The following is a 144179-nucleotide window of genomic DNA, read 5'->3' as shown; positions in this document are numbered from 1 at the left end:
CCGGAGAAAGGATATGAGGAAAAGAGGGAAATGTCAGCTGATGACCGAATGTTCATGCAGATTGAATCAAGTTCTGTTGCATTCAAAGACGGTCACTATTACTTACCTTTACCTCTTCGTGACCGAAACGTCAGAATGCCAAACAACCGCCAAACGGCTGAGCAGCGAACAGTTCACCTGAAAAGGAAATTCCAACGAGATCAAGTTTATGCTACTGAGTATAAGGGCTTCATGAGTGACATCATCAATAAAGGATATGCTGAAAAGGTTCCTCCAGAGGATCTCCAACTGGAAAATGGAAAGATATGGTATATACCACATCATGGTGTATACCATAAACGTAAAAAATCTATTCGTGTGGTTTTCGACTGTGCATCATCCTATAAAGGCACCTCATTGAACAATGTACTACTTCAGGGCCCAGACTTGACAAACTCACTCATTGGAGTTCTGCTCAGATTCCGGCAAGAGCCCATTGCCATTATGGCAGATATTGAGAGCATGTTTCACCAAGCTCGTGTTCAAGAAGAGGACACCAATCTGCTCAGATTTCTGTGGTGGACAGATGGAGACATTAGCAGGAATCTGGAGGAATACCGAATGAAGGTCCATCTTTTTGGTGCTGTATCCTCTCCAACCTGTGCAAACTTGGCACTGCGAAAAACTGCAGAGGACAACAGTCATGCATTTGATGGAGCCGTAGCTAGCACAGTTAAGTCCAACTTCTACGTTGATGACTGTCTGAAGTCGGTACCAACAGAGGAACAAGCAATAGATCTTGTCAAAAGTCTAAGAGAAATCTGTTCTCTTGGTGGATTCAAGTTGACAAAATGGATTAGCAACAGTCGAGCTGTACTGGCATCCATCCCTGAGGAAGACAAGGCTAAACAAGTAAAGAACTTGGATCTGGACAGGGAGAAGCTGCCTAATGAGAGAGCACTAGGGATGTATTGGGACATTGAGAGCGATATCTTCGGCTTTCGTGTGACTGTAAAAAGAGCATCCCATACCAGAAGGAATATACTCTCTATCGTCAGCTCTGTTTATGATCCTCTTGGTCTTCTCTCCCCATTCATACTCAAAGCTAAGCAAATCCTTCAACAGCTATGCAAAGCTAAACATGGATGGGATGAAGTAATTCCTGTGGAAATCTCGAAGCAATGGCAGGCCTGGCTTAAAGATCTAGAGCAGCTGGATCGATTTCACATTGACAGATGCCTAAAGCCCAAGAACTTTGGTCAAGTGAAAACTGCACAATTGCATACCTTTTGTGATGCTAGTGAACAAGGCTACGGCACTGCGACTTACCTTAGGATCACAAATGAAACAGATGAAGTTCATATTGCATTTGTAATGGGGAAATCTCGAGTCACGCCACTCAAAGTAATGACTATCCCCAGATTGGAACTTAGTGCTGCTACACTGGCTGCACGAATGGACAGAATGATTCAAACAGAGCTGCAAATGGACCTCCAAGGGTCTACCTTTTGGACTGACAGCCAGAACGTTCTGAAATATATTCGAAACAGGAACAGAAGGTTTCACACTTTTGTGGCCAACAGAATCGCAGTCATACAAAACCTGTCAAAAGTAAACCAGTGGAGGTTTGTAAACTCCAAACAAAACCCTGCTGATGACGCATCACGAGGACTGAGCATTGAACCATTCCTGACTTCAAAAAGTTGGCTTCATGGACCAGAGTTCCTGAAAGAGACTGAAGCAAAATGGCCTGAAATGCCAAAAGAACTGGGCTCCATCCTCCCCGATGACCCGGAAGTACGGAGGGAAGTGACTGTCACCAGCATTGTTGCAAGTCAGACAGAGAAAACTCCAACATGTATGCTCATTGAGTACTATTCATCCTGGAACAGCTTAAAAAGAGCAGTAGGTTGGATGATGAAGTTAAAGAAACTCCTCTTTCAGATGGCAGAGAAAAAAGGGATTTGCCCGCAAGCTGATCATGACAATGGAAAGTCATTGAAAGACAAGATGCTTCTGCTCAAAATGCCTTCAAATCAGGCACTTACTCTCACCGTAGAGGACATGGACAGTGCAGAAAAGGCCATCATTGGGCATGAGCAGAGACTACATTTCATGGAAGAAATTGCCACACTGGAGAAAGGAAAACAGTGCAATAAAGGAAGCTCTCTGTGCAAACTGGATCCAATCATTGACACTGGTATTCTTAGAGTTGGAGGAAGAACCAGTAAAATGGCTATGCCCCTTGAGGTTAAACACCCAATAATCCTTCCTAAACATTCTCATGTTTCAAAGTTAATACTTACCAGTATCCACCTACATGTTGGTCATTCAGGAAGAGGACACATGCTATCCAAACTCCATCAGCGGTATTGGCTGTCAGGTGCAAACTCTTTGGCAAGAAGAATCATTAAAAACTGTGTGTTTTGTAGACGACTGCAGGCCAAAGCCGGAGACCAGAAAATGGCTGATCTCCCACTTGATCGAATAACACCAGATCTTCCACCCTTCACCCACGTAGGTGTGGATTATTTTGGACCTATTGAGGTTAAACGTGGCCGTGCTAATGTCAAAAGATGGGGAGTAATCTTTACTTGCCTGGTAAGCCGTGCTATCCATCTGGAAGTGGCCAGTTTCCTAAACACAGATGCATGCATCAATGCTATCCGCCGGTTCATCTGTCGCAGAGGACCAATAAAAAGTATCAGGTCAGATCAAGGCACTAACTTCATTGGCGCACAAAAGGAGTTGGAGGAATCTGTGAAGCTATTGGACAATGGCAAAATCCAAAGAGCATTACTCAAAGAAGGAATTGACTGGACATTTAACCCTCCTTCAGGACCTCACCACGGCGGAGTGTGGGAGAGACTCATAAGATTGGTCAAAAAGATTCTGTACTCCATCTTAAAGGAACAAACATTGGACGATGAGGCTCTACAGACAGCCTTGTGTGAGGTCGAAGCAATCATGAATGATAGACCAATCACAACGGTGACAAATGACCCGAATGACCTAGAACCCCTCACTCCGAATCATTTACTCCAATTGAAAACATGTCCAATAATGCCCCCAGGACTGTTCCAGAGAGAGGATCTATACTCACGCAGGAGGTGGAGACAGGTACAATACCTGGCAGACCTGTTCTGGAAACGATGGACCAGGGAATACGTTCCACTAATGCAGGAAAGGCACAAATGGAATCAAATCCGAAGGAATTTCACCGCTGGAGATATTGTCGTCATAATTGATGACAATGCACCGAGGAACTCTTGGCTACTCGGACGTGTGGTCAAGGCCCTTCCAGGAGCAAAGGGACTTGTACGCAGTGTATTGGTTCAAACGAAGACCAACATCATCCAAAGACCAATCACAAAGCTCTGTCTGCTGCTGGAGTCAGCTGACTGAGTCTACCAAAGCCCCTTTCTTTCTTTCAAGTGCACCACCTCTGACTGCTGGATGAGGGGCTATATGACTTTATGTTCCGGACCCCAGGATCTTGCTGGATTTACAAATAATGAACTTAAGTATACAACACATGGACTAAGTATACAATTTGCATGGGACAGACGTCCTATATTTTGTTATAATGGCTCCATTATGTATAATTTTGGTAATTGCTATGTAATAAGCAATTAGGGGCTGGTATGTTAGAGCCATTTTTGGTTTAATATTATATTTGATTTATGGTTAATATGCTAGATTAATTCAGTATGATTATTTGAATTATTTGTTTGTTTATATTTAGAAATAACAATTTGCCTTTGTCATGCTGGGGCTGCCGTAGTTGGCCTGATGAGCGCACGGTGCGCACCTGTGTGTATTTAGGAGAGAAGCCAGAGTTAATTAGATGAACGGGAAGCGGCACAGTTTTTTGACCGCTCAGTGACAGCTCTTTTGTTTAATTTAGTGGAAAAAGCTTCTTGATCGCTCATGTTTTCTTTTTGCTTTTGTAAAATAAATATTGTAAAGCTGACAGACGATCTCGGGCTTTTATTTTTGGAACCGAAGGGGCGAGCGTGTTATGAAAAGGCCACAATCCCGAACCAGCGTGATTATTTGCGAAATTAGTCACGACAATATAAATATATAACACATTCAGTTATGAAAGAGAGAGACGCTGCAGCAGTGTGTGTGTGTGTGTGTGTGTGTGTGTGTGTGTGTGTGTGTGTGTGTGTGTGTGTGTGTGTGTGTGTGTGTGTGTGTGTGTGTGTGTGTGTGTGTGTGTGTGTGTGTGTGTGTGTGTGTGTGTGTGTGTGTGTGTGTGTGTGAGTGTGAGTGTGAGTGTGAGTGTGAGTGTGTGTGTGAAGCTGAAGTCTGAAATGTATCATGAGATTATACTGCGGAAAATTGTGGTGAGTCAGCAAACTGGACGTTTCCAGGAAAGCTCTGTTTGCACTGTTTCCAACTGGTTTGGCTGCTCGTCTTACCAGGGTCTTACTGGAACGTTTGTAACACAAGCCCCAAATCTTATCTCTGGTGTGGGCTACTTTGTCATCAATTCACATCCACTATCTTACTGTGCTTTAACGATATCACTCTGAACTCCACTTTAGACTATTTACAATTGTTTAAGAGGATACATAATAACAAAGAAGGAGACACTGCAGGCAAAAACAATGTTATTTCAAGCACTGGTTAATTTAGAGATATTTGGCTGCTTTGATACTAGTAATAAAATGTCCAAAATGTACATTCAGGTGTTTATTTGACTAAACCTCTGTTTATCAATCCTATATAACCATCTTTAACAATCATTATCTCAACAAAATCTCAACTTCTAAAGCACTTACATCAACAAAACGTTCTGTAATCATTCTCAGCACTATTCTCTGAATGTTATTACAGAAGGATTTGGTCATATGCTGTTAATTGTCTGATTTATGATACATTTCGTCCTTAAAAACATGCAGGGAATTCATTTTTAGGATCTGTACATAGTATTTTTTTTTTTTTTTTTACATTTTTAATATGAAAAAAGGTTGATTGATTCCAGCGTTTTGTTTTTGGAAAGTAGTCTGTTCATTATAAATGGTGCACAGTTGACTTTATGTTAATGAGGTGTTGTGGTTGCAGTGTTGGAGATATTTAAATGTGTTTTCACTTTCATGTAGCCATTTGCTGACCTCCATTAAATTCATGAACGTCAGCACGGAATGAAAATGAACTTGGTGCAAGTGTCAAGTCACATTATTTTCAAAGTATACTATGATGTGACTAAATCAATGGCTGCTCCAGTTGTTCTCTTTAGAAACAATCTTCAAACATCTAAAAAAACGACAACTTCAGCAGCCACTCACATATTTAATGCAAATTGAAATCGAACCATATAGTGACATAGGTTTTTTTTTCACTACGGCAAGCTTAGAGCCCCTTTGTAGGGATTACAATGTTGGTTGGTCCACCATTTTCCTTTAGATTGAAATATCCTAACAACTATCTTTTTGAACAACATCTGGGGCAAACATTTATCTTCTCCTTAAGATGAATTGTTATAACTTTGCTCTGTCTTTGAATTTTCATCTAGCACAATCATCAGGTCAAATATTTCATTTGTACTAATACTTGCTAATCTAATGTGTTTCTATCAGCCCTCTGCTGTACAGTACTTTGTGTAGTGCTAATTAGCATATGCTAGCATGCTAACACACTACTCATATAGTGAACATGGTGCACATTAACTGCTAAACATCAACATGTTAGGATTGTCATTGTGCTGACGTCAGCATATAGCTGTTACTTCTTTTAAATCCATTGTTCTGGTATGTGTGATTGTGAATAGCAAGTGTTTGTCCAAAGCTGATGAGAGCTGGAAGGACTCAGCCATATTAGAAACAAGTCATCCGATGACGAGAGTTGGCTAACATTAGTTTAGTGTGCTAAGTGTTTAACTTAGTTACTTAAAACTAAGAAACAAAGAATGACATTTGTAATAATTGTTCAATGACGTCTTGATAAAGCCAACACGTAATAAAAAGATAAATCAAATAGAAATAAAAATCCCAGTATACAGACAATGAGATTATAAGACACTGCACTTCAAAATGGCAGTGCATAACAATAGTATAAAACAATACTACCATTTACAATAGATACAAACTATGGGTCATTGAACAAATAATAAAATGACAGTGCATATACATGATACAATTAAATACAAATGTGGGGGATTAAGAGGACTATTTAAAATAAGAGCAATCCTTATGTTATGCAACTTCATCACCCTCAACTTCTCATTTGGAGCATAACAGTTAAAAGAAATCTTTCCTGAGTTGCTATCGGTGCGTGGAATAACAAGTCTAATGTGTGACTGAGAGAGTGTTATGTTGTGATGTGTTGTATGGTTGGAATTTGGCAGTGATCATAAGTACATATGGAGCTTTCCACATAAGGCCTTGAATATAAAAAATAAAAGACAGTGTTGACCTCTTCGAATGGTGAGAGAGGGCCAGCCCACTTTCTCATATAAAACACAGTGATGGGTAAGAAACCCATCAAGAGTTATAAAACATGTCAAGTGTCATGTAGTGGTCTTAATGAAGATAAAACATGCATGTCGCCATAATCAAAAAACAGACATTGTTAACGATTGCACAAACGTTTTCCTGATCGTGATTGAAAAACAACACCTATCTTTCTCCTCAAGAGTTTGTTCGATCTTTCACATGGGCTTGAAATGAGAATTTACATTCAAGCCAAATGCTGAGATATTTATAAGAATTGACCATTTAACTAGCTTAGCCACCTTGGAGAGCATGAATGTTTTTAACTGGGCCAAAGCTAGGACATTAAGAGAACAACATCAACTTAGTTTTGTCGGGGTTCAAGTTGAGCTTATGACTTACAAGAGACCGCTGTAATTCATTAACTCTGTCTGAAGCAGGAGCGGGGCCAAAACTGCACAAAAATTGTGTTGTCTGCATAAAAAAAGACATCACGCGGGGCTCCGGTCTGGTGGTGTAGTGGATAGAGCGCGTACCATATTGGCTCAGGCCTCGTTGCAGTGGTCACAGGTTTGAATCCGTGGACCTTTACTGCAGGTCATCCCCCCTCTCTCTCTGTCTCCCCATTTCAACTCTGTACTATCAAATAAAGCTTGAAAAAATGCCCAAAAAATTATCTTAAAAAAAAATGGACATCACAATGTTGGGAGGGGTGAAACATATTATAATATTAAGTGTGAATAAAAGTGGAGCCAAAATAGACCCTTGAGGAACACCTTTACCCAGGACAAGCTAGCTGGATCTGACATCATCTGTTACAAACGCCTGTTTTCTCCCAGATACTGTAGATAGTTAGAGATCCGTCTGACTGATAGATTATCTAGGCCAATGGAGGACAGTTTGTTTAATAGAATGTTGTGGTCCACAGTATCAAAAGCCTTGGAGAGGTCGATGAAAAGATCAGCAAAGTGCTGACGATTGTCAAGGTTGTTCAGGATATTGTTCATCACTAGTGGTTGTTACAGTATTGTCTCCTGGTCTGAAACCTGATTGTTGGGGGTTGGAGGTTGATACTGGTTGCAACCGAGAAGGCCTGTTACTAGAATTATTTCATCAAACTACCCAAGTGTTTGAATAATTGAAACTGAGTCAGGCCTTCTTGGAAGCAGGTGAATTTACTTGCAAACAGCATACAAGGGTCAAACAACAATGTACCTGGCTTGATACATGGTTGAATACATCGAATGAACAGTGTACAGAGATTATATGCAAGAGAAGTTGGTGTGTGCGCAAACACATACTAGGTTTGGTGTGTCCAGCCCTTATTTTTGCTGGCGAAAGCAGAAATGTTTTAATTAGGCATACATTCCCAGAAATTCATCTCAGCTGGTGTTATCCTTCATACAATGTCTGATAACAGAATATGGGGAGTGAAGCTACTGTGCACATGAATGCGTCATACCTCTGTATGGGCCAAAATCTTATTAGGCTTCAAGGCTAAACAACAAACTTGTAGCAAAACTGGGACAAAGTTCAACAGCCAGAAAGCATGTATTGTGCATTAAAATATTATACAATCATAAAGCAAACTAAATTCTGTTAACATTCCACCCTTTTTATAATATTTAATGCAACTTTTTGCAACACTTCAAAGCAAAAGGGCAAAGCATATGAGTAAATATATTTCAGTCAAGCAGAATAATATCAAGTACATCAACATCACAGTTGTGAAAATGCAAGTTTGTGTACTGGTGCTATATCGTCTATGTACAGTTTCAGAGAGGACAGTTTTTGTAGAAGCCAGGGAACAGGAACCAAGATCGTCTTGATGGTCAACAAGTCCTTTTGTGGCATTTTGACGCAAAGTGTCCTTCATATCACAGTCACTGGGGGAATGGTTATGTAGGATATTACCATAACCGATTCAGATTGTTCCTCAGTGTCCAATTGTCCTTATTGAAGCATGGTCAGCTTGGTCTTCTCCTTGCATCTGAAACAGAATGAATTTGAGCAGTAACATGTTCTCAAAAGAAATGCTCATCATTCTGCCAGGGTTGTTTCTAAAATATCATCCTATCCATTTTGCTTGCTTTAGATGTCACAATTAACGCACAACAACATTTTAGGATAGGTTTGATTTCATTCTTCCACATGGTTGTCTGTGTTTGGGCAGCATTCAAGCACACACAGGCAGTCAGTGAGACAGGCCCTCCCTTTTCTGCATGGGACTGAATCACACACACACCACATTCCTTCTAGATATGAGAAGCTCTCTACTTCTCCAAATCTGACATGGTGTTATAGTTTGTTCTTCAAATAACAAAAGTTAACATGTAGGTTAAGTATAGGTGTCTTTACAGTTAACCAGTTTTTGAATCAATTTATATCAACAATACACATTATGATCATATTTTCAGCATAAAAATCCCCTTTAACTTGTAATTCAAATCAAAAGCATTGAACAAGTCTTTTCAGTGAACATTTTCATAAAAAGAACACAAAAGGTCGCTTTTTTGTAAGTTTATGCTGGAACTTCAAATGATTGACTACACCTTTAATCTTTAAGGTTCACTATGGGGCTTGGATTGGTAAAGTCAGATATTTGATCATATGTAAGAGGGGCAGTTGCTTACAAGTAATTTAATTTTTTTTTTTAAATGTAAAATCTAATCAATTTAACAGGACGAACACCCCTATTCCCTCCAATTGATTAACAAAATTCACCAATTTAAAACTAGAACACCCTATGTGATGTATTCTAAACAAAACAAATAAGTCTACTCTGCAGTTGTAGACTATTGACAAACATAACAAAACAAAACAAATAAACAACCTGTCATAGACTAACTCCCTGGAGCAGTACTATATCCCCAGGCTAAGTAACAACAAGCAGCCAGATATCAATTTGTTTCCATAAAACCTTCCCGAATTACAAAGAACTCTCAGTTTAATGGAACAAACTATATCTGTCAGAATAAAGGGACCACCCTCGACCCCACTAATGATCATCTAATTACGTACGTGAGACTTTTGTTTTTGACAGTGTAAATTCTCAAACACCAAAGGCTGAGATAGGTTTGTCTCTAGTGCATCTCCCCAAACACTACAGGTTGAGACCCCAACGTGGGGCCCGAACAGGGACTTGAACCCTGTTCAAACCACTCTATGTAAGCCAGTAGTTACCTTACTCGTCTCTATGTAAGCCAGTAGTTACCTTACTCGTCTCTATGTAAGAACAAATATAAAACAAAATCAGCTGTTTATGTTCACCTGATTTCAAGAAAGCCTCGACTCGCTCAGGCTCTGGATTCCGTCACCCCTCTCCGTCCAAGTCGAGTCTGCAGACAGCCTCTTTTGTAGCTCTGTTTACTGGAGGTCTTTTGTCGAGAGATCTTGGACTCCCCCGTTCACGGTGCAGGCTCTTCTTGTCCAGAGAAGAAGATGTTGGATCCGGCAACTCGAAGGACCATTTGTTACTAGAATTATTTCATCAAACTACCCAAGTGTTTGAATAATTGAAACTGAGTCAGGCCTTCTTGGAAGCAGGTGAATTTACTTGCAAACAGCATACAAGGGTCAAACAACAATGTACCTGGCTTGATACATGGTTGAATACATCGAATGAACAGTGTACAGAGATTATATGCAAGAGAAGTTGGTGTGTGCGCAAACACATACTAGGTTTGGTGTGTCCAGCCCTTATTTTTGCTGGCGAAAGCAGAAATGTTTTAATTAGGCATACATTCCCAGAAATTCATCTCAGCTGGTGTTATCCTTCATACAATGTCTGATAACAGAATATGGGGAGTGAAGCTACTGTGCACATGAATGCGTCATACCTCTGTATGGGCCAAAATCTTATTAGGCTTTCAAGGCTAAACAACAAACTTGTAGCAAAACTGGGACAAAGTTCAACAGCCAGAAAGCATGTATTGTGCATTAAAATATTATACAATCATAAAGCAAACTAAATTCTGTTAACAAGGCCCTTACCTGAGAATTAAAAAATTAACTAACAAAAATGAAGATTGTAGAAACAATACATTTTTTGAATAATAGTCTAAAAAATATTTAATTAAATTCAATCTAAGGTTTTCAAAGGTTGCAAAAATAAACATTAATTCAGTAAGTGAGATGTCATTGGTGGAAAGCATTTTAACCGTTTGTATTAAAAGCTTGGATGTTGGGCCTCTTACAGTAATATGAGGCATTTTCTATCTAACTTTTTTTTGTTATCCACTTCTGGTGGTGACTAGCAGGTACTGCAACGACATAACTGTTGCTTTGGCTCAGCCTCCAAGCTGCAACTGACACAAAAAACAAGCCGATTATCTGAACTTTGGCTACTGCAAATTCAAACGTCGGAAATCAAGAGGAAATAATTTATTTGTTGCTTATGGCAGAAAAATACATCCTCAAGTCAACCGGAGGAGGAAGTGAGGTTAAATGGAATACATTATGTCCTGTGTGTGTGTGTGTGTGTGTGTGTGTGTGTGTGTGTGTGTGTGTGTGTGTGTGTGTGTGTGTGTGTGTGTGTGTGTGTGTGTGTGTGTGTGTGTGTGTGTGTGTGTGTGTGCGTGTGCGTGTGCGTGTTTGTGCGCACGCGCTAGCATGTGATTCTGCGTCTAGGCAATTGATGGGATGCACCGGCTCTCAATGTCATGTTTCTACCATTTGTCTCCCTTGGAAACAGAGAGAGAGAGAAAGAGAGAGAGAGACTTAAAAACACATTAGACGACATCTGGACCCGTCTCTCCCTTTCTCTCCTCCTCCTCTTTCCTTTTCTTCTTTCCTTCTCTCCTGTCTCCCTCCTTTATTCTCATCTCCTCCTCCTCCTCCTCCTCCTCCTCCTCCATGGCTTCTTCCATCCATCTCTACTCTCTCTCCCTCTCTGTCTCCATCTCTCTCTCTGTCCCTCTATCTCTATCCCTCTCTCTCTCTCTCTCTGTCCCCCCTCTCTCCATCTCTCTCTCTGTCCCTCTAGCTCTATCCCTCTCTCTCTATATATCTCTGCCCCCTCTCTCTCTCTGTCCCTCTAGCTATATCCCTCTCTCTATCCCTCTCTCTCTCTGTCCCTACTGTATATCTATATCCCTCTCTCTCTCTCTCTCTCTGTCCCCCCTCTCTCTCTCCCACCCCCTCTCTCTCTCTCTCTCTCTGTCCCCCCTCTCTCTCCCCCCTCTCTCTCTCCCACCCCCTCTCTCTCTCTCTCTGCCCACCCCCCTCTCTCTCTCTGTCCCCCCTCTCTCTCCCCCCCACTCTCTCTCCCACCCCCTCTCTCTCTCCCACCCCCTCTCTCTCTCTCTCTGCCCCCCTCTCTCTCTCTCTCTCTCTCTCTGGGGGCCATCCATCATGGTTGGCGTGAGGCGGCCGGGCTGTAGGTGGTCATGCCGATGGCAGATGGCTCTTTATGGCAGGAGCCCGGCCTCTCCATGACAACCGCACAGAGCAGGAAGTGACACATCCAGCCGAGTGGAGAGAGATTCATCTGGACAGGAGACACGCGCACTAACACACACACACACACACACACACACACACACACACACACACACACACACACACACACACACACACAGACACGCGCACTAACACACACACACAGACACGCGCACTAACACACACACAGACACGCGCACTAACACACACACACACACACACACACACACACACACACACACACACACACACACACACACACAGACACGCGCACTAACACACACACACAGACACGCGCACTAACACACACACAGACACGCGCACTAACACACACACACAGACACGCGCACTAACACACACACACACAGACACGCGCACTAACACACACACACACAGACACGCGCACTAACACACACACACACAAACACACAAACATGCACAGACACACGCGCACACAAACATTCACAGAAACACATGCACACACACAGACACATGCATACGCAAACACATGCACACCCACCTGCATGCATCCACGCACGCACGCGCACGCACACACACACACACACACACACACACAAACAAACAGACACACCCATGCACACAGTCATACACGTGACCACACACGTAAACACACACACCCACACACTTGCAGACACAAACATACACTCACACACACACATCCAGAGAAAGGGTTGACAGAGATGAGAGGGCGGGGAAAGAGTGAGAGTGTCACAGCCTCCACTGTCAGGCAGTTGAAGCATGTCTAATTGGTCATATTTACTTAAGGTTAATTCTGGTGGTACAGTGTGTTCACTGTGACTTCTCAATGGGCCAAAGCGTTCATCATGTCTTTATCTCTTGCAAATTGCTCTAATTAAATGATTGCTCTGTTTCTCATTCTACACAACACAATGAATAATGTTTTGCCTAACGATCTGTACATGTAGCACCAATTAAACACAACTAACGCAGCAACTCTTAATAATCACAAAATAGATGGAAACACGCAGCATTTTTAAAATATAAAAAATAAATACAATTTGAACAGATATCTCAATCTGAATTTGAATAGAAGACATACTGTAGCTTGTGTGGCTCACGGATGTTTTCATTTGGACAGAGATGTTAGCTCTATGGCAGAGGGATAGGATTGCAATGACACAATGCTACATCCTTTACAGACATGGAGATGAGAGCTACTCCTTCATAGTCATGGCCATGGATGAAGCTCCTACATTTCCACTAATGCAACTTGATAGCCTGATCTTTCATTGACCCATCCCCGACTCCATTCACATGTCTTTCAAACCTAACACCTCCAGTTTGTAACACAGTCTTTAAAAAAAAAAGAATTGACGCACGCCCAGTCGAATAAACAACACTGGAAGATATAATGCAACTGGTTTCACAAGCTGGGTAACACCCCTTAATGCAATATGGATTATTTCTGATATGGTATCTGGACGTTAAGATCTGGATTATCATCAACATGATGTACAGTATGTTGGACAATAAGGCTGGATGGATATTCACTAATCTTGGCAAAGTCATTACAAGTTATCTGGCAGTGCACAGCCTGGCAAGACAGTGCCATGGATACAGACCTGATGCCAGCAGGGCTGACAGAAGAGCTGTCTGAAGCAACACACACTTTGTCCCAACATCGCAACATGGAGTGATGCTCAGTTTCTCTGCATACAGAGTTACAGACCGTAGCCTGTTTGAAATCAACACATTTATTTCATCACAGATTTAATTATCTTATATTAAATTATATTCATAAAGCTTTTGGGTGCCCTAAGCTTAAATTGTCAGTGTCTCCCCCCCCCCCAAAAAAAAAAAAAAAGAACACCAAAAAAACACAAGATGATCGCGGCGCTCAGATCCTACTAACTGCCTTTGCAAAGGAATTGAGTGATAGGATCCAGTCAGGTACACTGAATTTTCTACACAGATACATACAATTAATACATACTGTATGGATATCAATATCGCGTCTTTTAATGCTCGGGGACTGCGTGTTGGACACAGTGACGCTGACAAATCGCGCCGCCTTATAGTGGATAAACTCTTAGAGGCCTGTGATATACTATGTGTCCAAGAAACCTTTTTACCAAAGCAGGATTTAGAGGGTCTAAATTCCCTGCATGAAGATTTTTATGGGGCAGGTGAATCTACCACCGACCTGAGTACCGGGATAGTTCGTGGTAGAATACCTGGTGGTGTTGCCGTGCTATGGCACAAAAAATATGACCAGCTGGTTAAGGTGGTTAGACTGGGTGTTGATTGGGCAATAGGAATTGAGTTTAATAGTGGTGATACAAACTTCATTATTTTAAACATTTATACACCTTACGAGTGTCCTCAAAATGAAGATGAATATCTTAATAGATTGGCTTGTGTTATGTCTTTCATTCAAGATAATGCTTCCACGTGCATCTTCATTGTGGGTGATATGAATGCAGATGTTTCCGATGGTAGCTCCTTATTTGCCACATATTCAATGCAGTTTTGCTCTGATAATGGTCTGATCCTTTCTAGCAAAGTGCTTTTGCCTAATAATAGCTACACTTACATCAGCGAGGCATGGCACACAACCTCGTGGCTAGATCACTGTATTTGCACAGCTGATGCACATGACTCCTTGGAGTCCATGAGAATTAATTATGAATTTGCCACTACTGATCATGTGCCTATTTCTCTATCTGTAAATCTAGGCAATATACCTACTCTTGTGTCTGTAGATAACAATGTATGTGAGGGTAAAATAGATTGGTCTAACCTGTCTGAGGATGATCTTAAGGAGTACTATTTTCGGACTGACATCTTGCTGAGCAACATTGAATTACCAAAATATTCCATTGCATGCCATGATATTAATTGTAAGAACCCTCAACATGGTATTGAGCTGTGCTCCATGTATGATGATATTGTGAAGGCTCTCCTTGCGTCAAGCAGGCCCCTGTATAAGACCCACAGACTGTACAAAGTCAAGCCAGGCTGGAATGACTATGTGGAAGAGATTCATGCTGAGGCAAGAAAGGCCTTCAAAGCATGGGTTGAGTCAGGCAGACATAAACATGGTCCCTTATTTGAATATAAGAAGCATGCAAATGCAAAATTTAAATATGCACTACGTTTCATTAAGAGGAATGAAAATACAATGAGGTCTGACTCTCTTGCAAAGAAACTGCAATACAATAGTCCTGTTGATTTCTGGAAAGAAATCAAAAGAATTAATAATTGTAAAACATCGTTACCAACAAATATTGATGGTGTCAGCGGCTCAGAGAAAATTACTCAGTTGTGGCAGAAACATTTTTATGATCTCCTCAACTGTGTTAAAAGTAACTCTTTCACAGCGAGTAACATTGATAGCAATGAAGACGTGATGGTTTACCCTCAAGAGATATATGATGCTATTATGATGCTAAAAGATAATAAGGCTTGTGGTATGGATAAGATATCTGCGGAGCACTTAAAACATGCAAGTAGAAAACTATGCCCCCTAATTGCTATTTGTTTCACTGGGTTCTTAACCCATGGTATTCTACCTGATTCTATTTTATGTGTCACATTAGTGCCCATCATTAAAGACAAAGCTGGAAAAATTAACAGCTCGGATAACTACCGGCCTATAGCTCTGGCCAGTGTTTTATCCAAGGTCTTGGAGAGGATTATACTGAATAGGTTGGAGCATTTTCTATTGACCTCTGACAACCAGTTCGGCTTTAAACCTAAACATGGCACAGATATGTGTATTTTTGCCTTAAATGAGGTACTTGATGTGTATAACAGGCAAAATTCCACAATTTTTATGTGTTTTATTGATGCTTCAAAAGCCTTTGATCGTGTGAATCATGAGAAGCTATTCCTCAAACTGTACAACCGAGGGGTTCCCAAATATTTAGTTAGAATCTTGGCTTTTTGGTATGCTCATCAGTCTATGTATGTGAAATGGGGTAACTCTATGTCTGCCCCATTCAATGTAAGTAACGGAGTTAGGCAGGGAAGCATTTTATCTCCCTTTCTTTTTAATATTTATTTGGATGATCTTTCAAAGCTGCTAAATAACTGTGGAACAGGCTGTATGATCGGGAACACCATTATCAACCACCTGATGTACGCAGATGATCTGGTGATTCTTTGTCCATACAGTGCTGGCCTCCAACAGCTGCTAAGGGTCTGCTCCCAATATGGTGCAGACTTTGATATTAAGTACAACTCCAAAAAGAGCAATATCATGATCGCTAGAAGCAGGGAGGACAATAAACTGTTGGTTCCTGATTTTCTTCTGTCCGGTGCTGTCCTTAAAGTATGTGAGGAGGTCAAATACTTAGGGCACTTTATAACTGCTGACCTGTCTGACGACAGGGACATCCGCAGACAGTACTGTATGATGTATGCACAAGCTAATATGTTGAAGCGCAAGTTTAGTATGTGTTCATTGTCTGTGAAGACCACTCTTTTTAAAGCTTTTTGCACCCCAATGTATACTGCCCACTTGTGGCGACGCTATAAGAAAAGCAGTATGCAGAAACTCAATGTAGCATATAATGATGGCATGAGGCTGCTGCTTCATATGCCACGTTGGAGCAGTGCAAGCCAAATGTTTGTCAGTGTTAATGTGCCCACCTGTCCTGCTGTGCTCAGGAATCTTATGTACAGATGTATGTGTAGACTATCGGAGTCATGTAACGGCATAATCACAACTCTAGTGAACCCTACAATGAGTGCGGTTAGGTTCACTTCCACATTATGGAACCATTGGCGCTTTAGCCTATATGCTAATATCTGAACACTCTTTGTGTAGTGTGGAACTGACAGCTGGAGTCTTTTTTAGTCTTTTTTATTGTTGTTTGTCTTTTTACTGTTTTTGTATTGTATTATGGACCGTTTTTCTCTGTCTGGAATAAAATTAAAAAAAAAAAAAAAAAAAAAAATGGCAAAAACATATTGAGGAAGTCAGTGTTTCCCACAGGATTTTGGGATATTGTTGGTGGGACCCTGTACCTTGTTGGGGGGCCCGGGGGTATGTCCCCCCCCGGATTTTTTTTTTTCCTTTTTAAAGTAAAATGCATCAATCTGGTGCACTTTGTGAGGAAAATTTAGAGGCTATATCAAATCCTGAGATGCAGAAGCAATATTATTTTTCAAATTTTTCTTAAACAGGCAGCACTCTTTACTCTGCAACTGTAAAAACAGTACAGTAGATTGGTCTGCAGACCCATGTTCCATGATGGAGGGACTTATTTCAACAGATAAAGGGTGGATAGCTACTTTTTATGAACAATTTAGAATTCACACATAGAAAGCTTATTTGTGTATGTGTGCATGGAGCCCCTTAGACAGAGCTACTAATGCTGTTGTTTTTAACTTGCTTTTGTATTTTTCCCCTACTAGTTGAGGGGCCCATGACTATTTCTATCTTGTTAAATTGAGATACTTATATTTAGGCTATTCCTTTTTGGACACTGTAATACACATCAGTGACTGAGCTCTCTGACTATGCAACATGAAAAGTTATTATCAGTATCTCTGGCTAAGGGCCCTCCTGAGCCCTTGGGCTCCTGGGCCTGTGCCCGGTGTGCCCGTGCAGTAATCCACCCCTGGATAGGTTACACAATTAAGAAAAAAAAAACGATGGGCCGGTTCATAACTAATTTATATATTTTTGTAATGTAATGATTATCATGATTTTTGTTACTAGAATTATTTCATCAAACTACCCAAGTGTTTGAATAATTGAAACTGAGTCAGGCCTTCTTGGAAGCAGGTGAATTTACTTGCAAACAGCATACAAGGGAATCAACAATGTACCTGGCTTGATACATGGTTGAATACATCGAATGAACAGTGTACAGAGATTATATGCAAGAGAAGTGTGTAGGCGTATACACTCGGTTTGTGTGTCCAGCCCGTTTTGCTGGCGAAAGCAGAAACATTTTAATTAGGCAGATATTCCCAGAAATTCATCTCAGCTGGTGTTATCCTTCATACAATGTCTGATAACAGAATATGGGGAGTGAAACTACTGTGCACATGAATGCGTCATACCCCTGTATGTGCCAAAATCTTATTAGGCAGTTTCTTCTTCAAGGCTAAACAACAACTTGTAGCAAAACACTTTGGAGTTCTTTGGGACAAAGTTCAACAGCCAGAAAGCATGTATTGTGCATTAAAATATTATACAATAAAGCAAATTAAATTCTGTTAACATTCCACCCTTTTTATAATATTTAATGCAACTTTTTGCAACACTTCAAAGCAAAAGGGCAAAGCATATGAGTAAATATATTTCAGTCAAGCAGAATAATATCAAGTACATCAACATTACAGTTGTGAAATTGCAAGTGTGTGTACTGGTGCAACGTCGTCTATGTACAGTTTTTTGCAGAAGCCAGGGAACAGGAACCTAGGTCGTCTTGATGGTCAACAAGTCCCTTTGTGGCATTTTGACGCAAAGTGTCCTTCATATCACAGTCACTGGGGGAATGGTTAGGCATTACCATAACCTATTCAGATTGTTCCTCAGTGTCCAATTGTCCTTATTGAAGCATGGTCAGCTTCGTCTTCTCCTTGCATCTGAAACAGAATGAATTTGAGCAGTAACATGTTCTCAAAAGAAATGCTCATCATTCTGCCAGGGTTGTTTCTAAAATATCATCCTATCCATTTTGCTTGCTCTAGATGTCACAATTAACGCACAACAACATTTTAGGATAGGTTTGATTTCATTCTTCAGTTCACATTTTTTGTCTGTGTTTGGGCAGCATTCAAGCACACACAGGCAGTCAGGCCCTCCCTTTTCTGAATGGGACTGAATCACACACACACATTTTCCTTCAGATACTCCCATTTTTCACCTCACAGAGACTGCGTCTCCCACACACATTTTTTACATGTGCTCTCTCCTTCTCTCTTTTCAAATATGCATTTCATCTATCACATAACACATTATGATCACATTGTTCAGCACACAAATCCCTTTTAACTTGTAGTTCAAATCAAAAGCATTGAATAATTCTTTTTAGTGAACATTTTCATAAAAAGAACACAAAAGGACGCTTTTTGTAAGTTTATGCTGGGACTTCAAATGATTGACTGCACCTTTAATCTTTAAGGTTCACTATGGGGCTTGGATTGGCGAGATATTCAGCTCTAAACTTTAAAGCGTTTAGCAATTTAGTCAGAACTCTGGTCATCTTTAGGAGACAAGCATTTTATAACCCATCATAACAGCATAACAATTGTATGCACACTTACAAAACCTTCTATCTCCCTTCCCCTACATACTTTTTCTTTCTTTATAACAATAACATCCATAAACAATCAGTTCCAAACAATCTTTTTCCTCTTACACTTTCAACAACATTCTCTTATTCATCTCTTTGGCCACTACCTTTCTCTTTACTGTTCACTCTTTTACAAGTAATTTAATTTTTAAAATGTAAAATCTAACATTAAATTACCCAGTAATCAATTTAACAGGGTGAACACCCCTATTCCCTCCAATTGATTAACAAAATTCACCAATTTAAAACTAGAACACCCTATGTGATGTATTCTAAACAAAACTAATAAGTCTACTCTGCAGTTGTAGACTTTTGACAAACATAACAAAACAAAACAAATAGGTGAGACTTATTCTTGGTAAGTGTTAAGACCTCAAAACACTAGTAAAAATTGTGACAAACAAAACAAAGAGGTGAGACTTATTTCTTTGGCTAGTGTCAAGACCTCAAAAACACTAGTAAAAATTGTGACAAGTTTTGTATACTTAGTGACCCACCGTAACACTAATCACAGCTTTTTGTCCTTCCTAAACAGTGAAACTTCATAAACACTAATATGATGTCTAACAGTAGTTTTTTCAACCGCAACCAATTGTTTTCATAAATTAAACTCTCAGTTTTATTCTAACTTCCTAGTGTCATGAAACAAAAGATAACTGCTAGACTTGGTTTTTTCAGACATCAACATCTGAATAAAAGGGAATGCGCCGAATCCCACACTAATGGCCATTTAATTACGTACGTGAGACTTTTGTTTTTGACAGTGTAAATTCTCAAACACCAAAAGCAGTCAGGCTCCCACGGATGGACCCAACCAGTCAGAGACAAACCCCCGGGAGCAGAACCCTGCCGGAGTATATCCCAAAGTGTTTGAATAACCAAGCTGGGCAACACTACTACTAGGAATTTTCCCCGAGATGGACTATACCAAAATGGAAAACACCACCATCGATAAACTAGTTTATCTATCTAATACATAAAACAAAGGAATTCCTAATTCCTGGACAAAACAAAATCAGCTGTTTATATTCACCTGATTTGAAGAAAGCCTCGACTCGCTCAGTTTTGGCTCTGGATTCCGTCACCCCTCCTCCGTCCAAGTAGAGTCTGCAGACAGCCTCTTTTGTAGCTCTGTTTACTGGAGGTCTTTTGTCGAGAGATCTTGGACTCCCCCGTTCACGGTGCAGGCTCTTCTTGTCCAGAGAAGAGGATGTTGGATCCGGCAACTCGAAGGACCATTTGTTACTAGAATTATTTCATCAAACTACCCAAGTGTTTGAATAATTGAAACTGAGTCAGGCCTTCTTGGAAGCAGGTGAATTTACTTGCAAACAGCATACAAGGGAATCAACAATGTACCTGGCTTGATACATGGTTGAATACATCGAATGAACAGTGTACAGAGATTATATGCAAGAGAAGTGTGTAGGCGTATACACTCGGTTTGTGTGTCCAGCCCGTTTTGCTGGCGAAAGCAGAAACATTTTAATTAGGCAGATATTCCCAGAAATTCATCTCAGCTGGTGTTATCCTTCATACAATGTCTGATAACAGAATATGGGGAGTGAAACTACTGTGCACATGAATGCGTCATACCCCTGTATGTGCCAAAATCTTATTAGGCAGTTTCTTCTTCAAGGCTAAACAACAACTTGTAGCAAAACACTTTGGAGTTCTTTGGGACAAAGTTCAACAGCCAGAAAGCATGTATTGTGCATTAAAATATTATACAATAAAGCAAATTAAATTCTGTTAACAATTTTTTTTTTTAAAACTCAATTTTGGGGTGCCCCAGATCATCTCTTTTTCCTTTTAAATAAAAAAAATTAAAAAAAATTATAAGAATTTTTTTTTGGGGGGGGGGGGGGGGGGGGGCAGGAACTTGGTGCCCTACGCGCTCTGCGTACCCTGCGTATAGGGAGCGGCGGCCCTGTACTTACCCTTAGACACACATCTTGTCATATCTACGTTTCTACAGTACGCAGCCAGTAATCTGGTAAATGAGACTGAATTCCTCAAAGGAAAAATTAGGTCAAAAGACAAGACTTCATGCAGGGTTGCTTGTGGTTCAGTTTGTGTGTGTGTGTGTGTGTGTGTGTGTGTGTGTGTGTGTGTGTGTGTGTGTGTGTGTGTGTGTGTGTGTGTGTGTGTGCGTGTGTGTGTGCGCATGTATGCATGCTTGTATGTGTGAGTGTGTGTGCAGTGCAGCCTGGACGGCTGGTGGATTTCACGTCCCACTTCCTCCAGCGAGGCGATTAGGCCAGACGTCTGTCTCACACACACACACACTCCACCTCTCCCTACTGTCTGCCAGAGTAAACACACACCCCTCGCTCACACACACACCCATGCTTGTGTTACTATTCACGTGAGGACATTCCAATTGACTTCCATTCTGGCTTTTTTATTGACGCTCTTCTTTCCAAGTATAAGTGTGATCCTTATCATTAGAGCAGAAACACTGAGACGTGTGATGACAGAAGAAGTGAATGCAGTCTGCTAGATATTCTTTTGATCATTTGTCTTTCTTAGGCAGAGACTATCCTGATCACATGAGCTTCATATTCATTTCTCTCCAACAGATGAGTCTGGACTTTCTTCAATCTCCATGGGGAGGAGCCTGGTCGACAAATGACTGGACCAATCAGGACCCACGTTCTGACCTATCATTTGTCCCAAATAGTGGAAGGCAGCTTCTGATTGGTTTGTGTAGCCGTCAATCTAGCCTTGTGAGTCCAGCAATATCCCTCCAGCTTATTCAGCCGATTCATGTTCAAGTCAATGACTACAAGAACAAATCAGGGGCTCCCCTCCACTAACGAACGGAAAGTACGGAGGGCCTGGTCTGAAGAAAAAGGGAATGGCAGAATAGAGTTGATGGGCACCCAAAAACAACAATGAACCTGATAACTCATTAGCATAAGAAACACAACCTGAAAACTAGCCATCGAGCTAGCTACAGCGCCAATGTGAATGCTTGAGTTGCAAGCTAAATAACAAAACTGAAAACAATGAAAGTTATAACTGCAATTTTGATCCTGTCAAAGATGAAATGTACTTAATGTATGTCCATTAACTATCATAATGTGCAGATAAAACTAATGTTGGTCCTATAATGCATATAAAAGACGGACATTCAGATACAAAACCTGAAACCCAATTATTTCTGTGAAAATGGAGACTGCCCATAATTCTGACAGCTCAATGGTCCAGACCAGGCTAACAATTAAAATAAAGCCCCAGTGCCCCACGTCTCTCTTTTAACACGTAAATACAAATACAACAATGGGTTTTCTTTTCAGGATAACGTACCATCGGAACAATGGCCTTTCATTCCACTGGGAAAGATGTCGCACTACCGAGCGGACGGAAGGATTGCATGGCACTGTGATGCTTTGAATCTCAGCTGTACATTGCTGCTGTGTTGTGCAAATAAGCAAATGTTAGCATGCTATTATGATACAGTAAGAAGATGCTGCTGTTAGCATTTAACTCAAAGCACCCCTAGCAAACAGCCATGCAGAACAGGCCTGTTTTAGGTGGGAACACATTGACCCCCCTGACCTGAACCAACCAATGACAAAACAGAGGAGGCAGACTTCTGATTGGCTATCTTTTGTTCCCCAGTGCCAAAGCCAGAACATTCTGTCTATGTCACCTGTCACATATCAAGATGGATGATGGGCAGAGTAAGGGTTGACTCTGCGTGCTATAGGGCCTCTATTTTTAGCTTGTGCATTCACTATGTAAATCCACCAGCCTTCATACAGTGGATCTGCAACTTGTTTTGCTGCAAGTAGAGACACAATTCCAATAAAAAAAATATTTGCACCTCATGTCTTTCGAATGCAGTTCCGTGGTACAAGAAAAGAACAGCAAAAATCTCACACATCCATTGTCCATTCTTGTCTCTATCTCTCTCACACACACAGACAGACAGACACACTCACACACACACAGTTTGGTCTGGCTGTCAGTTTGTGTTTTTGTCAGCAGCTCCAGTGGGAGAGGCCATTTCTGACAATGACGCTCTTTCACTCACACACACACACACACACACACACACACACACACACACACACACACACACACACACACACACACACACACACACACACACACACACACACACACACACACACACACACACACACACACACACACACACAGGGAGAAAGACACCAACAATTGCCTGTTTTATTATTTCACCACCACCCTATCTGAAATGTTAGCTCAACTCTCATTGATTTCCTCTTTAATGCTGACACACATACTGTTTTATGAGCACGTGCACATTGGAACAAGCACATACTGTGGTCTGTCCACTTCTATGTTATAACCACTGAAGCCTTTAGGGGCTGCTGAAAGACATCCAACACTCCTGTTACTAACAGTGTACACTCAATATATAAAAATGTCTCTCTCTTTCCTGTTATTCCTACTATTGGTGGGACAATGAATGTGTGACATATGCAACATTTGAACATAATCCTTCTACATCTGACCCTATACATTCTGATACCTATATTTAAAATATGAGTATGACTAGAACTAAATAACAGTCAATAACAAAACTTCCTAAGCTGATTGAGACTGTGGAAAAACTGATTTTTAAGTCGAATTGATTAGTTGATGAACTAATGAGTCAATTGTAAGAACATTAATCAGCTACTATTTTGATAAATCTATCAGTGCTCAACAATGACCCACAAATTCAGATGAACCTAAACTGTTAGAAAAACAAGTATTTGTAAGCTAGCGGCCCACAGGTTCTGTGACATTTCAATGGGCCTTTTTCACTGTAGTTTTTATAGACAGTGGTTTATTGAGACTCAACCATTAGATGAATTGATCATATGAATTTAAAAAGCTTCTTAGCTGCAGCAGTTTTTTCCAAGAAGGACCAAAATGTGCAATCACTGCAGAGCATTGGTTTTGATTGCGAGTAAGCTTTGCCCTATTCGCTAACCTTTTTAGCTTATTGGCACTTCTAAGCTAGGGTTGTAAATGGCTGGTTCCATCATTATACAATATTAGACTGATTCAATGGACAAAGATACTCTATTTGCCGATCACAAAGGCTGCCACGATAAGACTTGGATTCAGTGTCCTGCGATCGATATGAGACCATAACGTTTGCCCATTACTGACTTAAATGATTTGACCATTTCTGAGCTCCTGATATTGAAGAGAAAAACACATTTTCCTTTAGTGGAAACAGTGTCCCACACAGATGCACAGAGGGATTGTCAAATTAAAGCATATAGCCCTACTATGAGCTATCTGCCGTTGTTAAGTGTCACATGTACAGACAACAACCTGATCATTTCATACTGAAGACAAGTGAAATAAAAAACCTTATGGTTCTCTGGTTTGGAGAATTCTGCAAATGTGCATATACAATATGTCTCAAATTCCGAAAACTGTCTTCATAAATATTCAAAGGAAATGCACTCAACGTCAGTCCTTAGTGATTTACCCAATGTTTTTTAATAGCAAATTTGCATTGGGAGAGTTCAGATCATTCTGCTGGATTATTAACTGTATTTAAGATCTGGTTTGAAGTCCAATACACTTTGAATATCTAGTAAAGCTGCATGTTCAGCAGGACCCATATTGTATGAACAGGGTAAAACACCAGTGTGTGTGTGTGTGTGTGTGTGTGTGTGTGTGTGAAGCAGCAAGTATGTTCAGATCAAAAGATGTAGGCTGCTCTCATAAAGGAAAACCTGTTAAGACAATCTGCAATGAGAAAACAAGTAGAGCAAATGGAAAGAAATGAGACATAGGCAGAGGTTTGGTTTCCTAGGCGAATATCATGATTCACTTTTATTAAAAGCATCATAGCTACAATTCATCATACATGATGTCTCCAAAAAAACAAAAAACAAAACAACAAACAAAAAAAAAAGAGGAAAAAAAAAAAACATTTACATGGTATGTCTGTAAACTTCAAGGCTAGATAAGAATTTGAGGTAATGCTCTTCAGCTTGCTGGCTAAAAGTAACAAAAAGTCCATTTTTTTCAAGAAAAAGTAGCTAAGTAATAAAGGTACCTGATTATTTTTAACTCTTTAACACCAGTGCATCAACAGGAACAGAGTGAGACAAAATTGATTGCAGTACGTATTTGTCATCATTTACAGTTTTTTTTAGTTTGTTTTACTATTCATACGACACTTGTGGTTAATCATATTGTGTGTGTGTACGTGTGTGTGTGTACGTGTGTGAGTGCGTGTGTGTGTGTGTGTTGGGAGAGCGAGGATGGAACATTCAAAAGCTGCCTTGGTTATTGCCGTCTCAGCACCAGAGGAGAATGAGGCTCTTTGATGGGGAGGGGTGATCTCTCCCCCTCCGTCCCACTGTTCTCTGTGTGTGTGGTGTGTGTGTGTGTGTGTGTGTTGGGCTGGCTGTGATAGCAAATGTTAAGTAGACCTGGCCAGTGTGTCTTTCTATGGACTTTCAAAATATTTCAGCCACGTGCGGCGGCGCTTGATTTATAACTGGCCCTGGAAATGGAAAACAAATCAAGGCCGCCCTCACTTTGCACTTTCAGTATTAAAAAAAAACAAAAAAAAAAAAAACTTACCCAGCGATTCAGAGTTGAAACTTCATATAAGAAAACTTGTGAATTTTCCAACTCTTGTGGAAAAATGTCTCAGTCCTGTTTTTGGCCAGGCCTGGTGTCAGTGTGTGTGACTAGAGAACAAACAGTTAAAGAGAAGGTCACTAGGGAGCAGCACTTGGTCTGTAACTACCGGGTGTGAGAAAATAAAATAAAAAAAGTTATGTGGCAGCGACCAGGAAATAATCAACCATCTCATGTGCCCCCATTTTTAAAGAATAAACCTGAAACATCACATCGCTGTGTGGACCACCGCTCTAAATCCATTCACAGAAACACTCTCAATGGTATGGTGGATGAGCAGTCAGAAGGCCCAGCCAGGTGGCAGACCCAGCCCGCCTGCCACCGCTCAGCCAACAGCAAGCCGCCACCAAGAGAGACACAGGATTCAGAGGTGGCAGTGGAAAGATTCAAGACTGGTATTCAAACAGTGTGGTGACTGGATTCAGTATTGGTTCAGCGTGCACACGCAAAAGGACACACACATACACTCAAAAAGAAACACAGCTGCAGGGACAATGCTCCCAGAGACAGTCACATAACACAGAGGGTTCACGGGGAGGAAGTTAGTGTGTGTGTGAGTGTGTGTGTGTGGTAGTGGTGGAGTTCTGAATGAGTGAGTGTGCGTGTGTGTGTACTGCAAATGATCAAGTATGTGTTGGGATATGAGCGAGTGCGTGTGTGTGTGTGTGTGTGGAAGTCAGTGTATTAGGCCAGTCTGGTTTGAGTCTACCTGGTCTGATATGTGAGAACTAAAAAAAATCTGCTCTTAAGCAGAACAGCTCTATCAACTCCATTACCCACAATTCTTTTTGCAGCAGCTTTGTCAGACAGACAGCCAGGTTAGCTGTAATGCTGTTTACCGAGAACTGATGTTAGAAAAGGTGCCACTAGTGGGCGTGTCTCTTCTTTTGGATGAGATGCCAACAGCCAACAACAACCAAACAGTCCAGACGAAGAAGAACAAAGCAAAAATAAAATAAAAAATGATTTGAGAGCTGAAAGCAGCAATAATAATAATAACAACAATAATAATAATAGTACTATTGGAACCTGGTGAAGTCCTATTGAAGGGATTGTTGGAGAGCTAAGTGTGACCAAACCAGAGAGAAAGAAACAGTCTTTGAAGAGGCTCTGAGGATTTTCCCTGACTACACTATCGATCAGAGAGATTTAACTTAAAGGTGGAGTAGGCCCTTCTGGAGAACGCTTCTTTTTAATTGAGTCAAAATCGGTGAATATCTCACATCCACCGTGTAGGCTGAACAACTATTTTTTTTACTACAAGCATTCTCCAGAATCACAGACTCCATCTTTAACTTAACACACACACACACACACACTTAGTCCTCTCTGACGCATTGTAAATATACCTGGCCAAAAAACAAACAAAGAGTGAGAGAATTCATCCACAACAATGTAAAGAAAAAAAGAAAGAGTTCATAATAGTTTGGATATTTGTGGTGGAGGCGTGTAAACATGGTTGGTGGGGGAAATGTCCAAGGCCAGTCAGTTTTGTGTTTTTCAGTCACTCTTGTCCTTCTGTGGAGACTGTGCGTCTGCCTCCTGGTCCTCCATAGCTGACTCCTCTCCTCTCAGCTCCTCCTCCAAGTCACTCTCTCCTGCTGCTCCCTCCTCCTCCTCCTCCTCTTCCAGCCCTCCCTTCTCTTCCTCCTCTTCCTCCTCCAGCCCTCCCTTCTCCTCCTCTTCCTCCTCCTCCTCTCTCTGTTGGTTTGCAGTTGCCATGGCGGCAGCGTTAGCGTGAGCGTTGCCTAGCGCTCCGGCCATGGCGCTCTGCAGCTCTGCCAGAGTGTTAGCGGTGGCGAAGCCCGGCAGGCTGAAGCCGGCCAGGCCCTGAGGCAGGAACATGGAGGGGTAGAGCAGGCCCGGGGCCATGCTGGACAGCAGGAAGGGGTTGAAGGCCAGAGAGTTGGCCGACATGCCGGCAGCCGCCAGCAGGGCGGCAGTGTCTCCGTTGAGGGAGGACTCGGCGGACGATTCAGCAGCTTGCGTGACATCGTTGGATTTCTCCGTTTCATTCTCTTTATCCGTCTTCTTCTTCCCTCCGTCCTGGTTTCCCTGAGCCTCCTCCGCCTGAAGAAGACAACACATTGTTCAGACTCATTCAGGGTCGGACAGCTTTTTAAAGAAATAATAATAAAAAAAGCTTGTTGCTTCACTCTCAGGTTCAAGACAAGGCAACAGAAACCATTCCTTTAACTTTGCCTTCATTTTTGATGAAGCGGAAAAAAGCCGTTCATCGCTAGTTAGCTCAGCTCAAATACTGATAGTCAATGGGAGTGTTAGCCTTGCTCCGCTGTTTACAACGTCACTAAACGCTCCTGTGTCCTTGTCGGGACTTTTTTATTTACCACGTTATGATGTGCTCTATATTTGAATGTGTCATTTTAAAATCAAATGCATACAGTTGACCTACTGACAACAACATCCATGGTTGTCTGCACCTTTATATTATTCATTTTATTGAGCCCGGTCCTTGAGTGCACCTGATTATTGTTTTTATGTTTTGTGCAATGACAAAGAATCTCATCCATCGTATCTCTTACCTCGTCTTCTCCATCTTCTTTCCGCTCTCCCTTTCTCTTCCTCTTCTCACCCTCTCTGGTTCCGTTGGTGTTCCTTGTTGCCGTGGCTGCGCTGGCGTTAGCTGAAGCAGCGGCAGCAGCGCTAGCCAGGTTGCCTCCAAACAGGCCCCCTAAGCTGAACATGTTGGGCAGGCCTCCCATGTTGGACAGGCCTCCCATGTTGGAAAGGCCTCCCATGTTGGAAAGGCCTCCCATGCCCGGCAGCATGAGCGGTAGCATGGAGGCGGCGGCGGCGTTAGCAGCAGCCTGCTTGGGGTCGCTGTGTGTGGGGAAGGCCATCAGGCTAGCTAGCTGCAGAGACTGGAGGCTCTGCAGAGACGACAGGTCCATGCCTCCAAACAGACTGTTCAACAGCAGAGGGTTGATGCCTCCTGCACAAACGAACAAAGACAAACACAGGGTTAATATGAAGCTCCACACTAACTCACACACACACACACACACACACACACACACACACACACACACACACACACACACACACACACACACACACACACACACACACACACACACACACGGCGCTTTTCCACTACATGGTTTACTCCACTACATAACTTTACTCAGGAACCGGGTCTTTTCTGGAGGTGGTTTTCCATACAAGAAAGTACCCAGTATAGCACCGCTATTAGAGTACCGCTGCTACCATTTATGTATGTGTGTAATGTGGCTTCTGAACAGATAGTGTTATTTCACTAAATTGATGAGCACAACACAAAGTTCCATGATATCAGACATTTCCTCATATGTGTGTGTGTGAAGAGCTGGTTGCATTGTGTACCTGCAGAGACAGCAGAAGCCAGTGATGCCTGTGCAGCCTGAGCTGCTGCTGAGGCCTGGGCGGCGGCTGCTGCCTTGGCGATCTCAGATTTGGGTCGTCGCCCCCGACGGCGGACGCCCTCCTCCCTGACTACAGGGCCGGTCAGCAGGCGGTCAAACATGGCTTCAGGGAGGAAACCCTGAGAGGACAAGGGGACAAATGACTTCAATGCACAAACTCCAAGCTACTCATCTTGGAAAGTTGCGTCCAGAATATGATCCAAAATATAAGCATTTTATTCAGGAGTTGTTACAAAGGTGCAACTGTTCAGATTGTCTTGGCTACTAACCGACTGTCTGACGATGTCTGTCCAATCAGGGGCAACAGAATACTCAGGGTTCTCCAGTAACCATCGGGGAAGCTCTTTCATTGGTGGAGCCATGGCCCCACCCATCTGAGGAAGAAGAAGAGGACATGAGTTTCTATTGGACAATCCAGTCATGTAGAGTAACATTGACAAGCCACATAATAATATGAACTATAGCAGGTTTGAATGGAGAGTCAGCTCACCTTGCGTCCATTGCGTCTGTTGACCACAGGCACTCTCTCCTCTCCAGTCAGGGTGTTGATGTCGATCTTGTTGGGGTTTCGACAGCGATGGCGCTTCTGCTTGGGCTTAGAAAACTGAGACAGTACATCCTCGCTCTTCTGTGGTAGGGAAAAACAAAACGCAAAGGAGTGAATAACTAGTGGCTCAGAGAAAAAAATCAAGGACCAAAGGTGTAGAGGAGAGAAAAATACTCAAAGAAATATGAAGAAAAAAGAGGCTGACGTACTGGTGTGAATCCAGTCATGTCCATGGTGTATGTGGGGTGCTGTCTGAGCCACTCTCCCAGCTCTTTGTTAGAAACTGCTGCCTCTTCCTCCTCCACACTAGCTGAGGCCAGAGCCCTGGCACTGGGGCTCTGCTTGGCGATGGCTAGGGGTCTGTGGGCACGGCCAGCACCCTGAAGCCCCTCCACACCTGAAGCCTTGGTCTCCTCACCATCCTCCTGACACAGAAGGAAACATGTGTTTAATGTACAGACTGGTGCAAGTCTTTAGAGAGAGAATGCATTAAAACCCAATGGCTGCATACCCCTCCTCCTCCTGCTCTCTTGTTGCCCATAAACAGCATCTCCAGGCCCTCTACATTTTTCCTGCGTCCCCTCCTCCTCTTCATGATTGGCAGGTCGGCCTCCAGTGAGCCGTTGGCTCTGTGTGCTGAGGGGGGAGCCTGCTGCAGCAGCTCCATCTGGGCTTTGAGTGACGGACTGCTCACCAGGGCGCTGGGGAAGCCCGCCAGGGAGGCAGAGGCCTTGTGGTGATGGTGCATCCCCTGAACAAAACATCACAGCAGTTTAGTTAGTCAAAGTTAAACTAGTCAGTAGAGTGTTGGACCTTGTGTAGTGTGGCAGTAGAGTGTTACCTTGGTGAGGTCTATGGCCTGGCTCTGGCTCTCTGCAGCAGCATGGCTCTCTCTCAGCTGAGCCACCATGTCCATCAGGTTGCGTCTCTTTGCTGCTCTCTCCGCCTCGATCTCAATCTTCCTCCTTCTCCTCCTCCTCTGTCGAGGAGCGTCCTCCTGAAACACCAGAGCTACAGTTACAGTTACAGTACAGATACTGCTACTTTAGTAGGGAGCAGTAAGCACTAATGGCATCAGCACTGACTTTGGTTTTTAAAAACAGAATGCTACAAAGATAGGTTAAGCTAGAATGCTACAAAGCCAAGGTAGGGTTTAATAAACATTACTATGGGTCTCTGGTGTGACTAGACTCCCCAAGTATGAGAAGAAAGCCTTCTCTTTTTTGCATCTCCACCTTTCTAACAACCTGTGTTCAAAAACCCCAGTCAGATTTCTCTCCCCTTTTGATGTCATAAGCAGAGAAGCCACGCCCCCTTATTACCCACCAAACTTAACCTCCACCTGTGATAAACCACACCCCAGCTCCCCCTGAATCTAACTGGCAGCTAGATTCAAACCAGCAGTTAGTTTCAGGGCCAATCAGAGCAGACTGGGCTTTTTTGGAAGGTGGGGCTTAAATCGACAGGCTCTAAAATAGAGCGTTTCTGACAGAGGCTGAAAAGAGGAGATTAAGCAATGGCACTGTGAGGAATATAAAGGGTTTTTGGACACTACACCATGAAAACCGTTTCTATTAGTAAACCTGAATAACAATTTTGAACCTGAAAATGTAGCATTTCATGTGACCTTTAAACCATGTGGGCGACTTACATGAACCTGTGGTGACAGTGTTTTGTCTTCACTGCCGCTGTAGGGCGTATGGAGGCCGGCCATGGTCAGCTCTGCCAGGCTCCGCCTCTGCAGCGGGCTCTCCGTCACCGTGGCTACTGCTGCCGTGGTGACCGCCGTGCCATGCCCTGGCAACAGGCTGCTGGGGAAGTCAAAGATGTGTCGTCTGTTGACAGGCCACTTGCCCTTCAGCACGGCGTCACAGATGTTATCCATCCTGTTGATCATCACTCGATCCTGAGAGGGACAGAGGACGGAGAGAGCCTTAGTCTTTTAGTACACTGGAAACAGTTTACCAAGAATCAGCCCTCGTGATAAATGAGCTAGATCATTTCCACAGCACACAACAGACTAATGTTGTGCTCACTGTTTTAAGTTTGTCTTTTTAACACAAACCAGTTTCATTCGTCAAAAAATTCCACTCTGTTCTATTTTGCCATTTTTTTCAATGAGTGTTTCTGCTGTCCATTAAACTCAACACTTCCTGCAGAGAGTTTGGGTCAAAAGGAATAATCCTCCTCCCGCCTGTGGGACACTCTGACTAACTCTTTTCTTATGGATCAATCTGGAGATTAGATTTTATCTATAAAATATTAGAAAATGGTGAAAAGTGCTCATCAGTTCCTCAGAGGTTAAGTATGTCTTTAAATGCTGTTTAAAAGCTAGAATCCCTAACTACCATCAAATACTTGAAAAAAAACAGTGAAAAATGCACATTTCAAAACAAGGGAGAAGCTTGAACAAGTACATTGTTTCCTATAAACAATTTGACTGATTGACTGTTGGTAAATTTGGATTGAGAAATGAATTAAAAATCAACTAATCCTTACAGCTCAGGCCTAAAGAAAACATTTTGCTAAAGCGCAGGAGAAGTGAGTGGACTTAGTGGCTGCTAAGTGGGTGATTAGTAGCTAGCTGGGCCAGTGTGTTGACTCACCTTGGGCCAGAAGGAGAAGCCGTACGGGCGCTCGCTGAAGGACTGCAGTGCAGAGGTCTCCAGCAGGTCGTCGGGGCAGAAGCCGTCTCTGGTTTCATTCTGAGCCGACGTGCTCAGAGACGCAATGCTCTCCTCGTCAAAGTTCTTCTGCTCTGACGCGGCACTCGCTGTGCACACAACACACACACGCACGCACGCACACACACACACACACACACACACACACACACACACACACACACACACACACACACACACACACACACACACACACACACACACACACACACACACACACACACACACACACACACACACACACACACACACACACACACACACACACACACACACACACACACACACACACACACACGTTGAGCTGTTATCAAGGGATTTGAACTCATTTCACTCCCTCACCCATGGAACTAAGGCTCATTAAAACACTGCCCTGTCATGAGGGGAAACACCAGAAATAGGCGTGAGAGTGAGTGTAGGTCAGCAGTCAGTACGTTAGGTTGAGCTACGTTCACAGCTTGACTAGGCCATTTACATTGGACTACCGTGCTTGTCCCAGAATACAAGCACGGGAGGGGAATTTATTTATTGACCAAAGCATGTCTAATGCTGCTACGATAGTATGCCATCTTTCAGCCGCTTTCAGATTGAGAAATTCCACTTAGTATGAAATGGAATGGATGGATCATCTCTAATGTCATGTAAACACACTGAGTGAAGGGGAGACAACCAAGTCAAACAACTGCTTTACATCAGGGAGTAAAACAAATCACAGTAGGATTGAAGTAATGCATTTGAAACATGGATGTTGAAGTTGTAGAACCTGATGGTCAGATCAATAAAGCGTTGGCCTTACCTTCAGCCTGGGAGGATTTCTCTGACTTGTCGTCTTCGTCCATCCTCTCCTCCTCCTCGGGGCCTTTCTCTGTGTCGGCTGACTTGGGGGACTTAGGAGACTGTGGGGTGTCCCTGTCCTCACCGTCTGTCTGTTCTTTAGGAGAAGAGTCAGGAGCTTGTGGAAGCTCAGAGGGCTCCATCTCCTTCTGCTCCTCCACAGAGGCCCCAGCAGTCTCACTCTTCTTCTCTGCTGTTGAGTCTTGGTCATCTGCTGGCTCGGCCTCCTTCTCTCCCTCTGGTTCTAGTTTGGGCTGGGCGGCCTCTTCCTCTGCCTTCACCTCTTTACTGGGTGAAGCAGCAGCAGTGTCCTCTTTCCTTTCTCCCTCCTCTTCCTTGTGTTCTTCAGGAGTTTCAGTCTTGGTACATGGAATGTCACTGGTATCGCCTTCCTCCGTTTCCATCTTCACCTCCATTTCTGCTTTCACTTCCTCAGTCTTCACCTCCATCCCTTCTCCCGATCCCTCCACTGTCTCTGCACTAACAGCCATGTTGGCGGCGGCTGTAGCGCTGGCCAGCTCGGCGGGGGTGAGGAGGGGTGCAGCGGTGCTTTCCACCGCTCCGACCCCAGGCTTGGTGCCCTCTCCCTGGGTGGCCGTGCTGAAGCCAGCCCCTCTCTGGCTGGTAGAGCGCTGGTGGGCCTCCAGGAAGGCGAAGGTGGGGTCGTTGAGGATGTGGTAGTCTGTCCTGCTGACGCCATGCTTACAGGCCCCTAGCAGGAGTTCTCGGTCATGGCGTCCACTCTCCCACCACTCGGGCAGGTCAGGGGAAGCCTGGCACAGCTTGAGGCGCTCGGTGAGCAGCGGGTGGGGCAGGACCTGCTCTCTGATGCGCCGCAGCAGCTCGATGCGGTACAGAGTGCGGGAGGCGCGCTCCTCCGTGATGGGGTCGATGATCAAGGTCGGGTCTGGCAGTTCTGAGGAGGTCAAAGACAGGCAGGACTTTAATAGAACTGGATTTTTTTTTTTTTTTTTTTTAAGATAATTTTTGGGCATTTGTATGCTTTATTGACAGTCCAGAAAGACAGATGAAATGGGATAGAGAGGGGGAAGACATACAGGATGCCAACTAAGCCTCTATGGTGGGGTGATCTAACCACTACACCATGAGCGCACCCAGGTGAGACTTGATTTTTAAACCAAATATTCTACCTTATTCAGAAGGCCCTTATGGCAATATTTTACAGAACCAACACCAGGGAAGGCCAAGTGATATAGACGATGCACATTTCTATGTGTCTATGTTTAGTTAATACATTTAATTTAAGTTCAATTTAGTTTCTCATGTGTTATTATCTAATAGTTATTTTTTTAAATCAAAAGGCAAAAACAAAACACCCAAAATAACAAGGTAATATCTGCATTATATATTGGCCCATAGGTCTATATATGGGTATTGGCATCCACTATAGAAAACCCCACATCGGTCTACCACTAGAATGTATTAAGACATTCAACTACATATGTCAGGTCATTCATTTTAGCGACTGAGCTGCACAACACATAATAAGAAAGAGATGCCTTGCAGTGACTTCAAAGCATTGTACATTTCCTCTTACCTGTACCATCATTCTTCATCTGCATTCTGCAGACCCGTTTGCACATGGCAATGAAGGAGTAGTAATATTTCTCCAAACTCTCATCCGTTTTCTTGTCCAGTCGAGCAAAAGCCCGAAACTGTGTCCAATCAAATTTGTGACGCTGCGTGTCAAAGACCACTCCGAATGTGGACACCACGCGGTAGAAGTCAGCCTCCTCGCGCCGAGTCCATCTGACAGACAGGGAAACATCTGTCACAATACAGTCTACTGCATTTGGAATTTTCTTTGGAATCATCGGGAGTAACTTTTTTAAAACATATATTATGTAACCATATGCAAGCGACATTGTGGGATCAGATCACCAAAATCTCTGTCAAATGTTCAATGGATGTTGTAGGTTGGAATAATAAGGGCTAACTTTTTAAAAAAACACATGCAATGTATCCATATGCAAGTGAGACTGTGTGATATTGAATGTGAAGCCTACCTTTGTCTTCTCTCCTTGTAGTACATGGCTCCATCACTCATGAGGGAGCCTGCGGTCATCAGTGGCGAGGCCTCGGGCATGAACTGTCCACCTTTGGCAAAGTATGCACTTCCTTTGGCCATATAAGGGCTTCCATCTGCCATGTACACCCCCGCTCCTTCCTGGATGTAGGTGGCTCCTCCCCCCGTCTCCGTGGCCATGGCGATGTTAGGCAGGAAGTCCCTGCGTCTGCGGCGGCGCCCGTCTGGCCGGCTGAGGGCCTCCTGGCGCTGCTGCTCTCTGCGGTTGGAGCGCTGGTAGGCCGTGATGAGGCGGCGCAGGCGGGCCGTCAAGGCAGAGGCAGCCGGCCAATAGAGGCGCTCGCTGGAGCCCGAGGCCCCGCCCCCAACAGACACATTCTGACCGTTCTCCCCTGATTTACCTACAGGAGGGGGGAGAGGGAGAGAGAGCAACGCTGTTAATAACCTCATCATCAGTGTGTCATCTCATCACCTGATACACTCTGGAGTAAAAAGATCAAAGGGCCTAACCAGCAGAGAGGATTTAGTACATTTAGATTGAGTGTTTTGACAGGATCAGATTGTCCAATGCATCTCGCTATTAAGAAGTTCATGTTTCACTAAACTGTCCACATGCTAACCAACTGGTTGTCTGTGGGTGAGTTCAAAGTTTACCTTCAGCCTCTCCCTCTGCGCTCTCATCTTTGTCATCCAGGGGAGAGTTGGTGAAGTCGTCCATCTCGTCTTTGAAAGGCATCCGCAGGGGCTTGTACTCTGGGTCCTCATCCTCACTGGAGAGGGTGGAGGGACAGGCAAGAGGGTTAAGAGTTTTCATTTCACGCTAACATACACAAACAAAGCTAAACTGATATTTTAAGGATGAATTACACTAAGAGGAAACAGTTTAAACGATGGATATAAAAGAAAAAACCTGGTAAGGTACGAGTTTAAAGAATATCATTTCATTTGGCTGTTTAAACAAACAAAGTGTGTCAATCAGATAAACAAACACATGGGTCTGCACCTGCTCCCATCTTATCTTTTCGAGGGACTCAATGGCCGTTTTTGGCTGTTTATCAAAAAAAGAAAATCAGACCTTGACGACCCGGTTAAAAATCTGAAGTGTTGTCAGAGGTTAGCACACTGAAAGATGATATTCAAAATGTGACCAATGGCAAACGGCGAAAATAAAGACTTAAACCTGAGCTACATAGCACTAGAGTGAATGGGGCTCTCTTACCCCTCTATCATGCCATCTGCCATGTCAGACCCCCTCTGCTCGGCAGCGATGGCCTTGGCGTCCGGCATGCCCACCCTCTCTAAGAAACACAGGGCGGGGTCCGCGCGCATAGAGTTGTACTTCTCATAGCCTGGACAAGAAGAGAAAGAGATTATATAGATATACAAGGAAAGCGTGGAACCATTATGTGGATAGGTAGAGGCTAAAGATGTCATTTCAAATCAGTTACAGATGAGACACTGACCATTCAGAGACCATCGCACTTACACACACACACACACACACACACACACACACACACACACACACCTCGTTTCCAGAGTTCAGTTCAGCACAGCTGGGAACTGGCTTGTGTTTCCACAGCACCCTTACTTGGTAGCTAGCGTTTATGCAGGATGGCGATAACCGCAAGTAGATTATATGTTGACATCATAGCAGCGTCACAGTGTAGCCCGCTGATTAATTATACGATGAGAAACACACCACACCACTTCAATAAAAATAGGTACGGCACAGTTCGCTTATTTTAGTACCCTTCCAAACTTTTGACAGTGGAAAAACAAATAAATGTGTGCAGAACCGAACCGACCCACTCAGTGGAAACGAGGCTCTAGTACTCAACTTCAAAAAGTTGTGCTTCTTATCTTACTCCTAGACAGACATGATGCTACACAATCCACCACACACACACACACACACACACACACACACACACACACACACACACACACACACACACACACACACACACACACACACACACACACACACACACACAATATTAAATGAAGGAGTAGACAAAAAAACAGCAGCAGAAGGGCAGACCCCAGGAGCCAGCTGCTGACAAGACAGACAGCCTGTGTGTTAGTGTGTGTGTGTGTATCAGTACACTCGCCTCTGTTGTGTACAAGTGTGTGTGCTAATCCAAGGAAGCCTGCAGGTGCTCGGTACGTTTGTGCCAGAGAGAGAGAGAGAGAGAGAAAGCAGGAAGAGTGAGAGAGCAAGAGAATATGTATGAGGAAAAAGTGTGTCATGGCGTCTGTGAAAGCGAGCTAGTGGGTGAGAGAAGCTCTGGTGTGTGTGTGTTTGTCCGTTAGGGGCATTGGGGCAGAACAGATTAGAATGTGCAGATCCTACTGAGACACATCGGGAAGCCGAGAGGGGTGGGTGTGGGTGTGTGGGTGTGTGTGTGTGTGTGTGGAAGGAATGAGGAAAACGTGGAGCTGGTGGATTATGGGAAAAGAGGAAAGGAGAGGTGGAGAGGAGTCGGGCCACCATAACACAAGCACAGCCCTCCTTCTCTGACTCTACAGCACATTTCAATTAACAAGACGTGACGCATTGTTCCTCAACGTCTGGCTGCCTCACACACACACACACACCTCTGCCCCGCAGCCAAATGTTAATCATCGGGGCCTTTATAGGCCATCACTTTTTGGTGTGTGTGTGCATACAAAGCTCACTGTGTGTGTGTGTGTGTGTGTGTGTGTGTGTGTGTGTGTGTGTCAGCCCCCCCTCTCCCCCCCAGGGCCTCCCTAGCGAATGAGGATTATGATTAACTATGGGTGAGCCCTTTTGTATTCCTGTGTGTGTGTGTGTGTGTGTGTGTGTGTGTGTGTGTGTGTGTGTGTGTGTGTGTGTGTGTGTGTGTGTGTGTGTGTGTGTGTGTGTGTGTGTGTGTGTGTGTGTGTGTGTGTGTGTGTGTGTGTGTGTGTGTGTGTGTGTGTGTGTGTGTGTGTGTGTGTGTGCGTGCGTGTGTCCTAATTGAATCATAGAGGGTGGCAATGATGGAAAAACTATGACAATTATGCTAAATTCATATGAATGAGGGTCTCCATCCCAAGCACACTCACACCACAGCGGGTCTCATGGGCCTGTCCCTGGGAGTCACATCCAGTCAGCACCATAAAGGTGGGTCACAACTATCCCTTGTGACAATCCAAAAACATTGGGCCTTTAATGGAGCTAAAAGATCTACTTATGTAAACTTTGAGATAAGATTTAGAACACTTACACCTTTAAGACATTGCAAAGCAGATTCTCACACACACACACACACACACACACACACACACACACACACAGCCAGTGGTGAGACCAGCCATCAATCACACTGCCAATCGCACACTGGGCCTGCCAGCTGCGGGCCGCTATCGCCATAGCAACACCAATCAACCGGTGGCAGCGCAAGTGGGTGGGATGTGTGTGCTTGCTGTGTGTGTGTGTGTGTGTGTGTGTGTGTGCGTGTGTTTCGATAGAATGTGTGTGTGAGTGCTTGCTCTGTGTGTGTTTCTCACCGTGCTTGTAGACACCGAGGAGCAGGGATTTGTCGGCCTGGCTGTCCCACCAGTCAGCCGGGACCTCGGCATGGAAGGGCTGAGGGATCCACACATCCAGCTCACTGTGGAACACACACACACACACACACACACACACATCACATCACTGACAGACTCAACTGCTTGTGTGTATTTCATTTACATGTCAGATGTCCACCACAGATATAGTCATGTTACTTGATACGGTGGTCCACATGCCCCTTTACAGAGCCTAGGCTGTGAATCAACACTGGATTTGATTTTTCCAGCGCACCAACAGTACAGACAGGACAGGATCGTGAGGAGATTCACTGATATTGACAAAGTGATTTTGACAACAAGCGTTCTTCGGGATCGCGGACTCCACCTTTAACTCAAAAACAATATACTAATGCCTTTGCCATAGCACCTAAAGACTATGACCTCACCGGTGTACGGATCCAATCAAAAGCCCTTTTCTGGTCAATGACATCATTCTTTTATACATTTTAACAACAAACTGAGATGATTTAAAATGTGCATGGTTTTCAAAAGATAAAATATATGTTGTGGCCCAAAATCCTCCATTATGGAAAGAAGGTAGAAAATGGTGTTTTTCCATCTAGCTATGGAAAGAAAGGGCACAATACACAATGGAAGGAGAGGGACAGAGGGTGACAGGAGGAGAGAAGGAACCAAGGAAACAGTCCCTTATCTCGGCAAACAGCAGCCTGCCCGGCCTTGGCAACACACACACACACACACACACTCGCCAAGACTGGCATGCTAAATCCCCCTGGCATATGTTGGCACGTTGGCACCCCGTATGCTCACGTCTGGCATGCGGCGATACGCACGCATGCACACACACACACACACACACACACACACACACACACACACACACACACACACACACAGGGGTCTGTCACAGTAGCCGTTGAGAGGGGAGGGAACGGAACGGGAGGAGATCAACATGAAGTGAACGTGCTCCACATTATAAATGCGTTCACATCTGGGTGAAAGGGTGACGGTGGGGGGATGGGACATGATAGAGAGACTAAAGTATAGCACTGCAGAGAGGGAGAGAGAGAGAGAGAGACAGATGGCAAGAAAAGTGTAGTGTGACGGAAAAAGATGGAGGGCACAGTGAAGGAGTCTGTCACAATGAGAGGAGGAACACAGTCAATGTGAGCAGCGTGGCTAACCTTCAGCATCAACAAACCCTGCTGCACGGGGGGAGGCTTCGTGCCAAACATTAAGCCATAGGTTCAATTCAAATGCTCAAAATAAGAACTTGTAAATGGGTCAAAATGGTGATAAAATAGCTTCATTTTCCCCCTGATGAACTGTGTGTGTGTGTGTGTGTGTGTGTGTGTGTGTGTGTGTGTGTGTGTGTGTGTGTGTGTGTGTGTGTGTGTGTGTGTGTGTGTGTCAGAATAGGAAAAGGGCCTGTGCCAAAGAGGCCACTAGAACAGACAGAAATAACACCCTAGGAATAATTCATCACACATCACTTTCATCATGCATCCAATACCACATGAAAGCCTTTCTCCATTGACTGTAATGTAACACAGTAAATGGTGTTTGAGGGGAAAAACACTGGGAAGTTACCCAATCACAATAGGTATGTATTTATTGGAACAGCAAGCCATCTCAGAGAGCCTAAATGAAGTGTGTACTAACCTGCACTCTGCTCCTTCCAGTATGCGATCGGCCTGGTCTCCTATGACCTCCTGTCTCAGGTAATACAGCATGCGCACTCTGAGCAACACTCTGCAAAACAAAGACAAAGTTAGTCACTGGTTTAACCCTATCACTATGATAACTCTTATTCATCAACTGTACTTCAGTGTTTACTGCTAATGCTGTTGAATAGGTATCAACTCCTCTGCATGCACTTTACACATGTTCCTTGGCCAAATGTATTCTTCCATTCTTCCTCCAGTAAGAGCAATGGCTTCAGTCGTGTCTCAAAAAAACAAGTCTTATTTGATCTTTCGACTTTTGGAAATGCTGCAATCTAGCAGAGCTGCTTGACTGTAAACATGTGTCACCATACTGTGTCACCAATCATGGTGTTTAGAGCAGAAAGCCAGGAGGGCGGCCGGAGGGGGGAGGAGATGAGTGGGAGGAGCACGCAGGGAAAACAATTGAAAAAGACAGAGAGCTTTGCTGGAAGGGAGGGAAAAGAAAAGTTTGGAGAGGCAGCTAAGAGGGGGGCAGGGTATAAAGACAGTCATTTGCAACTCATTCTGCAGTGTGTGTGTGTGTGTGTGTGTGTGTGTGTGTGTGTGTGTGTGTGTGTGTGTGTGTGTGTGTGTGTGTGTGTGTGTGTGTGTGCGTGTGTGTGTGTGTGTGTGCGTGCGCATCAATGGCATCAGAAGTTGCAGTGTGAGTGTGTTTGTTGGCAGGCTGTGTGTGCTCATCCATCAATGTGCCAGGCCTGATTAGCCACACAACGCTGTGCTCCAGCCTAGCAGATGGCACCACATAATCACCCCCAAGTGTGTGTGTGTGTGTGTGTGTGTGTGTGTGTGTGTGCATGCTTGTGTGCGTCTTCACCCACTTCCAACAGGTCTGCCTGCCTAGCACCTGGCCTGGCACACAGCCAGAGACACACACAAACAAACTCCCCCCCAATAAGAAAAAAAATCTGGAGAGTAAGGAAGCATATCACCCTGACAAGAGGAGAGCGAGCCGACTACAGAGTGAGCAAATAAATGTGTGTGTGTGTGTGTGTGTGTGTGTGTGTGTGTGTGTGTGTGTGTGTGTGTGTGTGCATCTGGTAAAGTCATGCTTTGTGTACAGGTGGACAGCCAGACTCAGAAAGCATGACGCCTGCCACTCATCTCCATGGCCTGGTTTCAAAGCAACTCTTTTACCTAAAATAGTTTGGCATCCATGGATTTTCTGAACTCTGGGTAGTATTACTTTAATTGGTTAAATAGGTGTTCAAACTGTCCATGGTCCCAGCCACTAGGTAGCAAGGTGTTTCATATGGTGTGTGTGTGTGTGTGTGTGTGTGTGTGTGTGTGTGTGTGTGTGTGTGTGTGTGTGTGTGTGTGTGTGTGTGTGTGTGTGTGTGTGTGTGTGTGTGTGTGTGGGAGAGAGAGTGACTGAGGAAGCCTTACTTGTTACAGTGATGTTTCAGGTGTCTCTTGTAGCTATCCTCTGCAAGCAAGTGGTCAGGATTGCAGCTGGCCAGCCAATCAGCTCGTGGCGTTTGTGGAGGCGGGGCTTGGGGCTTCCCCTTCTTGCCCTTCCTGCCCCGAGGGACAGGGGTAGAGAGACCTGCAGAGAGACAGAGAAGGGAAGGCAAGGCACATGTCAAACATTGCTGCGTACAGTTATCTAATGATGTAGCACTAGCTGGGATAAGTGTCAAAGCTCAATAGTGCCTGTCCGTAGAACACATTTTTAATTTTTTTTGGCATGTTTTCCTTTTTCTTATTACAGTTTGAGAGACAGAAAAACACCCTGTGTTCCATTCGTCTCTATTCTTGACATTTTGACAGAATAAAAAAAAAAAAAAAACTCCCTTATCTGATTTTTCTCTCTCTCTCCTGTGGCTCTAAAACTCTTCTGTACTTTAGTATGTGTTGCAGTAAAAATAAAAAGTATGTGATTTGGAACGCAGGGATAGTGTAGGGAGGGGAATGACATGCAGAGAACGACCCGGGCCGGACTCCAACCAGGGTCTGCTGCGACGAGGACTGAGCCTCTATGGAAGATGCTCTCTAACCACTACACCATAAGCGACCCCCCCCCCCCCCCTCCCTCCTCTAGAATGATGCGGTGTGTGTGTGTGTGTGTGTTACCAGAGTGGTTGGTGAGGGTCTTGGTGGAGCCGTCTTCACTGGGAGTGATCAGGTCCCAGATGAAGCTCTTGATGTTCTCGTCTCCTCTGTAGTGCAGCAGACAGTAGGCCAGCAGCGCGCGGCAGATCTTCTCCACATCCGCCTCCTTCAGGGGACGCTTGAAACGCCCGTGATTCAGGATGTCACTCCACCTACCCCAACTACACACACACACACACACATGGAGAAACAAGCCTGTCAGTGTGTAGATATACCAAGCAGAATATGACATAATAGCCAACATTCATTAGGCAAGGCAAGTTTATTTATATAGCACAATTCAGACACAAGGCAAAGTGCCTTACAGGGGCAATATTAAAATACATAATACACATTAGAAAAGCAAATGAACAGAATAAAAAAAATTAAAAGCGAATGAATAGAAATAAAACATTTAAATACAATAAAATTACAGGTTAAAATGGAACAGAATTAGTCTTCAGACTTGATTTAACCCATTGATGACTATGGCAATCTAGGATGCATGTCCTTAATGCCTGAGGGTTTTCTGAAAAAATAGTACGAATTGTAAAGTCTACCAAAACCTTAATATCTAAGCCTGTGTAGCACATAGAAACATTAAATAAAATACATTTAAAAGTTAAGGTTCACAGGTTTTATTTAACCATGCTCCCTTAGCGCTTACAAACCAACACATTTTTCTAAAAATCATCAAAATTAGATGGGGGAGAAAAAAATGAATAAATAATATAAAATATTTAAAAGTAATGTGCTAAATGAAGTTATAATCCTGCTTCCTTTTAGCATGGATAGTAGTGACTGAGTGTGCAGTGGAGGGATAAAGATAGACAGATATAGGAAGGAGAAGATAGCTTTATTTTATTATTTAGTTCAGTTATCACTGGCACCATAAATCCGACTTCCCAGTACAACTGGAACGCAGACTGACTCCTGCTGTCAGGAGCCGATCAGCTGGTCCAAACGGCTGTATACCACGGAGACGAAAACGAAACTGAAACTTAACTATCGCCTGGCTGGGCTGAATTTGAGTTGGAGCAGCAAAATATAGCCTAAATTCATAAATATTGTTAATAAATAGATGCAATGTGTTGTGTGATTTTCGTCAGTAGCCTATAGTAGACCTAAATTCTGCGCTCTTCACGTCCATGCACAGTGTGTATTGAGTTTATTTAAAAACATTTGGAAATGGGGCTGCCCTCAGTTTCCCATGCACTGTGTATAGTCTATAGTCTATTTCAGCCCTGTGGAAATAAAGATACAGTAGCTGGACAAGAGTTCTTCTGCTTCGTTCCTCTCACTGCATTTAAATGCATTCACTATATTACAGAGAAATATGTCTCGTTAAAGAAAAAGAGCTCCAAGCCCAACCCAGAGGACCCTGCATAATATTTTATTTTAAATAAATATTTTTATGGAAAATCCATGTGTCTTTCTTCAATAGCTTCTTATTCATCCGACCCAGTGTCTCCAAAATATTTGTTCACACAAAATTCCTCAGATTTAGCCTCCATTTTCCTCTGAAAGTGCACCAGATTCACGCATTTCACTTCAAAAAGGTTAAAAAAAAATCTCCCGGGCATACACCCCCGGACCCTCCTAGGAGGGTCAGGATCTCTGCTGGCTACTAATTTCACCCAGAAGGACATTGGAGGCACTAGCAAAAAAAAACTGGGTGGGTGAATGACATTTAACAATAGTCAATAATTTGGGCAAGTCTTTCTGCCTATCTCTCTCACTCCATTGCACACTCAGTCACTACTATCCATGCTTAAAGGAAGCAGGGTTAAAACACTTGATAAAGATGTTCAAATGTATTTTTAAAAAGCTGAACAAAAACATACTTCGATAAAGATGTTAAAATGTTTAAAGAAATGTGTTTAAAAACGCACAAAGATGTTTAGAATGTTTCAAAAATATGTTTCAAATAATGATAAGATCTTTCAAAACACACAGGGATATTGAAATTCCGCTGAAATTTGTTCTCTGTGTCACTCTCTCACACTTTGAAAACCCCCTGCTCTATAACAAGAGTGAGGCACACACACACACACACACACACACACACACACACACACACACCCGAGCAAGAGCGACCCTAAAGGCTGACGTGGTGGGCAGCTTCCCTCACACTGTCTCCATGTCAACTACAATCTTTCAACTGCTGCTTCCCAATCTGCAGTGAAGCGTGTGAGCCAGTCTCACTCGCAATGATTTCAGACAGGGGGGAAAATGGAGGATGAGGGTGAGAGAGAGAGAGAGAGAGAGAGAGATAGAGAGATGGATGGATGATGGGAAAAGACAACAGAGCGCTGGGGCAGAGGGGACAGGCTCCCAGTCAGACAGTGTGTGTTTTTGTGTCCTACAGCCTCAGGCCACGAGGCTAGACTGGAACAATAACAACGCTGACATCTCACTAGCACCACTGTTCAGTCACACACACACACACACACACACACACACACACACACACACACACACCAAGTCAACCATGGAAATGGAAAGGCTCACCCAATAATCAGTATCTGTGGTAAGTGTGTCAAGTTTGCCATTGTGACTCATGTACAAGTGGAAGTCTGAGAAAAAATGCTCATCTTTCACTGCACAGATTAATAGACACTCATTCTGAACACTGGTCTTTAAATCTTAATGAGAGCCATAACATGAATCATGATCCGCTTCGTGTGCGTACCGTGTTAATCCAGTGTTAATACACAGCCTAGGCTCTGTAAACGGCCATATTGCTAGCTAAGCTGGACCCCCTTTGCTTACATATCAGTCAACAGAGCCTAGGCGATGTATTAATGGACAGGTAGCAGATTGTGAGGAGATATTCGCTTATTTTGACAACTAGTGTTCTCCTGAATCGCTGACTCCAACTTTAACCCATTGACGCCTGATGCTGCGCGACAGACAGGAGATGCATGTTGCGTTGCGCAGCCTCAGGCATCAATGGGTTAAAAGGAATAGCGACAGATGCCTCTTGACTCTTTTTAAAAGTGTGCGTGTGACAGGCTCTGATCAGTCAATTGTGCGTATGTGGGCTAAAACCTTGCGCCATGCCCTCCAAGGTCACCTTGTGTGCACTGGAATAAGCATGCTCAGTGGATACTAATGTGTATGTGTGCATGAATGTGTTTACAGGCCGCTCTGATTAGTGGCTGAGTGTTGATGGCCTTGAGTGCAAAGATTGCTGTCGACTAAATCACTTAATGTGCAGGTCTGCATCCATTAACTCTTTTACACACGCACACACGACTCCACATCCGAAAAAAAACTTAAATAGGTTTTTCTTCTCCTTCACTATTTTTTCGTCTACTCCAGTGGGGCTTTGTTCTCCCACGGTCCTTTTTTTTTACTGTGAACTCAAAAGCAAAAGCTTTCTATAAACAAATGTCATGTCCTATTTATAGTGATGTTTGAATATAAGCCAGTGTTTGACATTGTTATTGGTCTGATTGTGGAGTAGTAACCATGTGACTGACCCGTAGACCAGCAGGTTTTTCTCCACTCTGAAGCACTCAGATCTGGGGTAGCCCTGGGCCTTGTCCTGGGGCCGTCTGGATTTGGACGAGGGTTTGCTGGGCTCGTCTTCGTCGCTCTCCAGCTCGGAGAACTCCATCATCTCGTCCTCCTTGGCGCTGCTGAAGTGGCGCGTCTGCTTCCTCACCCGCGGCGTGTCGATCACCAGTGTGTTCTGGAGACAGAGGCAATGGAAACGTTTTAGTCCATTTAGGGGCCTAGGTGTTCATCGCTTCTGGAATAGAGGATCTTTATTGAAAATAAATAATAATAATAATTGGCCAAGAACCTGGTTTCAATTACAGATGGCCTCCAATCCAACAATATGCAATGCGCCTACTGCTTTGCAAGCCGTTTGTAAATATCTCGTATACTCTGACTTCTATGACGAGTGTGAACGCTGACTAATTGGCTATTTGGCCCTGTGTCTCATTCATAAAGCCGTGTATTTTGTTGCCCGGCTCAAACATTAACCGGCATTAATTATGTCGTCTACTGAATTACATTTTTCTTCAATTAATTTGCTTTCCTCCCCCTCTCCTCCTTGCAATTTCATTAATATGCGCAAACAGGGGCAGTAGTTAGTTCCACAATTATCACAGAGCGCTGCAGTCATTTCCATTTGAAGATCACACAATAAGGGAATCCCGGGGGAGCGGGCCGTATTCACGCTCGTAAAGCTGGATTAAGTGTTCCAGTGGAGGACCCTCCACTAGAGAGGGAGCGCAGAGGAAGGAGGAGGAATCAGGGGGGACAGATACACACATGAAAAACAAAATGAACAAATGTGGAGAGGGAAAGAAAGCAAAACATATAAAAGATGCTGGTTAGCAGAGCGCTCAGTGTGTGGAAGAATGTGACTGAGCTTGTGTGTGTCTGTTTCTGTGTGTGTGTGTGTGTGTGCTAGCCTAAGTGATATCTCTGTACCCTCCAGGCATCTGCGCTCTGTTAAGTGGAGCTAAGCAGCTTACACTCTCGCGCTCAAACACACACACCAGAGCAGGGAAACAGGGGTAATTAAGGAAGAGTGGAGATTCCCAACTGTCAATATTAATCTCTCTCTCTTTCCGCTTCCCGAATGATCTTGCCATCTCAGTCTCCCTCTCATTTTACTCCTCTTAGCTTGTGGTGATAGCACTGACAAATGACCAATGCTAGTCACAACTAGACACAACTGTGTGTGTGTGTGTGTGTGTGTGTGTGTGTGTGTGTGTGTGTGTGTGTGTGTGTGTGTGTGTGTGTGTGTGTGACTCTGTACATCAAAGTATTTGTTGGGACAGCATGAAATGTATGTGGCTTTGGCATATATTTTTCCTTGTGCTGCTTTGTTCCTGTGAGTATTGTGTGTGTGTGTGTGTGTGTGTGTGTGTGTGTGTGTGTGTGTGTGTGTGTGTGTGTGTGTGTGTGTGTGTGTGTGTGTGTGTGTGTGTGTGTGTGTGTGTGTGTGTGTGTGTGTGTGTGTGTGTGTGTGTGTGTGTGTGTGTGTGTGTGTGTGTGTGTGTGTGTGTGTGTGTGTGTGTGTGTGTGTGTGTGTGTGTGTGTGTGTGTGTGTGTGTGTGTGTGTGTGTGTGTGTGTGTGTGTGTGTGTGTGTGTGTGTGTGTGTGTGTGCGTGCGTGCGTAGTACCCGTCCATTGACGGCGTCCAGGTCCAGCTCAGCTTTCTTGGCCCATTTCTGCCAAAAGTCTGGATCCTCCAGAGAAATGTCTGTCCGGTTCCCCTTTGCCACAAAACTGGCCTACAGACAAAAGGGGACACGTGTTGGTTAATGCCAGGTTAACGTCACTGACATATTACAGAGCGTGCGTACAATACAGTGTGCACAGCCTATGAGGAAGTATTGCCATAGTGGGTGGTGTGGAGTAAAGCGTGTACCTTAGCGAAGGTGGAGCCCTTGCCCTCGTTCTCGATGGTGATGGTGTGGGTTCTTCTCTGGAGGATCTGGTCGATGTCCTCCTCACAGAACTTTGAGCCTTCGTCCTCCTCGTCCATCAGAGCTCCATACGCTCCCTTTCTCAGAAGGTCCTCCACCTCCTTCTTAGACAACTGCTGCACCTGGAAGACAAACAAACAGGGTGTTAGTGGGTATACAAATACTGAGTGGAAACAGAAAAATCCCATTTATATATTTTGTGCTTGTAGGTATACTCTGATTTTGAGGTTTGAGGTCTGAATACAGATCGAAGAACATTGTGTGAGTGTGTGACCCACCATATGAACTATCCTTTTAAAAATGAGGGCACTGAGCATGTTGACATAAAAGATGGACTCAGTGAATTCTGGAGGAACTCGTTGTCAAAAAACTGTCAAAATCAGTCAATATCTCCTCATGATCCGCCATCTGTCCGTACTATACGTGTGCTTTGTAAAAATCAAGTATTAATACACAGCCTAGACTCTATAAAAAGGAAGTTGCTAGCAGCCACGATGGGCATCCTTTGTTTACATACCTGTTGACAGTGGCAGTGCCTGCTCCCTCTCAAACTTATCCTTTTTTGTTAGATTTAATTGAGTACTTTGTTATCATAATTATTATTATTAATTTATATGTTGATTGTTCGAGTGAATTCAAAAATCAAATCAGAGCTTAGGCTGGATGGATGGGTCAAATGAATTGATGTTGATCCAGGGTCACTGACTCCACCTTTAACAGAGATTGTACAGATATGTGTGTCTCACATTGCTGTTGGCGTTCTCCCGTCCACTCATGCTCTGGAGCACAGCCCTGTCCAGACCCAGCTTCAGACTGGCCTTGTCGAACATCTCCCTCTCGTAGCTGTTCCTGGTGATCAGACGGTAGATCTTCACCGCCTTGACCTGCCCGATACGATGACACCTAGCCTGGGCCTGGGAGGAGGGGACAGACACCAACATTGGTTTTAGCACAAAATACATTAGACTTTTCATGTCCGTCCACAACGGCTGTGTATAGGCAAGGACGTCACGACATGATATATCCCGATACGATGCACATTGCGATATGCATACTGGGTTATAGAGTAGGGTAAAGTTAGAGTAGATGTAGAATAGAGTAGATGTAGAGTAAAAGTAGAGTAAATATGATTTAGGCCATTATGCTATGAGGCTAACTAATAGCTTATGAAAAGGTGAGGTTACCTGCAGGTCGTTCTGAGGGTTCCAGTCAGAGTCAAAGATGATGCAGGTGTCTGCAGCGGTCAGGTTGATGCCCAGGCCTCCAGCTCTGGTACACAGCAGGAACACAAAGCGATCAGAGTCCGGCTTGGAGAAGCGGTCGATGGCGGCCTGTCGCAGGTTACCCCGAACCCTGCCGTCTATACGCTCGTAGGGATAGCTGGACAGAGAGAGGGGGAGGACAGAGGGGAGTTATTTTCCGTTTCATTTATATCACATCAATCAAAAAGTGTTTTTAAAGGTGCTATATAAATAAAGATATTATTATTATTATTGTCAGTGTGCTCACCGTCTCTGGATGAGGTAATCCTCCAGGATGTCCAGACAGCGGACCATCTGACTGAACACCAGCACCCTGTGTCCGCCTGCCTTCAGCTTGGGCAGCAGCTTGTCGATGAGCACCAGCTTGCCGGCCGCCTGGATCATGGCCTGGAGGGGCATGTCTGGTTGGTCTGTACCGTGGGTCTCCCTGAACTCCTCCGCTATCTTCTCCTCCGCTCCTGGAACAACGGAAGGACACATTTAAAAAGGAATCAGGAATCAAAATGGGAAAATCATTTTTGGAACATGAAAAAGTTCGGTTAGCAGAAATCAAAAATTAATAAAATGTTGAACTATTCCTTTAATACTTTAGTGTGCGTGTGTGTGTGTGTGTGTGTGTGTGTGTGTGTGTGTGTGTGTGTGTGTGTGTGTGTGTGTGTACCATTAATGAGGTAGGGGTGGTTGCAGCATTTCCTCAGCTCCATCATGGTGTTGAGGAGGTTGGGGACATTGCCTGCCCCCCCTCCTCCTCCCCCTCCCCCTGCCACTCCTCCTTTGGACAGGAAGGCAAAGTTCTTCTCCAGGATGGCCCGGTAGTACTTCTTCTGGATGTTGGTCAGCTCCACCTGAACACAACAATAAACATACAGTTCATTTATCCTTTGTTGAGACTTGAATGTTGGTAACGTCTTATACACACTAGACATGCGACTGTGAGACATATAGCTGGTGAAAGCTCGGTCCTACCTCAATGATGGTCTCTTCTTTAGGGGCCAGGTTCTTCTCCACGTCCTCCTTCAGTCTCCTCAACATCATGGGCTTCAGAATGGCCTGCAGATTTTGAACCTGAGACGCACAGACAACAAGGTTTAAACACATGATTGGGTGTGGGAATTTAAGAGGGCGTGGGAAAGTTTAAATGGACTGCAACCCTGCTCCTATTTTCCCACAGTACAAATAGACCCTGCGAGAGAAATCACATACTCTTTCTTTTGACTATAATACACACTAAAGTACAGAAGAGTTTTAGGGCCACAGGAGAGAGAAAAACATCAGAAATGGAAGATTTTTTTCCCCATTATGTTGAGAAATGTCAAGAATAAAAGACAAATACTCCAAAACGCTATCGGAGTTAGTTGGCATAGTCAGCATACGACAATTGACGTGCAAGTATTGGGACATCCTAAATCTTTTGCTGGCATACTAAATAGTAGGGAAGTATGGGTATTGGAAGGCAGGGAGAGCTTTCCAGTTTACCTGTTCTTCAGTCTTAAGGTCTCCAAACTCAGTCATAAAGGTGGCTTCAGAGGGGAAGCGCTCGGGCTCCAGGAAGTTGAGTAAGCTGAAGAGCTCCTCCACCGTGTTCTGCAGAGGAGTTCCTGTCAGCAGGACTTTGTGCTCCTGGGGGAAGGAAGGAAGGAAGGAAGGAAGGAAGGAAGGAAGAAAGAAAGAAAGAAAGAAAGAAAGAAAGAAAGAAAGAAAGAAAGAAAGAAAGAAAGAAAGAAAGAAAGAAAGAAAGAAAGAAAGAAAGAAAGAAAGAAAGAAAGAAAGAAAGAAAGAAAGAAAGAAAGAAAGAAAGAAAGAAAGAAAGAAAGAAAGAGAGAGAGAGACAGTCAGCCCGCGCACAGTGTGCCAAGAAACTTATATAGATTTCATTTATATGGTGCACCTTATCTCTACACTGTGTCCTTGCACTACTTTTGTGTTTATCTGTGTCTCAGTGTCTCTCGTCACTGGTGTGTTTCTCTTCTATATCTTCTTCTTCTATATTGTATTGTTTAGGAATGTCATGGCCAAATGACTGCTGCTTGGAATTGTTGTGCATGTGATAAGATAAAACCATATTGAACTCTCTTGAACTCTGTTTCACTTGTCTTGACCACTACTCACCATGTCCAACATCCTCAGTCCTTCCAGTAGTTTGCAGCTGCGGTTCTTGAGGCGGTGGGCCTCGTCTATGACCACACAGCGCCACGGCACGTTGCGCAGCTCGGGACAGTCCGTCATGATCATCTCAAAGGTGGTGATCAGCGCGTGGAAACGATACGCTCCTTTGATGATCTTACCCTGGAGGGAGGGAGAGGAAGAGGACAAGAAGGAAGGTCCATAAGAATGTTCAAAACATGCCTGTCCCATATCCCTTACCGAGGGGCCAAACAGTTTTGAGGGCAAAAGTAAAGGGCATCAGCTGTGGGCCACGACAGCTCTGAATTGCGAGCTCGTAAATATACCTTGTTTTACCACTGAGCAGAACAGTTCGGTACGGAACGGTTTGGTAAGGAAAGGTAACCCTAAGGTCTGGTTTGCCTTTCCACCGTCGACCGTAACCTAACCTGGTAAGCAGGGTTTATGCTGGACGACGATAGCCACAGCCAGAACTGTTAAACGGCACTGGCCAAAACTATGTTGACATCATAGAGCCGCGACACAGTGTAGTCTGAGAGGGAAGACACAACACAGTAAACTAAGAGCATAACACAGGACCCTTAACTCTTGCCGAGGTGATAACACATTGCTGTCTATCTCACGCACGGAAATGATGATTCTGTCGACCAATCAACAGACGGCAGTGTGTAGCTCCACCCTTTCGGGATGGTTTGGTACCACAATGAGAGGGTGACAAAAAGAGGGCCTACAGCACAGTTTACTTATTTTGGTACCTTGACAGTGGAAACGCAAATTGAATACATGCCGTGCCAAAGTGCTCGATGGAAAGGAGGGTATAGAGGCTCAAGATAAAATTGGACTTGCGGAAGTTCAATCTGTAATGTTGTGCCGGTTTTATTCAGTCAAACCAGGTGTAAAAACACAACAACAAAACACTCCCTTCTATTATCAAATGAGTAATCCGTCTAAGACCTTGAAGCCACGACCATAATAGCTAGAGATAGTCCCCTCTGTGTGTGTAGTGAAGCGGGTGGGACACACTGTCCACAGCGACCTTGAGGATTACCACAGCCCTGGATTAGTAACAAGCAGCTAGCTAAGGACAGTGCTACTACAGCTAAGGAGGGGGGGTCAGACGGACAGCGGTTAGCAGCACTGTACAGCCAGAGCTTACAGTTGTATGGCTTACAGCGAGAAGACTGGAGTAAAGAGCTTAGGCAGCAAGACGGGAGCCCTGTCCAGCCCTGTCCAGCTGGCTCAGGAGAGCTGAAGTTCTGCTGACTGGCTCACACAGCTGCATCTCATTTCTTTCACATCACCTCCTCCTAGTTTCTCTGCTGACGGGGTGTGTTGTCACTGAGGACAGGCCACACGGACTGGCCATACATTTATTTCATATTTTGATAACAGCAAAATGACACTTATTTACTACACACACAAAAGACAAACGCACCCTGGCTCTGATTGCTTTCCTAAGAGATCAAAATGTCAACTCGTGAAAAATTTCCTTTTAGCAATTCCTTATAGTATAACTGATGTAGCACCGATTCACAAATTGTATATTATCAATCATTCATTCACTTAAAAGCAGGTCAACTTGAACTTTTCCGGCTACTACTACTCTGTGTATCGTCTCCTTTCATTCCACAGTCAAAGCCCTGACATGGAGCCCTATGAGCAGCCCTGTGTACCTGTGTGTCTCTGTAGTACATCTCGTAGGCCTGGATGGTCTTGCGGCTGGCCTGGCTGCCGTGGTACACCACAGCGTTGAGCTCCGTCCAGGTCCTGAACTCCCTCTCCCAGTTGGGGATGGTGGAGAGCGGGGCAATGACCAGGAAGGGCCCCTCGATGCCCTTCATGAACACCTCGTTGAGGAATGTGATGGACTGGATGGTCTTCCCCAGGCCCATCTCGTCAGCCAAGATACAGTTACGTCTGTGGAGGGGAAAAAAAAGAACTACAATCTTTAAAAAGGTCCGCTGGGCACTTTGAGAGGAGGGGGGATGGGTGAGGGGGGGTTTATTTCCATTTGCAGAGCCTGCAGCTGGTTTACAAAACACATTCACTCTACGTGTACTTCTTAGTAGTGAATCACTCTATAATCTTAAAATAAATAAATAAAAGTTGAGGCTCCTGGAATCTAACTTAAGACTAGAATATGATTGTAAACAAAACTGGGGGGCCATGCGGCTGTTAACAACAACAGTGAAGCAGTCATTTTCCAGGAAGATGTTGTGTCTTTAAACAGTGTTCCAGGGATCCAGTTTTCTTGAAGAATGTTTGTTTATTCAGCAATGAGAGAATACCATGGAATATGTTCAGTTCTCTGACACACAAAAAGTTACACAGTGCACCTTTAATTTGTGTGACAGAATAAAGATGTTGGTCTAAAGGTTTTTAACAGTGCTATGAGAGCATACATTAAACAAAGCATAAACCACACTATGCTACAGGGCCACTTAATGCCCAGTTGAGACTAGAAATGAGGTGCTACCACATGTACAGGCTGTCTATAGCAGTCAGCGGCTCATGCTAACAACATAAAGTGAAGGGTGACTTACGTGTTGTACCAGTTGAAGGACAGCCAGTTGAGGCCTTCCAGCTGGTATTCCCTGAGTGCGTTGCTGTTCTTGTAGTCTCTGGATCCGTCCAGCTTCTTCCAGTCGGCTACAGGAGGCCGGTCCTAGACAAGCGGAATAAGAAGGGTTAGTACACAGTATTGAGTCTCAGCAATCCCTTACTGTCAGCCTGGTCCTACCAGACCATCGTACTTCATTTCCTTTGTACAGAAGGTCTTGAATCGCTCAATTGACAAACGTGAACTCACTTGAAAGCAGGCGTCTGTTGAAGTTTAAAACTATTGGATCTGCCCAGTGCCACTCTGGATCTGCCGACCAATCGCATAACGTTTGGTCGTGACGTACGTCATGCGCCGGCTTCTGACTACAACTGAAACTGGCGCACGTCATTGTTCTCAGCCACTCCCTCTGTTCGCTGATTGGACCGGTAAAAAAAATCTACGGGAGAAAATTCACGAATATACCGCGGACCCAGACTGACTACTGAAGGGACATGAAAATTGAGCAGGTAGGTAGGCGGGCGGTGCCAGGCTACCTTACTGTAACAAAGGTCAGAGAGGGTTTGACGGACCCATGCAGAGCTCAAAGAGTCATTTGATCAAGTTGACAGTGAATTATTTAACAACTGTTTTGAGAAATCAATGACTTGAGGCTAAAAAGTCAGTTTTCTTTACTGTTCACCCGATTCAAACAAACCTAGGAGGAGGCTCAGAATAGAGGGCTAGATTAGTTAAGTCCCTTTGGTTTATTATATATTTCCCTGAATGGTGCTTTATTGGTGAGTCCCCCGAGCCACACTGGGGCTGAAAATATATGTCTATAAATACATATAATATAAATTCTTAAAACTACAGAGCATTTCCACCACGGTCCTTAAGGAGAAACAGTAGGCAGCAGTTAAATAGACGGAGGCAGGGAGAATAGGGAGTGATGGACGGGAAAGACCACAGCCAGTCAGCTGCTTCTGTTCAGCATTAAACACACTGTTAGTGGTTTGGCCCGGGCCACAAGAGCAGGGTGTGTGTGTGTGTTTTTGTGGGCGTGTGTGTGTGTGGGCATGTGTGTGTCTGTGTGTGTGAGTGGGCGTGTGTGTGTGTGGGCGTATGTGTGTGTGTGTGTGTGTGTGTGTGTGTGTGTGTGTGTGTGTGTGTGTGTGTGTGTGTGTGTGTGTGTGTGTGTGTGTGTGTGTGTGTGTGAGAGAGAGAGTCAGAGAGTGTAAGACCACAAGAACGTGGCCCTGTGGAGAGCAGTTAAAAAGGAGCTGTAAATCTGGAAGAAGGAAGGAGCCGGCGGCAGGCCAACACACACAAACACACACACGCCTATTGGGAGGAGAATGGAAGACACACACAGAGAGCTACTTACCACTTTCTTAGTGTTGGGTGTGCGTGCTGCGATGCGTTCATATTCCTCTATCTTGGACTGGTCGATGTCGGCCTTCAGCTCCCAGGTGGAGTCCTCGTAAGCCAGACTGCACCATTTCACCAGATATAAAGTCACCGTCTGTACACACACAGAGAAACAGGAGGGAGGTTTGGTGAGTGTGAGTGCGTGCGTGTGTGCGTGCTTGCGGCTCAAAGCCCATGAAAGATGACAGGAAGAGATCAAAGCACCTCTCCGTTTTCGTCGGGGCTCTCTGAGATGTCCAGGACACGGTCCACCTCCACATAGTCCGGGTTAAAAGACTCGTCATCCATCTGCAGAGAGGAGCAGAGGGGAGTTTGACTGTCTGCAGCAGGGAGACCCTTTCATATTAATGGGGCTTATTAGGGCCGAGGCCACGGGATCTCATGTTCATACTCAATGATTGAGGAAGACATGTTTATGTGTTTGGAGCGTTTTTTTTTGTTTTTGTTCAAACACTTTTCTACTAAATGGAACCGGCTGTACTATACTGTTTGGTTTTCTACTAGGCCTATGTAAAATAACCTGGTATCTGGTACCTACTCTTTTGGTCCCTACTCTGTTGAGGGAATCCAGGTACTAAACGGTGACATGAAATAATGCAGACCACTGATTGGTCAGAGAGTCATCAATGGGCGGGGCCCTGTCCTGCACAACAAACCAAGCCAAGATGCAAGCGGTCACAGTTTATGAGCTTGTTGTCGAGTAGAGTATAGCAGAGTAAAGCTGGTACTATGTGATGTAAAAGCACCATTAGGTCAGGCCCTGGTTAATGGGCTAATTGTAGTGCAGAGTTCAGGGCTTACCTCGGTTATAAAGCTGTTGAGCATGAGCTGCTTGGCCCGATACCTCTTGACCTTCTGATGGATCCTCTTGTCCTTCTCCAGCTCCTCCAGGTCGGCCCAGCGACAGTGGAGGTACGAGCTGAGACACAAGACACACTCAGTGGACCATATCTCTCATATCAATAGCAAAGAGTACAGGAGAACACAGCTGCTAGTAAAGATGAAAAGCCCTACTGTCAAACACTACAGAGGTGGACAGGGGGGAAGAATGGGTCATAACTCACAAGCCCTTGAACTTGACGTAGAACTCCTCCACGTCCACTTCATCCCCCGACTCCAGCTGGGGAAAAGAGACAAGAAGAGAAAAAGTTCATATTCAGAGCAAATATAGCGAGTGCATGGTGGAAGAGCAGAAGTGGCTTCTCTTTGTTCTACAGCATGTGGTTGAATTAGTGAAGCGGTGCAGAAGGAGCCTGCAAACCAGTTTCACACCGACGTGTCAGTCAACAGAGTGAGTCTCCCTGCCTAACACCCTCACTCTGGGGAGGGGAGGGGGGGGGGGGGGGGGTATTGCTTCATTCACATCTTGTCAAGCTTCCAGATATGTGTGTTTTGGATATGTCCAATGTGGATCAAGTAGCCACATTGCATTTCATGGCGAGAACAAATGGACACATTTAATATCAAGAAACCCATTAATAGTCGGGGTGTGAAAAAGGGAAAATACCCGAGCAGCAGTTCCTTGAAGCGCAGCCATCCACTTCCATTCACCCTTACTACTGTAACAAACACACACACACCCTCCACCATGCTACTACTACTGTAATGCCATGAATCATCAATCACACACCCCGCCTGAGGAAACGCTAGCCTGCCGTCTGGCGTAGCTAGCATTGTGGTTTTGGATGTGTGCCAAGCCCGGGGTCAACTCTGAATGGAGCTGTGTGTGTGTGTGTGTGTGTGTGTGTGTGTGTGTGTGTGTGTGTGTGTGTGTGTGTGTGTGTGTGTGTGTGTGTGTGTGTGTGTGTGTGTGTGTGTGTGTGGAGGAGGTGGGGGGGGGGCATTGGCAGCTGGCTAGCAAAGGAAAGTTGGCTGGTGACTATATGTGCGTGAGTTGGCTCAGGGAAGAGCTTTCTTTAGACTCGTCGTCTAAAACAAAGCTGGGCAGACACACTCAGTCAGTCAGTCAATCAAGACACGCACACTCCGAACGCACACACACAAACTGAAATACAAGAACTCTTGTCTCCGCTTACCGAGTGAATACATGCGTGTGTGTGTGTGTGTATGTATGTATGTATAATCTGCTTAGGCCAGCTGTGGAGCGGCTAATCAGATGACGTAAACCATGACTCGAGCCAGTGTGTGTCTGTGTGTGAGTCGCGTGTGTGTGTATGTGCTGTCTGCGTGTGTATGCGCTGTGTGCGCGCGCGCGCGTGCGTCTCACCTTTTTTTTGCCGATGCGTTTGGCCATGATCTTCTCCACAATGGGCCCTTCAATATCAGCCACATCCTGGAAACACACACAATAACCAAAGTGTTACAACATGATCCAGCCTCATCCGACATCCAACTGCAAAGTCACAATAAAGGCAAAAAAAATCTCATGGTAGACAACGCCATAGTTGATATCTGTGCATCTCTACCATACCATTTAACTGTGCTAGCTTGAACACATTTCATTTGTCAGACCACATGGCCATTCACAGTGACTGAAGCAATAGCGTTAGGTGTACCTGTGATGGGGACTTGGATGTTGGTGAGTCGTCTCCACTGTCGTTGTCAGAGATCCTGAACTCTGGGTCCTCTGTGTATCTCTTCCTCTTCACCTGACGGCTGGAGCGACGCTTCTGGTGGACACAGGCAAGAGTTTTGGACATTAGATAGACCCTGCGTTCCAAATCACATAGCTTTTCTTTTTACTACACTACATACTAAAGTACAGAAGAGTTTGAGGGCCACAGGAGAGAAAAAAATAACCAACTGAGCTAAGGGCGCCCCTACTTTTACTCATTTATTTCATCATAACATTGCGCCTTGATCTTGCCTCTTGCTTTTATATCCGTCTCATCCCCGGTTGTTTTCATACGGAGGCTCCGTTGATGTGACGTCACTTCAGGTGCGCACTGGATTATGGGTAAGAATCGCCCAAATAGGATGCTGTTTTCAACACTAAAAATCTCGGGCCGGATGTGGTAGACATCCGGGTCTTTCTAACCATCCTAAATCTGGACACAAGAATCGGGACATCCTAAATCTTTTTTCTACCATACTAAATAGTAAATAGTATGCGATTCGGAACGCAGGGTACATGGCTGTGTATGCTTCTCATTCAGCAGGCCATCCTCTTGGAAAAACAGACTTCATTTTCATTATTCATTCTGCTCTTCCATATGGTCCTCCATATTGACTTTGAAGAGAACGTCACCCAATTTGGTCGGGGCTGAAAATGTTGCCAAATAATGTGTTAAAAAAAGCCCTGTAATGCACAAGCTAAAGAGGTCACACTGCTGCTAAGGTGCTTTCCTTGTTTGAATGAGAGCCACAAAACTCTTTATCCAGCTAATAGCCAGATGCCGCTCTGTTTACACATGGCCCACATTATTCCATTTGTACGGGGGAAAAAATTGAATCTGTTTGAGGAGGGGATACACAGGGGAGTTCAGGCTTGTTCCTCCAAAACAGACCCTTTGATACATAACCAGCACTTGTAAAGCACAAGTGTGTAATGCATATCGTTAGCATCATAGCACAATTGCCTAAATCATATTTACTCTACCTTTACTCTACATCTACATCATATTTTAAGGGTCATAGAGTAGGGTAAAGTAGATGTAGAGTAGAGTAGATGTAGAATAGAGTAAATATGATTTAGGCAATTATGCTATGAGGCTAACGATATGCTTTTGTGGATTGCTTTAAAACTGTCATATAAAGAAAGAGAAGTATGCAAGCAGGTGAATAGTTGCATGATGTAAACTTGGCATTAAGACCCTGTGTGCTTGGTCTGTCAACAAGGGTTTGGTTTACAACACAAACAGTGGATGTGCCCCTGGCTCCCTGTCTTTACATCTATGGCTTTCTGCTATATTGCTTGGTGTCCTGGAACTATGCTGCAATGTTTTTGAGTAAGATTCCAGCAACTTTCCAGCACAAAATTAAAAAATGTCAAGGAAAAAGAAGATATCGTTAGCCTCATAGCATAATTGCCTAACTCATATTTACTCTACTCTACTTTTACTCTACATCTACTCTATTCTACATCTACTTTACCCTACTCTATAACCCTTAAAATATGACTTAGGCAATTATGCTGTTAGGCTAACGAAAAGTAGATGTAGAGTAGACATAGAATAGATTAGATGTAGAGTGAAAGTAGAGTAAAGTAAATATGATTTAGGCAAGTATGCTATGAGGCTAACGTTATGTGGAACGTTGAATCAAGCTTTGCAATGGGCTGCTATGTGTGTGTGTGCATGTGGTACCTGTACCCCTTCGTCGTCGTCATCTTCAGGAGGGGAGGGGGGTGGAGACTTCACCTCCACCTCCTCGCTGACTGACGGCTCTCTCTTCCTCTTAGAATCCTTCTTAGCAGCACTAGCCCCGCCCTCAGACTCCACCTTCTTACTGCTGGGAGAGAGCAGAGGAAAACAAGACCTTAATATTCACTCAGGTAGAAATAGTGGCTTAAAAAACATCTTCACAAATGTTACCTCTTTTACAGTTTGTAGACTACGGATCATTCACGTGTGTGTGTGTGTGTGTGTGTGTGTGTGTGTGTGTGTGTGTGTGTGTGTGTGTGTGTGTCTCCCTGTCTGTCCCAGGGCGGTCGCCATGTTTGATTTATCCATTTAGAAATCATTAGTGTGCCTCAGGCTCTGGCACACAAGGGGTTAATATGATGAAAGAGTGCGAAGAGGAGGAGGAGGGAGGGATGTGGAGAGAGATACAGGCACATGGAGGGAGTGAGAGGGAGACAGGCAGGCAGACAGGCAGGCAGGCAGGGAGAGAGAGAGAGAGAGACAGAGAGGCCCCAGCTAGGGGAGGGGGGAGGGGTTGAAAGGCCCCAAGGCTTCCTCTAATCTCTGGCATGGAAAGAAAGAGGAGCTGGCTCTATCTTTGACACACACACACACACACACACACACACACACACACACACACACACACACACACACACTCGCAGAGGAAAGGCGAGAGAACACACAGCAGCCCTCCTGTTACTTTACTGCCATAACCAATCACAATAACAGTCAGATAAGATAGAAAAACTCTATCCATCCATCCATCCATCCATCTAACTATCCATCCATCCATCCATCCATCCATCTATGCAAACAGCAATGTGCTCTGTATTCCAAATGCAGAAAGCCCCTATTACAAGTATCAAGTTGATTAACATAATATATTGTTTGAGGAACATAAAAAGCCTCTTTTCCGCTGAGAGGTACAGTTCAGTTCTGTTTAATTATAATGATTAAATCATTTATTATACACCGTCAAAGCTTGGGTAGCGTACCAAAAAAAAAACGGAACATACCCATTTTTTCCCACGGGAACCAAACCGAACTGTACTGCTTAGTGGAAGCAAGGCTTTGCTAGTCTTGTTTGGGACTGCACAACTGCATTAGCAGACATACTTTTCCATTCCAGAAACTAAACACACCATTGTGTAACATTCAGACAGCCTTTGAGTCTTAAAGTCCCATAACAGTTGAGAAATAGAAGGAGGGAATTCAATAACGGTATCATCTTCTTACATTGGCCTCCGTCCAACAACTACTTATTTCACTTCCCTTCCCACAGGCCACATACAATGACATAGTAAGTCCTGCTTTCACCTTTTAGTGGCACATTTTAAACATCTTCATGTGTGAAATACATTCAAAAGTTCAAAACACAAGGAAAACTTTGAACCGGCGCCTCAGCTGATGTGGTGGGAACCCCCCGGTTGTGTGTTAGGTTTTTTTCATCTTAGCCAGGCGACAGAGGAGTTTGTTATGGCTGTTTGTTAACTATGTGTGTAGAATTAACATTCATTGGCTACAGCTGTAATCTGCCACCAAGGCAAACAGGAAAAAACTATGGTCATAAGAAAATACAACTGGGTATGTTTGGTCCACTGCCTTTAGCTGGTAGCAACAGAGCAAGGAGCGGTCCAAGGTTTCAGAAGCGATCAGTTAGCATTTGAGCACTGTGAATTCAGCACACCTGGAACTGTTGTTACTTTAAATGTCACCTATTATGCAAGCTGCTCTTTCTCATGAGTTTTTCACATTAATATGAGTCCCTGGTGTGAGTAGAGACTCCCAAAGGATGAGAAAAAAACAACCCTCTTTCTTTTATTCCACCTCCACCTTTCTGGAATTCTGTTTTGGAAAACCCCAGTCAGACGTATCTCCCCTTATGACATCATAAGGAGAAACCACGCCCCCTCACTACCAACCTGACTTAGCACTACCTCCACCTGCGATAAGCACACCACCAGATCCCCCTGATTAAACCGGCGGTTAGATTCAGGGCCAATCAGAGCAGACTGGGCTTTAGGAAGGCGGGGCTGAAATAGACGGGCTCTTAAAATGGAGCATTTCAGACAGAGACGGGAAAGGGGAGACTCAGCAATAGCACTGTGAGAAATATAAAGGGTTTTTGGACACTACACAATGAAATAACAGTTTCTAGTAGGAAAAACAAATTACAATTTTGAACCCAAAAATGAGCATATTATGTGAGCTATAAAACCACAACATACAAATATTAATTCAGTCGATAGGGAGACAGTTTGTTCCACTAACTTGTGATGAAATAGAATTTAGGGAATGTACAAGAGTTGTGTGTGAGCACTGCTGTTCTTCCACAGTTTCTTGCTCTCCTGTGTTGCCCTCTGCAGTACAGTATGCCTCTCTCTCTCCCTCCCTCCCTCCCTCCTTCTCTCTCTCTCTCCCTCCCTCTCGCCCCCTCTCTGTCCCTGGGGCCCTTCTCCTTTCATCCTCACGCCAAGAGCAATCACCATCTCCGTGGTAACGGCTGGTCATGTGACCTGCACCTGTTCCTCTGGCTGGTCGCCACACGCTGAAGCCATCTGGCCCCGCGCGCACACACACACACACACACACACACACACACACACACACACACACACACACACACACACACTTGGCTGCCTTCTCCCCTCTCTTGCTCCTAGCTTCTTCGTTGCCTCCCATCTCCTCTCACTTCATCCCCTCTAACTCTTTCTGCTCAGTTCTAGTCCTCTACATGTTCAGCTCTACAACTCCAACAGTCTCCTATTCTCCATGAAGTTCACTGACTCCCATACGTCTGTTTGGCTGTAAACACACTGCTTGTGTTGTGCTATCACGCTGCTTCTGTAGCCTCGTTTCCACTGGGTACGCATTTGTTTCCACTGTATTAAGTTGGGAAGGGTACCTAAATAAGCCAACGGTGCCGTACCTATTTTTGCCTCCCTTTGGTTGGGGTACCAAGCCGCCCTGAAGGGTCCCAAAAGGGTGGAGCTACAAACTGCAGTCTGTTGATAGGGCGACAGAATAAGCATTTCTTTGCGAGAGATAAACCGCTGTGTATCGGCAAAGGTAAATAATAATGGTAAAGCAAACCATATCTAGGGTTACCGTTTTGTACCAAACTATACCGTACCCAACCCATTTGTACTGCTCAGTGGAAACGAGGAATAACGTTCAAAAGAAATATACATAGTGGACGTTCAGAACATACTCAGCACGTGTTAGCTGTGAAGGAGGAAAGTAGTCTAGGGTGGCTTGTTTTTCACCGGGTATCACTTTAAAAGTGGCTGTAATCAATATTTGCATCATAGCAATGCATCAAATGTGACGGTGTCAAACTGTGAGATGATCCCATAGATAAGTAATGATCTGAATCTGCAGCCTCACACAGCTTTAGAGAGTTTTGGTCCACTTTCATTGAAAAAGCTAGAAAAGGCCAACACACAGTATGCATACAGATAACAGATAGATACTAGCTGGTGAACATGACCCTAAACAAGTGAAAATGTTGCTTGGTAAGCACTGGATGTACAAATACGCAAAAAATAAATGAAGTAATTGTTCGTATTTGAAGGACCTGCTATTAAACTGGACTCAATGAACTTGATGACTGACTTGGCCAACTTTTTGTCCAGGTATGGACCGTGTGTGTGTGTGTGTGTGTGTGTGTGTGTCTGAGAGAGCAGTTGGGATGCTCCTTTCAGCTTGGGATGGAATAATAAAGGACAGGAAGAAATGGAGAGAATAGCTAAACGGCGGGGTGGGGTAATGGACACCTGCTGACGTGATGAGTCATGCCTCTCAACCCCCATGCACACACTGCTGTCCACCCAGAGCAACACCAGAGGGAGCGCACACACACACGCGCAAACCTTCCGTGTGTGTGTGTGTTCTAAAAGTGCTGTATTTGCACACACACACACGTCTGCAGACAAAGCAAGATGCCTGCATGCATGTCGGAATTCTCTGTGTGTACTGCAAACAAATCACACACACACACACACACACACACACACACACACACACACACACACACACACACACACACACACACACACACACACACACACACACAGGGAAGGGTGTGGCAGCTGAGAGCGGGGTTATTTATAGACGTACTTCCTCTGACAGAGGTAGACAGAGCGAGAGAGCGAAGGAGGGGATGGAGAGAGAGAGAGGAGGCAAGGTCAAAGGAGAGGAGTGAGCTGACTGGACCAGTGAACGAACACACACACACACCCCTTCCTAGACAGCTGAAACCAATAATGGTGAATGCTTCTGACTTTTTCCATTTATTTTCTCTTCCTTAAGATCAAAGTGGTCAGAACAAACTACTATTAATGCACATTTCCCCCTATCCCTGTTATGTCCACATAATACACATCCATATGTCAACTTAGAAGAGATTGAAAAAATACCTTACTTCATTATAAAATATTGCCTTATAATCATTTAAATCAGGAGAAGCCAAAGCAGCATGAATATGAAATAGAAATGCTAGCCCACAGTCAAGTTCATGGCAACATTTTACTTTGCTGCATTCCAAATTGCATACTAGGGGTGGGAATCTCTTGGCACCTTACGATTCGATTCCGAGGTCAACGATTCGATTCACAATCGATTCTCAATGCATCTTGATGCAATTTCTTTTTTACGTACATACCTATGTGTGATTTTCAAAAATATATTTATATACACATCTGAGTTTGCTACTCAGAGTTTGCTAATCACTTCCTACTTTTGTGATGATCATTAAAAACAAACAGATGAATTACCTTCTCTAATATTGTATTAGAGAAAAGGTTTCTCTTGTCACAAATATGACTTTCTATGACCAGTGCAATAATCAATGCAGCTTTCAACACAATATGGAAGTATGTAAAAACTAAACCGATTCAGTTGAATTTTCTTTCTACTCTTGTGAATCATGTTTCTATAGGATTTCTATTCTATTATTTTCTATGTCATTTCAACACATTGTGCAAAAAGTATGGCTTGGAATTCGGCTCTCATACAAAAACGTAAACAGACACAAAGCCAGTGCAGGTCATATGGGTTTGCTGCTCTCTGCCCTTTTGTCGCCACTTTTAACAACTCGCACTTGTGTGGTGTGCATGCGCAGTGGCGCAGGAAATACTAATATTAAATACTAGTAAAAAAAATTAAAAAATATTAAATAAATCGATTATCAACTTTTATTAATCGATTCGGAATCGTTCGAGAGAGAATCGCGATTAATCGGAAAATCGATTATTTTTCCCACCCCTATTGCATTTAATACAAACATACTGCAGCTGTCCATAAATAGTATGTCCCAACCGTTTGCATAAAGTGTGCAAACAATTGGTACGCACACGATCCTCATAACATTGTACGTATCCATCTTATCCCTGGTTGTTCTCTGTTGGCTGCTCAGTTTGTTGTGATGGAACTTCCACTGGGATTGCCATACTATATAGCATGGAAGTATTGGTAGTGGGCCGCAGGGTTTTATGTTTACAGCACCAAAGGCATGATGATGTGCAAAATATTTGAATAGATATGTCCCAGATGTAAATCAGATAAGGAAAAACTAAAGATCCTTCTAGATTTGATTAAAGCTCCCATATTATACACTTTTCGGTACTATTATACACCATATTATATGGTCTTAGTGGTCCCTAATACGTTTTTCTTTAATTGTTTGCTGAAAAAAACTTTCAGATAATTTATTGTACTATGCTGATGTTCAGCTAATCTCACAATGGCCTATTTTAAAAAAAAGAGCTGCAGCTCCCCTCGTAAATAGACAATCATTGAGCTCCCCCCGCCCCCTGTCCGGAAGCGAAGCCAGATACGCCTCGCCCTCTGTCTGTCAGGGCTGTGGACCAATAAGAAATAGGGGTGTGGGCTGCACAGTAGAAGCTTCTGGCTCTCCAGTTTGTGAGGTCAGAAAAGGGGAGAATTCTGACTGGAGTATATTGGGTGGGGGAGGGGTGGGGGTTTCAGAAAGGGGGAGAGCGAGAAAAGGAGAGTGTTATTTTTAAAAATATTTTGGCAGTCTCTAGGCACACCGTGGACCCATGGATATGTTAGAACACATTTAAAAAGTGCATTTAGCATAATATGTGACCTTTAAGAAAAATATTTTAAAGTATAATAACTCTTCAAGATGTATAGCACCACTGCGAGCAACTTGATCCAGCTTACTCTAAAAAATGCCGAGCTATTATGACATAACTTTGTAGTTGCCAATGCCTGAAAACTTTCAATAAAAGACTGAATAAGTGACTGTGGTCAAAGGGTTAAAACAGTACAGCCCAAAAGCCAGGTTACACCAATGCAGTGCAGGCTCCAGTGTGCTCTGCTGTGGCTTATTTGTTCATACAGACAGATGCAAATACGCTGAGCAGAAAGAAAAACATACTGGAGCATAGTATAGGGCCACGTGCACAACCCCATTCTCTTTGGGTCTTTACTCCTCCACCCACTAGTGGAAATCTCACACAAATCCCCCAAAACGCAACGGAACGTATTGGCATGTGGCCCCTTCAAGAGCTTTTCAAAGTTCTTATTTAAGTATATTTTTACAATTGGTCATGTATTGTAGTGAGTGAGAAAATGACAACATCTAACTAACAATTCTTAAGATTTTGAAAGGAAGTCTTGCCAGTAGAGAAGCAGCAAACTGAAAAACAACTCAACTCAGGAAAATGAACCATCTGTCCATTCTGTGCATGCTGAAAATAAAAATCGAGTTTCAATACACAGCCTAGTTAACTGGTATGTAAACAAAGGGGGCCACCATAGCTGGCAACATGCCTGTTTACAGAGCCTAGGCTGTGTTTTAACACCAGATTTGTTTTTTCTCCCAGCGTGCACACAGTATGGACAGGTAGCGGATCGTGAGGAGATATTCACTGGTTTAGACAAAAAGTGATTTTGACAACAAGCATTCTCCAGAATCACTGACTCCACCTTTAACTGCATAAATAAAACTTATACAACTTAAGAATTGTATTTCATTAAAAGCTAAAACTTCATAAAGACCTACAGATATGCTGTATGAGAGTCCTATGGAGAACTTGAACTTCATGCCAAACTTCATTTAAAAATATGGAAACTTAATGTGCTTGTGTGCAAAGGACAACATGGCGGAGCAACAGGCAAAAAAAAGAAGGAAATGCCTCTTTCCCTCAACGCTTGACTTAAATCAGAGAGACAGACAGAGAAGAAGAGGGGAGGAGGAGAGGAAAAAGATGAAAGAATAGACTCCTCTCTCTGGCAGGAAGAGGTGGGATCTGAGGGGGGGGAGAGAGAGAGAGGGAGAGACACGCATGAAAGAATGTAAAGAGAAGATAGTTTGGGTGATTGCAGCGGGCCACCATTTTAGAGTAGCTAGTGAATGGCCGGCAGCCATTATTATGCTAAATTAACCTGGGAGCTCCAGGCCGCCACTCAAGATGGAGGAAAAGCCCTGACAACAGATAAGAGCTAGTTTACCAACACACACACACTTAAGGGGCTGAGAACGGACTCCCCCACCCCCACATTTCCTCTGTCCCCCCCCCCCCCCCCTCTCCCCCACACACACAGAGTGGTGGCTGTGGACTGGTCAGCAGCATGGCCTTCATTATCATTAGACGCCATTTTCTGCCACAAAGATTACCAACGACCCCTCCCCCAGCACACGCATGTACACACACACCCCTCACAAACTCACTCCATGTCCCCCCTGTTGGTCGCCCCCAACTCTTTTCCAGTGGCTGGTGCACACACACACACACACACACACACACACACACACACACACACACACACACACACACACACACACACACACACACACACACACACACACACACACACACACACACACACACACACACACACACACACACACACACACACACACACACACACACACACACACACACACACACACACACACACACACACACACACCTCCCCCAGCGCTGACCCCTGCCTGCTGCTCTGGCCCGCCCTCTTCCTAGGGATAAAAGGGGCCGAGAGGAAGGGGAGGAAAGGGAGGGGGGGACATAGAGAGAGAGAGAGAGATGGGGGCCGTCCTGACACATTCCTCAGTCCGATCAAGTTTCCACCTTCACAATGAAGCCTCCTCTGACTCCGACTATCTCTCTCTCTCTCTCTCTCTCTGACACTTTGCAAGTCTCCACATCAGGACAGAGACTGAAGACTACGAGATGAAAAAGAACAGTAAGACGTGGACAAGGGTTTCCAAAAAAAAAAAGTGCGATGGAAAGAAGTGATAAAAGAGGGGATGAAGAATGAGAGAAGGGGGTGATAAGAGCAGTGAGGCAAAGCTCATAGACAAACAGCGATAAGTGCTAGTTGGATCCTTATGTGCTGCCTAATTAAGATTACATTCAAGTGCTCATGCTACCTGCATGGTTACCTGATTAGTATAAAGAAAAGCAGTCGTTTGATATCACATATTTTATATTTTTCTTGTCAAGTAAAAAAAAGAAAAAAGAAGAAGTATACATTGTGTGTATCAGAGTCCGATGTATCTTCTTCATTTGAGCCATATATCTCCATGTAAAACATCACTGCACGAACAGCGGACATGTTCCTTCATCACACACTGTGGCTTATATCATCTTAGGGTGCGCTCACACTAGGCAAGCGTACCGTGCCCAGGCCTGATTGACAGCTAAAGTCTAGTTGGTTTGACCAGAAGTGATGGCTCTCGGTCTTCCTTTGGTCCTAGCCCGGCTTCAAGAGGTGAGCTTGTGCCCAGATGGAAAATATACAGAAACAATTTGACACCGACCACTAAAAGCCAACCCCAAAACCATGCAAAAATGTATTACGACGTGAGCAGAAAGCAATCATGCTTAGGAGCAGATCTTATTGGAGGTGTGTGAGTGCAGGCTGGGCCACTTTGCCACTTGTTGACTCTGTGGCTGCTCTTACAGTCTCACTTCAAAGAGAAACATAACTGAGCAGATAAGTCCCATTTGTCCCAGCATTGGCCCCGAGCAGCAACAATGAACACAACTCACTGATAGGCCTTTCACACCGCCGCAAAATCGGAGCTAGTTCTCGGCTTGTTCGGAGTTAGAGCCAGTGTTTTGGTTTCACACCGCCAGAGAGCCTGCTCCGGGCCGTAAAAACCGGGGGAACTCATACCCCAGGATTGAGCAGGGTTTGATAAGAACTGCTTGCGCGAACGGTTGGGGGAGGGATTATCCTGACCAACCAGAGCAACTCAAACCTCATGCCCGCCATATTTAAAAACACCGCTACTACGAGACGTAAACATAACATAATTACCGAACGTAGCGATCAAATTGACCGGCGAGAATACGCTGTATGGGTCCTGTTTGCTTATGAAAGCAAAGCGAGAGCCAACAAGTGTAAAAATAAGACGTATTCGCCACTGTTGTTGTGCTTAAAGCTAGCGGTAGCTTTAGCGTTAGCCACAAGAGCAGCGGCGTCGGGTGACGTACACACACGTTTACAGTGACGTCATGACGTTGCTCTCTTGCCGGCTCCATGGCTGTCTCCGGTCGATGTGAAACCAACCGGTTCATAACTGGGATAAGGCTGTAACCAGTTTTGAACTGACCCCAACACCAGCCTGGAACTGACTCTTGGTTCATTTTGGTGTGAAAGGCCTATGAAACACAGGGGGACTAGCCATTAAAGAACCTGAAGAGGGGGGCACCCAGTTTGATACACTCTTCTGAAATAACAAATTTGCTCAGTTTGCCTTTAGTTATATATTATTATTATTAATGATACTCATCTATGTGAAGACACTGATCATGTTAAAGATTTCTCACAATAATTATCAACAATGACTTAAAAAAAGTGGGAAATAGATTATTATGCTATTTTTAGAACAGGCCTGCGGGCGCCTCATATGGTCCTTGCGGGCTACCTGGTGCCTGCGGGCACTGTGTTGGTGACCCCTTAGTGGGTTAAGAGCCCAGCTTCTGCCTGAAGAGAGGGGGAATACTGACTATCTCCACCTGACCTCAAACTAAGCCCACACCAGCTTTAACCCTGTTGATCACTATCTATACGAGAAGATGTGATTGATCCCAGGATCTGTGTGTAGCAGTCCACGCTTCACTGAGCCCTGTGATCCACACACACACACACACACAGATGGTTCAAAGCTCAGAGGTCATGATCCCTTCAGTTCTCCCTGGTTGGTTGCGTGAGTGATGGGTGCAGCGTGTGTGTGTGTGTGTGTGTGTGTGTCTTTGTATACCAGCTTGTGTTTATGTGTACACAGTCTCACTACGAGTCCTTCACTAAAAGACTTTTAATAGGACGCGTTCACATACGTCTAATGCAGGGCTTACACTAGAGGACTTTGAAAAGACTGAAGACTGAAACACTCCTACATCTAAAGACAATCAACTCACACCTGAAGACAACTACCGTACTTTCCGCACTATATGCCGCACTGGACAATAGGCCGCAGGTGTTATAATGTTTAATTACCATATGTAAGAGTTCGTGCACAGAGGGGATTGTCGGGAAAGAGATGGCTGCTTGAGGAAGCTCCCACATTTCAACAAACAAGTTGCATATTTGCATAACGTACGTAAGTGTTACCATTTAGTGCAATAGTAGCTATTAGGGATGGGCACGAGTGTTTTCGCTACTCGTGTGATCGCTTGCATTCCTCGAGGATCAATCGATTCCTCGTTAAACTTTTTTCTATTTTTAGGACGCAACGCATCTGTCTACAGAACAACGGTTGACCGCAATAAAGCGCTCAATGCTTATGTCAAACAGTCACAGTTGCCATATGATATTAAGGATTTATTTTCCACAAGTTTAAAACACATTTTCCAAACTGAAAGTAATTAAATAAGCGGGCCACAATTTAAACCGATCGAGTAGGTCTGCGGTGGAGAGAGAAAAAAGAGAGAGAAAAAAAGCATGGGCTGTAGTTGGCTAACATTCAAAATAGACATTTAAAATAAGAAGGGCAGCAAATACAATAACATTATTGTCCTACAATTTAAACACATAGATAGGCTAAATCACTCACCAAAGCAGTAGAAGTAGTAGGCTAGTATATCCAACCGTGTAATGCTCACTCCTGTCCGTGACTAATTACCGCGACTAATTCCTCGTTAACGGAACGTTACACCGTCGGCTTTTGAATCTCAATCCTATATTCCATAATAAAGGCTTCTTAAATGTCGTTTGCTCGAATGTGCCCGAAGTCAGCCTGGCTTCTTTACGTGATTTTCCAAGTTTTCCAGCACCGCATTCAGCTCCGCGGTGCTGTGGAGACCACACACTGGCTGCGCTGCACGGAGGTGGCAGTTATTTGCGGTTTCTGTTTGACACAACGCTTAGTTTATTTAACTTGGATCAAAATATTTAATTTTGTTAAACTTTATATCCGTTTTGTGCCGTTTTGTACACGTATATAACATTTTAAAATAGGGGCGGCCCGCCGGCGGGCCTAAAGGCTACAAACACTAAAAAAAACAAAAAACGATTTTCCTCATCCACCAATCGAGATCATTTGAAACGAGGAGTACTCGAGTACTCGATTACTAACGCCCATCCCCAGTAGCTACAGAACATATACTGTGCTGTGTAATAACAGGGTCGAAAAACGGGGAAAAAGTCGCGGCTTGTAGGCCGAAAAGTACGGTACTCATTAGTTTTCAGTCAGAGTGAGATTTTGAAAAGACAGGGGGTCTCATATTGCAAGACTACAACTAGATTACTTTTGAGATTAATATTATTTCCGCAAACGCGATTGTGATTATTTAATTAAAAACAAGTTAATTCAATATTCCGAGCGGGGGACTTCCTTTGGTTATTTGACCAGCTTTATTTGCTGATCTCGTCCCCCAATAACTTTAACTCCTAACCCTGTATTTGACGGTAAGGTTCAGGTTGCGCAGCTGTCAGCCTGGTTCTCCAGCCGAGGCTGCTAGGAAAAAGTGTCCGAAAAAGTGCCTCACTTTTTAAAATAAAATAAAATAAATCTCTTCAGTTGCAGTGTGTGTGTGTGTGTGTGTGTGTGTGTGTGTGTGTGTGTGTGTGATTGCGTGTGCATGTGAAGTGTCATGGTTAGCTAGCTTGCTACATGGGATACCTCAGAAGGCAGCAGCCTCCTGTAGTGTAGGTCCTACCTGGTTTTCTTGGGGGTCTTGTTCTTGGGCGTGGAGCTCTTGCCTTTGTCCTTCTTCTCTTTAGGCTCCTTAGGGTCTTTAGGGTCTTTAGGCTCTTTGGGGGTCTTGGGTGTTTTGGGCATCTTGGGCTCTTTGGGCTCCTTGCCCTCTGCCTTGCCCTCTGCCTTCTCCTTTGGTTTCTTTTTCCTCTTTCTCTTCTCCTGCGGTGGTGGTGGTGACCCCCCCTCTGCTACAGTCCCCTGGTCCCCCACATCGCTCCCTGTCCCGGGGAAGTCAAAGGCATCCCCGCCCTGTGCTGCTGCTGTCTGCTCTCCCTCCGTCTCCACCACCACCTTAGCTTTCTTCTTCCTCTTCCTTTTTGGCTTGGTCTCCTGGCCCGCCGGCTGCTCCATGCTGATAGGCTGGCCCATGTCAGGACCCATCAGGGAGGCATCGCCCGACGGCTCGCTGGGGGAATGCTGGGAGAAATAAATAAACATTTCATTTGAGTATTTCAGCAAAAGTTATGCAGAAAAATATATAGAAAAAAAAATGTAAAATGTAAATGAGAGCAAGTTCCCCACAAAGAGTAACAGAAGCTTCTTAGCTTTCAGTGAGCAAACTTTTAAAAAGTTTTACACAAACAAAGCCTGGGAACCACATCAAAGAAAGCATAACCACATGTGCTCAGTGTTGGACAAGTAGCAGTGCAGCTAACATGAAAATACAGCAAAAGATTTTTTTATATATATATATTTTCCTAGTGCTAAAACGATATGCCAATTGAAATGAGCCTGATGTGTACAGCAATGTAACCGTGGGATCTAGTGGGACGTTTGGGTTGGGATTCAGTGTGAGAATAATGGAGATGGATTTACATAAAAAAAATTGTTCCAGTTCTACAATTTTCTTTCACAATAAATAAACAAACATTTGGAATGATTATTTTTAAATTGACCAAACCTGACTATTCTTTGTTGATGAATGGATTCAGTCAGTTTACTGCCACAGAAGACCAGTAGCACCAACCAAGTATCAAAATTGACATTTTCCTTAAAAACAAAAAAGCCCTAAAAGACTACTCCCTCATCAAATGTATTGAAGATCAACTGTTCACTGTCTTAGAATTAGCTTTCATTTCCTTTGTACAAATAAATCAAATGTGGATCAGTGTGAGTGTGAGCACATGGAGCCATTTCATTGCACATGTGCTCACACTCCATAATAGAGAGCAGGAGGGGGGAGAGGGGCTCCATCCATCCATCATGCCTGTACTCCTGGACTCCCTGTAGCTGCAGCAGGCTAAGCTAACCCTGGTAAACACACGGGGCACACACACCTCATTTCTCCTCGAAAGACTCAATCCTCCACACTTTCTTCTCCTCCTCTCCACACCTCTTCAACGCTTCTTTTGACAGGCAACTGGTTACCAGCTGTTAGGAGCCTCTCCAGCTGCCTCTCCTCCCTCTCCCTCTTTTCCATCCATCCCTCTTTCCTTCTCTCTCTCTCTCTCCCTCTATCCAGCTGCTCAGGGTCCCAGAAGCAGATGGGAAATCAGGCATCATGACACGAATAAATTATCTCCATACTTCAAAAAGGCGCAGCGAGGGAGTAAGTGTGTGTGTGTGTCATACGAGAGCGGAGAGAGTATGCCTTTGAGAGTGTGTGTGTGTGTAACGCACGTGTCTCAACGAAGTGTGTGTGGGCAAGTTTTTAGCAAAATGCCACGGAAGCAGCTCCCCTCTGCACACACAGACACACACACACGCTTGTTTGTGTTCAAATGCAGCAGGAAAGAGTTGAGGTCCACTTCCATCAGGAGAATGCTAATGCACACACACATGCTAAACCACTGCAAGGTCATACACACACACACACACCCCCCTACACACATGCACACAAACACCTGCTGACACACACGTAAACTGAGCCATTTAGACACACAAATAGAGAGGGGGAGGGAGGGAAGGAGGGAGGGAGCAGGAGAGAGATATGGGGGGATGTGGTGCCAAGAGATAAATCTGTCCTCCTGCCAAGCTTCCTAGATAATCAATCACAGGAATGACAATGGAGACACACACACAGTGTATACACAAACAATCTCACACACACACACACACACACACACACACACACACACACACACGGCGTGCTCGAGCCCTGCGTCAGGTTTGGAGCTCTGCAAGGTGGATTTAGCTTTTGCCAGCGCGCCGAGTTGGTGTGGTTTAAGAGCAGTTCCCCCATTAAGAATGGATGGGAAAATAAGCACTCTACTGTCATCATCCACTTACAACACAGGTTGCAGTACAATGGTAAACAAGTGAATTTAATAAAAAAAGATCCATTGAGAAGTAAGACAGCACAACAGAATTGCAGCATGGCTAATATGACAGACTCTGAGGAGATGAGCGGGGTTGAGTTTCATCTCTCAGAGGATAGAGGGCAGTGGGGGAGGGAGAGAGAGAGAGAGAGAGAGGGAGAGAGAGGAGGAACCTGGCAGAAACACATTACACTCCCGTAGGCGAGGGTGAAAGGAAATCTTGTTCATCCCTATACTCTGTGTCTATCCATCCTTCCCTTATCCAAAATGGACAGCCGCAAACCATCTACCAGCAGGTTACACTATGGTCCATCACATGTGTATGTTCCTGATCATAAGGAAAGACAAAGCCAGACCCGTTTGCTTTTCCATCATAACGTATGGGGTTCTACTCTACTCTGTTGGCCTTTGCTAACAGAGTAGCAAAGGCCAATTTGCTTTTGGGTTACTATCTTGCTTTTCAATGACAAGATAGTAACCCATGGTAGCACCGCCTCAGTGGAGCCGGTTGGCAAAGTGACGTTAGCGGCTAACGTTAGCGCCTATGCATCTTCATCGGTGGGACCGTCACATTCTGTTTTTGGATGACGTAACGTGCCGTGTCATAGCAGACCGTCTTATTGTTTGATCTTGTCTACAGTGTTCAAACTCTGGTTCCCGGAACGTCGACAGAGTAGGGGCCAGAAAAGTAGGTCCCAGGGACTGTTTCATAGTGGAAAACCAACCAACCAAAAAAAAAAAGGTGAGTAGGGTTACGCCGGTACCATGTAGTGTAAAAAAAGCACCATTTGAACTCCAACTCTAGTCTAGTTTTGCCACTTCCTACTGCGCAACAGCCATGTTCCTATCACATCCTGATCAGAATGTAGACATGTTGTTGAAAGACAAACTACCTCTTTTCAGCACCCTCTGTGATATTTTATGAATCTTAAAAATGAAGGGTATGGTTATTCTCTTTTTTTGCCATGCAGAAGTTAAGAATGCTGCCAGTAAATGCTATGCGACTATTCCTCCTGTGTATGAAATCCTTTTTTGCACAGCATTTACATTTTGCTTTATCACATGGTGTGAAACTGGTTCAAGTTGAGAACAAGTTCTTGGTATCTAACCATACATGATATGCTACATATAATCCTAGGCAGTGTTATGCAAGTTAAAATTCAAGGCTAATGCCAGTAGCACAAGAAATACCTCATCTCGTAGTCGGAGAGGCCAACAATTGCTAACACATATTCTTAACAATGTTTTCTTATAATGGCTAATGTGCTGCTGGTTGGTGAAGACAGCTTACAGTTATACAGTATCAAACACATTAAAGGAATACTTCACCCATACGGAACCGGCGTTCTATCATTATAAAATCGCTATTATAATATAATGAATTAGGTTTTTCTTCCCTCAGTCTTTCCTCAGTCTTACCTTCGCCCAGCTGTCCTGTTAATCCTAACCTTATTTTTACTAGTGTGATGTCACACTAGTAACAATGTAGGGTTAGATAGTGAGACCATAAAACACTCCTGCCTTTTCTCAGGCTAGGATGAACCGATTTCAAAAAAATTTGCCCATTTTTAACAACCCAGGATCTCAGAGTTCAATACACCTTCATATTCCCACGGGTGAAGTAGGTCTTTAGGTCAAGTGACTTGACATGCTAAGAGTTAAGTCTGAAGTCTTCTTTCTGATCAAACATCCCAGGATCATTGACAGAGAGCACTAAAGGAAGCACATCCTCTCTGTTCACAGTGTGCAGCAGCATTGCATGTCTAAGCGCTTCAGGTACGTTTGGTGGCTTTTCAATACACATCACTCAACCACTGAAACCAAGATGAATCATCTTACAGGGAACTACCACACTGATGCTGCTATTCAAAGGACCATTAAGTATGTCATCTTTCACAACAACTGACCTCCATCCATTAATATGCAATAAGGTGTCCATTGTTCTGACAGGGTTGGTGAGCCCGTCTCAACAACAGTTCTATACATCTCTTTTGACGGCCAGTCATCGTTGGCTTTAACTCAAACTTCAGAAAACAGAGTGAGAGCAGCAACACAGGCAAGCAAGGCTCATTAGTGTGTTGACTATGTTTTAACATGCTCTCGTTACTACACACAACTTGCATACATGTTGGCTGATTGTGGAAAATACAGCCATTCTGTCGAACAGTTTGTTGATGTGCTGAAATGTGCACCAAAAAGGAAAGAAGACTAAAAAAATAAAAGAAGCATTTCCTCGAAACTGCAAAACCACGGCGAGCTGGATGGTATAGAAGCTCACTGACAGCATGCATGCGCGGGGGAGGGGCGGCATGTTATATGTCAACTACAGAGCTGCACGCAACACACTGTGTGTGTGTGTGTGTGTGTGAGATGTAGAATAAAGGTCGCAGCACAGCACTCTGCCAGAGCTGTGACCTTGAGCTGCTGACAAAGGCACGTGTGCATGCGTTTGTGTGTGTGTGTGTGTGTGTGTGTGTGTGTGTGTGTGTGTGTGTGTGTGTGTGTGTGCGTGCATGCATACAAGCGTAATAACCATGCTTAGTGAACAGATGGAGCTTAGAGTACCAGACATACAGTCATCATGACTGACTGACCAGCTTGGTGTGTGTGTGTGTGCGTGCGTCTCTCTTTCTAACAAGTGCATCAAGAGGCCCAGGGAGAAGTCCCTCCTTGTGCCACACACACACACACACACACACACACACACACACACACACACACAGCGCTCCTCCAGCTAGGCTATCCTATTTCCCCAGGCACATTTGCCATCCCATTCCACACCACACTATCCCAGGCCACACAGTCGGCATGTGTGTGTGTGTGTTTGTTATGACGGGGGCTGCTGGGCCTGGACAGTGCATGCAGCTCACCCAACCAAGGAGCAGGGCTCACCAGTCAACCTGGCATCTAGGTCAGGAGTACTGGATAAATGAAGTGTGACGGCTGAAATGTCAACCACCAAATGTAGCGACGCAGGCTGGGAGGAAGGGGGAGGTGGTGCTGGTGTAGTAAGCCAGGAGAGAGGAGCAGTGTGAACCAGAATGGAAGGGAAAAAAGTGGACTAGATCTGGAGTGTGTGTGTGTGTGTGTGTGTGTGTAGCCACAGGGCAGCTATTGTGTGTGAATGGGTCAACGGAGAAAGGGGGCTTTGAGCAACAAAACAAGCTAATGGAAGCCAAGGGCATGTGACGCAGGACGCGGCGACGGTGCAAGCTCACACACACACACACACTCTTGTACTTCCATTTTTGTGAGGACACTCATTGGCATAATGCATTTCCTAGCCCCGATTCTAAACTGAACTGTAAAACCAAGTCTTAACCCTTAAATAGGCCTTTGAAGAACTAAGGACCAGGCAAAATGTCCTCACTCCGATGGTTAAAAGCGTTTGTCCTCACAAAGATGCGCGTGCACACACACACACACACAGACACACACAGGTTAGGGTGCCATTGAGCTCTGCTAACCTCTTCCCACTCCACATCCCATTGGCTAGGGATCATGGACTAGCTTCTCTTGGAATCTTAGCTTGTTTTCCCACTTCTTTCCTCTTTGCGTTTCCCCCTCCCCCCAATCTATTCACCCCAAAGATTTTTTTTCTCCTCTTCACTGTCTCCCTCTATTTTCAAACAGCCTGTCTCTCTGCACATCCGGCTACACCACATTAACTTAGAGATGACAACCCTGAAATGGATAAGACAAACAGAGTGAGACAGACAGACAGGCAGACAGACAGGCAGAGAACGGAAAGAGAGGAGACGGGGAGGAGGGAGAGACAGGAAGGGAGGTTTCCTCTACAGAGGAGGGGGAGCGGTGGGAGCTGAGAGGGAGGAGAGATTATGCTGGTGGCGCCTCCATGTGTGTGTGTGCACGCGTGGATGTGTGTGTGTGTTTTGCACACATGTCTCAGGATATGCAGCTCACAGGAAACAAACAGCTGCAAAAATCCCCCCTCCCTACACACACACACACACACGGCAGACACAAAAGGCAAAGCACACACACACACACACACTCAAACCCCACTGAACCAGTGCCCAATGCACCGCTGTGTTCTCAAATGTCATGTACACACATTTTTGCGCACACACTCCGCTCACTTCCCTTACACTCCAAAACACACACATTCCCCCACCCACATGAACAATAAACAGTCACATGAAATACACCCGCACATGAAAAACAAATGCACATAACTCTGATCTCTGTGGAACACTCACACACACACAGCACCTCTACCACATCAAAGTGTTTGTTAGACGGAGAACTCACCTGTACGTGAGGCACTTTCTGTGGGGTAAGAGGGGGCGAGGAGAGCGAGTGGGAAGCTGGAGGCGCCCAGGGGTGTGAGGCCTGGCTGTGGGGAGGGGCCGTGCTCTGCAGGTGTTGGGGGTGTGTGTGCTGGCTCTGAGCGTTCGCTGTGGGCGGCGCTAAGCCCTGATTTGGGGCCGGAGCTCCATGTTGACTGACAGACGGACCCTGGAAGCCCATGGGAGCGGGCTGCAACGCCTGCCCGCTCCGAGAGGCCTGCTGCTGGGCCTGGAGAAGACGCTGGTCCCCCCCCTGGCTGACTGGTGCTTCATGAGGCCCTGGGAAGTAGAGATAAGGAGGGGGGGAAACTGTGTCATCTTGGACAGTGTGGATGAATGATGCAAACAACAGTTTTCACCCTGTTTTTAATCCTGAAACACTGAAATTAGGCCAATACTATTTTATTCTGTTCTGTTATCGGTCACCAAATACATCCAAAATTGGTTGTAGAATAGAGTTATAGACACACAGTCTGAATATTATCAGTAAGTTTCTAGGAAGGAGCAAAATAGAACAAAGATTATAATGCATTTTACAAGCATTGAAAAGTAAGTACTTTAATAAGCAAGACAACTACAACTTTTTACTTCTCAAAATGTATGTAACGTAACTAAATATACTCTGACCCTTTTCCTATTTTCAAAGCAGTAAAAAAACAGTGTGAAGGCAGTCACACCAGCAGATAGTTTAATCGATAATTACTCTTTTAACAGCTCTGTTTTACCCAACATGCAGGATATGTGCTCGGTTTGCCCAACCTGATTTTGGTAACATTTAGTATACATGTCATAAGGTTTGAATAGGTGCCTATAAAGCCAGCAGAAAAAGTGTGCCCATTGTAAAAGCAACATTGGGACAGCATCAACTGTACTGTGCCTACCTTGCTGTTGGAGCAGAGGCCTGTTTGGACCCAGTTGTGGACCCATGCCAGGATACATTTGGCCTGCAATGGGGAGCATTGTGTGTGGTTGCTGGTGTTGGGGGTGTGGGGCAGACAGAGGGGTTTGGAGAGTTCTCTGTGGAAGGACAATAGCATTGGGAGGAGTCTGCAGGGCTGTGTACCCTGCAGCCTCTGGTGCTACCGCTAGTCCTGCGCTAGGGGGTCTGCCCTGTTGTGGAGGGGGTGTTGGTGTTCCCAAAACTCGCATGGGGGACATGGATGAGGGGGAGGGGTAAGATCCCTGAGCTGGGGGAGCAAGGTGGGTCTGGGGCTGGTTTTGGGGCTGGTTGTGGTTTAGGGGGTGCATAGGCTGGCCCGGCTGCCCTGCCTGCTGCTGCATTGGAGCAGGATGGGCCTGGTGTGGTGGTCCAGGGGGGTATCGCTGCCCCTGTTGCCCAGCTGCCGGGCCTGATCCCTGGTTAAATCTCTGGCCGAGCTGCCCTGGTCCCATAGCCTGGCTGGCATTAGCACTAACGTTAGCATTAGCACCCTGGCCCATGGCTCCATACGGGGCCTGATAGCCCGGGTACTGGCCAGCCCCAAACCCTGAAATTCCCTGTTGATGCTGGAGGGCGAGTGCAGGCTGTCGCGAGGGGGACTGTGGGTATCTGGGTGTGAGGCCCATGTTGGGGTAGCCCTGGGGTTGTGGCTGGGGGTGTCTCATCTGGGCACCTCCCATTCCAACATGTCCCAGGTAGTGAGATGGGTCCTGAGCAGGAGGGGGGACCATGCTCTGTGAAGGGTAGTGTTGGTTCATGCGGACAGCGTTGGCTGTAGGTGGGCCTTGCATCCCACCGTAGTTGCCTTGAGGCATCTGGTAGCTTCCCATCTGGTTGGGGTCGGCCCCTGCTTGTGTTGGAGGCTGCTGATAAGCCGATCTGCTCTGCTGCTGCTGGGCCCATACTCCACCCCCACCTCCTGCTCCTGCCCCAGCATCACCCGGGTACCCATGGAGGGGGTTGCTAGAGTTGGCTGGGTTATTATGGTAGTGGGAAGCCATGCCGTTCATGGCAGTGTTCACATTCTGTGGCCCCTGGCTGGGACCATTCTGAGCGATCATTCGTCCTCCGGGGCCCCCAGCTTGGTCGTAGCCCGTGTAGGGGCCATGGTCGTACATTTGGCCCAGTTTAGGTTGCCCCGAGCCAGGCCCAGGGCTGTGGATCATCCCCTGGTGGTAACCCCTGCTTCCCGGGTGCTCGTGGTTCAGAGAGGGATTATTCTGCTGGGCAAGAGGGTTGGACTGGGCAGGGGCAGGCTGCTGAGGAAAGCAGTCCCCTAAATCATCTAGTCCATCTGAAAACAGCCCTGCATCGTCCCCAAATAAACTCAACATCCCTGGGTCCGCCATGGCTGGGTGGGGGGGCCACAGATGGAGGGGACTGGGTGGAGGAAGGTGTGTTGTGCAGTGAAGAGCTAATCAGCTAGCTGCAAATTTGAAGCTTGCTACTCCATGGTCCTCATTAAGGTTCCTGTGGAAACACAAAGGGAGGGACACTGGGGTTAGTGCAGGTACACTAAAGACCAAATAGAGTGTTTTAAGAACTGCAGCTCAACATATTTGTGACTCTCAGGGTTCGACATAACCCATGGCCTACTGGCCCGGGGGCCAGTAAAATCATATGCAGGGCAAGTTGATTGGCCAGTCAGTGGCCCATCCGGGCCAGTAATGGCCAATCACAGTTCAGTATCTTTTTGTAGACTACATCATGGTTAATTGAAATGCGCGTTGAGCCGGAATGAAAGCAGTGTTTTTCAATATAATAAACATCATATAAAATATATTTTTTTATGAAAGACCAGTGGACAGACTATGCGTGGGCGTTTTGACAGGCGGAGCAACAAGCGGGTGCACTCTCGCTCCGTTGGCAGAGCTGCCTACCGTCCGCCTGCGAGTCGACAAATTAATCGACTTACTTTGCCCCCTTTCTTTCTTCCCACAGCAGAGGTTGAGGTGCAGAAAATGAAGTGATAACTGCGCTTTTCCTTTAGCTGCCGCCGTAATGTTACAGTATTTGCATCAAAGCCCCAATGGTAATACAAATGAGAGGCTTTATTTAAACGCTGTGAATGCGTCGCTGGTGATTGTAATTGTGTCGGTTGTAGACAGAAACGAATGGAGGGACTCGGATCACTGGACAGTTCCTATAGTCGCGCAGTTTGTCTGCCGACATGGCTCTGTGTTTTCATGCTCTGATTGTATGTCTATACAATCAGAGCTCCAACAGCGCGCTCACGACCAGACGTGAACTCGCATACACGGTGAAATCTCCCAATAAAAAAAACAGCATAACCTTCTGATTTTCTGATTTCTATTTTTAAAGACAACTTGAGCGCAAGTGGAAAACCGGTCATTGGTTTGACACATTCACATCCCTAATGCATATGGAAAAAGTGATAAACACTACCACACCACAAAGACTGATCAGATCTCTTATTTTTTCTTATGTTTGAACATGATTTCTGCAGGTGAACTATCCATTAAACTGCCCAAATTCAAGAATAAAAAATATCATCAAACTTCTGGACTTTAAAATACTGGCCGACTCCTTCCACATACTTTCAGTTGTAGGCTTCAAATTCAATATGTTTGCCTGGTTTTATATTATGTGTATGAGCAATATCAATATTTCATATCATTAACTAAAAGAAAAATAACCAAATCTAAAGGGAATATCTATACTGTTACAGTATAGATATTCCCTTTAGATTAGAGCTGCAACGATTAATCGACAAATCGATTATTAATCGATTATTAAAATAATCGCCAACTATTTTGATAATCGATTAATCGTTTTGAGTAATTTTTTTATGAAACATTTCCAAATTCTCTGATTTCAGCTTCTCAAATGTGAATATTTTCTGGTTTCTTTAATCCTATTATGTAAACTGAAATATCTGTGTGTTTTGGAAATAACAATACATTTGAGGACGCCAACATGGGCTTTGGAAAATTGATCAACATTTTTCACAATTTTCTGACATTTTACGGACCAAAACACTAATCGATAAATAATCGATTAATCGAGAAAATAATTCGACAGATTAATCGATTATCAAAATAATCGTTAGTTGCAGCCCTACTTTAGATTGTTATTTTTCTAATACCCGAATCTAAAAGGGAATATCTATACTGTTACAGTATTATTATATAAAATATACGAGGGGCCAGTAAAACTCGGATCCACTGGCCCGACGGGCCAGTAGGGAAAAAAAGTTATGTTGAACCCTGCTTTCTGGAACTATCCAGGTCTGCTCCATTCATTACACAACTTCTGCAGCCATAGTTATAGCTATTTAGACGACTAAAACAAATCTTAATAGGATTCTGACAATTCAACTCAAAACATTGGCAAGAAAATTCCAAGTATGGTTTCCTCAAAGCAGTGTGCCCTCTTCAGATGACACGCACACAGAAGTAAGTTCGAAAACGTATCAGCAGCCTGATGACCTGCTGAGCAGAGGTGCAATGGACTCACTTAAGGCCCTGTTCTCACGGTGAAAACGTGACAGTTTTCCAGTTTTTGTTTAAAAAAAAAAACGAGTTCAGACACAATTTATCTGACATCTTCACTCGTACACATGTTTTCATAGGAAACGGGACGAAATCGCTGTAGTAAGCATGCCAGGCCAGCAGTTGGCGGTACAAGGTAGTAGTAGATAGCTTTTCCGGTACAATTTGATGCATAAAACCTTACTGTAATCAAAAATTAATGCCACTAACGTTCATAAAGCAGTGGGTGTAAGCTTGGGGTTACGTAAGTATTGTAAATTACAAGCTTTCTGTCCTCTTATTTCGCCGCATTGAACTCGTGAAAACAGAAGACAGAAGCTGATAGTGAAGGGGCTTTGTGAGCGGCTACTTTCCTGTTAGGCGTACTTCAAAATAAAAGTCGACTCACGTTTGTCCAATGAAATGCTACTAATGTTTAGCCAATGAATGCTTTTACTGTGAAGCCGTAGCCTTAATGCTCCTTTTGTTGAACAGTAACTTAACCGCTGCGCGCTGAACTATGGATAGCGTTTTTTTAATGTAGAGAGAGCCGTGTCCCTTGCATATAGAAGCTACACATGTTTATTTGGCTAGAAAAACCGGCAGAGCACAAATCTTTCCCCAGACAAAGTGGCCGGTGGTCTCAATAATTTACTAATCGCTTAGACTAAATTGGCGAGTGTTATATTTGAGCCCTGCAAGACACCGTGCATGTTATGTTGTCTTCTAACTTTATAACTCGCGTGTGGGTATTTTGACAGCAAATGTTATAGACTACGCATACGTGAAGTGGAGCCGTGACGTCAGCGTTACCAGGGGAAATGGTTTCGGTGTTTACAAGAAACCAAAACCGCTGTGTTTTCCAAAAAATCCTCCCTTGGAGGTGATCTCAAAAACCTGCGGTTTCATGCTTGCGTTTGCCGTTTTCATGTACATGATATAGTGCAACCGCAGGAATATTTCCACGTTTGCACCGTTTCGTGTTGTCGTGTAAAGTGCCCCTAAAACTGATTCAAAAGCTTAACATGCACCAACCAATTGAGAAAAACTAAACTTTCTATTCACCCCCCGAATCACACACATTTCACATTAGGACGGCCCTCAAACCCTCCCCCACCTCCATTTTACTACCAAACAAAAGAAGTTCTTTCTTTTCCAACACACAAACAGAGTCATTGAGTGTGCTAGAGTGTGTGTGTGTACGTGTGTGTGTGTGTGTGTGTGTGTTAGAACAAAGGACCAAGCAGATGCAACTCTGTTTGAACAGCAACAGCTGCCATCCAACCAACCAGAAATCAGCAATCAGCCACTAGCCAGTCAACAGACTAGAGATTTTTTTTCTGTACGCCAGTCCGTCAGTCAGTTCTCAACCTCTCAGTCCAGGCAGATGTGTGTAGACAAAGTAGATAGCCAGCTGCTTACCTTTTTGAGCCATGATCCCCATGGGTGAACACAATACTTCGATATCATACAAGTTTTCATACTCATTTTCTTCATCCACTCATTATAGAGCCCGGCAGATATGAGGGATAAGACATCTGACTGTAGCTGCACTGGAATTAGTGTGCACTAATTTGTCATTTCCCTTTTATAAGAAATTATATGTACAAGGAATTAATACAATTGCGCCACAAAATTCAATGGTGCACCGACTCAAAGGGGTTAACTTATTGTAGCACGAGGAACTGATGTCAAAGGTTGTTGCTTAAGTTTTAGAGGAGCATCTCAAGCTGTGCCCCATCCCAGCATGCACTGGGCAAGGGGTTAAAGTACACCCTGGACACCTTGCTAGTCCATCAGAGACCCCGTTTCCACTTGGCATTAACATCTGACTTTCGTAATCGGATCACATGAATAAAGCTCTAACTACAGGTGAAAACACTCAAGACGCATTGAGATCGGATCACAAAAACCACATTCGGAGGTGGTTTACGTCCGTTGTGACCGTTTTGGGAAGACCAATGTGGTTTTTATCCACATTAGGTACCTCTTACTCAACTGCCGCCCCCTGCCTGAGCGGAAATACGTTGAAAATGCAGCTTTTATAGAAGCCTCATGAACGTTAGTTGCATCCGCCAGTATTGCAAATGACAAGCATACTGTCCTCTATTTTCATTTCACTGCGTAAATCTGAAAACACGGAAATCGAGCTGCAAGGCAACGACTTCCTGTTCTTATCTGCTTAAGAATAAAAGTTAACTCGCGTTTGGCTAGTACAGGCGTTTAATGTGAAGGCGCACAGGAAATATTCTGTTCGCATATATGCAGTATCTTAACTGCATACAGAAAGCCGTGTAGGCTACTGGTGGTGGTGACAAGAGTGTAGCAGACGTTAGAAAAGCCGCCCGGCAAACACACATCTTTCATCAACCAAAGAGGCGTAATAACTTACTCGCATAAGAGTTTTTACTTTTATATAGGCCTACTATCTATGATATTTCCCGCATTTGGCGAGTGTTAATGTAGAGCCCTCTAAGCAGTGTTGTGTATCGCTCCTCCTTGTCTAAATGAGACAGTAGCCTATCTCGTCAACCTAGACTGGTGATTATCTTTGCATGTAGGCCTAATGCATTTTAATAGCAAATGCGATTAAAACTGTGGCACTGTACAGCCCTGTATGTTTACTTGTTTGAACCCCACCGGTTAAAAACAGCAATGCAAACGGAAATTTGTACGTGTTGATTTAAATACAGCGCGGGTAAATGGAATCGGATCACAAGTAGACAAAGAAGTCACATTTGAAAATACAAGTGGGAACACACGGACTGAGAGCTGTCCACTTGTAACCAGATTCAAAAAGTCACATGTTAATCCCAGGTGGAAACAGGGTCATAGAGCTAAGAGTATCTCAGTCATATTCATCGTTTTGTGATTACAACAATTTGTAAGTTCTGTACATGCAAGTGTGGCAGCATTGTTAGAGCAAGTGTTTGTCAGATGATCATATTTCACATAAACACTGACTGCTCCCCGTCACGAGGCAGATGTTTTCTCTTTAGCTGTACTCAACATGACAGAAAATGTTGGAACGGATTTCTACACCAGCTGCTGGCGCCCCACACACTCTGGAAGGTGCATCTGCAAAATCTACCTTTGCTCTCTCAAGATATCCAGGAATCTAAAATGTGTGAGTGTACACACAAACATTCAAAATATTCCACAAATCAAACTGATATTCTAAAATGTATTTAACTACAAATAAACCACCACTGAGGAGGTTCTATCTGTACTGATGAAGTAGTTTGAGCTTGTTGGTAAGGACCAAAGAGCTCTCTCTCTCTCTCTCTACGCCAATGCTAATCACTCATAGCCAAAATGCTTCCTACTGTGATTTATGAGTCACTTCCCTGTATCATTCACCATGAAACCACTTTTCAAACGATGAGTTTCTAAATGACAATGCAGGGCATTCATTCAGTCAGTAGTGAAGCCATGAGTCTCTATTAGCATGACACTACAGTAGAACAGCCTTCCCTGATGCCACAAGGTCTTCTGCAATGCCTGATGGGAGCAGCCACTCTTATGTAAATAGCAGTTAATAAAGGCCTTTCCTCCATGTCTTTGAACCAGAAACGAGCTAGCAACCTAACGACAGGAAGAACAGAGGCTCCATGTCTTTTACTTTATTATGGTCGGCAAACAGGCAAAGAGAGGCAAGCTCTGCACTAGGGGTGTGAACGTTTACAAAAATGTCTAACCGTGTACACGACGTAATTTTTTTCGTGTACACGGTTAACCGTGACGTCATTGTCCTCGTGCGCCCGCCGTCCTGTAGGCGAGCGCACACACACACATACGCGTTCGCCTGTCATGTGCGCCGTCATTATCGCGCTTCATTAATTTCCTGATTAATATAGCCTATCGCTTTCTACATGTCCACGTTTATGCAGGTTGAACAGGTGTTATAAAGTTCGGGCTACTTACGCGCGTAGTTCACGTCAACCAGGTAACTTTAATCTTTAGGTTATCTTTCATCACTCTTCCGTGGCTGTGAGTCGAGCCCGAGAACGGCGCCTCCCCGTGTGTGTGTGTGTGTGTGTGTGCGTGTGTTTGCGATTATACACACACTCACACGCTGAGGGACAGACAGATTGGGCAGACTAGCTTTTATCCTCCCCAAGTAGTTTATTAGTGATGTAAGATCAATAAATGTGTGTCTCCAGAACATATTTAAAAACTTTGAAAAAAAGAACATTTAAAATTTGAAGATTTTTTTTTAAACGGTTTTCGTTTATTGATTTTTCCTAAACGGTTATGATTTACTAAACGGTTACTCGTGTACACGTGTACACGTGCACACCCCTACTCTGCACAGAAACACTGCACTTTACACTTTCTTTTTGTATCCTTAAAGCATCCACAGCACTATGGTATGGTACTCTGGCACAGCCGTCTCTTCAAACAGTGGTTTTATGGATGCATCTTTAACCTCTGTTGCCATAAGAGCAGGGGAAGTCAAGTAGACCAACATCACCGTATTCTCCACAGTAGCTGGAACAATTTCTGGTCAGAAATAATGATCGGTTCAGTTTTAATCCAATTGCTGACTGGTTGTGTACACACTACACAGACAGACTAAACACAACTGGTGGACTCATTTCAAATCAGAACACCGTCAGATGAACCAATAGTTCCACTATTCTGCAACTAGTCCTGACACATCTGAATGGGCATCATATCTCTCAATTTGCCTACAACTTGTACTAAACTGACAGACGGTTACACCCCGTGACTAACCATGCAGAGTCAAAGGGCGCAGTGATTTCTTTTAACCTGTGTGCATGGGAGATAAAACGGCACAAAAAGGCTTAGGCTTATGGATGCTATTTCTATTTAGTAGCTTAAATAGTTGCATAACGATGCAGAGTGAAACTTTGTGATAGTATCATCTGCACTTAATGTTGATCTTCTCGACGTAACTTTTGAACCGACAGTTTTACTAGTGCATGGAAGAGATTTGTTTGTATCCAACACTTCCTACTCCATTTATACCCTAACTAACCCTTCTTTAATATTTGGTGTTGGCAATGATTATGTAGGCCATAAAATTGTGCCGCAATTTACCAAAGTGCAAGGTGACATTTTAAATTCACCAGTTTTGACAAACCAAATTATATAGAGACATAGATATGGCAGAAGATTTTCTATTTAAGATGACATATTTACTTGAGAAAAATAGCAAATAACCACATGTGAGAAACTCAACCCAGTATCTCTGTAGCATGTCTAATAGGGTTGCCAAGGTAATCTGTGTAACACGCTGTGAGGCACACAAGGATTACATGACATGGCGCAGAGTTCTTTAACAGGGTTTTGGAAAAGTGGATGGAACATGCCCCTCATGTCCCCAGTTGAAATTGTGCGCAACATTTCCAGGACTGACGCTCTGGTAAAATGAACTGGTGACTAGGGGTGGGAATCTCTTGGCACCTCACGATTCGATTCAAAATCGATTCTCAATGCATCTTGATGCAATCTTTTTTTTTTTTTTACGTACATAATGCAAAATCTGAGTTTGCTACTCAGAGTTTGCTAATCACTTTCTACTTTTGTGATGATCATTAAATACAATCAACAGATGAATTACCTTCTCTAATATTGTATTAGAGAAAAGGTTTCTCTTGTCACAAATATGACTTTCTATGACCAGTGTAATAATCAATGCAGCTTTCAACACAATATGGAAGTATGCTAAAAAATAAACCGATTCAGTTGAATTTTCTTTCTACTCTTGTGAATCATGTTTCTATAGGATTTCTATTCTATTATTTTCTATGTCATTTCAACACATTGTGCAAAAAGTATGGCTTGGAATTCAGCTCTCATACAAAAACGTAAACAGACACAAAGCCAGTGCAGGTCATATGGGTTTGCTGCTCTCTGCCCTTTTGTCGCCACTTTTAACAACTCGCACTTGTTTTTTGATTTGATTTATTAGGATCCCCATTAGCAACACACCGGAGTGAGAGCTAGTCTTCCTGGGGTCCGAAACATACAATATAGACAACAGACAATCACTTGTTTGACATTATGTCAAACCGAAATAGACAAATAATAACAACAATATTACACACTTGTGTGGTGTGCATGCGCAGTGGCGCAGGAAATACTAATATTAAATACTAGTAAAACATTTTTTTAATAAATCGATTATTAACTTTTATGAACCAATTCGGAATAGTTCTAGAGAGAATCGCGATTAATCGGAAAATCGACCCCACCCCTACTGGTGACACACAACACACCTCAAAGTGCACCTTAAGAGTGAAGCTGCCATGTGGCGGCTGACACACACTAAGCACTTGTTCTGTTAAGAAAGGAAGTATACACTAAGTCTTTCCTTGAACCTTTATATTTATTTTCTAATATCCAGTCGCTGTAACCAGTCATCCTCTACTCATTTGAACCCATTGTAACCTTGTGTTGCAGCCTAACAGAAACAAACAGCCTGTACACAGTCAGAGCAGTGCTTCAGCTCTTGCTATTGAAGAACTTGTGTGTCTGCTACTAGTTGACAGTGGTGTGTTGAGTTACATCACTTCCTCTGCATTTCAATCACTACAGAACAAACAGAAGGTTCCAGCATGTGAGCGAGCATGAGGCAGGTGAGAGTCACTAGTGTCAGTTCATATCCTTTGCAGCGAGCTACTACGGAGGCAACTGATTTCCTGTAAGCTCAAAGGCACACCACATTACACCATCCATTCTACAGTAGAGAATAATTGAAGCTGTGTATGTGCGTGTGTTCCTGCGTGTGTGTGTGTGTGTGTGTGCATGCGTGCGTGCATGTGCGTGTATGTGCATTGCAGCCTCTAGGTATTCATCAGATCACAGCTCTAGTTAAATGTAGGAAGGCAAAATATTCTATTCTCCACTCATCCTCCTCATATTCTGTCTGTTCTTTAGAAGTGAGCCTCCCCACAGGGTAACACTTGTGTGTAGGCTCTACAGAGCTGGACACATTTCATCCTTCTCTCTCTCTACCAGAGTTAAACATCCTTCGGTCATGGGAAGGACAAGGCCTTCTGCTCTGCTTTGTTTCCTTTAACTTCTGTACAACTTCCTCTGCCATTCCAGCCCAAGCTAGAGCTAGCATCCTTTTCTCACAGTAAACACACGTGTGTACACACACACACACACACACACACACACACACACACACACACACACACACACACACACACACACACACACACACACACACACACACACACACACACACACACACACACACACACACACACACACCAGCTGTCACTGCAGAGGGAATTAGGTGAACGGTCAGTGTGCCGCTTTAGACGCCAAATCTCATCAAAGGATGAGGCCAACCCCCCCCCCCCTCCTCCTGCCACAACACACAAGCAGGGAGGAGTCAGAAAAGGTATGTTCAGATCCATACCAACAGGCAGACGCAAGATGTAATGCTGGCTCTACCTAAATGTTTGCCCTAATGCTGCACTGTCCTACTGTCCCCTGGGAACATGAAGGCTGCACAATGAAACACATTCAAGTGCACAGTTCACCTCATCAAGGTAAAAGGAGCAAACACTTGCCGTCTAAGGAGCAGAGAAGTGGAGTTAGGAGTTGTGTCATCTGATAAGTCTTCAGAGTGGACTTTGAGGCGGCGGGCTTGTGTTTCATTTTCCCACAGGTGCCTGCAGCAGCACAGCCTCCTCAGTGTCTAAACATCACGAGCTTTAACACAATCAACTTCACCACAAGTGTCAAAAAGACAAATGTATTTTGCCTGCAACTGTCGCCGTTAATCCACATATTGTATTTAAAACACAATCTGTGTTTCCAGACATCCAATAGGGTTTGAAATCAACAGGTCGGGAGCAGGAAAATCATTTCTGAGCAGTGACTCAATCACCATTTGCTATTCCACAACAGAAAAACACACACACACACACACACACACACACTTTGCACATAACAGAAGGGCCAAAAAAACTATTATTCAATTCTATACATTCTACTTTTCTTTGATGTTAAACAACAGGGTGGTGAACCATGGTGTTCAGAGAAATCATTTCATTTAACATGCTTGTGGATAGCAGGTGGTTAACAATGGGTGAGTGAGTGCTATTAGCAGCCGAGGTGAGAGAGGAAAGATATAGTAGGAGTAGCACTAGTGAGAAGTAGAGTTGACTTATGTGGTTTCACAACAGCGACCACACTGATATTAACTGTGTTTTCAGAGGTTGACAGCCTGTCAACACGCTAGCTCTAAACGACAAGGGGTCAGTTTGAAAACAAGAACAAAACCTCCATCGGCCCCTGCACTGACAGGACATTCTTCTTATCTATTAGTTGTGGTGCACCAACACCAAGTACATCATTAAGTGGATTGCCCAGAGCTGAGTAATGATCCAAGTACATATTAGCCACTCATACACTGCCTTTACCGTCTTGAAAAACGTATAGTGGCCACAGTATAGTTGCAGTGCCTTGAAAAAGAAAATCCTTGACATATGAATTGTAATATTTAAAAAAAAGCTTCCAATTTAATGCTGCCAGGGTCTTTAACAAACTGAAATCGTCACATTTCTACATTTATTTTCCTCCATTGATCGAGTGCTCGTTACCTCTGTACAACTGAACAGTTCCCTTCATAATATTGTAGGTGACAACAAGGTGTCTTTATTTATCCAACCAACAGTCCACTTATATTATAAACACCACCAAAAAGCAGTCAATTGTCCCAATTTGAGGGACATTATCATTATCAATAGAGCAAAAGCACTGTGGACGGGACAGGGCCTTTCCTTTACTTTTCCTATGTGTTTGAACCCCCAAACATATCAGTTCTAAAATCAAACTCAGTCACTAACCCAGACTGTTAGCCTGGCTGAGAAGTGTTATTATCCTATCCAAAGTGAAAAGGCTTTGGTTGTGGCACAGTTGGAGGCAGAGTCCTACAGTATCATTAACAGCTCCACTGGTTCCATCTCACCTGAAAGCATTAGTAACCTCTACAACACCTCTAGGTTTAGACTTGATAACTGAAGTGACCGTCACCAGCACGGCTCTGGAATTCACAGCGACCGTGCAGCTCCAGCCGAGGCCCAAACCACAGAATGTCACTGCCAAGTCCAGAGCCATTGGATTGTCCCCCTCTGGCAGCCAGCAGTGTTACACAGCCAATAGTAGTTCAATAAAAGTAGTTCATAGATCCTCCATTTAAAGGTTCAGTAAGCGGAATGGTCAGTTCAGCTAACTTTCTGTCACTGACTGCAGTTAGCAGTCCCCTCCCTTGTCCCTATGTCACCACATTAATGCACTGCAGTCTTCAAGCAGCAAGTTATCTAGCACCATCTCAGGTCCGCAAGTGTGATAAAACATGATAAAAACCATCAAAACAGACATTGGGAAGGATTTTTTTCCTGCTCCGCCATTGTAGGCGAATACACATTCACCCATCTGTCGCTCTGCAAAATGCACTTTTTTCTTAAAATGGTGTTTCAATATTGGTACCAGCTCCCAGGTGTAACGAGACTCCCTTTGTATGAGACAAAAAAAATATATCTTTTTCCACTCCCACCTTTCTGAAAACCTATGTTCAAAAACCCCAGTCAGATTTCTCTCTCCCCCTTATGACATCATAAGGAAACAGCCTTTCAGACAGAGGCTGAAAAGAGGAGATTCAGCAATGGCATTGTGAGAAATACAAAGGGTATTTTGGACACTACACCATGAAAACAGTTTCTAGTAGAAACCCAAATGACAGGTTTGAACTCAAAAATAAGCATAATGTGTGACCTTTGACACACAAACAGGAAAACTTACACATGTGCTTTTTAAGCTATTGAAAACTGATCACAGTAGTATGCAATGTATATGAATATCATCTACTTTATAGCTTTTAGCTATTAAACACAGTGAAAATGCCTGTCAACAGTTGTAGGTGACCATGAAGCCACAGAGCTCCCACTCTAACCAATCCCTGCATCAGCTGCTGGGACTGGTGTGTTCTCCCGGTCTGGGTGAAGGTGTGTCAGTCAGTGACGTCACCTTTGGAAAATCTTTGGTCGGAACGATAAACCTTCAGGCGCCTGAACTTCCGTGACACACCTTTAACTTTGCCTACTCTAAAACCTTTTTGAACGCCTATGTGTTTTTTCCCCCAGTCTGAAAATCAGAAAGAAAATGTGCATGTGGCTGCTTGATGCACACATTCACATCAGAGAGCTGGGAAATATTCCCTTAGTTCAGTTTATTTTGACTACACAACTTTTTTTGTGTGTTGCAAAATAGGCCAATTTGCTGATTTAATTTTTCTGAACTAGCGTCATTTGTCAGACATACTTGACCAAACGGCTCCAAATGCACCTTGTGTATTAAGAGTTGGTGTGGGGTGATGGGAAGCGACAGAGAGAGATTAGCCAACAGCGGCTCAGTGCTGTGCTGTTCAAAGTTTGGCTGCTAAAGCCGTCTGTAGCCTCCAGGCTTTACTAAAGGAAAGCTCTGCCATGTCAACAACACCACTTCTCCAAAGAGACACAAGCCCCTTTTACACAGCCAGTGAAAGCCGGGAATATGCCGGCCTTTCGGCCCTCCGCCCTGCTGTGTAAATGCGACAGTTGCGGAACGAGGGAAGAAAGGTGCGAGTGATCGTTCCGGGAATTTTACTACCTCGGGGGGTAGTAAGATTCCCGACACGATCAGTTCCGCCTCTCTGTTTAAATGCTCCAGCTTGTTGATGCGGAACTGGGGGGTGTTTGACGTTCCATAGTCTACGTTCTAAACATGCGACCATGTTAGCAGTTGAAGGACGTGTGTTTAACATTAACCACGGCGGCCTGATGTCCCGTAAAAATCACCAAATAAAAGGAACGGCGTATAATCTAGCTGATCATAAGGTCCGTTGCTCAATCCAAACCCCCGCGCTTCATTTTGCAGAGTGTATGAGTCTATTTCTGCCCAGGAGAAGTTGTACAATGGGAAAGCTAGGCTAAGTAAGGGATAAAGTATAGCGAACGGGTCACTTGCTAGAAATAAAGACCGACAAGCTGAAGCAGGAGCCCGACGCGCAGCGGAGGGCTCTTGCTCTAGGTTCTTATGTAACTAAAACGTAGTTCAGTACGCCAGTAAATAGGAACGACCAAGGAACGGTGGAATAGTCTGCTCGCCCCGCTAGACTGTCTGCTTCAGCTGACTGAAGGCTCGGGCTCAGCTGTTAGCCACAGAGCTACTGTTTTGCTAACACAACTCAAGACTCGCACACTCTACAAATAATAATTCTAATCGGCCAATATGTTTAACAAGAGTTCCATCTAGCTAACAAAGCATTATCCCCCAACATAAATAACACAATTCATGGAGAAAATTACTGCGGAACGTTTACATTGCGGGCTGCAGCCTGAAGTTACTGTCTTAATATGCGGCCAAACGTACTCACATCGTCTTGACTGGATTCCGCCGCCGCTATTATTATCCTAAGTCTGAGCGTATATCCACACTTTATTTCTGCCTACAGTAACGTGACTTCACACACTGTGTGTATGTTTATGTCTGTCTCACAAAGAGACTCGCTCACAACCAACCTGTCACACAAACACACACACAGACAGACACAGAGGTGAAGCAGTGAGCAGCGGAGTGATTTTTGTCAGTTTGGTTAACAGTGTCCCAGAGATGTTGGACTCAGCGCGTAGCGAGATCAACTGGCACATCGTGGGGACAGTAAAATACGGCCCTCTTACTGCAAGCTCCAGCACTTCTGCTCTCAATTCACCGGCCAGTATTGTTGTTGTAAAGCAGCTGACCGGCGCGGCGCTAAATGTTTACGTCACACCTGACGCTGTTTACAAGCACCTCTTTCATTCCGGAGCGCTGTGTAAAAGGCGCTACTGATGCGCCAGCAGGCTGGCGTTGCTTGCTTCTGTGTAAATAACACAGAAGCAAGCAAAGCCGGCATTTTGGAGTGATGTTGTTCCGTCAATATGCCGCAATCTCTGTGTAAAAGGGGCTACAGACAAACAGACCACAGCCAGAGAAACAAACCTGTCTCTAGCCTATAGCACAACACAGCCTTAACTAGACACCTGGACAAGTTGAGTGATCCCCCCTCTCTTCCTCTGGAGAACACGTGTGCTCACTCACCCACCTCCCATTACCACTATAGGATCTAAGCCACTATAATTTATACCTTTGTTCCCAAATGGAGGACAGCGCGCGGTAGCTGGCTCGCTGTGTGTGTAATTATGCTCAAGTAAGGGGATGCGGGGCCGTGTGTGTGTGTGTGTGTGCGTGTGTGTGTGTGTGTGTGTGTGTGTGTGTGTGTGTGTGTGTGTCTGTTTTGGGGCTGGGATTTGAAGCCCGGAAGGAAGAGAGTGGAGAAGGAAGGGAGGGGAAGGGGTAGATCAAGAAAGAGAGAGAAGCAGTGAAGCTAGAGAAAATCTGGTTATTTTACGCACGGCTGCTTCGTTAATGGACAGTGTGTGTGTGTGTGTGTGTGTGTGTGTGTGTGTGTGTGTGTGTGTGTGTGTGTGGCGGGGGTGGGTCAGCAGGAAAGGGCTGTGTTTATCCAATCTGTTCCCTGCCTTTACCATGTGGTAGGAAAAACCACTGGCCGGCTCCCAGTCAGATCCCAGAGGACATGCAGGGACGAGAGACAGCACAGCACAGCAGAGAGAGAGAGAGAGAGAAGTAGGCCACAGAGGGTGGCCAATGAACCTGCTAGAGTGTGTGTGAGTGTGTGTGTGTGTGTGTGTGTGTACACTCGCTGAGCTAAAGAACCTGTTATAGAGTCTCTGAAACTGACGGTCTAGTCTCTGAAAATCCTGTGCATCTTTGAGTGTATTAAAAAGGAAAGCAGGTAGTTACGTGATAATTATACTGAAGGCAAGAGGGAGGGATAACACACATAGGGAAGTACCCTGTCAAATATGTCCTATCCCTTTAGAACAGTACAGAAATGAGCAGCCCTACAAACTTCCATATTCAAGGTCATAATAAGGAAGACATCAGTTCATATTTGGCACACGGGCAATGGGCATGGAAGAATGTATTTGTACTTTCCCATGCTGGAGATGTTGGTCTTGAATACAGTGGATCATGAGTGGCTGTGTTATTATAGAAGGCTACCTAGATGAGGATGTGAAGGGGTCACACAACAGCACTGCATACACACAAACAACCAGCTCCAGGTTCTCTCCCTAACGTGTTAACAGCAGCATATTGATGGAGAGAAAAGATCTTTGGCCATTCAAATAAAATGTGAAAGGCTTTAATAGAAATACACTGTAGCCTTGCGACTGGCTGACAGCTCTGTCTACTCGTCTACTTAAGAAGTCAGTGGATCTATTAAAAGGTCTTTATAGGGGAAGGTCAGAAGAATAATAGTAATACTATAAAGATGATGCCTTTAATGTGAAGCTTGAGCCGGGGCCCTGCCTTTAGAACAGACCTATGCAGCTCACTTCAAGCAGCCCGCTGGTTCCAAGCATTCTCCGCCTGTATTTGGATTCATAACCAATACTTAAAGGATCTTTTCTGACACGTGTGAATTTTGAGAATAAAATCCAGATGTTCTTGCATGAAGGGATTCTGGTATGACACAGTGATGTGTAAAGGTTTTCAATGATGTGAGTCCCCTGGACCTACAGGTGGTCCCCTGACTGGGTCCGCAATACACCCTTTGATTTATTTTTCATGACAAAACGGTGTGGTGAGCCGCGTGTTCTACACACAAACAGGGCTGCTAATGGCTAGTTATCAAGCTACGCATTTAGCACTTAATATCACAGTCTATGATTTGTGGAGGAGACTCAGTATATTGGGCAGTAACATGAATCCACTTTTGTTGGTTTTGTTTTGCTGCTCGCAACTGAAAAGTCATTATTAAATACAATTAAAAATGTTGTAGAATCTACGTCACCACAAATGACGATTGGAATGGTGGACTTCAAGGGGGCAGCCCTACTTGATAGTAAAGACTGTGTGTGTTAGGGAATAGAGAAAGGCTGAGGGTGCGTCCCCCCTGGATGTGTCAATAGTGAGTTTACAACGTCCTTTCAGATAACAATGCATCAAAGAGACAGGACGCCCGCCTAGCACCATGTGATGACCTATATACTGTATCTATATACTCCCATTGCATTAAGAGATATGTTCAACCTAGAGATACATAGAAAGAAAACACACTTGGGGTTAGGAGGACCGAGGAAGCAGTGCCAAATTCAGATGTAGTATACCAAGTCTGATGAAACCGAAAGGCTAGATGCTGGTGTTTGATTTGTGTTAGAAACGCTAAGGCACAGGGTGCACACCTCAATGAAACTCAAACATCACAATGTTGCATGTGAGGGGGGAAATTCTTGCTCAGTGGGCTTATGAGTTCTAGTAGCACACTTCCACGGTGGCTTTGGGGAAACCACCAGTAACTCATATCAAACGTTCAGAAAGACTAAAGGATTGGTTACTAGCTGGGAGTCAGAAAAGAGCTGTTAAAGAGATCTGTCATCCCTATAGAGAAAATAAGATGAAGCTATGAGCAACAACAACACAAGAACTATCAGTCCTGTTCTCATGTTCAGTCTAGAATTGTATTTCTATGCAAAAATATGAATAAGAAATGAGTTTCCAAAGGAAAGGCTTTCATCACAGAACCAACTCTATATGTGAGAAAAGGGATCGCAAAAGCACAAACACACACAGTGGAGCAGGCTTTCTGGCGTGCTGCCCTCACACCTCCCTAATCAATCATTACTATTGACATGCACTTTAGACCAATGGGACAGGCAGATTTGGAGGGTCCCCAGAGATTGGCTGCTTCCCCTCCCTGCCCTGCCTTCTTCGCTTGCTAACAACCAATTAACTTCCAGGGTCCCTCCTACAGAGCAGTGGGGTAACTTCTCTCCTGGGACGCGGGACGGACGCACACTCGGCTCAGCATCTCTCGAGCACTTCTTTTTCTACAACATTTTTCAGCAGGATGAGAATCTTGCTGCTGCCATTTTGGGTCAACCAAGTGCTATAAATAATGACTAGCATTAGCTACCAATGCACACGACAACAAGCAACAGTATAATTAAGGTCACCTATTAAAGCAATATGTACTTTTTCATGGTTTTTCAACATTAATATAAGACTCCCAAAGGATGAGAAAAAAAAAACAACCCTCTCATTTTCTCCACCTCTCAGAAATCCTGCGTTCAAAACCCGTAGGCAGATTTATCTCCCCCTTAGCACTACCTCCACCTGTGACAAGCCACACCCCCAGATCTGTCCAATCGTAGCAGACTGGGCTTTTTTGGAAGGCCACTGTCTGAAATGAAGCATCTTAGACAGAGGCTGAAAAGAGGAGATTCAGCAATGGCCCTGTGAGAAATATAAAGGGGTTCTTTGGACACTACACCATGAGAACAGTTTGTAGTAGAAACCCAAATTAGGATTTTGAAATCATATAATATGACCTTTAAGAAGAAGAAGGTGTGATGGGAACATGTTTACTGGACATGTCTAGAGAGATACATATAGTGTCTCTTGAATATTGTTAACATTAACGCCTCTTTTATACATCTCTACCCTCAATGACCTTGCATCCATCCCAATTCTTCCTGCCAGGCTGTTGATTCCACAAAGCAAGCAGCACTTAACCTTTCATCAGCCCTGTGATTCACTGGAGGAGACAAATGGTGAGAGAAAATGAGCGGTGGAAAGGATGCATGGATGTAATAACTGTGCCATTGAACAACAGTGTTCCAGGGAGACTGATGGGAGCTTTGTGGCGCCTGCTTTTCAGCAATGGGTAAATCTGGGTGATGGTCTAGGGGCGGAATTTTCTCAGTTCAAATGGGATCTGCCTGTTCAAACCAGAGATTCGACTGTTTGTGATACTATTTGTCAATCAGAAAAGTGCATTGGAGATATTTGACCACCCGTCAACCCCGAAAACGGTTGAAAATAAGACAAAGTTGGGGTGGAGGATTTGGGGAGAAAATGGCAGTTGGGATAAAGATTTGAATCCAAATACCTCAACCGCTCCACTTGTTATCTTTGGTCCCTCCCTGACACACTCTACACCAACAAAGTCATACCAAAGTGAATGGACAGTCCCAACAGCCAATAAGAACAGAGAATCGAAGCCTCGCTCTGATTGGTCAAAGTGTACAGCTCATGTTAACTTTGACCAATCAGAAATCACATACCCCAGCTATAAGATCACCGAAAAACAGAGCTTAAAATAAACGAACTCCAGGTTGGATGTATTTAAAAAACCCTGCGTTCTGAATCGCATACTCTTTCTTTTTTCTATTATACATACTACATCCGACAATAAAAAATAATCTAGTTAGGATGCAGTAGGCATACTATTGGGACATATTTTAACTCTTTTATTTCATCATAATATTGCGCCTTGATCTTGCCTCTTGCTTTTATATCCGTCGCATCCCGTTTGTTTTCATATGGAGGCTTCGTCGATGTGACGTCACTTCACGTGCGCACCGGATTGTGGGTCAGAATCGCCCAAATAGGATGCAGTTTTCAACACTAACAATCTTGGCCAGATGAAGTAGGACATCCGGGCAGGGTTCAACATAACTTTTTTTTCCTACTGGCCCGTCGGGCCAGTGGATCCGAGTTTTACTGGCCCCTTGTATATTTTCACTGGCCCTGCACACACTTTTTTTTTCTTCATAATTTAGTGTCAATAATTATAATACCTGTATTAGAAAAATAAAGAAAGATAACCAGATCTAAAGGGAATATCTATTCTGTAACAGTATAGATATTCCCTTTAGATTTGGTTATTTTTCTTTTAGTTAATTATATGAAATGTTGATATTGCTCATACACATAATATAAAACCAGGCAAACATATTGAATTAGAAGCCTACAACTGAAAGTATGTTGAAAGAGTCGGCCAGTATTTTAAAGTCCAGTAGTTTGATGGTTGTTTTTATTCTTGAATTTGGGCAGTTTAATGAATAGTTCACCTGCAGAAGTCATGATCAAACATAAAAAAAAAATAAGAGATGAAGGTCTGATCATTCTTTGTGGTGTGGTAGGCTGTTTTTATTAATTTCTCTATATGCATTAGGGATGTGAATGTGTCGACCGAATGACCGGTTTTCCACTTGCGCTCAAGTTGACTTTAAAAATAGAATAGAAATCCGAAAATCAGTGGGTTATGCCGTTTTTTTAATGGGAGATTTCACCGTGTATGTGAGTTCACGTCTGGTCGTGCGCGCTGCAGGAGTGTCACTTCTCCATGAAGTGTCAGCTTCACATAAGAGTCCGGTGTGGGACCATTTTTTCAAACTATTGATAAAAAACAATGCAGTGCAAAATATGCAGCATAAGTTAAACGCTCGTCTAAGACTATGACGTTAAATCACCTTAGAAACACACAATGCCTTCGTCCGATCACAGCAGCGTTTCACCGTGTGATCTCGCCAGCGAGTGAGCCGCCGCGCAGATGAACTGTGGTTTGTGGCTAAAATAATAACCGGGGATATTCTCCCCGTTAGCGATTTCAATGGGAAAGACTTCCGCGATCTGATTGAATGTCTCGAGCCTGAAAACACAGTGCCAAACTGCGCGACTATACTGTACAGTGAGCGGAGTCCCTCCGTTCGTTTCTGTCTACAACCGACACAATCACCAGAGACGCATTCACAGCGTTTAAATAACGCCTCTCATTTGTATTACCATTGAGGCTTGGATGAAAATACTGTAACATTACGGCGGCAGATAAAGGAAAAGCGCAGTTATCATTTTCTGCACCTCAACCTCTGCTGTGGGAAGAAAGAAAGGGGGCAAAGCAAGTCGATTGATTTGTCGACTCGCAGGCGGACAGTAGGCAGCTCTGCCAACGGAGCGAGAGTGCACCCGCTTGTTGCCCCGCCTGTCAAAACACCCACGCATCGGTGTCCACTGGCCTTTCATTAAAAAATATATTTTATATTAGGTTTATTATATTGAGTCTTAAATAAACACTGCTTTCATTCCGACTCTCAACGCGCATTTCAATGAACCATGATGTAGTCTACAAAAAGATACTGAACTGTGATTGGCCAGTCACTGGCCCGGGCGGGACAGTGACTGGCCAATCAACTTGCCCTGCATATGATTTTACTGGCCCCGGGCCATCGGGCTATACGTTATGTCGAACCCTGCCGGGTACTTCTAACCATCCTAAATCTTTTTTCTACATACTATATAGTAGAAAGTATGCGATTCGGATTTCACAAAATTGCTATTGAAAAATAAATAGTTCAGGAACTGTTATCAAAGTGTATGGATATTGACACTTTTGAACTATCCCCAGCCCTAGCAACGGGATTCATCAGCAGTCCATGACACAAAAAACTGTCACATATTTCCAGAGGAGAGCCCTAGGTTTTGAGCTTTGCTTGTTTGTTATAGATTGTGGATGCAAACTGAAGCGTGAAGAGCCAAAAAACCAGAAAGGACACCCATCCACACAGGGAGAGGTCAAAGATAGATTAAAAGACGTGCACACATATGGGTCAGAGATGTACTTGACAGGCCGTCTCCTCTTTCTCACACACACACACACACACAGAGAAACACATACAGCCCACACACAAGCACTCGAGAGCTGTATCAACGCCAGGCTCTTCTAGGCACAGCCCTCGGTCCAGAAGGGCCTCGCTGCAGGGGGAGGATGGCGGGATGGAGGAGAGAGAGAGTGAGAGAGAGAGAGAGAGAGACAGGTGAGAGGGAGCCAGAGAGACAGTGATGACACTCAGTTTTGAATGTCACCACGGTGCTAAAGACCCCCGCTAACCTTTTGGCTGGAAATGAGAGGCGTGGAGGGGGAAGGGGAGGAGAGGAGACAGACAGGCAAGGATGGACAGAGAGAGAGAGTGAGGGAGAGAGAGAGAGATGGAAAGGGTGAGAATGAAGAGGAGGGAGCTGGTGCATGGGCTGAGAAGCAGTGGGTGGGTGGGGGCTGGACGTGGAGCAATAGATGGAAAGATGAAAGAGATGGAAGACAAAACAACAGCACCACTCCTCATCTCGGCTAAACAAGGGGCTGCCATCCACCACACATGATGACAGCAGACAAAATGGCCACCCTAACAAAAACACCAGCACTGAGAAACCCAACACCAAAGCTTTTCAACACTAAACTGTCCACTGCAGCATCAGGTGCAGTCCGCCGTACACAGGGAACTGTATGTCAGATGAGCTCAATATTGGTCCCTTCAACCTGGTGTTTCCACCTCCGAAAATACTGTACTCATTGGCTGGTATGAGAAAAGTATGGCTAAGGAGACGTATCAGCAAAAAGCTCCCCAAAGGACCATAGCTGCTGTTCTATGACATAAAACTGAGGAGAAACTGAGATTGTTTTAAGAGTCGGGACACTCCCCCACATACACGCTGGAAATGTCTCCCTTAACTGTTGAATAAACCAAAGCTACTGTTTAGTTTAAATGCATTTAAAAAGACGTGGGAGACCTTTTTTTTCCTATTATGGAGCAGCGTTGGTCATGTAAACACAGCAAAGCCACCTTTGTCACTGTTAAATAGACCATCACCTTTATACAACTTTGGCCACTTCTTGGACATGAGACCAAGGCCACGGTTTATACATCTAGTCAAGCCATTCATACTATGTGGGGGAAAGTATAACCCAAAGCTGCAAAACATGGACAACAATCGCTTTATTGATCACCAAATGTTGCAAATAAGTTTGTGTGCACCTTTGGCACCTAAATGGCCCAACTAGAATGTGGGGAGGGGGGCTGCTAATGTTTCAAGTTGTGCATTAAAAAAAAAATCACTTTAGGAACTTGCAATAAGTCACAATGAAAGAGAAAATGTGCTACTGATATAAACTTCAGACTCCAAGGAGAAGAAATGTCAGCCCCCCCCCCATCACAGGTCCACAGCTTGGCTTGGGATAAATCCATGTTAATACCACCCAGATGTTTTTTATGTGACTGATGTGAAGCTATAATTTAATAAGTAAAAGGCTTCATTTCATTCAGATTTGGCTAGTGAATGAGAAAGAGGGATCTCCTAAACTAATAGGCTGAGGAGTTACTCTCCTGACATAGTATCAGACCTGCCACTAAACTAGTGAGCATGCAGTACTGATGGGAACTGTGTTAATAAAAACAGTGCAACTCACAATGTAGGGCCGTACAATGTATTTGAATATAAAACAAAACCTCAACAGTAAGGGACATTAATGGATAAAACATAGCCCAGAGATGACGCAGAGATGTAGCGTGGACAACACACATCAACAATGGGCATTTTCACTAGCAGAGAACAACACCATCAGTGTTGTCAGTTCAAGTTACAGTTCTCTCTGGCATGCCAATAGGGACACTGCTGACTTGTTGTGGTCCCCTGCACACATTCTCCTCAACTGGCCATTTTTTCATACACTTTTGCTTTTTTAATTAAACCATCCTGAAGTAGTTTAATATAGAGAGTTGGCCAACAGGTCAGCAGAAGGTGAAAATTAGGAGGGAAGTGTTCGGATAAACAAAGCCGATCACACTTGTGATTCATAGGTGAAACTTTACAGGACACATCTCATTCAGAAGCATGACGCATTGATGGACACCTGTTCCAAACAAACTGTCTCTTTCATTCTTCCAAAGGGTACACCGTATGAATGAATATGGCTTATGGTGGCAGACTTAAAATCCTGTTTGTCATTCATTTAAAGTTGAGATTGAATGTGCGGAGCTATAAGATAATGGGGGGAATACATGTGGAGAACAGGCATCAGTGCATGGCTATTACACTGGAAATTGAATTGCGTCATTCTGTGAAATCTCAATTAACTGGCAAATCTTAATGTTGTGTTTTGAGAGGGGATGAGTCACTTGGCCGCGTGTGGTGTATCCCCACGTCTTCACCCCACAGTAAGGTGGCAGGGATTTCCCTGTGTGAGGAAACTGCCACCATCTTGGGCTGTTGACTGAAAATGGGAAATTTGAAACTTTGAAGTGTGACAAGAATCTACATAGGCTTAGGCTTTTAAGTAAATAACAAAATGTTGGTATTTTTTAAAACAAGATTTTTTTTTTAACAAGGGACCAGGCTTTGGTAACTGATGAGTTTTTCAACAACGTATGTCGTCCATAACTTAAAGAACAGTTATTGTTCCGCAAATTAAACAATTAGATATTCAACCAACCAAAGTAAGGATTCTATATTGTGCCCGTGTTCTATGCCCTCTGACTGTCGGTAATGCTTATGTGTCTTTTTTTTTTTAAAGTAAAGTCAAGCAGTCATGCAGTCACGCATGCAACTTCTAGAGAAGCCAACTGAAGTTACCACCAAAAAAGGCTCTACTTCCAAAACAATAACTAGCCTACCACTCATCATGTGCCAGAAAGGGACCATTTAAAAATATGTGTGATTGAAATATATATCATTTAAAAAATCAAACTTGTATCAGAGTTTACAAGACATATAGCCTAGGGCTAGGCTACAAAAAGGGGGGGGGGGTATCAAACTTAAGGTCCCAGCTCTGGCTTTGTGAAGACCAACCGCCTCTCTCTTAACAAACCATGCTTGTGGCTGAAAAGGGGGAAGATTGCCTCAACTTATATCACATGAAAAGACAAACGGGAGGGACGCAAAACAGTGCTGAACATCTGTTGTGTGCTGCGTGAGTGTGTGTGTGTGTGTGGCCGGGGCCTCTGATCTCTCCCTACTGTGGCCCGCTGAAAATGACTAGCTGCCATCTTGGCTCAAAAACACAAGGCGGTGGGGGTAGTAGCAGCGCCTGGCACTATGGCAGACAGGACGAGGAAAAACAACGAACCGAGACACACACACATCTAGCTACACCGAAACTGGGTTTAAAATCTCCACGTGGGACTGAAAGCAATGCGTGTGTTTGGGGGATTCAGTAAAGCTTAGTGGCTATCTTGTTTTCCTCCCAGAGATAGCACAGCCAAAGTTGCGTGAGAGCGGCAGGGGTGACCATTATGCAAGTTGACCGATTACAGAACACATCATGGGGAAAGAGGACAGGAAGGGGCAAGGAACGCACGCAACAGAATCATATTGTTATTTTTCTTTTTAACACAACCGTTTTTATATCGCTTTAATACAAGTAAATGTGACTAGGGAGAATAGCAAAGGCACTGGCAGGTGTTTTGAGTTGCGTTTTCCACAGTCCACATCGAGTAACAAGTGTAGTGGTTTCCAAACTTCGCTGGCTGGATAGGCTACAATGTAACACAAATAGAAGCCCTCACAAAAAAAAGACAGAACGCGGAAAAGATGTAGCGATACTTTGCTTTTTCGCCTCGGAAAAAAGTGAAGCGAAAGACTTGAAAAGTTATTTTTTTGAAGTGCCCAGGAGCACCGAGTGATAACCGCCCCGAGCAGGTTACTAGCTAGCTCGAGGGGACGGGGGGGGGGACACAATGGGGATGAGAGCAGGCTAACAGGCTAGCTGAACTTCTGTATCCTAGCGTTGGGCTAACCTCCAGCGGCTAGCACGGCTAATTAGCCTATCAGCGGTATTTCGCACGTCGTTCCGGACCAGGGAACGACTCGCTCATCTCGGATTTTATTCAAGTCCGACAGTTTTCTCCCCATTCCAGAGCTGCGCAGACTAGCAAGAGTGCTTTTCTACATCTTTGAGGGGGTTTGATAAAGTGAAACGTGGTATAAAATAACGTAAAAAGCACACGATTGTATGGAATGACCGCCTGGCCTCACTGTTCCCCCTCCTCCTCTCCTCCACTGCTCTGTCCCTTTCCGTCCAATAAAACTAGCGACCACTACGGACACTTCACGCTGTCCCCTTCCGATAAAAATACAAGTACTCAGTGGAAATAAAACTAATAGTTATACCTTTGAGTGAAAACATTTCATTTCAACCCAGGCGAAGCGGTTTTGGGCGATATATGCCAAGTATTCTCCGCTGGGAATCTCACTGAGAGAGCTCCGCTCATTCAGTCGGCCAGTGACTCACCTCTACGCTCGAGCCACCTCGTGTCTCCTACAAGCTTCAACACAATTAGCTAACTTGGCTAACACTCACACTTTCAAACTACATTAACTAAATATTTTGAATTGCAGAAATTCAATAAGTTGTCTTTGAAACAGACTCCAAAATAGAGAGTCTCCTCGTTCTGTGCTGGATGTTTTTCTTTCCACTTTTCAACTAACTAATGGGACTGTTGTGCGTGTGTATGTGTGTGTTTATGAACGATGCAGCGGGTGGCAAAGCTAAACTTGCTATTGTTAGCATGTCGGCATGGTAGTTACATGGACCTTCAATGACTTTCTGCTGAAATTTGAAAATAAAGCAGACGCTAAATAAAGCAGCAGTCCCGAGCAGAAGCTTTGTAGTGAGTGAGCCCCTGAATGAAATGCGCATCGGGCTGAACGCCGGATTAAAGAGTCCGATTGCGTTGGGAAAAGTATGGAAAACTTGCTGTTAATTAAGAATATAAACTGGTTTCATTCAGAATAGGTGGCTACAATTAACACTTCACATTCATGCTGGTTTCTGCCCGATACAAATGTAGGTTACTCATTCAAAAGGGGCATTTGTTAGCTTACCCAACAAGCTCGGTCACTTCGGCTTCTTTATCAAATCAACTCCTCGTTAGTACGGTTAGTATCTCCGTTGGCTGGGGGGAAAATCCACCGTGGTCCTTCTTCGCTTGAAATAAATAAACAAGAGGAAAAAAAAGTTCAAGTTTGTTTTTCATGAAATCTTTCTCTGGCGTGCCTCGCATCCGCGACCTCGCCGACTAGTGTGCGTTGCTCTTCTCTCCTTTGTGTTAATTTCACTCAAATCGAGTTTAATCCGATCGATCCCTCGGCTGGTCGCGCTCCCGAGTCCTCCCCTCCAGACACTCGCTCACCTTCCTCGGCCAGGGGGTGCGCGCTCCCGAGGACCTCTCATACACACAAACAGGCGGCGTGCGCGGTCACTGACCCCGCCGTGCCCGTGTGACGCCGTCTATAGGCTATGCTCTAATGTGGATATGGTAAAGCTAATATGCACGGGCGTCAGTTGGACTATAGTTTCTTATATAAAAACGGTGAACAAATGAGATGTTTGTGTTTATATTTGACAATTGTTTTAATGAAGAGATATGATACCACAATAGTCCAATGTAAACACATGAGAAGAGAGCACTGGCTAGGGAAAACTATTTGGTGAGTCTTAATTTTGTCAATTAAAACGTATTAGGACGTTGAGAACTGTAGATCTTTGGTAGGCTACTTCATTTTATAGCCAGGCTATAGGCCTATTATGCATAGATAGAAATTAAATTAACGGCCATCAGTGTCTATGATTTTTAACTCGTCAGTTTAAACAAATCAACCCTTTTGGACAAAAACGAGACATAATCTAAACAGATGGACCAAAACCATCAAACAAGAAATAACCAAACTGTAAATCACTGGTCCAGCTCATTCTACATTTAGTTTCTAAATAGATTTTTTTTAATTTGGATAAATTGTCAAATTCTTTCAGCTCATAATTTCTGTAATTCCACAGTCAAGCAAGCCCCCTTTGTCATAGGTTTTACATGTGTTCTTATTGGTGGTTTTTTAAATAAACAGATTGCTCTCGATTTTTTAGACCAAATCTTGGTTCCTACTAGAAAATTGGTCATTCTTTATCATGACGAACAACTTATAAAATCATTCTATTTTTTAATTTAATATATTATTATTATTTTTTTTATAAGATATTTTTGGCATTTTTATGCTTTATTGATAGTGTAGAGACAGAGTTGAAATGGGGCAGAGAGGGGAATGACATGCAGAGAACGACCGCGGGCTGGAATCGAACCCGGGTCCGCTGCTGGCCGAGGCCCATGGGGGGGACGCCCTACCAACTGAGCTAAGGGCGCCTCCCTTTTAATTTAGTTAAACAAATATTTAAATAAGTAAATTAAAAAAATAAAGGTTGGATGTGGTTTTAGGAATGGCCTTTTAAAGAAGGCTGCTCTGCCATAGTGCTTAAAAGTTTCTATTTTTCATGTTGGGGAAGATGGTTATGTTAATGTTATGATTTTGACATCCTTCCTTTGTGTGTGGTAACTTCAAGCATATGCCAATGATGACGAAATTGCTGATGATTCAGCCAGTCTCTGTATATTTAATATACATGTAGGACCTATATGTACACCCATTCTCTAGTTACACCTAGAGCATGCTGGGAGACATCTGAAGGACCCAAAGTCGAAATTCTCGCCTTTGTTCTTTTTTGTTAGCAACATGTCTTTTACATGTCATCAAACTAATGTATCTATGTCAAGCATTGTTTAAGAGTTGTATTCCTGGGACCCAAATGTGGTGGTAAAAAGAAAAAAGGTACAAGGTGAATGAAATGACATGCAGTAAGACCAGACATATTGATTGTCCATAATATTATAGCTTTAAACATTGTTAGATTTTTTTTCTGGGGACGTCCCAGAACCATTTCATGGACCGCTGTCTCAAAGAGTCTTCATCACTGTGATTGTGCAAACAGGAAAAGTGTCGAGCCAACAGGAAATGGCATCTTCATTCTGATGGTCGTGTGCTGATTACGACAGAAATGAGTGTGTAAGGTCCGTGGTCTACAATAAGAAAAGATTGGCCTTTATTTTGATCTTCATCTGAACATCGGGAGTATTGACATTTTTACATCTGTATACTTGTATTGTGTGCTTAACATGATTGATGGATGAAAATATTGGAATGTGTTTTCTTAAAGGCCTACTTCACCGGTTGGAACATGAAGGTGTATTGAACTCGGAGATCCTATTTAGTATAAATGTGCAAAAAAAATTGAAATCGGATCATCTTAGCCTGAGAAAAGGCAGAAAGAGTGTTTTATGGTCTCACTGTCTAACCCTACAGTTTCCTTACTGTGACATCACAGTAAGGAATAACAGGACAGCTGGGCCAAGGGAAGACTAAGGGAAGACTGAGGGAAGAAAAACCTAATTCATTATATTATAATAGTTATTTTATAATGATAGAACGCTGGTTCCGTATGGGTGAAGTGTTCCTTTAAAGGGGAACTGCAACAAGTGTACACATCAACGTCTGTTTCAGGGTGCCATGGAGAGGACAACTTTATATGTTGAAACATGTTTATATAGCCTTTAATGTCTCCAAAGCAATGTAAAGTCTGATACATGTAATTTCGCTGGAGTCAGCATTGGGATCAGGCTAATGACTGGAGTTAGAAGGAGGGATTTTATCAGCCCTATAATTGCCCTCTGCTCATCTCTGCCTGAGGCTAGCAGCTCCAGGCTACATGATTTGCAGCAGCCTGCTAGCATAACATAACACACCCATGATCACGTGAATTGAGCCACCGTTGCATCTTGGGTAACACAGGTGCCAGGTTTCACCCAGGAAGGTGAATGTGTGGAGGAATAAATAAGACAATACGTCTGGTTCTGCTGCAAGGAGTTTTGTCATTAGAAAAAGAGAATTGACCATCATGACCTCAACCATTCTATATGTGCGATGAGAGGGTCTTTTAGAATGGGTGGAAACACTTCACATTTCAGCTGAAGATCGCTTCAACTCAAATCTGATGATTTTGTTTGTTAGTTTACAATCAAAACAGGGTTGACAAAAAGTCATTTATTGATACTTCTTAACTCATTACATTGTATACTCCTTAACATAGGACTTTAATTTGGGTAACCACATCATGAAGTGAACAGTGGCAGGTACAAACAGCAGCTTCTACAGTCATGTACAGTTGGTACAGTACCTTAAAACAACACCATAAAGATGGATATGATCTTAAACTACTAGCACATAATACACTATACACCAGCCTATTGGGATTCCATTGTGAATGTACTGTATGTATTTTTCTCTTCTTTTCTGTTACATGTTTTACCAGTTTGGACTTAAAATGAAAAACTGATGATACACATGAGGGACCGGCAGTGATGCGATGTCCCTGACAAGACCACTAATTTGTTTATCATTCCACAGACACACACACACACACACACACACACACACACACACACACACACACACACACACACACACACACACACACACACACACACACACACACACACACACACACACACACGAACACACTTTGTCTACTTATTTGACTTCCTCCTTTCTGTGAAAAAACAACATACAGTATTTCACCTTAACTTCCCAATCTAATGCATTAATGTGTCAGTTGTGTTTGGCTATACACTATAAAATAATACTGAGGTAAAACATACTAGAAAAGAGACTTCACGGTTCCACGGTTAAGAATAATAGGCTACTGGTGTTTCTGCAATGTGTCAGATGCATTTATAGATGTTCCATATTTCAGCCTGTGTGCTGCTGCTGAGTGATTTCCAGAGACTCTATGGGCAGGTTTCTCCCCCTCTCAGTGAGCCCCCCTTGTTTTTGTTCACTTCATTTCACAGTGTTTTGAAAATCAACATGCAGAGACTTGAAAAAAAAACGTGCTGGAGTTAGGTAATCCATCACTTCAACATGGTGTCTGCTTCTATCATAGTCAACGTTACATTAAGGGAGCGTGATTACCAAGTTGAAAAAGGCCAGATTTGAAGAGTCTAGACTGCGTTATCAATAGCTTTATCTGCCTGTAAAGCTATTCACAGACAGGTAACCCATTCTCTTTCCTCATGTGTATACTGCATAATACAGCCTGACATTACAGTGTGTGATATGCTGTGTTTGCTGAGGCCTCTGAAGGGTAAGTTTTCAAGGTAGAAAACTTTTATTTTGAAATTTGAATGTACACTTTGTTTTGCGGAAGTTGAAGCATCTAATTCTCCTGTTTGTGTGTTTAACCTCATATTAAAGGTGGAGTGAGCGATTCTGGAGAACACTTGTTGTCAAAATCAGTTGTTATAACACAGCCTAAAGGAATGCAAACAAAGGGTTTGTAATCAAAGGGGCTCATCATAGCTATAGCAACACGCCCACAGTATGGACAGGTAGCGGATCGTGAGGAGATATTCACTAGTTTAAAAAAAAAGTGATTTTGACAACAAGCTTCCTCCAGAATCGCTGACTCTACCTTTAATTCTCTACTCTACATCTACTCTATTCTACTCTACTCTACATCTACTTTTCATTAGCCTAATAGTACATTGCCTAAGTCATATTTTAAGGGTTATAGAGTAGGTTAGAGTAGATGTAGAATATAGTAGATGTAGAGTAAAAGTAGAGTAAAGTAAATATGATTTAGGCAATTATGCTATGAGGCTAACGATATGATGGATGTTTAGTCTTGACACCCAGCCACTATAATACAATCTGCTGTATACTGTTGAGCGGATGAGGGTGTGAGATGAAAAAGTTATAATATAGTTCTATATATAGTTGTAGTTCCTCCTGCATGTGGTGGGACATTAACATATGTATCAAATATCATGCCAATCCCTCCAACAGTTGTCCAGGCATTTCAAATAAAACCACAAATGTCATCCTCATTGTGGGTGGGGCTACCATACTGCCAAAAGCGGCAACATTTGTGTTAGAAACAAAAAATAAAGAACAAAACAGGGTCATCCCAATGTTCCCAGGCTCAAAGTTCCCAGATTTATATGGCACCAAATGGGACGTTTTATTATCAAAGTCGTATTTGGTTTTGTGGATAAAACACAGTTGTGAGGTAAACAACATGATGTGTTAACTTGTGCTGCCTGATTGATTCATCTCTTGATGCAGAAGGACAATAAATCCACTATATATCACTGTGTCGTTAAATAGTCCACCACCTCCTACTAAGAAGTTAGAAAACTAAACATGTCTCTCCGGGCCTGTGGACTAGTTCCCCCACCCTGATATATGATCTAATTGAACCCTGGAACATTAATACGATCCAAAATAACAACCAATCAGAAATGTGAACAACTTGTGGAACTGTGAGCATAAGAAGTTGTCCTATAGCTCCACTTGTCATCCTTTAAAAATATGCAAGATGTTGTTGTTGTTGTAAGGCTTTGTACATTTATTAAATATTACGAGTATAGTATAAATATAAATAATTTGAATGCGCATTATGTAAATAGTTGTTTAAAAAACTGATGAATGGATAGCAGATAATTATGGGCAGTTGAACACAGTACTCCCGCCACAGTACTCCCGCCCCGCCTCAGTATTGTTCTCCGGGGCTGCAGCTAGACTCTACTCCAAAACTTTATTGAAACAAAATAAAAATTAGCAACGCAAACCTAAAACACTTAAACATGCTGAACATGACCTGATAGAAATCATCATGTTAGCATGCTAATATTAGCATTTCACTCACAAATCACCCTTTAAAGTTAATTGGCCTCATGCTATCATGTTAGCAGGTAATATGCTTATAGTGTGACCTCCCAGTTTTAATACAATGTCTCAAAAATGTGGTGTGTTCCTTCAAATGTATAGGCAATTGCTTAAAAGCTCCTCCACATACACGCTGGACAGGCAAACCTTTCCTGACTACATATGAGTTTAAAAAATGTTTCATTCATTGAGCAGCAGGCTCTCTCTGACCTTCACCATGGGAATACTATCTCCATGACTGCTGAAGGTCGAATGGCACGAATCCAAGAGCAGACCCCTCCCCACCCATTTGAATGGAGAAATCAGATCAGAGTAAAGCAGTTGTGGACCAATTATGATCTATGTGTTCATATACTCAAAAGTCTGGTGGCAAACAATACAAATGCAGTTGTTTTTTTTCTTCCCAACACTGTATTTTTCCTCCACATACATCAGAATGACATGTCTTTAGAGTTTAGAATGTTTTTATTATAGTTTATTGTGATAGCATTTTCATTTTTTCTTTTTTTTAAGTTTTATTTTTTCCAAAGAGAACAAACACAGCAAATAACGTTGAGAGGGAGGGAGGGAGGGAGGGAGGGGAGGCAGGAGGAGGAGTGAGAGAGGAGGGCCACATAGATAAGATAAGATAGATCAATCAATCCATAGATAGAGAGATGCGTCGGGTTTGACTTGATCCTCCACCCTCTGGGTCCACACACACGCGCACACACACACATACACACTACATTTCGCTTTACAAAGAAGAAGAATCATCGTCAGAATAAGATTAATAACTATCTGAATATATATTTATATATATATATATAGGAATAAAAAAAAGAGAAAAGAAAAATAATTGAACACACTGCAGAGGAAAACAGATTCACTGACACTGCTGTGAAACCAATGGAACCCCCCCCCCCCCCCCTCAGTTATACAGTTAGCCTGGAGAGAGCAAAACAACAGCTAGGATAGATAAACAGATAAGATATGTATGCATCATCAACGTATGCATGCATATACTGTATGTATGCAGGCTGGGTGTGTGTGTGTTTGCACATGGAGGGGATGGGAGAGGAAAAATAAGCGTTATTGTGTGGGATTGGATTGATTTCAAATGCCCCGATTTTGAACAAAAAAATTCAAATTTAGGCCCCGTTTCTATGACTATCTACCGTATGCAATGTGTTATAATGTGTCGTCAACTAGCTAGCTATAGTGGTACAAACGCTAATCTGCAGATAAAGGAAAGGTTGAGTTGGGATTGTTTTTTTGTTTTGATAGCAGCTGTCCAAATCTCTCATGAGGGCGGAGTTAAGGCAGACAGCTGATCTCAGGACAGATTACACAGGGCTTGAGTTGATTCTTTTTTTTTCCTCTCTCGACAAAACACAGGTAAAGACAATAATTTGGCATTTGAAAAAAAAATGGAGCTAACGTTACCACACACAGTCCCAGAACAATAGGGAAAGGGGGGGGGGGGGGGCGAGGGGGGAGAAGATGGGATGGACAATAAGCAACTGAAGTAGTAAAATATGATCACAACAGTAAAATGGTGCCTATTACATCTGGGACATCCAAAAAAGCAACACAAATAAAATCATTGCAGCAGTTGATGATCTAAAACAGTATACATTTTTATATCTGCCAGCCAATTCATGGTGGGAGTCTAAAAACGCCTTTGACATTTTCAGCTGAAGTCTGTGCTCTCCACTAGGGACTGTCAATGCCTCTACACGGTCCTGTTAAAAAGCCTGATATATCATCGATACATTTCATTTAAAAGGGAAAAGGGCACACCACCCCGACCCTTACGTTAACCGGGCCGGTTCGGTACCTTTTGGGTTTAAATGAGTATCGTTAAAAATGGTAAAAAAAAAAAGGCTACTTGAAGGTCCAATAACGGTGTTTTTCTCCTAGTCCCTGGTTAAAGAAATAATATCTAAGCCTCACCTTTTAACAGCCCAAAGAAGCTACAGAGAGCTAAAAAACACAACTAATAATTGCAATATATACACAGAAATCTGCCCGATAAATATAGTAAACAGACAAAGAAAGAGGAAGTTTCCATTTCCAATCTACTTTCCTCTTTCTTCACGTCCTAACTTCATAATGGCGGCCACTGCTCCCAACATCCCTTCGCCTTTCCTTAACTTTTCCATCTCTCCCCCTCCCCCGACGTTCCAAAAAGGAATCAACTTTTTTCACAACTCAACAGTTTGGTCTTTTATTCTCCCCCACTCCCAGACAATTTAAAACACTTATTTTTTATTTTTATAAGCCACAACCAGTTTGTAGTGTTCATTAAATACAATGTATCTGCAAGTCAACAAAAAGGACACAATAGGACACAGAGAAAGGACAAAATAGCATGATGAGAAACAGGGAAACATAATTTGCACTTTTGTTTTGTTTTTTTATGGAGAGAAAATACAAGAGTGGCTTGAGAATGCCTTCCGACACCTTACAAAGTGACATACTGGAATACCTTTATCATCCCTGTACACACACACACACACACACACACACACACACAGACACACACACACACACACACACACACACACACACACACACACACACACACACACACACACACAGGCACTGTATGAAAACCAGGCTCAACATGTACACACATGTCTTCGCGCTATCAACTGTGCTGCGTCATTTGTCTTTTAAAAACATGTACAGATGTGTGAGTATAGACACAACACAGCGCATGGTTTATTCCATTCTGTCAGTTTTAAGAGTCTAATCTTTTACCCACAATCCTGTCTGGACAAAGTCAACTCACCGTTTGGCCGAAATAGTTTGATTATTATGTATCATTCTGAGTTATGTCCCAATGACGTGTACATTAAACTGCTGCTTCACACTCCAGCACGGCTGTGTTTTTTTTGAAAAAATAAAATAAAAATAAAAATAGTTTATCTAATAAAAAAAAAATGCAAACCTAGAACATTTGGTGGCTTAATCTGCAGGTGAAGCTGACTGTGTCCTCTCAAGGCTGTGGGAAATCAGGTGGATTAATGGGGACACAGGCCCACTGGGTATGGTCAAGAGATTTTAGGGAAAAACATGGCTGACAGACATTAAGAGAAAAACAGGAGCGGTAAAGAGAGAGAGCGAGGTTAACAAACTATTAGTGAGCCTGGACAGTTCTGTAGAAAGGCAAGGGGGGGTCGGAGAGGGCGAGGAGGGGAAGGGGTCAGAGTTGAAGGAGGTTGAGAAGGTGGTGGTGTGTGTGTGTGTGTGTGCATGTGTGTATGTGTGTATGTGTGTGTGTGTGTGTGTTGGGCCTTCAGCAGCAGCCCCCTCCGGCCTGTTGGCCTCCCTGGCTACCAGACAGTGTGGAGTTGGTGGTAGGATGCTGGGGTCCAATCTTAATACCGTTAGCCTGTGTGGAAAAAAACAAAGATCATGGATATGTCATAAGATCATCTCAATTATGAAATGGCTCAAGTCTCTGATACAAGGTTCCAGTGAATTGACATTAACAAAATAGAACAAGTGATAGACAACTAATAGACTGATGCAAATAGATTGCCGTTCCGTTCTCAACAGGAGATGTGAGACCACTGTTAAGGACCTCTTTTAGATTTGTATTATTCCAGTTCATTTTGTGCGACATGGTGGTTAATATCACTACATAAATATGGGTTGATTCAAACCAGCAACCAACTCATTAGCACACAGGATATCTGGGGGGCAGCGTAGTGTGTTTGAAAGGCTGGTCAGACAGCACACTGTCTTGACTGTGCTGATGTTTGAGGTGTGATGCTGGGGATTTTAAAATAGATGGAGCTATCACATTAGCTGTGTTGCGCCTTACACTTTTACATAAGAGTCCTCGGACGTAGGATCAAACTGCTCCACAAAAAGGATGGGGTTGTGTCCATGGTACAAATATGCCTCTTGAATAAACTTGGCAACTAGCTAGCCTCGTTAGCTATGGGAGAATGAGTGCTAGGAACCTGCAGAAGGCAAGGCATGGGTGATTGGTGACTGATGGAGCCAGTGTGAGGTGTCTGTGGGCTAGGTTTGGGTATAGCCTGGGTCTGATTGTACTGTTGGAGAATGTTAACAGTGGAGAAAGACCACAAAGCTGTCATTGCGAAATTAACATTGCAGCTTAGTTCTATATACTCAATTTTGACGCAGTGTGATAAGAGAAATGTATTAAATTAATATAATAATAATCATTGTAGGAAGCTAACCTCCTTGGCTAGTTTTAATACACTGCCTAGGCGCTCTTAACGGGAATGTTGATAGATATAGTTAGGCCCTCTGATCAAATGGGAGGTGAACAAGTGGAGGTTTAAAAAAAAGGGTCCAACATTGACAGATTATGATTTAGGTAGAAGTAATGAATACGGCACATTACTACACACTGTTATTTTTTCATGTCATTTTGTTTGATTTGATGTTGTCAAAAATAAAACAAACTCAATGGAACTGTCACCTCAAGAGTGGAGTATAATCACTTACTAACATGAACAAAAAAAAACAGTGCACAGTGAATGTGTCATTGCTTTCATGGTGAGATTAACATTGCACGGTGCATTCAGGGACTCCTATTAGATCACATCACAGAAGGAAGCGACAGGTGCTACTGCCTCGCACAAAAGGCAAAAAAAGGAAACTCAAGGACACCGCGTGAAAGAAACACACAAAAAGCACATCTAAAAAGAAAAGAGAGAGATGGGGGGAGGCAGGCAGGTGGATGGGAGAGGGAATCAGCTCTTTCATGTCTGTGTGTGTGTGTGTGTGTGTGTGTGTGTGTGTGTGTGTGTGTGTGTGTGTGTGTGTGTGTGTGTGTGTGTGTGTGTGTGTGTGTGTGTGTGTGTGTGTGTGTGTGTGTGTGTGTGTGTGCTGTAGTGCTCCCTTCCTCTCTGTGTGTTTTCCCTGGCTCTGTCTGTGTGGCCGTAGCAGCACACTCTCACTCTCTCCCTCTGTATATATTTATCTCTCTCTCTCTCAGCGTAACTCCCCCCTCCTACTTCTCAGTAGCAGTTGCCTCTGGGAAACTCTGTATGCCTTTAAATCACATTTATTGAGCTAAGGCCATGAGTGTGTGTGAGTGTTTTCTCATAGAGGCTGCCAACATTTCTGGTGGGGCTTCCCTCTCTCCCTCCCCCTGGCTCAGCTGATGTGGTTTGGCCCTGCCTTTACTCCGTCTTACTGTTACTAATAACAAAAGCACTCCTCCAGCGCTGGCTGACTAACGTTTGTCCTTTGCCGGCTGGCTGCTTGGCTAAAGACCAGCTCCACTCCAAAGCAGACTGGAACACAAGGCAGAAGGAAAAAAACGCACACACGGTCTTGTTTATATCCCACATTTGGCGCTACTGCCATTCACTAACGTGTTCACACATGTTTTTTGTCGGTGCGCACATGGTCCATGTGTGTGTGCAGATAGGTCCATGGTGCAGACCCAAGCTTTTTGGCCCGCACCAAGACAAAGTCTGTGTGTAATGTGATGCCATTTACGTCACATCTCCACCACTAAATAAGCCTTTTCTAAAAAGGGGGATAACCGTCTGGATGAGTGCAAAGCAAACATAAAGCTATGGTGCGTAACTTCTGTCCGGGGCAGCGTAGTGTTGGGGCCTGGTCAGACAGCCAATTGTATTTAAAGAAAAACACTTTTTAAATAATATAACTATCATTATTATGATGTCATTGCAGCAGCACAGGAAACACAGTGTGCCTGGTCAAACAGGTAGCATTCCTATTGTTAAGGCTTTCACATGTAGAAACTAATCTTTGTAAAAACAGACCAGAAAAAAGCCAATGTTGACGCAGATCCTTTTCACACGTCAAACTGCTTCTTCCAAATGAGCATTTTGAATGAAGAAGTAGAATGAGACTATGAGCAACACTTTGCTGACATGTGCATACTTGCTGACTCTCCTGCCTGGATGACTGTTCCACTGGATAGATAAGTATCTGGTTGACTGGCTGGAAAACTGACTGACTGAGAGAGAGAGAGAGAGAGAGACAGACAGACAGACAGACAGACAGACAGACAGACAGACAGACAGACAGACAGACAGACAGACAGACAGACAGACAGACAGACAGACAGACAGACAGACAGCGCAAAGTGCGACCGGCTGGCTCAGGGTTTGTTTTCTTGACGAATGACTGAGACCTTGTGGGATGTGAGGAATTTATGAGCTGGCACAATGCCAAGAGAGAGAGAGGGAGAGGTAGAGGGAGAGAGAGACAGAAAGAGAGAGAGAGGTAGAAAGAGAGAGGGAGAGGAAAATAGAGCAGTGGAGAGGAGGAACTCAGGGAGTTTTGCTTGGCTGGAGTCAAAGGAAGAGGGCTTTTTTCCTCCTCTTTTTGAGGAGAGAGGGAGCGTGGCAAACCACACACACACTGCGAAGAGGATAACAAAAGAGTGGAAGAGAGGTGAAGATGGGGAGAAGAGGAATGAAGATAGGTAACCAACAGCGTGTCTCACCTCATTGTTGATATCAAACACTCCCTCCTGGATCTTCTCATAGATCTCCTTGGCTGTGTTGATGAATGCCTGAGAGACAGACAGGAAGAGAGACAGACAGAATTCAGATTTGCATGGTGACTCCTGTGAATGCCTGCTCAGCTCTTATGAAAATGTTTTTACAGAAAAAAGCTACACATCATTAGGTATGCAAAACAGATTCAACGCAAGGTTGCAATGTCGGAGAGGGACACAGGCAAGCACTTGGCTGAACTGCAAAAACCTAGGCACGGCAGAGTTATGAAAGCCATCTCGCTGGAAAATTGCAGCCTATAACAGTGAACTGTTTATTGTCAAAATGATGGCTGAAAGTGTGAACTAATTGGTGAAATATTCCGCCTAGGTGTGTCGCAGCTGGTGGAGGAGCTCAGACATTCCACATTTATAAGAGTTGGCGGGCAAACAGAGCTGCAGTCACCAGTTGTGTCAATGGAAATACACACACCCCGGGGACAAAACAATAACCCAGCGTGAATGTGTTAGCCCTTTGACAAGCATCGCTCTAGTAAGGGATGTCGAGGCTTTCCACCAGCACTTCAAGGCCACAAAATGATAATGTAGCTACGACAAAAACAACAATGAGCATGGTTCATTTCTATAGAATAGATAGTAAAGTTAGGTTGAGTAAATTAGCTTGAAAGTAAATGAGCTTAAAATAATATAAACTGGAAAAATGCTAACAGCATGCCACCAGCAAAGCTAAAGGAATTGTTCAACATCTATGGTGGTAGACATCCTAAAATAGACAGGATGTGGTTAGCCTAGCTTAGCATAACAAACTGGAAGCAGGTGGAGAAACCTAGCCTCCGAGGCCTAGCAGGCTAATCTTAAACTCACAATCTAAACATGTTGTTTCTCGTTCAATCTGCACACAGACAAAAAAAAAGGTAGGATTGCCAAGCCGTGTGGTTTTGTGTGTTGGAATAAATACTTCTTTGGGAGCCACAGACGGTGTGTGCTATAGCTGCCCTCTGGGTGAATGCATAAATTATTGTTCATTGACAAATAGTTCCAGAACATTCATCTTCAACCACAACTTGGCTGGCTGGCTTCCCCAGTGCCGTCACATGGGACTGATATCAATCTATCTCGGAAATAAATTAAATGAGTGCTGCTTACGCCCCAAACAATAAAGGACTTCTCGTGCCAATAGTGAGCATTCTCTTTATTATTGAATGTATTCATGTACATCTTTTTTTAAATACATGCATTGTAAGCTACATGTACTTTTGATTCTGACAAGCCTATAACTAAAATTACTTTTACTCATAAATCAGGCTCTCACTTGTTGTGTAGCGGTTTGTAGATGTGTCCATTTTTTATTTTTTGCAAAGTCTCATTTTCTGGATCCTTCTAATCAAATAAAAACTGATCTTCTCTCCATCAGTGACACCGCATTGGTTTATTTTGTGTCAACGGAAAACCATTCAAGGAGGGAAGATGTTCTGAAAAAATAGTGTTTTGTGAGGATCTCAAGTGCTCAACACTACCTAAGGCCTTTAAAAGCTTTAAGCGAGTTTAGGTGATGTGATTAAAGACCTTGTTTAGAGACACAGAAACCCATCAGACCAGAATTTGCTGCTTCTATTTCAACATATTGCTACAACAATAAGATTGGCGAGCGCACACACACACACACACGCGCACACACACACACGTACACACACGCACACACACACACGCGCGCGCGCACGCACACACACACACGCGCGTCTATGAAGGCACAATGAAACAGTTGCCTACTGCCTCCACACAAAACTCTGTCAAGCCAAAAAGAAAAGTAGTGTTCCTTTAGAGGAGGAGTTAAAAGATCTGAAAATATGTCCTGAACCTGTATGTGACACTCAGTCTGAAATAGACTGAGGAGCCCAAGGGTGCTCACTGCTAGTGCACTCTGTCCTGTTCCCTCCTGTCCTCTTCGCTTCAACACATCACTCTTTACATGCATACTTACGTTGAAGTTTGGGCATAGCTCGACTAGCTCATTTGGTTGGGCTACTTTCCTTGTCCCAGTATAGAAGCAGAGCAGGGGAATCGACTTATTGACCGAGGTATGTCAGACTCTGCTATGGTGGCGATATGAACCCTTATATGGACACTTTAACTTATCATGCCAGCGAGCGGCTAACGGTTTGCGAGCGGCTAACTGGTGCCATGTTGAGCAGTGATATGAATTACTTTACAGCTCTGTACATTTTAGACGTCAATAGACTTTCTCTAATGTCAAAAACATACCGAGTGTTTCCCCTTGTTCCTCCACACACCTCTCTACATTTTGAATTTTTTCAGAAATATTAAGTTCAGATTTTGTAGATCTTACAGACCAGAGAAAGACATAAAAACATAGGAACAAACTAACATGAGGAGAAGGGGCGGAGAGACAATACATTAAGGTGGAGTCAGCGATTGTGGTAGCCTGGAAATCCAGACCCATATCTAGAACAATAGAGGGTCTGGCCAGGATCAATAGACCTTCCCAACTCAAGAGGCAGCACCTACGCGTGCATTTCAAATGCCACTGCATGCAGTTGGATAGCACTACGTCCAATCAGAGCAATAAACAAGGTGACATAAAGCCCCGTTCGTTTAGCGAACAGCGGGGTTAACTGTTAAATTAAACTTTTGGCGTGGTCGGTCGGCTAAACAGAACATTCCTCTTACTTGCTAATGAAAGGTTTGAGTGCCGTCTTCCAAATGGTTAAGTGTTGAGGCCAAAGCCGTCTCAAACTCAAACAACATATCCACAGCCATCTCTGTTTACTATCACGGCTTCGGCGGCGCACTGTCGTCATCCGGTTACGTCCGCCCCAGAGCACCATACAAAGGGCTCTGGCCCGCCCATATCAGATAGAACGATTTGATAAGTAGCTCAGTCAGGATGTCTTGACATATTTAATGAGCTTCAATGGAGAGTGTCCAGACCAACAGGCGCAGTAAATTTAATTTGCCAGCGCCTAGTGGCAGGCCTGGATTTCCAGGCTACGATTGTGGAGAATATCTGAATTATCTCTTCAAAACAAACTAAGGTTGAGGAAAAGGACCTCGAGGAAGGAAGCATGTAAGGAGAGAAGGATGGGAAAATGAAACGACAAGAAGATGCTTCCAGGAATCTCTCTCTCTCTCTCTCTCTCTCACACTCACACTCTCTCTCTCTCTAAGGACCTTCCCATCCACCCGGTGTCCACCCACAGACCCTGACGACAAAGCCAGTGCACTGGTTGGCTGGCGGGTGTCGCTGAGCGGGAGGCAGGGTGGAGGTTATGAATATGTATGAACTATAACTGCTTGTTATATACTGCTAGAGAGAGAGAGAGAGAGAGAGAGAGAGAGGATGGAGAAGAGGAGGAAGAGGGAGGTATGGATGGAGAGTGTAGGAGGGGGAGAGGGGGAGGGGCGGAGAGGTAAAGAGCAAATGATGGACGCCCAGGGAAGAGGAGGGATGAAGGGAAGGGAGGAGAGCAGCGGTATCAGGAGGATTCAGAGGACACTAATGAGACAAATTAATCATACCACACACACACACACACACCTCCCCCTTCATCTTAACCCCAGAGAGCTACTTGACAGTGGTGTGTATGTGTGTGTTTTTGCATGATATAGGCCAGGAAAGAGAGGGTAGGGGGAAGAAAATCAATGTAAACAAACACACACACACAGTCTCCGTGGTGCCCCTGGCTTGGCATGCTGTGCTGTGTAGGATGGGATTATTTATGTGATTGGATAAGTGAGAAAGGGGTCCCCAAGGATAGCGCTGTGCATCCATTACACACTCAACAACACTAGGGGTGTGTCACTGTGTGCTAAGGAGCGGAGCGGCCGCTGTGCTAACCGCTAAGGCTGCTTCATGAGGCTAATGTGAGGCTGGAGAGGTCCAAGCATGGTCACACACACACACGGTCACACACACACACGGTCACACACACACACGGTCACACACACACACACACACACACACACACACACACACACACACACACACACACACACACACACACACACACACACACACACACACACACACACACACACACACACACACACACACACACACACACACACACACACACACACACACACACACACACACACACACACACACACACGCGCGCGCACACGCGCACACACGCACACACGCACACGGTGGCCAGTGTGCCAGTCCATACTTCACACATAAACAAGATAGAACATTTAACTACAATGGATAGGATGGTGAAAGCTGACAAAGGTGTATTTGACTTCAAATCAGTCATCACAAATCTGTTCAGTTTTGCATAGTGTGTTCAGCGTTGGTAATGAGAAAGGTGTGTGTGGCTGTAGCTCCCATTGAGGATATTAGTGAATTTTGGGCGACACATGAGGAGGAGTTTCCCCATCTCCAATTCATGTTCCTGTCAATCCACTGTGGGAACTGTGCCCTTCAAACAGAGTACTGAAAAGAGAAGTCATAACTGAATGGAATCACACTGGATGGCTATTCCAGAAAATACTGATTAGTAACAGTATATAAAAAAAGGTTCCGTGAACATGGTCAAGATTCTAACTTGAAGATTTGTTTATGCATGTCATCAGGGGGCTGGTTTGCTCTCTTCCTATGAGGGTGCTGTTAGTTACAATGGTCCTGATCCTTCAAACAGGAATGTATTATCTTAGATCAGTGCACATTCCAAAACATTTTTGTGTGTAGGGAATGGGTATCAAGAACCGCTTCAAACTGGTCCCAGTTCCTGACCGACCAGTAATGAAATACGAACACACTCCAGTACAGACAGACAGACAGTACATCTGATGGTACTTATTTAGCCTTGATTCATTGTAAGAGGGAGGGCAGTGAAGTGGGCAACACATGCAACCTCATAAAACCACATAGTATTGAAAAGTATTGGTATCAAGCAGTATTAGTATTTAAATCAATACAATCCCAATAAAACCCTGTGTGTGGTACAACATGTGTTTCACTGTGGTGTGATGGGTGCTTTTTCTCTTTTTCTTATTATTGTTGCATTAATACTTAAGAAATGATGTGCATTGTTCATCTATGTATATAACTGTGTGTGTGCATCATTACCTCCTCTACATTAGAGGCAGTCTTGGCAGAGGTCTCCATGAATATGAGGCCGTGTTCTCTGGCAAATGCTTCACCTTCCTCTTTCTTCACCTCTCTCCTTGACTCCAGGTCACTAGAAAGAAACACACACACACACACACACACACACACACACACACACACACACACACACACACACACACACACACACACACACACACACACACACACACACACACACACACACACACACACACACACACACACACACACACACACACACACACACACACACACACACACACACACACACACACACACACACGCGTTAATGCGAAGCCATAAGGTGTTATCCATCAGTAAAAACTGGCCTGTCAGAGGTAGAAAGACAGAGTGACCCTCATGAACAGATGTGCAGCTGGAACGCTGATATTTTAACGATCTGTAAAAGAAGCAGGATCACTGAAATTCTGAGATATTGATGTTTTTAAAAAATCATTGTTATTAAAATATAGTATTATTATTTTTTTTTAAATTAAACAGGGATCATGATGACTGATAACAGCAGATAAAACAGATAGATTGGACTGAGTGTTGCCCTCTGCTGCTAGTTGGCTAACACTTCCATATAAAGTGAACGCTAACTTCCTGGCTTTCTTTTTTTAAACAAGGTAAACAAACAGCACTTTTAGTTAGACACACCTTATGTTCTGTTCTTTTTGCATGAGTAATCTGTGTTGTCAATAACCAGTTGAGGTTTTTAGCAGGAAATGAACTTCCTTATTCAAATGACACCAGAGTCTGTGTTTATACCATGGTAGAATAACCTTATATTACTCAATGCTCGGTTATGTTACCTCGGGTACACAGTAAGACCATTTATTATGACTGACCTATGCAGGCTTGTGTTAGTCAGTCACAGTACATCTTAGTTCCTTATTGAAATCTGACCAAATACTGTATTTAACTTCAATGAGTGTGGAACAGTTTAAATGTTTTAACTTTGACCACAGGCCACAGTGTAAGTTCACCAAAACATTGTTTTAAAATGGCGGCTATACACTTTAAATAGTCCAGTCTTATATAAATCAGAATGTAACCATCACTACCTATATAACATATTATTTTGAATCAGCCTCACTCCACTCTTAACTGTTTTAATTAGGCTATGTTCTGCTTCACTCATTTGATCTGAATGTTTTAATTGTGCTGGTCTCTTTGTCAGCTTGTTGTATATTTGTATTGTGTTTGTTTGTGTATTGTATTTTTACTCGACATCATTGTAAATGAGGGTCACCCCCTCAATTGATCTTTGGATGATAAATAAAGGATAAAGGAAAATGAAAAAGTAATACTTCTAACTATCTGGCAGCGTTACCTCTTGTTGCCAATGAGCATGATGACCATGTTGGAGTTGGAATGTTGGCGAGCATCCTCTAACCAGGTGGTCAAATGGTTGAAGGTGTCCCTTCTGTTAAAAGCAAGCACACGATACACACAGCCATTTAAAAACAACATGAACTTTGGTGCAGGGTCCAAGTTTTCATGCATCTCATTAAATACTTCCTCGACAATCATTTTCCTTATTATTCCTACTGACCCCTTGCCTTTTCCTATTAAAAGAATTGCCATAACATTTTTTCTATCACATTATGCTCAGACTTTGTACTGGAATGCAAGTAATAGGACAGGTAGACGTTCTTTCGGCTCTTTGTCAGGACAGTCTCGTTATTGTTTCTCTATCTACAGTATCATCCGACAGCTATGTTCCTGAATGCAGGTTTCTCTATATAGGGTCCGTCTGATTGGCCGTTACCTTGTGATGTCATAGACTAGCAGTGCTCCTGCTGCTCCTCTGTAGTAAGACCTGGTGATGGAGCGGAACGACTCCTGACCAGCCTATAGAACAAAACACATACATATATTAATACACAGAGATTGGAATGTGAATTATTGAAATGACCAGAGAAAAACTGCTGATCCGTTGAGTTTCTAACCAAAGTTAGACTGTGGCTTTTCAGTCCATAATTGAGTCCAGAAGCTTTTTTTTTTTATATATTTTTTTGGCATTTTTGCTTTATTATTAGACAGACTTGTAGAGACAGAGTTGGGCATTCTTACCCACTGCGCCACGAGCATGAGAAATATGAAGTAGAATTATTTTTGATATAATGAAATGAATTATTGTTATCAAACACTAGAAGCTAGGTTTGGCTGGGCGCCCAGGAGTATGAATACATGACACACAGGTTGTGTTTCAAATATTCTATTGAACAAATCATTGGAATATCAACCAAAAAAAAAAGTCAGTCCTGGTTTTGTAGTCACATTGCACACAGGGTCTTTATCAGTCCTGATTCTCTAGCCGAATCTGGCTCCTGCTTTTGGGTCAGTTCGGGTAAAGACAGCGCAGAGCCTGTAACTTGATACAAAGTCAGTCTCTCTCTCTCTCTCTCTCTCTCTCTCTCTCTCTCTCTCTCTCTCTCTCTCTCTCTCTCGGTTTTCCCTATTTGTGAACGACATGGAAGGTCACAATATGTAGCCTTTACTCTATGTCGTGTGTCAATGTCTGTTCGCCTGTCATTCCAGCTTAAAGCTATAGTGTGTAACTTTTTTCCTGTAAGTGAATGTCCGTTTCTTTCAGGCCACTGTCAAACTAGTTGACACAAAGTTGAATAAGCCAATCGGCTCCACAAAACTCTCGACAGAAGTTACGCACTACAGCTTTAAAGTATTACCCACTCATTGTCTCACCTCCACTGTCTCCTCCAGGCATCACTCATCTGTTCATTCTCTCCCTCTATGAATCCCTGGGCCTCCCCTCTTTCCATCCCTCCATTCACCATCTAGCAGCACTCTTTTACCCCCCCCCCCCTCCTTCCCTGCCACGTCTATTCATCCCTCTGTCTCTGTCTCCATGTACAGTAACAATGTTGTCTGTGTTTTGAGTGTCCAGGCTGGTGGAGAAAACAAAACAGCTACTCTATGCTAGCAGCTGCAGCCTCTGACCTCATCTCTGGCCAGTGTGTGTGTCACCCCAGGAACCCAGTCAGTCACTGAGCCAGAGGAATATTAGTCAGTGAGTGTACCCAATCAGATTGAAGTGCTTAGACAGCCACTAGAACAGGGAGCAGTCACCCAGTCAGTAATGCCATCGGTGAATAAATGATAAATAAAAGGGTGAAAGAGAGGGAACACTGTGTCTGCCCGCCATCTGGCCTACATGCTCGTGTGCTAAAAAAAACTCCACATGCACACTTATTCATATGGCATGTGCAGCCTACACACACAATGGTCCCCACTGCTTTCCTCTAGCCATGTGCTGATTGGCAGTGTGTTGTGCCAAGTCCACCAAAGTTATCAGTGAGCCCTGCTGGGTTTTCAAATTTGGGACTAAGTAAGTAACACCTGGACAACCAGGTGAAGCCAAGTTGCCCGGATAGGAACTTTTTGCTTATGAGTTATCAATCTGTCAACATCTTTTCAACTTCACAGCAGTCCTGAACTGTCCAGTTTATTCTGGACGTTGAATTTTGTCTTTGTTCTTGAAGTGCATAGAAAAAGCAACTTCCTCCACTCATTCCCTCCCCCTCCCCCACCCCCCTCTCCTCTGGCCCTAATACTCTACCATAAGCATGACTGACATTGTGGCCCCTTCCGCTCCCCGCTCCTCTCATGCATGAAACAGGGTTTTTAAAATGGAGCGCTAACTCCCCCTGCTGGCCCACTGGTGAACTGCATGTACAGGAAAACCACAGTGCACTGACCCAGCCAGTTCAGAACATTACATCTCTTTTCCAGGCCTGATGAGTAACTTGAGCAATTTGGTGTGTTCACTTGTAAGGCAGGTAGCAGGAAATTGTGCTTTTAAAAACTCACACTGGATGCACAGTTTTCTTCAAATAAAAGGTTCTCTGAAAGGACGTCCAAAATCAAAATCTCTACTTTAATAAATCCCAGATTTGTGTTTATGAGAGGTAGTAATGAAACATTTAAATCAAAATGAGCTTTCTTAGTGACTTTCAAATTTTACTTAAAAAAAAAATTGTCATAACACAGTGAATGTCCTCCTCGTAAAAAAATAAAATCTATATATTACCGTATCCCAGATCTGCAGTTTGATCTGTTTGCCATCTATAGTGATCATCCTTGCTCCAAACTCCACACCTAAAGACACACACACACACACACACACACACACACACACACACACACACACACACACACACACACACACACACACACACACACACACACACACACACACACACACACACACACACACACACACACACACACACACACACACACACACACACACACACACACACACACACACACACACACACACACACACACACACAATGTGAATTAGGAACACTTAAGTACTGATGAAATGAAAACGTCCTGCTGCTTATTGAGTATGTTCATCTTTTGGGGAGTCATCATAACGAGCTCACTTAAAAAGGTGAAGTAGACGGAATGGTTCTTTTAGCTAACTTCCTGTCACTGACTGCAGTTAGCGGTCCCCTCCCTCGTCCCTACGTCACCACTTTAATGCACTGCGCTCTTCAAGCAGGGAGTTATCTAGCATCATCTCAGATCCATAAGTGTGATAAAACATGATAAAAACCCATCAGAAGGATTTTTACCTGCTCCGATCCCAGAAAAGTTATTTGCGGATTACATGCAGAGCGGGTGACCGGGAGATCGGAGTTATGAAACTCGCATACTATATAACTGATCACTGTATGAATATAGAGTGATTTAACACGTATATTAACATAAATATATCGCTTACTAATAACTGATAATGAGCAGTAATAGTGGAGAGACTAGAACCTGATTTATCATCATTATAAACAGTGTGACATAGTAACAGGCAGAAAGAGGGGGACTCAAACACAGCAGCACACCTCTGTATTAACTCCTTCCCATGTTCTAATGAATCGGTGAAAATTCCCACACACACACACACAGCGCATTTCCACGGTTACCTAATAATCTTGCATTACATTGGCTATTACATCACTCACACACTGATCAGGAGATTGTGATCTTACCAGCCCATGATCAGCAGGTGGATTTAACACTAGCTACAGTAACGGCCATATATAATATGTTCTTTAACCGGTCCCCGACAAGCATTAACCGTTAAGATTTAATGTAGCCTATTTATAGTGAAACACATGAAGCGTTATGGAAGGGCTCCCGACCTTTTTTGTTCCAAGGACCGGCATATTTATTTAAAAACAATTCAGGGACCAGTAGCCAATTTAAATGCCTACATTTTGACATTCACACGGCACCTCGTCTTTTGTGAGAAGAGGTCTAGTATGCAATTGTAGGAGCATAAAGTGCAATAAGTGACTGAAAAAAGGGATATTTACACACACACATAGGCTACATTAATGCGCGGCGTCTTAAATATTGGCGTAGTGACGTGGGGCATCTGAGTAGGGACCTGGTTTCACTTTATTCAAACCCCGAAAATCAATAACATTTGAGCTCCTCTATGGCGCTATCGAGTCCAGTAGGTCCCATGAAGTCATGTTATATCTCCACCAGAGTCGTGTCATGTTAAATAAATCAAATACTTTCCGTGCCCCTAGTTTGAGCTTAGCAAAAGTAGCTAGTTTGGGCCCATACCATTTTTGAGTGGGGCACTAACCCTGTCGCATCAGGAACACCAAACCCACTCATGTTAAGGAGGCATTGTCTTCCTGTTTAGAGCACAGGTATTCCAGCTCACTCAACCACTGGACATAGCTCTCACACATGACCGAGATGCTGTTATGTGTAGTGTTTGACCACAAGCCCAGCAGGATGATTTAGATTATTTGGAGGAACAATATAGAAATACTACACAAATGTTAAAATTCTAAAGCTTTTTGGAGCAAGTTTTTAAAATCGCCATTTTGAAAGCTGACTATAGTTGATATTATGATTAACAGTTTAGTCATTTTTGATTTTTGAACCATTAGTAATAAACGCGGCCATTTTAAAGATGAGTCTGGTGGTGTCTCGCTGGAATTCCCCAGCTCTGTGCTAAATGAAGTGTGATTTGATCTGAGAGAGCGCTGGGGCTATGATGGTGAACTCAACTTTGCTTATCTGACACTACTCAATCTTATACTGCGATAAAGGATCATTAAATCAATTACATCTATCTAGAGCATGAGCTATCCACTGTGGGCTGTTGATGAGGTTATTTTCTACATTGAAGAGAATAGATTTGTAGTGACGATGTTGCCTTGGTTGTGCATGTCTCTACTTTTACTCTACATCTACTTTACCCTACTCTATAACCCTTATAATATGATTTAGGCAATTATGCTATGAGGCTAACGTTGTGTTGAGGACAGCTCTTACCGATAGTGAGGTCGTGAACCGGCTGAAACCTCTTGTCTGTGAACTGTAGTAATAGACATGACTTCCCCACACCTGAAAAAGAGAGAAAAAAAAAGGTCACATAGTATTCTCATTTTCAGGTTCAAACAAATATAAATTGGGCTTTTTACTAAAAAACTGTTTTCATGGTGTAGTGTCCAAAACACATGTAAACTTGACTGGGGTTATGGAACACAGGTTTTTCAAGAGAGAGGATTGTTTTTTTTATACTTTGGGAGTCTCTAGTCACAGCGGGGACCCATATTAATGTTGAAAAACATGAAAAAGTGCTTCTGCATAATAGTTGACCTTAAAAGGAGGGTCTAATGCTGTGAGTTGGAACAGGGATTACACAGTCACGCACATACACAAGCATGAACACACTCGAGATTCCTTTGCAAAAGGGGGGTGCCATGTGCTGAGAATACAATCCCACACACACACCGACATCATTATAAAATGTGTTTTTTCTGAACTCCCACAGAGCGCAGAGAGAGAAAATACATTGTTTGTAGAGGACAAAGCTCTGCATACACATTTACAACATCAATTCACGACTAATACATGGAATTTATGAATATAAAGGTACAGGAATATTGGAGTCATCATGCAATCCAAAGAGCCCCAGCAGAGAGTTTACACACCATTCTGCTAACCTAGCTTCAGGCAGCTGAACTGGGCTAACCGTAAGTGAGCTAACTGACCAGCTGGCTTCTTTTGTACGCGTGATGCAGTTGGTTGTTCTTCCTGGTAGCACTGATGACACTGCTCATTATCAACCCTAGACTCTGCATTAGGGGTAGGTATTGTAGTACGATGCATGTTGCGATTATTCCACATAGTTCCATGAAAATGTAAAAACAGCTTAAATACAAGTTGCTTTGTAAGATCTTAGTGGTCTTTATACATCACATCACATTATATTATATTGATAATTCAGCTGACAAATTCTAAAATCAATTTAATTCAAAACTTTATTTCAAATTCAGAACCCGGCAACTTGGAGGCAACTAGCCGTACTGCTGAATCTGCATGAGCGGAGGTTGTAGTTCACAACACGTTTAAAACTACAAAAAAAAGAATCTTTCAAAATATTAGAGTTTGAAATATGATGACAGATATCACAAAATAAACATTACGATGTATTACCGTTATTGATTTTTTAAAGCACAGCCCTACTCCACATATGACTTGGGTTGAATGTTGCAGACTGTCATGGATCCACACACACTCAAGAAGATACAGTCATGTCAGGATGTGTCTGCTGCATTCCTTTAACTTTCAGTGACCGACCTTTTAGTTGGGTCAGTGAATCAGTCCAAAACAAAAGAAACACTAAGGAGAGTCATTTGAGTAACAAGTCCTATGACCATGGCTGCAAATGTCATTATTAAATCAAAACTAATGGTATAATAGCATCATGAAATGTGCTTGAGAGACATAGTCAACAGATCAGCACACCATCAGACACTACAATAGGGAGCTCCCAGAGCTGTTATTTCCTTGACACATTCTACAGAACAAACATTCTAGAAACACACTGAACAGGTTTGTGCATCAGCAGCTTGTCTTCTTTCTAACTCAGTGCTCATTCTTGGGGAAACATTTCATTTCCAATATGGCAAATGTGATTATAGCAACACTTTGATTCAGACACCCACCAAATTAAGCTTTTAGAATTCAATGTGAACTTATCCTATAATCGTACATCAAATTAAAACTCAATGGGCCATATTCAGATGGAAATTTTAGCTATTTTGGTCAGTCTAATTATTTTTCCTGTTGAAATTGGACATTTAAGATTCCTTCCTAATGCACTGCAATTCCAAAAATTAGAGATGGGGGAATCCCCCAGTCCTTGATCTGCACACAAATGCTTTACAAGCTCAGTCAAAGCCAACATGAGGTTTAAATCACTGCAGGGTAGAGCTGAATACATAAGTCTGTGGACAGAAAATTAACCATTTCACAACTGGAGTACTGACAAAAGAAAATAGGATTTGCTGCTTTGTTTGATTTTTATTTGTCTGTCAGACAAAACAAGTGATCTGGAGATGACACAACATGTGAAGCTTGCCAGACGACCAGGCAGATGTCGCTAGGCTACCTGCTACCAGCTGACAAATCAATGTGCTCTGTATTCAACTCCACATCAAAATGACAGACCAAGGCTAAAGTACCGATGTTGCTTCAGAAATGGTTTTTCAATATATGTTTTTTGTATGTGAAAGGAGAAATGGCTTCACCTTAGTCTAATGCAAACATGCTCCTCCATTAAAAAAAAAACCCACAATATTCTTTAATGTGTCTTTTGCTGACTTTATGCTAGGAGGAGCATTCAGATGTTAGGGAGAGCTCTTCAGTACGAATGTATGGGAAAGAAAAAGTCCATGAGCAATGGAAGAGAAGAAGAGACATATAGAGAGAGACATGATCTTCCTCCTTCATGGTTTCCCAGGGTTACCATTGCCAGGCAGCAGTGGCGTTGCCGGGCAGGCTTGTGTGACGAGATGATAAGGATGGAAGGATCAAGAGGAGGGCAGCTATACAGCGGCTGTAACAATCATGTCATCAGCACCTCCCTCACACTTGTGTTTGCCCGCAGCAGTCCCCTGCTTATTATGCACTCAATACTGTAGTAGGTACAATACAACAGCTAACACAGGAGACATTACGCTATTTAGCTTTCATTTGGTATACTTTTCCAATCAGTGGAATGTCACAATAACATGTTGAGCCCATTCTAGCACACGACACAACTTCCTATTTAGCCTAAAGAGGTAACAGCTTGATGCCTGTGTGGTGGTACAGACTAGAGTATATCTACTTCTGTAGCACAATCCAACCCTGCTGTGCCTTCAATTGGTGGGAGTGGAGAAGTATGCGATGTGCCACAAAGCAAGGGGCTTCCTGCAGCTTCTATTGGAGGTAATAACACCTCACCCATAACCCAAGCTCTTTTATCATGCAGAGTTCATTCACACAGTGGAGAGAGAGACCCGCTGTGCCATCATCATCACAGGACTGGGAGCCAGCTAGGTGATGGAGCAGCTGGTAAGAGAACAGGCTTTGACTGGATGTTTGACAGGTGGATTCATTTAGCTGTTGTGGCCAAGCAAACAACAACGTCTGATTTAATAGCCGTGTGTGGACCCGTGAACCAGGCATTCTGCTGGAGGGTCAGCATGCTAATAATGAAAATGTTAAAAAGGTCATACTGTAACTTCCTATTAAAATAATGAAGCATCAAAAGGAGGCTCATTTTGCCAGGGTGTTACATTTACGTTTTTTTACGTGTTGCGCAGATGTGTTGCGAGTGTACAGCAGGCCAATGGGACAATGCTAGAATAGAATATTTGTATTGTCACTGCAACAGGTACAACAAAATTAAGTGCAGTCCTTGTTCAGTGCAAAAACATCACATTGAGGTAATACGTATGAATAAATAAATAAATAAATAAATAAAAATAGTCAACTATAGTCAACGTATGTGCATTAAAAAAAACACATACTCAACTGAGCTCTACTCACTTACAGCAGTAGCCTTCAGTCACTACTACAGAGGTGCCTTCACGTATGGCAGTGGATCTCGAGCCAGTATAATGGAGCAGCCACATGGCTCTGTGGTCAACAGTAGAGGACATGGGGACTTGTGGTAGCCTACCTGTGCTTCCAGTCTTAAAAACACATTAATATGGGGCACTTTCTGTGGTCATAGTCATTGGACATGTGTTCACTGTGTTCCAGGGTTCAAGTCCAGTGAGGGACCTTTGTTGCATTACTTACTCTGACACCATTGGCCCAAAAAGGAGAATTCAAAATACACTTGGGTGATTGGATGGCCTAGAGGAAAAGGTGTCCGACCAGTAACCATAAGGTCGCTGGTTCAATCCCCCGGCACCGGACAGGAGGGTGTTAGTTGTAAAACTAGTAGTGGCTGGTATTACGTCTACGGTGCCCGCCATCTCTACCATTGTGTCCTTGAGCAAGGCACTTAACCCAAAAACTGCTCCAGGGGCGCTGTACTACGGCTGACCCTGCGCTCTGACCCCCTCCGAAGTGTGGTAACTTGAGAGGTGATATGCGGAAAGACAAATTTCAATGCAACCATTGACTAATAAAGTTACTTAACTAGTTAGAATACAACCTTGTTGTCAAAACTTCCCATTGAACTCTAGTCCCCTCAGATAAATATCTGGGCCTCTTAAGTTACCAGTGATCCAAAATGCATCTCAATTCTGAGAGGGGAATATTTAAAGAAATGGGATGTCACTGGAAATGTCTAAACCTACGTGCAGCATTTTCTTAGTACCGGAATCTATTTTTGGTAAGGGCTATAATTTCATTTCAGAGTCAGTGTGTCTTTCTTGCCAAGCATAGCTGTGTGACGGGCTGGCTGGAAACCACTGGCTAAAAGAGAACATCCAAACCCAAAACACAATTCACATCTTATTACTGTAGCAGTGTAATCAATAAGTCCCCCGTTAGTGCTGCCTCGACATGTCGTCAAAGAGGAACGTCTCAACGGGTCACTGATAGCTCCACCAACACTGAATGGTGGGCCTGAACAGGTATTCATTTAAGTATTATTTTGGGAAGACCGACTTTTAAACCAAGATCACATTTATTAAAGCACCGCTGACACATTGAGAATGAGTTTCCCCCATTTAAAAAATAATCATAGCATCCATATACTGTTTTAAAGGGCGTTTTTGTTTACATTTCGTTAGCCTCATAGCATAATTGCCTACATCATATTTACTCTACTCTAACTTTACATCTACTCTACTCTACATCTACTTTACCCTACTCTATAACCCTTAAAATATGACTTAGGCAATTATGCTGTTAGGCTAACGAAAAGTAGATGTAGAGTAGATATAGAGTAAAAGTAGAGTAGAGTAAATATGATTTAGGCAATTATGGAATATATTTTTTTAGCCAAAAAGATATCTATTCTCTCTTCAAAATGTTGCCTATAGCTTTAGCACCATACATGACTGACTGGCTGGCTATGCGTCTTCCTCATTCTCTTGACTGCAGCGGGACATTCTTATCACAGATCTAAGTCCAATGGATGAGTCAATAGATGGAATTCACCTGCGCACACTTTCCAACAATCAATTCTTTTTGCTTTTCTAACAATTCAATTGTACCCAACAATAGATGTCTGCAGTAAAGCCTGTGCTGCCATAGAGCATGGGCCAGCATGGAGGAGAGCTGAGGTTATTGTGGAGGAAGCTGCCGGCGTAGTTAATTAGGGATATAGTCAGTGTGCTATTTGTTTTGGTGTATCATGACACAACTTAACAGTTACCTGGGTACAGACAAATAAGACACACCCAACTGAGCCATGTCACTCTACTGTAGGCCATGACTAGGCCCAGATAATGAAGGAATGACATCAGCTGGCAGTTCAAAGTACTGAACATTGTCCATTAGTCTGAAGGAGGTCCAGATAAGGAGGACCTGGTTAGATTATAAAAGTAAAGGGCCTAAAATGATGGCAAAATAAAAATAACATTAAAAGTAATTCATGAAACAAATATGTAATAATTATAATGTAATAATGTAATTTTAATTAGACTATATTGTACTTTATTCCTTTTAATTGCTGCCACTCTTCACCACTTTGTAAATGTTTCAACTGTTTTTTTTCCTCTTCTCTTCACTTGTTGTGTATTTGATGTATTTGCATTGAATATTTTGTATGTATTGTTGTTTTGAATTTGTTTTGAACTCGACGTCATTGAAAATGAGGGTCACCCCTCAATTGGTCTCTCGAGGATAAATAAAAGTTAAATGAAATGAATCATGTAAGTCAAATGTTAAACCTGACAACATTGCTGGTGTGGCATCTCTAATGCAAGAGGTGGGAAGAGGCTATTTGGTTAGCAACAGTCTTCTTCTTTTTTTTAATATTTTTTCTCATAAACGGGCATTAAATGAAGAAAATGATTCCATATATCAACGAGGCGGGTCACTGATGAAACTATTCTTTAAGCGCTTTTAGCATTAGTGAACCATTGATCCATTCCAATATTTCTATAATTTTTTTCTAAATGTCTCAACATTTTAGCCACATTTACATCTTCAAATATGCTTATTCAAATGCCAACTTTAGACTCTGGTAACAGTACATTTCTTTATTTTTTTGGGGTAATTAATAATGAACATAAAATAACTAGCATTAATGAACCAAACAGATTTCTTTTCAACGTTGCTTTAACCTTACGGATGTAAACGATTGTACTTCTACGTTGTCAAAAGGGATGAGACTTGTATAATAACCAACTCACTTAACTCATCAAATTATAGAATTAGTCCCATGTTTAACGGAGCCTGACTGACGGCTTTTTCAGACTTGAATTACCCTTAGCAAACACACAGATAATATCCCTACACACACAATGCATCACCATCACAGCAGTCATTACACAGATGAATGCCCATATGTCTAACTCTATATGGACTAGTTTCCTGCCCTAATATGATCTGTGCTCCATACATCACAATGGCAACCAGTAGAAACTGTTGATCTGGTTGTTGACAGAAATCACATGATCCAGTATTAGCAAACATCCTCCAACTAAACGGACTGCTCCATCATATGTGTGCAGGCCTGTGGCTTAGAGTAGTTTCAGTTCCACAGCTGTAGCATTAGATAGTCCTTATTGCTTCATTATTGTCATTTAAGAAGTTGGACAAGTCCTTCTTTATAATACGGATACAATATAGACCGATCTACAGTTTATATACTCAAGAAAATAAGACCTTTGAATTCATTAAGGCATGAACTGTTTATTATGTACAAGACAGGACAATAGTTAAGATGAGGTTAAGTGATATCAAAAGCTGCTGCCTCCTCTCTTTAGTACGAGGTATACTGTATAGGTTATTGGGCCACTGCTAATCTTCTAATTGTTCATTGGGAAGTGGGAACAACAAAACAAGTGAGCCAATTAGCGTTGTGCTAAGACGAATAAGGTTCACAAGAGTGCATGCATCACCCAAAAGGTGTCATACACTCCCTACCCAAATGAGTGACAATACACACAGTATAGAAATGGCTGTATGACAAACTTCTGTCTGTCCTTACTTCTATTCTATTCTATTGCGTTCTTTAACCACTTATTGGTCCTGTATAATCCGCCTCAAACACAGACAAAGTGCGATGATGATTAGACACATTTTCCATTTCATTACAAATATTGCCAAACAGCCGTCCATATAGATGTATTGATGTAATAATGTCATTTTACTGGATTGGATTGGCTGGACTTTTGCCTATGTAACTTTAAAGTTTTTTCTTTTTTTGTGGGAATCTTATTGGTCCATGGATTACTGAGAGGTATCAAGAGGTGAGTTGCCGCGATTTTTTGTAGGTTTTTTTTTTCATGGTGGTGTGACAGATGTATTGATTGGAACATGCTGAGGAAGCGCTTTCATTTTGAAATGGTTGACGTCAATAAAATCAGTCAGAAACTCAGCCTTCCAAAGATATTTTGGCATGTGTATTGATCCAATTAAACATAACATGTTTAGGGACATGTGTGCTACTGTGGCTTGTCAAAGGGCCGTAGTAGTTCACAAGCTTTTGGTCTCTCTGGCAACCCACAACGACATGTATGAAGAATTGAAGATTAAATACAATTCAAAACACGTCAGCACTCAGTCTGCAATAAAAACTATATTTGTCAAATGTTACATTGTAGCCATGCAGCCAGGGCTGTAAACTAACTTTTTGGCTCACCTGCCAAGGGGACCGGTAGATGAAAGAATCTACCGGCCAAGTAAATTTTTTACCGGCCAAATAATAAATTGCCTCTTTTTGTTGCATATATACATCTGTTTCAGTACTTTTCATTGAGATAACAGTATTATATAGCAGTACATGCTTAGAAAAGAGGCCAAAGTAATATTTAGAAATACATTTTAATATTATATTAATTTAGTTTCATTCATTTCATTTCAAACATTGCACATTTAAAACTTTAACAGTGCAAAACTGTGACAAAGGAAACGCTCATTTAGGGCTGCAACTAACGATTATTTTAATAATCGATTAATCGGTCGATTATTTTTTCGATTAATCGATGAATCGGATTTAAAAAAACAGTGCAGACTGCAGTGTCAAAACACCAGGTTATTGCTCCAATGTCCCGGAACAATTAAAAGTAATATTAAATGATAAAAAATGAATAATAAACCTAACTGGGATAACACAAAAAAAACATACAATGTATGATATACATTTATACAGTATAAGGGATGTCCATGGTAAACCAGTCGACCGATAAGATTTTTAACCAGTAAATACTAACGGTTAAAACAATTAAATCATCTTAATTTCTCTCAGATGACAGGAGATCATTAATTTTCATGGATAGTGATACCATTTGAGACTCCTTAACGATTCAAGTCTTTATTGATATCACTATTGATACTTTTCTATTATTTTGTTGAAATAGAACTTGTATTATTGCTTTAATTGCTGATATGATCATAGCTCAAGATAGGACATTAAACAGGTCATAATTCCATCTTTACTATCTATTTTATATTGGTGGGAAAATCGCCAAAATCTAAATTTTTTTTTTTTTTTGTGTTGCATTTGAACACATCAATCATATTACTGAGCCGGCCTGAACACATCACAGTTGACATGTTTGCTACTTTTTTAAAGCTAACTAGCTATATCCTTCCGATTTTAACATGGATTTAAAAACTGGATTACTATTTTTAACTGACGGGACTTTCTACACCGTTCGGTTGTGTGATTACTGCCGCTGCTTTGAATGACTGTTGATGCGCCGATGCCGACTCTCCGAGCCCGTCTGCACACAGTCTGCAGCAGCAGCAGCTGACAGAGTTTTTTTTGGACTAGACGGATACTGAGTTGAAGGAGTTTTTTTTAACCCAAATACAGCAAAGGTACAACACTTTTATATAGGCCTACAGTCCAGTGTTAGATATGACCAACCGCTTCACGTGCGGAAGGCTCGCTGTGGGTGTGCATGAACCTGTCGGCGGCTGGATGTAAACAGTGCCGCGCCTGCAAGTGATTTGTTAATCGCGCGACTCAACGAATCGATGACCAAATTCGTTGCCAACGCTTTTACTAATCGATTTTATCGATTCGTTGTTGCAGCCCTACACTCATTACTTATTACTCATCAGAACTAAAAATGGGACCAATCCGATCCAGTATCTATTTAGAGCTCCATTGCTGCGTTTGAACTGCTTTTGCTGCGCCAAAACTTTTAAAGAGCGGCGTTCTTCACATTCTATGGCGGTGACGCGCACGCTACGTTTCTTCGGGGGAACTTATTTTCTACAGCGGTGACGTCGGGGGAGCTACTTCAGTGTGACACACAACAAATCACCAGTTTAGCTTGACGTTTGCTACCGTCATAATTTATCAGTTTACAGCTACTGCAATGTTTTGTTCAATCATGCATAATTTATCGCAAGAGCACGACCATCGGGACAAACTTTTACCCGCCCCAGTGGCATGTATCCCTCCCAAATTAAGTCGCCAGGGGAATATTTTGGTCGCATTTGGCGAGTGGCGACCGCTAGTTTACAGCCCTGCATGCAGCCCTTTCTTCCATCCATAAGTGAACATGCACGTGTGTGTGTGTGTGTGTGTGTGTGTGTGTGTGTGTGTGTGTGTGTGTGTGTGTGTGTGTGTGTGTGTGTGTGTGTGTGTGTGTGTGTGTGTACTACTGCATACAAGATACATTTTACCCAGATTGTATGTTGTGTATTGGTACTTAATAACCAACACTTGTTATTGCCATGATCATTTGCACTTTCTAATTTTGCAGAGGATTCCTAGAAATCCTCTGCAAAAAGCCTGGATCACACATGACCCACACAGATGTAGCTGCGTGCTCTGAATCAGGGAACTTAAGGACACATGGTATTTCTGGTGTAGGCAGGCATACATGTAATCAAGCTAGGACTTTGGCTGAAGCTCTCTACTTACTAGACATAAACAACAACAGCAAGCAAAACATCAATCTGTTTCGCAATATCACTGGTAAACTTGCAGCCCACCACAGTGACCACTTAAAATAAATCTAAATGCACCCATTAGAATTCAATTCTTTCCCCAATGTATTTCATACCTCCCACTATTTTCCATGTTTATTAATTTTGACTTCTACACTAACAATGGAAACAAATAAATGTGTCAAAAAACAATTTAATTGTGGCTTTCTTGACTGGAAACCAGTGGCGGCTCGCCCATAGAGGGCGATAGGGCGCCGCCCTCCTTGAGCCATATCAGCAAAAAACGAAAATATAATAATGAATAATAATGATGTTTTTTTTTTTTTTTTTTGTATTAATAATCATAATTTATGATTTCAATACAGTTTTTACCTGCATCTAAGTCTGAATATCATTGTACAATCAGCGTCTGTGCTCTGTACCGTCACTCTGGGGCGATGTCGGGCTGGTTGAAAATCGCCCCCAGCGCTCTCATAGACATCAATGTAAAACTTTTTTTTTTCAAACTGCAAGCCTCGCAATGCAATCTCTATGGGTTCCGGGGGTGATCGCCCTAACGTGTTGTCGTCATACGTACAGTAAACAATAAACCAATTACAGTGACTGATACAGTCACATGTCCAGAGCGGTCATATTCAAGACCAACACAACTTTATATCAACTCAGGCTAGGCTGGCAAGCTACTTACTTGATCGGACTCGGACTAGGTCTTTCCCAGACAAAATGTAACCATCAAGCAAGTATCTACCAAGATGGATTGGGGGATCTTATAAACGCGGATTTTCACGGGGCTCGTTTGAACGGCTAACGAGGCTAGCAGGATGCTAATGCGCTAACGCTCTGTCCTGCTGCCGCTGCATGATGATATGGACTGTATACTGGCTTTTTATCCATCCTGATGGCAGCACAGAGACCGCATGGATAACTTTGGGTGTCACCCCTATGCATCATCTCTCAGAAAAGGTAAAACAAACATTAAACATCAATCTGCATATACGAGCCAGCGCCGTTCAACAGCTGATCGGCTATTGAACGGCGATCAGCTGTTGATCGTCGTTTAGCTGACAGCTGCTTTCACCGTCCGACATAAACCCGCCTACCAAGTGCTGTAGACAGTAGTAACCCAAACCAATGTGATGATTAGCACTGTTAATGTTGCACATGCTATGCCAGCATCCATTTTTGTCTCCTAACTTTTAAAGGAAGCCTATCTGAGGAGCACACTGGTAGATGACAAGTTATCTGTGATGGCCACAGCCGGATAATTAAATAATTTTAGAGCTAAAATAATTTTATTCAAGAAATTAACTAACTTAATTTCCAAAAACACTGTACAGTGCAATGCTTGTCTAATGTTGCCAGAGTGGTTATGCCAGATGAACAGGAAAAAAAAAAAAAGTTAAATGCAATATGACATTGTCATATGCTATCTGATTTAGGTTAATTTTGGGTCATATTTCCCATCATGGCAACAATTGCCCCCCCTGAGATTATTGTCAGGAGCCGCCACTGCTGGAAACTCTTGTATGGGACTGTCTTGACTGTGTCTCTGTCTCATGTCTTCTGGTTTGGCTTCCTAACACATTTCTCACGGCTCACCCTGTCTGTTTCTCTAACATCATTAGAATAAAGCATTATTGCAAATGCACCTGCTGCTATACTGCAAGCTGTCGAAGCAGGCCACCAGCTAACAGTAAACAGATGACAGCATTGATACTGCTCCACTAGTGTTCCACACAGGGGACTAGAGGAAACATATCTTTAAAACTATACATTGCAGCAAAACGACAACAACGAGACAATACGTTCAACACGAATAAGAGGTACTCTACTACGCCATTTTAGGGAATATTAGCGGCTATAGCTTGACACTCTGGCCTTCCGTGAGGAGAAGCTACGCTAACGTAAACTGTGTTAGTTGATGATGTATCCTCGTCAAAGAAGAAATTAATAGTGTGTCTCTCTGTTCTATGTAACAACGTATACTTAGCCGTGAATTGGCTTTATGTAGTGGAACAGCGACTGCTAGCTAGGCAGTTAGCTGGTTTAGCAGGCTGTGGCTAACACCCCCACCCCTCGACGCAAACGGACAAAAGGCCCAACATCTCTCCACCACTGTCAACAACTGCTGCACCCAAGTAGTACAATAGCAATGGTTGTGGTAGGGCAGCTGTGTGTATTGTGTGGCACTGTCATAGTGTTTAAAAAAAAAATACTATCCAAATGTGTGAACAGTGTAAGATTTAGAGCTGTCATCCCACCCCTTGCGTCTCTGCTTTTACCACGTCATTGGACTATCCAACACTGCGGAAATACACCGCTAGGAGCTAGCTGAAATGCTAACTGGGAGTCTAGGTGGCACTGGCACTGGGGCTGGCTTACCCGTGTCTCCGATGATGATGTATTTGAAGAGGTACGCGTACGCCATGGCCCCTGGTTTGTGCAGTCAGCTGTCTGGTCCGTTACACCTTCGTTAAACCAACCGTGAGCCGTGTGAAGAAAGCTAGCTGACAGCTTGTTAGCCCGTTTTTTCTCTGTCGCTGCTGAGGAAGGAACAATAAACAGCCAGAGCCTCGGCTCTACGTCACAGGGTCCGCCCTCGCCACGCTACAGTATGGTGTGTTCACGGTCTCCTCGGAAACTGGACGACGTGTTGATCACTCAACATTGAAGAAAATGAGTTAGTGTGGCAATAAAGAAATTGTAATCCGAAAATCTTATCACGAATTGTGTACCATAACTCTGATTATATCACAGACATCAAACAAGTATTTTTATGAAATTATTGGGAAACGGTTGTGCAAGATCCGTTTGATTTCCTCTGGCGGCCTCTAGTGGCTGCCTTGTAGAAGTAGGTGTAAAAAAGCATCATGTGTGTAGGAAACCGTTTCAAAGGAACGAGGAATATAGCCACTGAAAAACACATTTGTATATTGATCCATTTCTGCAAGAAAATATTCTGGTCAAGTGATGGCACATGATGGCAGCAAGAATACAGAATTAAGATTTTGTAACATAGGTGTAAAAGACAACATCATTGATGGCAAATGAATAGAGTGAAAAGCCACAGAGACCAGCTGGAAAATCACTCTGCAGATGAGGTGTAGTGTTCTAGTTTGGAGATGAGGTTTTTTGGCTCTTTGGCTAAGTATACTTGTTGTACATAGCCACACTTGTGTGTGTGTGTGTGTGTGTGTGTGTGTGTGTGTGTGTGTGTGTGTGTGTGTGTGTGTGTGTGTGTGTGTGTGTGTGTGTGTGTGATTTTCTTTATATTGATTGGTTTACGTATATTTCAAATGATTGCACATTACTGATGTCAGCTAAAAGTTAAAATTCCCATCTGTAGTCCCTGAACATATTTGAGAAGGAATACTGTGCGATTTAAAAAAAAACAATGACTGTGTATCTAAAATGTATTCCATGGATTGAGAGGTGTAGCTGTGTGAACTAAGAACATGTTAACTCCTGTACTTTTCCCATGAGATCACAGGACGGTTGTTAATAACTAAATCAACACAGGATGTTAAATCAGTAATGTTGTCATTCTAGACAAATGAAAAGTGAGATGAGAACAAATTCTGCCATCTCACATTAACATTGAAACACAGAAGTGGGATACCGAGTCACAGAACTTAATGGATAAGACTGACCCATCTTCTTTGTGCTATTTTAATTTTACCAAGATCGAGTTTCACACTACAAAGACTACACAAAGAACTTTTAAAACTCACTTCTATGCATTTTTTTTTCGCAGCCATCACTTACAATGGACCTACACTCAATTCCACCAACAAGTTATAGAGTTATTTACACAAAACATTATTGTATAAAATATACACAGACCACTGGACAATTATGCATATGAAAATATGAAAATAAGGCAACACGTGTGCTTCACTTTTTGTCTAAATGCACATTTTGGGCAGTGTTAACTCATGCGGGGTAGCTTATTTATCAAATGACGACCAACAAAGGTCACTTCAGCTAGTGCCCTGTTTGCTGTCT

General features: G+C 43.4%; 2 protein-coding genes across 3 annotated transcripts; both read right to left on the bottom strand.

Moving 5' to 3' along the window:
• Window positions 1–25002: 25002 nt before the first annotated feature.
• Window positions 25003–106804, bottom strand: chd7 (chromodomain helicase DNA binding protein 7). Its single transcript, XM_080034402.1, has 42 exons — window positions 106510–106804; window positions 79434–80962; window positions 78515–78831; window positions 71944–72401; window positions 59771–59909; window positions 58016–58129; window positions 57727–57792; window positions 56564–56619; window positions 56301–56418; window positions 55704–55787; window positions 55456–55593; window positions 54073–54194; window positions 53203–53446; window positions 51515–51691; window positions 50882–51025; window positions 50372–50470; window positions 50067–50250; window positions 49653–49863; window positions 49328–49523; window positions 48890–49057; window positions 48086–48265; window positions 47838–47948; window positions 46176–46387; window positions 42673–42872; window positions 41986–42145; window positions 40538–40627; window positions 38852–38955; window positions 36555–36684; window positions 35990–36105; window positions 35316–35736; window positions 34847–35058; window positions 33251–34204; window positions 32377–32543; window positions 31422–31676; window positions 30612–30767; window positions 30282–30521; window positions 29980–30195; window positions 29714–29851; window positions 29493–29597; window positions 29165–29342; window positions 28345–28754; window positions 25003–27871 (listed from the first exon to the last, which is right to left on the bottom strand). Exons 2-42 carry the CDS (start codon window positions 80839–80841, stop codon window positions 27302–27304), a joined length of 9768 nt encoding a protein of 3255 aa, XP_079890528.1. The 5' UTR covers window positions 80842–80962; window positions 106510–106804; the 3' UTR covers window positions 25003–27301.
• A 7622-nt stretch (window positions 106805–114426) lies between these two features.
• Window positions 114427–142751, bottom strand: rab2a (RAB2A, member RAS oncogene family). 2 transcript variants are annotated; one of them, XR_013845035.1, is made up of 9 exons: window positions 142557–142751; window positions 130140–130211; window positions 127867–127934; window positions 125584–125666; window positions 125146–125238; window positions 123789–123900; window positions 118685–118753; window positions 114759–115612; window positions 114427–114714 (listed from the first exon to the last, which is right to left on the bottom strand). XR_013845035.1 is itself a non-coding variant. In XM_080034441.1 (8 exons), the coding sequence occupies exons 1-8, from the start codon at window positions 142600–142602 to the stop codon at window positions 115517–115519; spliced, it is 639 nt and encodes a 212-aa protein (XP_079890567.1). In that variant the 5' UTR covers window positions 142603–142751; the 3' UTR covers window positions 114427–115516. The 2 variants fall into 2 exon arrangements, 1 of the variants encoding a protein (XP_079890567.1); XM_080034441.1 differs by having other exon boundaries at window positions 114427–115612.
• Between the last annotated feature and the right edge of the window lie 1428 nt (window positions 142752–144179).

The sequence above is a fragment of the Ammodytes marinus genome (genome assembly GCF_949987685.1).
Source record: "Ammodytes marinus genome assembly, chromosome: 9".
NCBI classification, from domain to species: domain Eukaryota; kingdom Metazoa; phylum Chordata; class Actinopteri; order Uranoscopiformes; family Ammodytidae; genus Ammodytes; species Ammodytes marinus.
The sequence above is the reverse complement of the archived record's forward strand: the minus strand, read 5'-3'. Positions and strand labels throughout refer to the sequence as shown.

Coding starts and splice junctions, on each gene's coding strand:
- chd7 (XM_080034402.1), bottom strand. CDS start 80,841: ATGGCGGACCCAGGGATGTTGAGTTTATTTGGGGACGATGCAGGGCTG. Junction 49,524..49,652: donor GATTACCTCATCCAGAGACG/GTGAGCACACTG, acceptor CTCTCTGTCCAG/CTATCCCTACGAGCGTATAG. Junction 35,737..35,989: donor CGCAGAGGGAGAGGCTGAAG/GTAAACTTTGAA, acceptor CCCCTCCTGTAG/GTAAATCAGGGGAGAACGGT.
- rab2a (XM_080034441.1), bottom strand. CDS start 142,602: ATGGCGTACGCGTACCTCTTCAAATACATCATCATCGGAGACACGG. Junction 125,667..127,866: donor AACTGCAGATCTGGGATACG/GTAATATATAGA, acceptor TTTGTTCTATAG/GCTGGTCAGGAGTCGTTCCG. Junction 125,239..125,583: donor CTAGTCTATGACATCACAAG/GTAACGGCCAAT, acceptor TGCTTTTAACAG/AAGGGACACCTTCAACCATT.